Source organism: Falco rusticolus, chromosome Z, assembly GCF_015220075.1.
Source record: "Falco rusticolus isolate bFalRus1 chromosome Z, bFalRus1.pri, whole genome shotgun sequence".
In the NCBI taxonomy this organism is placed as follows: Eukaryota; Metazoa; Chordata; class Aves; order Falconiformes; family Falconidae; genus Falco; species Falco rusticolus.
In genome coordinates, this window is record NC_051210.1 from 39,201,008 (window position 1) to 39,345,186 (window position 144,179).

Sequence of the window (144,179 nt, forward strand, 5' to 3'; positions counted from 1 at the left end):
ACACCACACCAAATCCATATGACTCCTGTGATTTGCCACTAAATTCACTAACAGCTGTAGCTGTGCCTGATCTCCAGGCCAGGAAGTTCTTAATTGTATTCCTCTGAGCATAAAGGAAGCATGTTAGTATCAGCTGTGATTTTATACTTTTCTGCAGTATGGACATCCTTCTTTTACAATCTGGGTGCAAAGGATGTCGTCCACACTTTAATATGACTTGAGTAAGTACTTGCTGTCCACGTCACCATGCCTCTTGTGGAGTCCCTCATGTTAGACACAGAGTGAACTTTTTCTTCCTTCTCCTGTTAGAATTTTTCCTTTTGTTCAAGCAACTTTCAGGTTACAAGCATCAAGCTCCCTTGTTACCTTCAGAAAACTTCAGTCACATACACAAGCATTAATCTCTTCTGTTGTAATATAAGGCTTTCCATGTTGAAGGTTTTTTTTCTCCCTTCCCTATTTTGTGTTGCACCTGATCATATTTGGGACATGCTGAAAAAGCAGCTTGGTTTTGTTCAGAATTTTTCAATAGAAAATGATCAGATTTTTTCAATACAAATGTTACAATAACAGCACACTGCGTATTTATAGTATTACGTAGACTTTGTAAGCAGTTTTCATTTATTATTGATCATTTACTCTCCTTCTAGAAATGCTCTTGTATTTCAGGCAATACATATAAGAGATAATTTTTAAATGGAGGTTCTAAGACTATAACAGAATTTTTACCTTTGTAATTGTCATTCGGTTTGATGTGCCTCTATATATTCAGATATACTTCAGAACGTATGAAAAACCCCTGAGGGATGGGATGTGATTCAGAGGGATATGGACAAACATGAGAAGTGGGCTCATGTGAACCCTGAGGTTCAACAAGGCCAAGTACAAGGTCCTACATCTGGGTCAGGGCAACCCCAGTATCAATACATGCTAGGGGATTAAGGGAGTGAGAGCAGCCCTGTGGAGAAGGATTTGGGATTACTGGTGGGTGAAAAACTGCACATGAGCTGGCAATGTGCACTTGTAGCCCAGAAAGCCAACTGTATTCTGGGTTGCATCAAAAGAAGCAGGACCAGCAGATTAAAGGAGGTGATTCTGCCCCTCTGCTCCACTCTAGTGAGACCCCACCTGGAGCACTGCATCCAGCTCTGGAGCCGTCAGCACAGGAAAGACATGGACCTGTTGGGGCACATCCAGAGGAGGGCCACAAAAATTATCAAAGTGATGGAACATCTCTCCTCTGAAGAAAGGCTGAGAGTTGATGTTGTATAGCCTGGAGAAGAGAAGGCTCCAGGGAGACCTTATTGCAGCCTTCCAGCACTTAAAGGTGGTCTATAAGAAAGATGGGGACAAATGTTTTTAGCGGGGCCTGTTGTGATAGGAGAAGGGGTAATGGTTTTAAATTAAATCAGGGTCGATTCAGACTAGATCTAGGAAATTTTTTACAGTAAGGGTAGTGAAACACTTGAACAGGCCACCCAGAGCGGTGGTGGATGCCCCATCCCTGGAAACATTCAAAGTCATGTTGGATGGGGCTCTGAGCAACCTGATATAGCTGAAGGTGTTCCTGAGGAGTTGAACTAGGAGATCTTTAAAAGTCCTTTCCAACACAAACCATTCTATGATTCTATGAAAACATGAATCACAAAGCAAAACTTTGTGGGACCTCTGATTATTGTAATGATGATAAAAAGATTCCAGAGACAGGATATATTACATTAGCAGACATTCTGAATGTATGAAAAATATATGTGTTCTTTATATTCACTAAAACATTAATCTGTAATAAAATTTTTTAAGGAAGTAAATTTAAGGAAGCAAGTAAAGGATTTTTTTCATTAATTGACATATTCTGAAGTTCACTTTAAATTCAGTATAAACCTGTTCCAGACTGGGTTTCATTTAAATGCTAGTATGATAAAATAGTGCGTTCAGATGTTACCTTTTGAGACCTTTAAGGGGCTATTTTATCTGTATGCTGTTTCACAATTTTTTTAAACATGATTTAGAATATCACAGACACGTTATGTCCACAGTACTAATGCTTATGACCCATTCATGAGCTACTTTGTCTGTCATTGTATCATTGTATTGTTAAACTGAATTTTGTCTCCTGATTATAGGTCAAACCAAAGTGATTTGGGTGTTTTTTTTCATGTGGAATATATAATTTTATTCCACCAATTAAATTTTAAATTGAAATGTAGTTTTCAACTGACAGTGTTTCAACAACATTTCAAAACTGCTGTCTAGAAATTGCTTCAATTTTGATGAATCTGTGCTTTTCTGATCAAAATTCATGTCAAAATAATTTTGTACTAGTACAACTACATAATGCACCTGATGCCTTGCCTCATTCTTTTCTGATTTAGGATTTCTCTTGAACTTACAAATGATTAGAAACTTTATGGCACATAAAAAAAATACAGTATAGTCTTCTTTCTTGTGAAGACTAAACAGTCTAATGATTTGAATAAAGGCTAGAAAAATGACTAGAGATGATCTTTATTCTCAGCAGAAATAAGCCAACACACAGGCAGAATAGGCCTCTAATTTATTACTGTATTCTGGTTAACAGCAAGGATTGGGTATGTTGTTTTAAATTTTAAAGAAATGACAACATAGCCTTCAATTTGTTTGAGTGATGCTAACCTTAAAATGAACATAAGTAGTAGCTATTAGGAATTGATATTAACCATCTCTTCAAAACCTGCATTTGTCAATAGTTACCAGAAGCAAGATGTCACCACAATGTTTTCACGCTTTCCTAAAATTAACATTTTTCCATATACAAGTCTGTGATGGAGTAACTTTTCACTCTTTTTAAAAAGCTGCTTTAAGCATTATAGTAAAAACTTTTTAATATATTTTTTCATCAATGTGAGAGCGTGTGTTCAACTTTTATATTTTATATTTATTTAGAGTCATTAATGACCATATATACACCTAAATATTTATTAAATTTATTCAAGAGCATAACTAAAAATAACTTGATATGCAGAAGGTAAAACAGTATCAGCCCTACATACATTAGACAGGAAAGTTATCAGAAATAACTAACGTTAAAAGATCACCTGAGGCAATATTACACAATTAAAAAATTTACAAATAATAAATACTGCATTATTAATATGAATATATAAACTTTCACATCAAATTAGGTATTAGTTGTGGAGATTTTTCTTTTCCTCTGAAACATGAAGAACCTAAAATCTGAAGGAAAAAACGGGGAATTGCCTTCTTGCAATAAGAAAATTTGAGGGTGTATGGTAGCAGATTCCAGCAAAATGCTGTTATTTTTTGTTTTTTCATTAAATGTGATGGAATATGGTTTGAAAAAAAAATTGATATTACAAACATTATTCTCTGTATACTACATTGAAGAGGATTTCATGTAGACAACTTATATTTAAATCAAGTGTGCATTGATAACATGATGCAGAAATCATCCAGTCACCAAAGCATCCAATTTACAATCTAAAGTTCAAAGTGCCAAAGCAGAAACCTGATGATCGTGTCCCTACAGACAATATCCTCTCCTGTAATTTACCACTTAGTGCATTTCCTACTTTTATGAAACAGGAGGACCATAAGCACAACCAATCCAACAGCTGTTCAGCATTTCCAGATTCCCCTGAATTAAAATGCTCACACTGATGACTTCAGGGCAGAAAGAGTTTTCCATTATAACTCTGTTTCAGAATATAAATGATTAGCTGGATATCGTTGCATTCTAATTTTTATACTGTGTGCCCACATTGGTGTTTGGGGTTTTTTTGTTATTTCAGTGTTCAAATAATCGCTTAGCAGTTCAGTACTTTATGTTTGTTGTAAAGTGATAAAACTGCAAAGACTTTTCTTCATATTTTCTAAAAAATGACATAAAATTACCATAAATGCATCTATAACACTTAATATTTTCATTTCTTTCTTTTAGCATAGTATAGAAAATACACTTTTACTTTAATAAGTGTCTCCCACTGTTAAAATATGCACATAATGGGTTATGTTCTGAACTACTCTGTTTAATTTATATATTCACTTTCAACACATACCATGTACCATAAGATATAGCAATGTGTGCCCTCACTAATGACACACAGTGCTATACTTGTAACTGATAAGACAAAAAGTCTGAGAAGAGATACTTTTTGGGAAAGGTAGTCTGTGGTGTGATAAATGACATTCAAAATATGGAAATGATGGGCTCTAATTTCACCCTGAAATGAGCAATGCAGTGTATCAGAACTTCAGAGATCACATCACAAAAAGGTTTTGATCAAACTATTACCTTGGAATATATATGTTACTATGGATACCTGGTTACTAAGGTTACAACCAGATCTGTAAAATAATATAAGGTCATGACATACTTGATAACTCAGAATCACAGTAGGAATCTACAGTTCTTTGATTTGAGCAAAGATTTTCCTCCTTTGACTACCACTTCAGCCTTTCTACTATTATTCTTTTTGTGGTGGTTACTCTAGCTTTTAAAAAAGAATAAATTTATAAGGATGCATTAAAACATAATTTTCATTAATATATAGTATATAATATATAAATATATATTAAAAATTAAAAAATAATACTACTATTTATTATAATAAATCCAACCTTTATATAAAATTATACAGTCAAATAAAGTATATAGTTCCTTGATACAGCCTAGGCTGTAAAAAAAAACCAAAAAACTGAACTGAGAAACCCAAGATGTCAAGCCCAAGTAGAAGGTGTAAACTCAAGGAAAACAACTTTGGTTCATTGCTTAATTTCCTTATGCAAATCCCTTTTTCATACTTTTCTCTTAAGATTTAAAAAAATGTTGCGTAGGTGCATATTTTAAGATTTGCTATGTACTGCATGCCACCAAGCTCACAAAACTGTAGAACCAAATGTGGTTTACTCCACTCAGCTGTTACTGTGAAGTTGGAACAGACGCAAACAGTGAAAATGGACATACCCATAGAGATGACCTCATTTCTGTTGTCTTCCTTCAAGGATTTTATAGGGAACAGGCTTTAAAATCTAGCCAGACATCTGTATCAATCACAACCTTTAAAATACCCCAAGAAAGAAAATTTCTCATGCAGGCTTGTCCAGTACAAAGCCCTTCTCATTATCCAAAAATGTCTGTTGTCTTCCAGGCTATTTTTATGTTTCTCATGGCCTACTTGAGAAGGACAAGTGTGACTAGATCCTAATCATTGCTGTTAGCTTTATTAGACATGAAGCTGGATAATACCAGAAGGGTTCTGCTGCAGGTCCTAAACCCACTAGTGTAACACCTGTCAATTTGAAAAAGAACTTATATCTCTCCCGTCTCTCAAGGTCTCCAGTGTCAACCAGTAGTTTTCTGACTACTTATGCAAGAAAGTGTGTACATGGGCATGCATGCTGATTTTTTTAGTAAAATTTAATAGGAAAGTTCCTTTTTTGAACTGTGGGTTCTTCCAAAGCTAAAGATATGGTGTTCACAAATCCACAAGGTTCAAAGCCAGACAAGTTTCATAACATCTCAAGGAGGCATGGAAGGTTCCTCTCCATTAGCAAAGTTTGTTCCAAGTTTATCATAACTAACAAGGGGCAGGGGGCAAGTTAAGTACATCTTTCTAAAGACAGCCCTTTAAAAATAAGACTAGGAGTCTGGTCAGCTACCAAAGGTGAAGAAAACATAATCCTTATTTGAAAATCTTCTCATTTGAGTTATAACAGTTCAAATTGTTCATTTTTAGAAGTCCTTTACAAAGTCTGAGCAAATGTAAGGTCAATTTATTAAAGTGAGTTGAAATTTATTAAATATTCTTAATCATAATTAAGCCTTAAATGACATATGAAATCAATGCAATTGGTAAGAAAACATGACAAATTGCTGTATACTACAGCTTAGATATTTAAATATTAGTAGCCTGTAATTTTAATGAACATAAAGGGCTAATTATCTGGTACAATAAGTATAATATAACCTTGTTAATATGTATAGAGAAATGAAACATACAAAACAAAATTAAACTAATTAACATATCCTACCAATGGAAAAGAAACTGAATATTCAATTCCCTGAAAAAATAAACTGCAATGGAAAAAATAAAATCTAGAAGTTTTAAAAAAATCCATAGTGACTAAACTTTAATGGGAATCTGATGGGAACTTCAATCTGAGCATTGGTTCCTGCTTCATAGCATGCTCAGCTCTGAAGCACAAATCAATTTCTCTTTATTTTAGACAAGAAGTGATTTAAGAAGTGAATAATGTTATTCAGAATTTTCTTCATAATCCGAACTTTTTTGAAAAGAATTTGTGTTTTGTACACTAACCCTTTAAAGCTTTAAAAAGATGAAAATATCTGACTTAGATGTCTGAGTGTCCATTTCCAGTTCAAAACCAGTAGTTTGTTTCAAAATACAAACTTCTATTAAACAAAGTTACTGAAAATGTCATAAAAAAACCAACTGTTGTTTTGTCTTCCTCTGAATTCAGATTGACAGTTTTCAAAAATTATTTGTCTTCACTTGAAATCTACTCACATAGTCTCATATCCAGCTCTGCTATAAGGTGACGTATAACAGAAATCAGAAAGCAGGTTCTATTCCCACCTCCTCTGAAAGCTGTGTGACCCAAGCAAAGCATGACCTTTCCCATTTCTCTTTTTACCAGTGTTAACTATAGAACTCAAAGGAAAACAAGAACTGTTTCCAGCTACACATGAACTCTAGTAATAATCCCCCACCTATCTTTGGGAAGCTGGATCTTGCTCTGGAGAGCATCTGTGGAGTAGAGCTCTGCCAATGGCAACGCCAACCCAGAAAAAGTACCTCAGATGTAGACATCTGTGTTGTAAACGCCTAAAGTTTGATGACATCAATCACATGTTGCTCACATGCAGGGTGACCTCAAAGTCTCCCTTCTCCTAGAGTAAAAGCATTTATGTAATTTCATTTACTTATTTACTTCTGAAAAATAAGTGTATATTTGAGGTAGTTTATTTTTAAGGATGAGTGGAAATTTCTTCTTGTGGGAAGAAGAGTTCATTTTTGCATGGAAGTCCTTTTCGACAAGTTTGACAAGACAGTCTGCTCCAGAGATTAAAGAAAATATAAAATGTTCTGATAAAACAATAAAATGTGTAATGATCCAAAGCCTGTGAAATTATCAAACCTTTGATCCTTTGTATGTAGACATACAAAATTTTTAACATACTTTTCATTTGGAAATCTACATTAACATATAATACTAGAACTCTATATTTTTTAGTCTACTTACACCAAAAGCAACACCATAAAAATAGCAAACTGACCTCTTTAAGAAGTAAATGTAACTCCTATAACATGACTTAAAACTGATTACTTCAGAAAAATGTGTGCAAGCAGAATGACTTTACTATCATATTTTATTTCTTCTTTAAAAAAAAAAAAAAAAAAAAAAAAAAGTGGTCATTTCATGGTCCAGGATTTTTGTTTTCCAATCAGTCTTTAGAAATACTAAGTATTTTTAGTGCATCCTTTTCCCATTTGTAAAACACAGTCAACTCCTCTTAAAATATGATGTTAAATGGGCTAGGTTTTATTATTAGGAAGATTCAGAAGGTACTGTCAGTAATACACAAACTGCTAAGCTCTAAGAATAACCTGAGTTCCATATTTACTGCATCCTTAGTCATCAAATTCTCATCTTTGGATATGGCAAGAAAAACACAGAGGAAACAAAAAAATGTCTGAAATATGGACAAATCTAAAAAGACAGTTGTATGAAGCATAATAACTTAGATATCACAGAAATTAATGATGTAGATTGGAGTAACCCATTGTCTTTAACAGGATTGCTTAAGATCTTTTACATGTCCTAATGTCCTAACATTAAAATTCTGCCTTTTTCAATCATATACTAATTGTACAGTAATACCTGGGGGAAGAGGAAAAAGCATAAAAGTAATCCAATTTGGACTGCCAGTGTTATTTAACTAATATGGTCCCCATGTACCACCGTATATTTTGTTTCATGCCAGTTAACCTCACATTAGACTTTTGTATTTTTCCTTGTAATAGAATGGCAGGGTTAGGAGCAAAGGAAGGCCAGCTTGCAGACAAACTAATGGATATCATTAGTAGGACTGGGTTTTGTGCACTGTTTCCAGTGTTGACTAAATTCGACAGTGGAATCAACAAGCAGAAACAATCCTTTTAGGACAAAGAATTTCAGACATCAGTTCCTATGCAGAGGCGACAATAAAATTGCCAAAGTATGAATGAAGCCTGGCTTCAATCTTAACAGCTAAGGAAGAGGAAAGCAGAATGATCCATAGTGTTGGAGATAGGAGGCCTAATAAACAGCGTAAGGTACTTGATACATTGAGGTATTTGAGTCAGATAACTTATGGTGATACAAAATATGAAATGATACAGATTGAATTGATTTGTATTCAATGGTTATACTGTTCTGCCTTGATTTCATAACAGTTGTTGTGAGCCTTGCTCCAACATTTTAATTGTTCATATGTTCATTAGAAGTGGACAAAATCGCATGCATGATGGTACATGTAAGATACCCACTTAAGCGTTGCTTTGGATGAAGGAGAGTTTTTATTGTCCACTTCTGGTTTTTTCAGTCTGGTGGTAAATATTTTAATCTCTGCAAAAGGTAATCACTGGTTTGCAAATACTCTGTGAAAATTAATCTATTCTCGCTATTTCAAAATATCAAGTGATGATCATAAATACGCAGCTAATACATTAAGTGGTGAAGAACTCAATGGCTTTGGCACCGTTGATAACATCAAACTTTATGTTTTGGAGTTCGGTGAATGCAACATTCCCTTATGTCTAGCCTAATGTGATCTAATAAATTTAACTACAGAAGTAGTTTACAGTCCTCCTCAAAATATTATCATTAGCAGAGTGCAAAACTGCATTTTGCCAAATATCCTCATGATGCTTGGGTAATGTGACCTACTTTCTGCTTATCAGAGACTGTCATGATGCTAAATGTGCCCTTAAGCATAAGTAAATTCTAGATATCTAACATTTACCAAGAAATATCCTTCCAGCAACAATTTCACATGCAAAATAGTTCTATTTTGAAATAACCATAACCTTACAAACATATGGTAATTCAAAGCCAAGCACAAAACACAAGTAAAAGTTGCATAATCAAAACATGGAATAAAAGTCCTTTACTTGACACTGGGAAAAAACAGCACATGATTGTATGAAAGGTGCTGAGCTAATGTTGAAATTTTTCACACTCATGAATACCCTGTGCATAAGAACAACAGCAAAAGTTAATTCTAGAGTACAAATTTGACCTACTACAGAGGATTATCTGCATGACTTGTATGTAATATATTCATATGTATGGAATGTCTCCTTAAAATTTAATCTGAACTGAAAGTAATGTTATACGACCTTTAGTATTAAGTCTAGTAGTTCAGTGTTTTGTCTCTCTCTACAGTCATTTGTTCTCTCAGAAGTGAAATGCTACCACTTCAGAAAGGTAGGTTTCTACAGAAGTAATAGATGCAGGGTGATGCAATAGAAAATATTGTCAACAGTATTATAACACAAGTTAAATGTGTTATATCATCTTGATGCAGCATGACAATGAAAGCTTCCAAAGCTTACAGCTACACACATACACACACAAAGAAAGAAATAACTCCATGATTAAATCAATGCACATAGATTAAATAGATGACAAAACTCTACTTCCTGGGATTTAAATCCTCAGCAATGAAAGAAAATCTGTGAAAAGCCTGGCAATGCTACAGACTAATGCCAATATTTTATAAAACAAATTATTAACATTAAACACAACTAGACCTATTCATTCTAACCATATAACCTATGTTTATGAAGTCAAAGTATACTGAAGTGAGGTACTGAACTTTGCCCAGTATCAAAGTAGGCTGGATTGGAACTGTACCATTTAAAACATGCAGGAATGTTGCTAAGAAGTGTCTGGAAAAAGCTGAGTCACAAGCATTATATGTTGTTTCTTTCTTATCTTAGAGGGTTTTCTTAAATAGTCTTATAATTAGGTATATAGCCGATCTGATCACAGTAGGTTACTTACATGCAAGTCAGGCTTAAAGACTGGTTAAGAACACATTCACTTTGTCTATTCCAACTAAAATGAAATTCAGATGAAAAAACCTAACCACTCAGATGAAATTTGCAAAATCAAACAGTAATGATATTCAAATGTATGCAGATTTGCAGTGCAACTTTAATTTCTTCTTAAGTATTTGCACATTATCTTGTAATCTTCATTTATATTGTCACACACCACTGTTTTCATATGGCCTGCCTCTTTAGTGCACAGGCTTATACATATATACTGAAAACATTTCCCTTTTAAATTTTAAGGAGAAGCTCCCAGACCAGAATACATAACCTCCAAGGCTAAATACTGAAGAAAAGAAAAATAAAATATCAATGTTTCTGAGAGCAACTTAAACTGAAAAATGGAAATAGGAACTGAGGAGTAGCCAACTTTTACATGCAGGGAAATGTGCAATGAAGCAACAAACCCCTGCAGTAGAACACTCAGGAGATGGGCATAGGTAACGTTCATAAAGCTCAAGGAAGAGTGTAGGCAGTAATTGTTACAAGGAAAACTAAAAGCATCTCAACACAAAGGGGACTACAATGTAGGCCTTCTTTTATACAAACTTCTGTAAAAGTGGATCAACTGTCTGTATGACTCAAGTGGCTCAAATGGTTGTGTAAATGGCCTTCACTGCATTAATCAGGAGAGTATATCCTCCCTGAGCTAGACAAGACCAGCATGGGGAAGTGTATACATGGCTCAGCATAACATAGAGTACAAAAGCTAAATAAAAAAAAACCCAAAATAACAGAATTAACTTTGAAGACAGCAACAGACTTCAACCCATGCATTACTTCCTGACTGGTGGAGACGCCTGACAGCACCATGGTGGTAAGCATATGAAGGCCGGTAATGGGAATCACATTTACATTGTGATCCATCAGTATATTGCAATTGCCACATTACGCTGTACTATGACTTCAGTACATTTCTGTATCACTCCACTAAATCAAAATCTTGTGTAGCATGAACTATGACAAATGAGCACATTTGATATTAAACATTATACCTTCCTCATGTGGAATATCTAAAAGATCTGGCTAGAGAGCACTGGACTCCAATAAAAGGTACCAAGATTTGCATTCATCTCCTACTTGGAGACAACTGAAGAACTCTCTGGGGCTGACATCAGAAATACTAACATATGGCTAAACTGTGTGGCAAATGATTCAATCACAGTACAGGTGACTATCTTAACTAGTAAGGAAAACGACCCTGTTTACTTCATTCCCAAATATCTCGCCAAAATATCAATGTACCCTGTGATGACAGAGGAGGTCATTAAGCAGATTCCATCAAGACCACATCATTGGTGACACAAGCAGAAAGATCAGTCATTAATTAAGTTCTCAAAGTGTCATGTTTATTTTTTTTCTACAAGGTGCAATGCAAGAGACTGTCAGAGCTCTGCTTTCTCCTTGAATTCATCAACACAAACCATAATCCTGAAGAGGGTGTTTTCACATTTTTACATCTCTTTCATGTGTTACAAAAACTATTTCTGATACACCTATAAAATCAGTTCTTCTGAAGGTTCCTTCTCCAGACAGACATTACCCACATATCAATGACCTGAAGAAATAGTGGAAGTAATCTTCACACAGGAAGTTCCCTTCAGTCCCTCAGTGTAGGAACAAAACCATGTTACAACATCAAGCAGCTTTGATTCGAGCAAGATTTCCAAACTTCAAGTTGTTTTGTTAAATTTTAAATATTTTTATGATAATAACCTATAAAAGTAGGTTCATTAACTTTTCTCATGTAATTTATCCACAAAGTAACATTTTGCTTGCAGTCATTCCTAGGTTACACATCTAAACCGGGACTGTGGTTTAGTCACTTGGGTACCAGAAACAACTTCTTGCTTTCTTACTTAGAAAGTTTGATGTTTACATATTGACATGTATAAAAATAATAATCCTCCTCATTCAACCCAACATGGAGTGACTCTTTCTTATAAAAGGGAGAAAGTAACCTTTAACACTCATGAGGGGCTTCTTACAAAACAGCTGTTTTGGTTTTGGTTTTTAAAGTAATTGTTAGATGGTTTCATCTCAACAATCTACATTTTTACATCAGTTCTTATTACCTCCTTTTAATTTATTTTTTCATTTATTTATTCAGAGGTACGTGAATAGTACCAATAGAACCAATTTCTGTAGGAGAAAACAACTGCTTTAAGAAATAACAGGCAGCTTGTGCCAGTAGGAAGTACAATACAAAGCATAATATTACAATTGATTTCATTATTTAACCCTCAGGTAAAAATCTTGATTTAATATTAACTTTGTAAGTGCATTTTGCATAGTGCTTGACATGCAGAATACAAATGCCAATGCCATTGGCATCAAAATGATAAACATCATTAAGTTATGCCCAAGTGTTTGTTAAAATAGTACACTCTGCAAGGTTATATATTTTTGTTTGGTACCAAAATTTAACATCAGCATGAAAAGATGTTTCTATGTGTAATTATAATCAGAATGGTTTTGGTTTCATGGTATTTAAGTAATCCAAGAGTTCTTGAGCCACTAGAACTGGGCTTTTAAAAAGTAAAGACATGACTATTAAGAAAGAAGGCTAAAAACCAGTAGTAATGCAAGTTATTCCACAAATACCCTGACATAATTCTGTTACTTTATTAGATTATATAAAGTTATTTCACACGAAGCATAAATAGATCCAAAATAAAACTAGTACCATAGCAACAGATACGGGATATTTATTGACCTATAAAAATAAATTAAGTACAAAACACACATACCCTATAAATTCAAATTACAAGACTAATTAAGAGATAAATATTTATTTCATTCTTTTTGGCATAGTGTGTAGGTAGTATGAAAGAAAAAAACAACCAATCAGCAAAACACCAGTATGTCCTCCCCTCAGTACATCAAATTTAGGCTTCACTAAAAAGACAAGAATATATCCAGTCCCAACCTTAAAATACCCAGTTGTGAGTAAACCCACAAGTAAAAGCTGTGGATTTCCATCCTGCTCATTTCAAAGCAGTTAAAGTGTAGATCTAATACATAATTATGCTCTTCTACACAGTGTATCTGTCAGACTGGGAACATCAGAATATTTTTAATATACAGGGCCCCTGAGAAAATTTTTAATTTTTCAATAGTGCTCTCAAAAAAAGATAAGGCAAGTATTTCCAGTTATGCTTTGTAAAAATATTTCTCATGTAAACACACATTCATCTGCTATAATGTCTTAGCAGAACATGAATACTTAGTACACTAAATGCATTCTGCTTCTTTCTGTATTTAGGTAGTCACTGCAGCAGTCATTTAACTTGGCAACCAGATGAGCATGTACTGATTTATGAATTTTATGCACTTAATCCATTTTATTGTTAGCTACATACTCAGAAGATACTAGATGTTGCTATATTTCTAAACAAAGAAAAATAAAAGAATCATGAGCAGATAAATACAGTTTGTAAACTTCAGCCTTAAAAAAAAAGTTGTCCTAGAAGATTTGATCAAAATAGATAATAAAAAAGGTCTTGTAGCATGTCCCAGGTTTCCAGCAATATTGACATGAAGATTGCTGCACTAATGCACAGCATCCTTTTTCAAGCAACAAATTTATCATCTATCATAAGCAGTTTCATATCACTTCCAGCAGGTACATGCTGAACCTAGATGTCTGAATGTATCTTAAAATTAGTTTCATAAGTAACCTACAGCACACAAAAATGCTGAGGAAGAAGACAGAATCCTAAGTATTTAAAAAAAAATCCAACACTTCTGATTGTTGTAAAAAAGAGAAATTAAAGTTTTAAGTAGGTAGAAGATTATATTCTTCTGCATTTTCATTTTGGAGGAGTTTAAAGCATTCATTTCTTTCAAAATGAATAAGCAAAATGATTGACATCTTTGGTAAATGTCTGTCATGGTTTAACCCCAGTCAGCAACCAAGCCCCACACAGCCACTTGCTCACTACCCCACAGTGGGATGGGGAGAAAATTACAACACTAAAAGTAAGAAAACTTGTGGGTTGAGATAAAGACACTTTAATAACTAAAGCAAAAGCCACTCACACCAGCAAAGCAAAACAAGGAATTCATTTGCTACTTTCCATCGGCGGGCAGGTGTTCAGCCAGAAAGCCAGGCTGTACCATCACGTGTAATGGTTATTTGGGAAGACAAAAGTCGCCATTCTGAAAGTCCCCCCGCTTCCTTCTTCCCCCAGCTTATGTACTCAGCATGACATCATCTGGTATGGAATGTCCCTTTGGCCAGTTTGGGTCAGCTGTCCTGGCTGTGTCCCCTCCCAACCTCCCGTGCCCCTCCAGCCCTCTCAATAGAAGGACCCTAGAAACTGAAAAGTCCTTGATTTAGTATAGACATATCCTAACAGCAACTAAAAATATCAGTGTGCCATCAGTATTGTTCTCACCCCAAATCCAAAACACAGCACTGCACCAGCTACCAAGAGGAAAATCAATTCCATCCCAGATGAAACCAGAATAATGTCACAGAATAAATTAAGCTGGACTGGACAGCTGGATGTCCTCTGGGCAGCCTGCCACTCAAAACACTACCAGCACCAGTAAGGTTGTGCAGGGTCTTCTCTGGTAAAACTTAGAGAATGTCAAAGGATAAGGTTCCACAACCTCTCTAGGTGGCTTTTTCCAGTGTTCAACTACCCAAATTGTGAATTTTTTGTTAATAACATCTTGTCAGAATTATAGCAAAAAATGTAGTAAATTGTACACTCAAAGCTTTTCTCTTCATTTAATGAGACATCTATAAAAATTACAGTACATTTTTTTCTAAATTTAAAAATTTGTAATTCAATGAAAGAGTATAAATTTGGTATAAAACCAGCTCTTTCTGAACTTTTGAAGTGTTTGTGTTAATAGCTCAGATCTGAAACCTCACAGTCTTTCTTCATAGGTTTCATGAACAGCCTAAGTACAAAATTTAGCAATATTAAACAATAGTACAGTGACTCGGCCTTTGGCATTTGACCTTTAATGGTTTGAAACCAGCACTGACACAAATGAAAGGCATGCAGACTACAGCTATGTAATAAAAATTATAATAATCCAGAATTTCTGTCTTAGGGTTAAATCAGATTTAAAGTTCAGACTTAAATATTGTAGGTAATTTTAAACCTTTGCAGCTTACCCTCTGACTAAAACAAGGTGTTCATCCCTACAGCTGTCGCTGCCAGCACCTTTCATTATCACTGGCTTTAACTTCAAGAACTTTCAATTTCATATTTGCAACCTGTTTTTCTCAGCTTTTAACTTTTTTCCCTCTATAAATGATCCTGCAGTTACTAAAATTAAAATATATTAACAGACACATGATAACTTACTGTATTAGAGAAAATTTAATTGAGAGTATTAGATTACTGTGACATGTATCTGTATCAAGGCTTTGGTGAGAGATCAATAATCTTTAAATCAGTCAACAAAATGGTTACAATGTTGCTGAAATTTAAATACTCCAGCAATCATGCTGACATGAAACCAAAATCCATCCTATGGTCTGTAGCTTCTAGAAATTAACTCGCTTTTGCCTTTAAAATGTCCAGCAATCTCTGCTTCCATTTTTAATTTTCCACTTTGCTTTCTGGCTGAATATAAGATTGACAATATATACCAGTATTTTTTTCTTAGATATTGTCATTTTTATCATTAGGAGGAGCTGCTATAGGGAACTATAAAATCCACCGCCTAGACACTCTCAGATGAATTTGCAGCTATAGGGAGCTTTCACAATAATCAGCGGTCTGCCTGAAGCTAGACCCGCTCCTCTGCTTAACAGCTAACATGATCAATCTAATGTAATAACACAGAGGAATGTCACAGTGCCCTGGACAACATACTAGATGTATTTTAAAAGAAAAAAAAGAAAAACGGATCTTATTCTCTGCTTTTATACTCTTTCCCTGTGTAAGTCATTTGTCCCGGCTGTTTGCATACTTTCATCACCTGAGTCATTATGTTCACACTTAACCGGAGCAACTGAGGTTACAGCTGTTTAATGTTTTGTCAAGAGCTGTTACAGACTTTCAATAACATTCCAAAATATCTTACTTACACGTAAAGAGAAATACATATTCAAGATATTTTTCTAAATGTCTTTAACTCTTCACTGAATCAAGTACAAAGAAAATTTCCAGTTTTACTGTAGCAAAAAGAGGAGAGCTTAAACTTACTTCGAACTTCTCAAATCTGCATTAGAATTTCAGTGAGTCTTAAATTTCTTATTTGATACTGTGTATAATGCTATACTGTTATAAAAATAAGACAAAAATTCATAACTGTCCTTAAAAATGTTAAGTTCTGCTACAGGTGTTCCCTCCTAAATTTTGGGCCTAGAGTATGTACAGTAGTTTAAATACCTACAAATTAACTCACTGATGACTCAAGGGAATCATGAAAGTGTTGACTAATAGAATTCCTATTTATCCCAGGAATATTTTGACACAGATCTTTGACTATCTGGACCTTAAGTGCTTCTGAAAAAATCTTCTAATTGCACATGTCCTGAAATACTTTGAAAATTCACTCTTCTCTGTTTAAGACTAAATTTTGGGAAAAAAAGACAGTAAAAACCAAATTAAGAGCTTGTGGCATTTTTTAAATCATGATAGAAAATATCTACATATTAACTGCTAAATTCTGTAGTCTCTATATAAATTCACAAATCCTTCAGTACATAAGAATTTAATGTCTTTAAGCATGTGATGGAAAAGGTATGGGCTTCATTGAGCAGCAAAATAGTACCATTTTTCCTCCAGCTCAGTTAATATTTCAGAACCATAATTCCAGTAAGATAAAACTATACCCCTTAGATTCCTATGGAGCATGAAACACTGATCTAAAATAATGAGTAAAACAAAAATATTAGTTAATATCATCACATTTTCTAGAGTCTAGAATTTGATGCTTTTGGAAATAATTTGGAAAGGAGAAGTAATTTGCATATAGGTCTTGAAATTTCCAAATCAGTGATACTGAGTTATAATACTACCACTGAATAATTCTGTTTGCATAATAAATCTGCCCAACCACCAGCTGTTGGGACAATGGGAAATTTAATCAAAATGGATCATAATAATAAATTTTAGGTATTAAATCCCCAAAATGCACCTGCTGTCCTATTTGTCTGCATTGAGCTTACACACAAATAGTTATAATCACATTGTTTAGTCATGGCTGCTGCTGATTCTTGACAGAATGCATAAATAAATCTTTTGAACAGAATAAAATTGGTTGAAATACTTGAAGAAAATATCGATTACATTACAATTTTAATATCTCAAATGTATAAATATTTCTATAGAATTGGAACTTTCTGACTCTTGAAGGGTCATTCCCTTTTATAAAGGGAAATATTTTCAATCCATTTCTAACACATGCCCATAAAAATCTGTTACACATGCAAATGATTATTTGTATTTTCATGGAAGGACAGTGTAAAGATAAGGTACACAAAGACTCTTGCACTCAGTTTCCATAAATAGCTCATTGCTGTTTATATGACACATGAGACTCCTTAAAGGAAACGTTCTGTACATCCCTCAACTTTGGTGTGGTAGATATCTTTAAAATTGTAACCATTAGAAGTATTTGCTGAAAGTGATATTTTAAAATTATTCTTGGCACCAAATCATTCAACCACCAACTAAGCAAAGTAATTTGAATTTATTTGATATTCATTAATGCTATATAAATGTCCATTTAACATCTTTTCCATCAAAACCAATTTGGGAAGGCATTAATATTCAAGAAGCTACTTAACTTTAATTAAGAACATTTCTCTGCAATTCAGTGCTGTTTTCAAAACTCATCCATTTGTTACTTGCACACTGTACTTTTATAGAATAGATTTCTGTTAGTGTCTTCCATATTAAAAAATTAAATAGCAATATTTTCCTCAACAGCTTTCTTAATTAGAACTATCTGGCCAGAGTATCATTTTACTATTAGGGTTTAATTTCAAAACTACTACCTTAATATAAGATTAAATGATTAGCATCCACTCATAGATTTTTATATTTTCCACTAATAAAACCAAACAAAGTGGGTTTGGTACTACCCACACATCTGTTATATTGGGAAAGCTACACACATTAGAATGAAATGATGGCCAGGCAGTAAGATTTGTCCAGAGTACTGCATATGTTTCACTATCATAATCTGGAGAAATGGCGTTCTTGTAAAGATTGTGCTGTAACTGGGGAGAATAAAAAAGAAGATGTACAGAAAGAAAGAGAAATATATATTTATCATTGCATTTATAAAATAACATGGATAAAAAAATGAAATAGATAAATCTTATGGGATCCTCATTCATTTAGAACAGAAAAGGAGTTGAACATTTTATGAGAAAACATAATTATTTTCTATGATGTAGGCAGTACTTGCTTTTCTCAGTCAATCCACTATCATGTTTTCTCAGAACAAATGTATTTAGAGCATGAAGCAAATATTGTGATGAAATCTACACTACTGTTTATAGAAAGGCAATACAGTTAATAAAATGTATATGTATGGCTTCTTCTCAGTTCTCAAATATTACATGAAAGATGGATAAAAACTGACAGAAACAAACAAAAAAAAATATTAAATTTTCTTCCTGAAGATAATAAATATACAGGTATAGTTACATTGAAAATACAGCAAAACTTTATATATATAGCATTTAAATTCATTGCATTTATAGCACATATAAAACCTCACATTTATAAATATAAACCATATATTTATGAATATAGTGAAAATTTCTTTGCAGAAGGATGCAGTCAGTACATTGTGTAAGCATAATTTATTAAAGTCAGCTCTTACATATAGTAATGTATTGGTCAGCTTGTCTTCTAAAAGCCTCATGAACTTCTTGAATTTCAACAAAAATCTCCACTTTCTTATTTTAAATCCTTTTTCTTTCTCATTTGTCCTGATTTCAGCTAGGATAGAGTTAATTTTCTTCTCAGTAGCTGGTGCAGTGCTGTGGTTTGGATTTGGTGAGAGAACAATGTTGATGGCACATGGATGGTTTTAGTTGTTGCTGGGTGATGTTTATATTAAATCAAGGACATTTCAGTTTCTCAGGCCCTGCCAGCGAGAGGGCTGGAGGGGCACGGGAGGTTGGGAGGGGACACAGCCAGGACAGCTGACCCAAACTGGCCAAAGGGACATTCCATACCAGATGATGTCATGCTGAGTACATAAGCTGGGGGAAGAAGGAAGCGGGGGGACTTTCAGAATGGCGACTTTTGTCTTCCCAAATAACCGTTACACGTGATGGAGCCTGGCTTTCCTGGGGATGGCTGAGCACCTGCCTGCCAATGGGAAGTGGTGTATGAATTCCTTGTTTAGCTTGCTTGCATGGGCAACTTTTGCTTTGCCTATTAAATTGTTCTTATCTCAACCCTTGAGTTTTACATTCCTTTCTGATTCTTCCCCCCATCACTCTGGGCGAGGTGGGAGGGAGCGAGCAGCTGCATGGTGCTTGGTTGCCAGCCAGGGTTCAACCACAACATCATTATCTCTTTTCTATTACATTCCTTTTCCTTGAATCACGTTCCCATACTTTTCTATTATAATAGATTTAATCAGATGATTTGAAGACATAAGATTTCTGAATTTGGATTCACTCTTTTATAGTCTATACAATTCCACCATGTAGCTTTGGATGAAAAAGAGCTTTACTAAGGCTTAGCTGGTAAAACAAACCTAAAGAGAGAATATATCTACCTCTTCCACTTACGCAAGTTATAGTTGTTGCAAATAAATGTCTTTCTTACATGGTTCATCCTTCAATATGATAATTCCAATAAGCTGAATTACCAACTGGTCATCAGTAATTCATAATTACCTGTCATCCCAAGTTTCCCTTACTTCTCTTCATCTGGCCCTTATGCAGGTATGCCTCCAAAATAACTGAGGTCATAAACGAACAAGTCTGAGAAAAGATATTAAAGTTTACCTAGTTTATTACTTGGGCATTTCTAATACCCTTTTATACAAATTTCGTTGTCAGGTTGGAGGTTGAAGAAAGGCATGTGCAATTAGAGCATAAATAACAATTTCATTTATTTTATTTCAGGAAAGCATTTCTCATTTGCGTGGTGGCTACTATTGAAATAATGCAATGTGTTCTGAGCATATGGCAGATTTCCTGGAGGATATGCTCCTGCACATTAACGATTTGGTATCTTTTGCTGGCATTTTGAAGATACCATTGATGCCTGAGAATGGCAGCAGCAAAATGACAGAAGTTGTGTAGATATTAAGTGGGTTAGGTGAAACCAATCTTAATGAGCCATCAAAGGATGTGTAAGTGATTCACTTTATGGTTTTAGCTCATGGACACTAAGGGCATGTAGGTTACTTAAAAAGAAAAAACGATTTTAATATCATTACACAAGTTTTGTCATAATAACTTCATTTTAGCAGCCCCTTGTGTCTGTGCCCTCATCATCTACTTATTTATTTATTTATTCATTTGCAAAGTTTTGCTTCTGCTGCTTTCTTACTTCCTATCTGTGGGCCTGAAGAAGGGCTGTCACTTCTGCCAGAGGATAGCCAAAGTGAGTTTCAGAGTTAGAAGGGTTCCTGCTGATGGTCACACTAGTGGGGTTCACAGCCACATGAAGGTAACAAGCAGACACAGAACCTGGAGATTTCACATCCCAAATGCAGGTGATTTAGGTTACCCACAACAATTACTCTCCTTTAGAAGAAGCTCTTCTAAGTTCACCTTACCAGATTTCAAGAGAGAGGTCTAAGACATCTCCCACCATTCATTTCTTCTGTAGTGTAAATACATTTCAAAAAGTAAATAAGATTTTCTTTCATAAGGTCAAGAACAGAATTCTTTTTTTACTAGCAAAACACTCCAGCATAAAGACAAAGATTTGAACACTGACACCTACATTTTCTGCTTTCAGTGTTCACATGATTGTGGGTTTTTGGGGGGTTTCTTATTAGTTCAGCAGTCTGCATTTGGTTGTTAGCAAAGTTTTGTGCTTTCTTCCAAAAATATGATTAAATCATGTTTACAATTGTTTGATGTTCCCCTACTTTATTTAACCTTTTACTGTCATAATCACAAGCATCACAATCAAAACTTTCTGACCTTCTGCCTTCATTAAAGGGAAATCCAGGCATACTGAAAGTTTACTTTTGTTTGCAGAATGTGATGATGACAGGGAAACTGGAGGAAATCTCCCTTTGACCTAGTAAATAAGGAGATTTTCCTACCTCCACAAACCAGGGTTTCTTTTACTGGGTTTCTAACAAACTGTAGGATCACTAGAAGTGCATGCTTTGAGCTGCATTTAGCATTGCCAGTATATCTTCCAAGGAAAAGGGATGTTTCCCCAAAGGAGTAAAGCATTTACTGTATGCTAACAAGTACAATGTTAGGACGGGAAACACTGAAAGTTCTTCTGAGGAAATAACTCTAGCATTGCAAGAATTTCCTCTTATTCTCTCCTACCAACCTCTCTAAATATAAGTTCCAATTTTAATTAGAGACACTATACATCATCCAAGGTGGCAAGTCCACTGCAAAGGTTTTACTAACCAGGTGAAGAGCTGGTAGTGTATAGTTGTATTAATACAGAATGCATAATTTCTTTGTTCTTCTGTGAGAATTCCAGAAAACAGGTCAGATGGCTACACTTCAAAATACGGAAATAAGGATTAAGCTTAAGATGGTGTTAATTTTACAATATTGCCATTCTTCAGTATAATTTCTTTAAGCAACATAGAATTATCTTCTGGATCATGTCCTGTTAATATTTCTGTCTACACAATAGTTTTGGTAGTTGGTAGGGATAGTTGTGTTCAGCCAAAATTCCCACTGCAACAACAGGTCCAGTAGTAGGTCTGCCTTGCAAATGAGTTCAGTCAAGCAGTCGGTTGTGAGGGTGGTTGCCTCTCATCACCGAAGTAATTAAATTATATTTCAGAAATGCTGAAAAAATCTATATATCACATGCAGCTTTGCTTCTCTGCATGCCCCCCTTTGTTGCTGGTTAAGGTTTGCTCATACTTTGCCATGCATTAATAAAACTTTGTTTTCAGACCTGAGTCCTCACTTCCTTCCCATCCCTCAGACACTGGCATAGAGTTTAACAGCCTTTAGTTCAAAGAATATATTTTTCCATCACTTCCCACATGTCAGCCCCATGTTCTTGAGCTCTCAACAAACTCCAGAAAAATGCTCCAGAGGATTTAGCAACAGCACAGGAAAAATGCTTAAATTTGTAGTAAATAATAAAGACTAAGATAAAGGGTTCAATTTCCCTTTTGTTCTGCTGCTCTGAACTCAGTGAGCTATAACTTCGATTTTAAAAGGGTGGGCAAATTGCAAATGATAACAGCACTATTCATAACATGAAACAATTTGATTTTGCGTAATATTTTCTGACAGGGGTACCGAATCTGACAGCATAAGCCATCAAAACCAAAACGAAGAAAAAGTAGACATGATGTGCATGAGCCCCAAGTAAGGACTGTAACTTACTTTTAATGTGCACTCCTGAAAGCTAACAAAAAGCACTGCATCCAAAAATCATCATCCAGAGACAGAATATTTAGCATTTTTGTCCTGGTTTCAGCTAGGATAGAGTTAATTTTCTTCTCAGTAGCTGGTGCAGTGCTGTGTTTTGGATTTGGTGTGAGAGCAATGCTGATGGCATCTGGATGGTTTTGGTTATTGCTGGGTAATGTTCACTTTAAGTCAGGGACTTTCCAGTTTCTCAGGCCTTGCCAGCGAGAGGACTGGAGGGGCACGGGAGGTTGGGAGGGGACACAGCCAGGACAGCTGACCTGAACTAGCCAAAGGGGTACTCCCTACCATGGGACGACATGCTGAGTATATAAACGTGGAGGTTGGCCCATGCTGCTGATCATTGCTCAGGGACCAGCTGGGCATTCGTCAGTGGGTGTGCAATTGTATTGTGCATCACTTGTTTTCTTTTCCCTTCTCTTTGGATTTAGTTCCTCTTAACCCTCCCTTTTTTTCATTATAACTGTAATTTTTTAATTGTTTTTGCTCTTTCATTTTAATTTTATTTCAATTATTAAACTGTTCTTTTCTCAACCCTTGAGTTTTACATTCCTTTCTGATTCTCCTCCCCATCCCTCTGGGTGAGGGGGGAGGGAGTGAGTGGCTGCGTGGTACTTAATTACTGGTTGGAGTTAAACCATGACAACTGTCTACAGCAAAGCCATCAGAAGGGAATCAGAAGAGGATTATAAATAAGCTTTACCCCTAATATTTTTTTTTTAATATGCTGTTGTTTTATTTGATGCATACCAGCAGTGAGACCTTGCCTACTAAGGTCAGAACACCAGATCAAAAGATAATATGCAGGTTTGATTTTAATGCTCAGAAAGTTGTACAGATTTTATGTTGTGTCATAAAAGCATCTGTGTCATGTAGAATCTTAGCAGAACTATTTTTTTAACATACAAACAGATTTTTTTGCATGATTTATTGTGTAAGACCCTTTAATAAATGTAGTCCATACAGCACATAAGCTTAGTCCAGCAGCTATCAATTAGGTGTAAAAATTAGCAAATGGAGTTCAGACTACAAAAGAATTGAGGCCAACTTCATTATGAGATGAAACGTCTGATTTTTTCATTCTCTTTATCCTCCTAAACCAGAAGTTAAATGCCTTGAAAAAAAAAAAAAAAATCCCAAGTTTCACATTAGCATTCATTAACAGACAGGAATTTGTCTGACATACTTTACAACTATTTTCCTGTTTCTATCATTTATCAGTCCTTCCAGCAGAAATGTGCATATGACACATTCAAAACTGTGAAATTAAAATAACGATGTCTTAAAAAAACCATGTCCTCTCACTGTGCTTTACCTTCTTATTAGGATTTTCTTTGTAATTGATATGCTGATCAAAACCAACAGTCTCAAAACTTGTCTGATCCTATAAATATACTCATGACAAAGAAAATGTTGAAGTGAATTTGTGTTTGGGGAATGGAGGTAATTTTAATAAGAAAAAATAAACATGATTTCAGGAAGGGAGGATTTTTTACCTTTTAAAATATGCAGCGTTGTTTCCTCCTGAAACACAGGCCACAATTTTTCTTAGCTAAAACCATATGAAAAGTTAGTGAATTATCATCTGGCTGATAAATGCTTTATAAAGGAGAGGATGATCCTTCAAAATATGCATCAATAATATTTTTACATGAATCAAAGAGCAACATATGAAAAGCACAAAATATATTCAATATTTTTGTACCATTCATTATGCTGAGAAAAAATTCCATTGCCTTCTTCATCTTACCTCATGGGAGTGTGTTTCTCTACAGCCCATTGAAAGCACTCCTGTTTTACACTGTCATGCTAACTCATTCACCAGATTTACACAGAAAAGCTCAGAAGTTTTCAAAACAAGGATATTTTGACAATTTAAGCAACTGCTACTTTTAAGACCATTGGTAAAAATACAAAAATCCCCACTTTTTTCTATTTTAATTTGACTCCTCAATGTTATGGGTTTCTTTTAATCTTTTTCCTTTCCTTACCTTTCAGTTCTCAGTAAAAGAATTTCATACAAATAACATTCTTAGTATTACATGGGAAATTCTGCAGAATCCACTATCTGTGGACATACAAATTACTAGTTTGGGTAGAAAACAAGTGGAACAATTTACCTTGGCCTCTTTAAAACAGGTAGGTAAGGAAGGCACTACATTAAATATGCAGAGGCAAAAAAGCAGAATCTTGTCCTGCCTTTGTGCAAGAAATCACCTTTTGCCGAAGTCGTACTTTTGGGTTTTAGTTTAGATTCTTGCTTTTCTCTGGATAACCAAAATTTTTGCATCCTTCAAGAAACCCCCATGAAAAAAGTAATTTGAAAAATTGTACGGTTTTGATTGGTTGAAATAATTTACTTATTTCTGTTGGTTATCTTACAGTTTTATACTAGCTCTGTGAACTTAAAGGTGGTTCATGAAACTAGCAGCAAAGGTGACTGTCAATGTTTCCTGCTTCTTGTAGAAACAAAAATTTACTAAACACAGCTACACAATTCTTCCTCTACTTTCATTCCGCTCACCACCATCCCCCATTTAGGATGGTTTTTCAAGAGATACTCTTACTGTGGTAATTTTTTAAAGTACCAAATTGGAAGGGGGGCTCAGCGATATGTGTGAAATATGTCAGCACTTGGTTGAAGCAAACATATTGGGTACTCAAGACAAAGGCAACTGAAGTCAATGGAATATTTTCTAAACAGTTCAGTGAACATATACCAAACCTAGGATCTACATTCCAGTTAGTTCAAGGGAAGGCTATTCCCAGCTCATGTTTTAAAAACCATTTACTAGTAGAATTCTGTCATCCAGAATGAAAAGTAAAGTCATATCAAAGTTATGTTATTGATTCACAGCCAGTTGCCTGCAGCTGGGGAAATCCTAAATTCCTGCACATTCATCCTACTGCTTAGGAATCTGGAATTTCAGATTGTACAAGTATGACACAAAGAAAAGAAAAATCAATACTTTGACTAATGTGTTTGTCATTCATGAACAGAGATGGTCGGCACTATCAGCATAAATTATTTAATCTTTAATTAGTATGAATCTAAGGAACAAGCATTATTTTCTAAGTTAGTCAAACAAATATGCAAGTTTTCAATGAAATTACAGTGAGAAAGGTCACTGTTGACTGAGACATAGCTGCAGATCAGAAACAAGTTGATTAGTCCCAGATATTACTGTAACATTAAAAGTTAATTAGTGAGGAAGCATAGGATGATGAAAAACCCTTATCTATAACAGACATTGCAATTGAATTACCTCAATGGAGAATACTGTAGGCTTGACTGATGCATACTAGTAGTAAATGACTAAAACTTTTTCTGCGCTTTGAGAATATACGGTTGTGTTTCTGAAAGCTTCTTCTTAAAACATGCTCTGTTTTTTAATTTGATGGGGACTTTTCTAAATAGCAAAATGGTGATAAGGGGGTTTGCTATATGAAAGGGGTTTCCCCACATATACAACCTGAAATTGAGTATTAAACTTTTCACACTTTTGTAATACTTTTCAGATCACAGCTCATAAAAAAACCACCACATTATTTAAAAATAAACTCTTTTCCCTTGAGGCCAACTGAAGACACTCTATCCTGGGACTTCTAGAGTATCTGTCAAGATGAAAGCAAATGATACTTTTCACCACATGCCAAACATTTTTTGTTCAGATTCTCTTGATATTAGGTTAATCATTTTAACATAAAGCAAGAGATACGGAATATTTTGGAAGCAACATATAAATTTTCATGGAAACAACCCCAAAAGAATGGCATAATCAGACCTAAGAACAAAGCTAAGAACAAATCTCATATAAAAACAAAGAAAATGCATGCAGAGAGCTGGACAACATCACCTAAAGCCTCTCCAGTATGATCCTCCGTTATTGCATTTTTCCCTAAAACAAAAGAAATAAAAATAATAAAGGAAGAACAAAATATTTTTTTAAAAAAAAAAAAACATAATAAAAAGAAGAAAAAGGGAAAATATCAAATAGTATATTCTAAGAAAAAAAAACTAAAGATTTTTCTAAATCTCCTTGTGGTCTTGTATGAGGAAGCTGTAAACCTTTAGCACTTGCTAGGAATCCAAGTCGCAGATGAAGAATCAATTTTACTGCATGCTGTGTAAACACAAAATAAAAAAGTAGAAAATGTATATGGATTATGCTGCAGTTTGCAGTTGCAATATACAGAATTGGCACTTGCTGATCTTCAACCCACAAAAGAGGGATCTTCTAAGAGGCCTGGCAAGGTAGACAGCTCTTTAATCTTCTCTGTATCCATGATGGATACACCAAAAACCCATCACTACCCTTTCGGGTCCCTGAAGTACTCTCACCTAAGGTAGTCTATGTCAAGAATACATGGTGCCTCCAAGTTGGTCACAATAGCGTGCTTTTGCCACTTGTCCTGTTAGGCTTACCTCAGTCTCCAGTGCAGACAACTGTTGGTATCCTCCATCACTCCAGAAATCTAGTTGAGTTCCTCTCCATTGTATTGTGATGGTGCTAGTGTACACTGTGCACCAGTGTCCACCAAAGTCTTACATCTCTGAGGACCTGATATGTCTGGCCATCAGATAGATCCACACAGTCCAGTAAACTCAGTTATCCCTTTCCTTCTCCTGGCATAAGGCAGAGAACCTCTATTCCTGGTCACAGTATTCACTGCTGACCATTGCAGTGCCAGACTAGAAATCATTTCACCGCAATTAAGAGAGAAACTTTTAGTCCTTCTTCTACGGGGAATCACAAGAATTTACCCTCTTGAATGGCCCTTCTTAGCAGCTGTCTTTTCCCCCGTTTGTGTGTGTTAGCTTCAAGGCAGGTTCACCATCCCACTTCCCCATGTCGTCCCTCTGGTCACACAGGAAAAAACTGAGTGCCACATGGTGTGGTTGGGATGGAGCTAACTTTCCTCATACCAGCCAGACCCAGTACAATTCTGCATTTCTGTGGTTTCCACCACCTTGACTGCAAGGTCACATTACTAAAGTTGTTACAACATCTGCAATTTTTTTACTCATAACAGCTTTAAATATAAATATATTCACATAATTTCCATCCAAGAAGGTAAAGCAATACACTTAACTATATGTTCACATAATAAATGCAAGGTGCATCACTAGCTGTCATTTCATATCCAACTTGATGAACTAAATTATAGTTTCAGAAGAATTCTATGTATGCTTAAATCCATTTCTTTTCTATTCCTTCCGCATATGTCATTGGGAAAACAGTAACAAACAAACTACTTTGATTACCCTATGAGAAAATACAGTGTCAAACGTTGACTATGTGAAGAATCCATACCGTACTACTACAATGTCTAAAAATAACTTTCACTGTGGACAATGCTATTACCTTTACTTAGACAATAAATTAAAAAAAAAAAAAAAAAAAGAAAAAAATGTCCAAGAATGAAAAGTGATGCAATTTACTGCACCGTTAAACTTCAAAGTATTTAACTGCCTATTGAAATCCACAATCATGATCACTGAGATGGTAATGAATCTTGCAGACATATCTACACTATACAATCAAGATCTTAGGCTGTCCTAGAAGACTAGAGAACCTATATACTGAAGTTACACCATACTTGGACTTGGGATCTTAAACGTTATTTAACTTTTTCATCTGCACAAGGCAGGGATGATAATGAAACAGGAATCAAAATACAGCTTTCTTTAGTCAGTATTTTGCCTTTAGGATAGAGTAGTCTGGACTCAGTAAATACGTCACTGAATCTCACTAATGGCTTATTTGTTTTATTGGTTTATTCCTCTTTGCATGAGTTATATGTATGGATTTGTGGTGACAGAGTTCAGCAGTGAAAACATTTAGCTGGGAAAGTGAGTGCATAGCTTCACACTTCTGTTGCACATACTGAGAAATAAAATGGAATCCAGGTTTTCCTTCTTCTCAAAGAATGGCCCCAACTACAAAAGGAAATGCCAATATAGCCACAATAGGATGATTTCACTAGTACATGATTATGTCCTGTGTTGTATTTTGTATTATTTAAGAGAAAAATCTATTAAATGAAGTGATTGTTTGAAATATTGCATTTTGATAAATTAATGTATAAAATATTAAGCTACATAAAATAAATCATATTTTTTTAAAATACTGTATTAGGTAAGTGTAATATAAACATTTAAGTGTTTGTTTGCTTTAAAAGAAGGGTTCATATGTTCTTTGCGAAAGAATCCCTAAAGCCTGATCATACTCACATCTATAATGAAGGAAGTAAAGAAGAATTTACAAAGCATACACTTATATATAACAGGAAGGAAAGAAGAAAAGAATTTACAAAGCATACACTTTGGAAAAGTCAGATATGGCTACAATACAGGAAATAACTCTGCTACCACAAATGAGTAGTAACCATGTGGTCAAATGCACAGTAGCGCCTGTCAAGAGTCTAGAACCCAAGAGCAAGCTAGCAAGATACAAAATATATGAAGACATGGAAACTAAATCAAATGTGCAAGAGTCACACCACAGAGCACTGAACTGCACAGATGATCCTTTAACAGTGTCTGGAGAAGAGTTCAAAGCAAAAGGCTGCAAAAGGCATCTAGGGTTCATATACATGTGTGTATATATACACATAAGTAAACAAATAAAGTAGAAAGCAAATCTTGTTAGGTAATACACCCAATTATTAACATAGTAAAAAAAAAAAAAAGAAGCAGCTGAGCACAATCAGTATTTTCATCATTGGCACATACAACAATAAGATAAAACGATAACAGCTTTGTAAACCAAGTAAAGACACTGACAGTAAGGAAGATAGCTCAACACAGAGGGCCAATAAATAAAACCTTGCTTCCTCTAAAGTCTTCATGAAATATTTTTAGTATGTTTAATTCTCACTTCCCTTAATTTTTACTGTACATATGTGGAATCATACAATACTGTCTTCTATGTATGAGAGGCCTATATCTTGGTTTTGCTGGCAGCTATTTGTCAAGGGTGAAAAAATTGTTTAGGTTATTAATGCTATTAGGTAGCAGATAATTGGGTATATATGTGGGAAACTCAAAAATTGAACTCTCACGCAGAAGCCTGTCACTTGCTAGCTGTGACTGGTACAGTTTGGTTGTTAATTTTGACAACACCTGGGCTAAACAGAAGTGGCATGTCTTGAATTGTGAAAATAATAGACATGAGATAGAATCACCAACTCGGAAGTTGATCACATGTTGTGTTTCTATATGTTGACTGTTTATGCTGGGAAAACTGAGGGTTTGGAGGCTTCCAGAAAGGAGGCAGTGCCAAAACAAGTTTCCAACAGGAAAAAGTGGCTTTTGAAAGAAGAATGTGAAGTGCTTGGCTGCAGAAAATATCCTGGAAGTGAGAGACAGTGCTAAAAGTCCTATGCAGAGATGAATGTCAGGGGCCCAGGGATCTCAGTCCCAAATGCTTGAGACTGGGAGCAGTGACACAGCAGAAACCAACATAACTTTCTGCCCAGCCATCACAGGCCAGCAGTGACCTTCCTGCTGGACAGGGAAGTCAAGGCCTCATGGACATAGAGGTGGCTAGGGATGAGCAAACAAGTTAAGTAAGGTTAAAACTCTAATCTCATTGCTTAAATAAACCCCAGCATCCAAATTCCCTACTGCTGCGATGAAGAGACGAGAAGCAGCTTGATGCAAGCAAATGTCGATTTATTGTATAGAAACACGGGTATATATGCTTTCAGAAGTCATGCATTTTAAATAGGTTGGTTGTTTTGAGCTAAGCATTGCATACTAGGCAATCCCCGATTGGTGGTTAACTACCACCAATTAACAGCAAGGTGTTACCTTTCTTTGGCGCCATCCTTGGCGCCATCCGTCCCCCACTCCCCTATGCTCTCTCAGCATGACTCATCCTGTTAATTGTTGTGTCTATACAAGCTCCAGCACATTCCCCTCAGCTAACTGGTTGCCACGCATGGTCCTAGTTTCCAGCCCGCTCCTGCACCCTACAGGTTGTTTATCCTGTCTCACCCCTAACACTGTTCAATGTCTGACTCTGAAACACTTTGCAGGAAAAGCTTGAGAATATGTAAAAATGACAAAGTCATAAAGTTCCTTTTATTTGCTGGAACATGAAATAAGCTGCTGGATGAATAACCTTTGCTTTTGCTCCTTGAGTTTTGCAGTTGGATTCCTTTATTCATATATCTAGTCTTTTATTTAACAAACTTCTAAATGAAATAATAAACAAGCAGTTAGCTAGAGGCACAAGTGTCTCCTATCCACATGTTACAATTTAAAATAAATGCACAGAAGAGATGGATTCAGCTGAACTATAGCCAAAAAAGCCTGAATAGAATAGGAACCTGAGATCCTCAGCTTTCCAAGAAAATAGTGGTCATTCAACCTAAAGAAAATTCAGTGGAGTGATCCTTTGAGTATTCATAGCTCAGATCTCAGTCTGCACCACCCTACTTGACATGGCTATGATCTGGCTCCTCTTGAAACTACAGTGGTTTGACCTGAGCTGAAAGGAATTGTAAATCCTACTTATGGATAATGTAACCCTATTAAAATATGTAGATCTTCATTTTCATCTTTTGAGTGACCCACCACTTCTGTGCACAATAATCAGGACCTCCATACTTTTGTAGGTGTGGCATTTTAAAGAATCTTGTACTTGCATAGATAACAATAACTCCCATTCAAAATCCTGTGGCTTATATTCAACACTCTGTTTACCATCAGTGCACCATTCACACTGGAAGAAAGTCATAATTTAGATTATTTCAATGAAAGAAACTTACTGACTCATTTTTTATTTTATACAAACCACAACAATATGTACTGATCACTTGCTGGCGACTAGCTTTCTAAAGCTTGTTTTTCCTCTGGCTTCTGTTTTTTCTTTTATTTCAGTTTTGCTTCTGATTCCGTAAGTACTGCAGGTTCCACATGTACAGATACACTCATTTAAAATGACATTCAGAGGTCTAGGCAAAGATAAAAATACCATTTAGCCTCAAGTTATAACTTTTAGAAAGTCAAAAGTTGAGGGGGAAAATAAAAAGAGGGAAATGTTTTTAGAACACATCAATAAATTGTTCTAAAAATGCATTTTCATCTTTCACATCTTTTTTTTCAACAAAGAGAAAGGCACTCTTTACATTTAATTTTGTTTTTACTTCTTGCAATGAACAGAAAAAAAAGAAAAGGTGGGTTTTTTTGATAGCTGCAAAGAGAGGAACAACTTCCACTGACTAAATTGGTGGCTACAAACCTGATTATTATTTAGGATGGTAAATGTATAAAATAGAAACTCTCTGTTAACATTCTTGATTAATTTAGTAGTGATTCAACAGCCTGGGAGACCAGGCTTATCCATCAATAGAGCAGCTACTGCTTGGGGAAAAAGGTGTACAAATTTCTCCATACTGATGCACCTTCAGCAGTTACAGAGGTCAGCACTGAAGTCTACATTTGTCACTATGTTATGATATCCTAGATACTATAATTTTGTAGTCATTCTGAAACTTACAAGTAAATGCCAATTTTATAATGACAATCCCTGTGGGTTATTGAAGTGGAATATGAGTATACCTCAGCCTCTATTCAGATGTTGCTTTCTCTGCTATTACTTCCATACAGCGATTCTCCCATTAAAAAGCTATAAAAACTACACAGATTTCTCAGAAGTTTTTTCTGGTAACATTTTTATCAATATTTATCAAGATTTGTTTAAGGAGTTATAGATAGCAAAAATCACTGGTTTGGTTGTATACATCACATAAGTTGTGCCAACAATTTGTGAGAACAGCAGTATTTTAAAAAATAAACAATCTTACTCATCGCAAATGAGTTCAAATCACGTCTTGAATTTTTTAATTTTTTTAACCTGTTTTACAGTTCCAAGTATGTTTGTTTATTTCTATCTTGAATAATCCAGTCACTAATGGTTCTCTATTTTTATGACATCAGAGAAAAAGTCATTTCTGGCTATCAGTTCATCCTATGAGGTAAACTTTAAATGACAAACAGACTAAAACTATTTCCACCCAGTTCCAGGCAGAATGATGACACAACATATATTCACTTGGATATTATACTTTTCTTGAGAATTGCACAACACCCAAAGGCTTAGGTCTCATGAGCATCACTTGCTGGAACATCAAATTATCTACAAAATTTAAGTTACTTTAAAATTAAATTCATTTTGTCTTGCTGTGCACTTCACAGTTAAACAGAAGTGTAACTGCTTAGATGCTAATTTTAGATAATTGGAAAACAAAGTGCATATTGTTTAACTATGTAGGCCTATTTTTAAAAGAATGTTTCACTAACTCCACTATTGAGAAATTATGACGAACTGGTCAATAATGAGAACTAACAGTGGATATGTAATTACACATTATTTGGGATAGTTTATTACTATGTAAAATTATTTTTCCCCTTTCTTTCTTGATAGAAAGCCTTTCAGTTACATTGCAGTCCCTCAGCATCCCCTGGATATGTAAAAAAGCCTAAATCAGATCTACATCTTGCTATTTACAGAGAGCAGGACAGAAACTTGAGGTCTATTTGCCTGCTAGGGAACAACTGGGCCAGTTTCGTCTTAAACTGCTGAAGCTAAGACTGTATACTGGGTCTAGCTGGGATAGAGTTTGTTATGTTCATAGTACATGGTATGGTGCTGTGCTTTGGATTTGTGACTGAAACAGTGTTGATAACACAGGGATGTTTTCTTTATTTCTAAGCAGTGACTGCACAGCATCAAGACTTCTTCTGTTTCTCACAGTGCCCTGCCAGTAAGTAGGTTGGGGTGCACAGGAAGTTTGGAGGGGATGCGGCTAGGACAGCTGACCCCAGCAATCAAAAGGACATCCCATACTATATGATATTGTACTCAGCGACAAAAGCTGGGAGAAGAAGAAAGGAGGGTACATTGACAGTGATGGCATTTGTCTTCCTGAGAAATATCACACATGCTGGAGCTCTGCTTTCTGGCAGTGGCTGAACACTTGCCTGCCAATGAGAAGTAGTGAATTAATTCCTTCTTCTGCTTTGCTTGTATGCATGGCTTTAGTTTTACCTATTAAACTGCCTGTCTCAGCCCCTGAATTTTCTCACTTTTATCCTTCTGATTCTTTCCTCCATCTCAGTGTGGGGAGTGAGTGTGTGGCTGTGTGGAGCTTAGCTGCTTACTGGGGTTAAGCCAAGACAGTTCTTTCTGGAATGCAATGTGGGGCTCAAAGGGTTCAAGTTAATGACAGATTTTATAGGTTGAATTCATAGCTGTAACAGCTGGTTACCTATTAATTGGCAGGTTTCTGTGCTTGCCACAGGGCTTGCTTGCCTCACTGTATATTAGTCTAGCGCTCGTTAGTGGCTGCTTCTTGCTTTCGCTGCTTGCTGTGCTGCTGCACTGCTTATCACTCACTGTGCTGTGCCCAGGAACATTCTGGTAACAGCCATGGCGATGCGCCGGGGCTGGCAGGTGTCCAGGGCATGGCTGCTGTTTCTGTGCTGCTCTGCTGGACAGGCTGGAACTCCAGTGTGAGCTCGAGTCAAAGGGACTGTGACCTGTGGATGAGTCCACATGGGAGCAAGACACCCTGAAACTTCTGTGACTGTGGATAAGTCCATAACAAAGGAGGTACATGTTGAAGTATCTGTGGCTGTGGATATGTCTATGCTGCAGCAGGTGTACTTCTGAAGGGACTGTGGCCCAAGGATAAGCCCATGCTGCAGCAGGTGTACCTTGAGGCATCAGTGGCTGTGGATGAGGCCATACTGGAACATGTTGAAACATCTGTGACTGTGGATAAGTCCACGACACAGCAGGAACACCCCTGAAGGGACTGTGGCCGTGGGTAAGCCCATGTTGGAGCAGGTCCACTCCTGAAGGGATTGTGGCTGTGCGTAAGGCCACACTGGAGCAGGTACAGCCCTGAAGTGACTGTGGACTCATGGATAAGGTTGCACTGGAACAGGTGCACCTTGAAGCAGCTATGGCTGTGGATAATTCCATTCCACAGCAGATAAACCCCTGAAGAGAGTGTGGCTCACAGATATTGTTCCACTGGGAGCAGGTATACCCCTGAGGACTGTGGACCATGGATAACTCTTAGCTGCCTACCAGAGCAGAATCACAACACACTGCAATTCATTTAATTTCACAAAGCAATTGCCCACTCCAGGGTAGTACATTTAGGCTAAAAGAGAAACTGAGAACATGTTCTCTGGCTTATGTCTTTTGAGTTAAAAGAACACTGACTAGATAGCAAATTGGGGGAATGAGAAAGACAGACTGTATATGGAGACCATAAAAGGAAACTGCAAAATTGAATACTTGAAGGGGAAAGTAGGTACATAAGTAATGCTCAGCTTGTTTAAGGAGATAGAAACTCACAACTGTGAAACCAAATGGGATAATGAAAATGGAGGAAAAAAGAGAAAAATATATTTGCCTTTGAAAAACACCTCAAGAAAATACATATTCACTGCTTCTGAAAATCTTCTCTACCCAAATACAGGCCTTGCATTTCTGAATACTTACCTAGATACTTGACTTTAAGCACACCAATTAAAATTAAATAAATGGGGTGAATGTCCTCATTTCGGTAAATGGGACCACTCATGTGATTGAAGTTAAACTTGCATCATAATGAAAATAATTTTGAATATTAGCAGAGACATCCAGTAAAGCATTCATGGGACATTTTCTAGGTCATTATACCACTGGGTTATTTGTAAGCATTTTAGATCAGTCATTCAAAATCTGTAGAAATGTATTAGAAAATCTGATTCACCTAAGCCCTAGATAAGTGTGGGATTTATTTGAGGTTTTTTTGGGGGGGTGTTATTGGAGTATAATAGAATCATAGAACATCCCAGCTTGGAATGGACCTTGAAAGATCATCTGGTTCAGCATTTCATGGGAAAGAAAGCCTATGTAAGATTATCTAAAATGCTGTCCAATTGCACCCTAAGAACCTACAGTGACAGGAACTTCACCACACACCTGGGGAGGTTGTTCCAGTGATTGATGGCTCTCACTGTAAAAAAAAAAATATTTCTTACATCAAAATGAAACTTATCCTCTTGCAACTTCTACCCATTTCCCCTTGTCTTCTCCTTGTCTTCTTTTACACAGGTGTGCAGAATTATTGGGAATCAATTAGGCTTTATGGACAGATATCCCTGTATGCCAACTAATTTATTCAGTTTATTGCAGCTTAGTGAGAAACCATAGTGTGATCAATTTTTCAAAACAGCTTTTCAATAAATATATCTTGAACTAAGTCCTGTGCACCACTCAACTATGTCTAGAGCATCACCTTTTCTTGTGCAATCTGGAAGTATTTGTTGTAGAAAACAGTCAGTTACTGCCTCCAGAAACCTTCATCTCAACATCAGCAGTGCCTCACTAAAGACAGCATAGTCCCAGAGCACCCCAACAAGAATAGCAGAGAGTTTTCTGTGACCGTGACCAGACACAGCCCCTGGGTGGCCGATGGGGATAGGTACAGCCATAGGCCAAGGCCTGGCTGGAACATCAGTGTATGTGGGGAGGTCAGCATCAGGCCCAGCGAAGGGACCTAGGGTCAAATACACATGTGGGATGACTGGGCAAGCCACGGGGAAGGGCTGAGCAGCTCAGGTATGGCCCATGGACAAGGACAGAATTTACGTCGAGTCTTAGTTCAAAAAGCAGCTCCCAAGGATACAGAAAGGACACAGAAGAGAAGGTCCAGCTGAGGCTTCTTCCACCTTGTTGTTCACAGCTGACTGAACAAAGATTAAGCATCTTCACTGTATCAGGGAACTTGTCTTGAGTACAGACAGCTAAAGGTTTAGGAGAAAGGGGAATGTTCCTAACACCCTGAACATTTCCTCGTGTCTGTCACCATCCCAGTCAAACAGCTGGCAGTATCTCCCTAATATTGCATTTTTGCTTTTAGCCTTCAGATTTCCAACCAGAGACTCCATTACCATATATGGAGATATTTTTTTTCCTCAATTTCAATGTCGTCCTTTCACTGACATGTTCTGCTCCATAACCCCAACAAAGCTATCTGCTTGGCAACATTAGCCCACTTTTGATCCAGCAGGTTTGGGTCACCTCTTAAATAAAGGTTGAGATTTGACAGAGCACTTTAGTGCCAATTTAGGTTTTTAGTGTTGGTGAAGAAGTAATTCTGACACTTGCAATACTGAGCTACAAAGCAGAGGAAATCAAATAGCATTTCAGCAATCTAATATTCCTCTTCTATTATTAAAGAGTAAATTATTTATTTCCCTCCTAGCCAATTCAGTCAACATCTCCCTCTCAAAAACCAGTGTGGACCAGGTCTTTCTGTTTGTCAGCTTCACATGTACACGTGCAAAGCTTTTATTTATTTATTTATTTTCAGCGGCAGTAGCCTGTTTATTTTAAAGTGCAACAGCTCCTTCTGTACAACTTCTTATCCTAAGAAGTACCACAGCTGTCAACATGCCTAACATGTTTTTTTTCACACCACTGACTGATTCATAAATTGAGTCATGTCTGGAGGTCACCTTGTCCAACCCCTCCAGCTCAAGCTGGATCAAGCATAAATAGATATTAAGAGGCAGCAGATCTCTCAACAGGTGTTACAGACTGTCCACCAAGAATGGATCATCTTAAGTTTTAATTCTTTAGCTGTGGCTCATTTTAGTGATTCCAAGGGGAAGGAATTCAGATAGTGATGAAGCTGTATGCAAACACTATGCCTTACTTACCTCTCTTACTGTGCTATCGGAGACAAAATATGTGGTTAGGTGAATTGTGCTCTGAGGTAGGGCGGCATTGCTCATGTGGTCCGCTGCTTAAAATGAGCCATCATGTTAAAGCAATTTTGGTTTCTTTCCTCAGTTCACTATGAGAAGCAGGCATCCATCAGATGCTTTAGGTGCTGCTGTGGAGATGACACAATATGTCTCTTTTTAGAAAATCTGTGAAGGTTTCTGTAATCAGTCTGGTACTTCCTACAGTCCAGCCTCCAGTCCCATGAAAACAGTGTGGAATAGGATTTGCCAAGTGCCATGTTACCCAACTCCCCACATAAAGGTATCTTGAACACCATCAAAAGGAGGGACCATAGATAAACACCTTCCCATTTCAGGTGTCAGGACCCTCTCCATACTAAGCCTTTCTTGATTCCCAGAAACTTGAAGCCTTATGGACACACTTGAAGGAGGTAAACCAACGGCCTGTGTTTGAGACATAAGCTTCAGTTGTGTGTACAAACTTGCTGCACATTAATCTTTGTGGGAGGCAAGTATATCTTGTACCATTTATGTGCAAGTAACACTATACATCAAGACTGCAGACAAAGTCAGTGTTACACCCACATGGATTTAATCTTTCAGAACATCACTTAATGCATCAAAACCCAGTTTGTCTAAAAGCAATAGGAAAGCCATCATGAAAGGAAAATTGTATAAGTCAAAGCCGACACAAAACACCATTGACTTGACTGAGAATTTACAAATGAAGTCTTATGGTTTGCCTAATAAAGTGTTCAGAGTTTAAAACTAGGCAGCAATTTTATGGAGTACTCGCTGTTTATTTGTAATATGGGACTTTTCTTGGACTTTTTTAAATTTGCCTCATGTTGAATGCAAGATACCAAATCTTGCAACTGTCCCTTTATTTATAAAACAAATTTCTTCTACAGAGGACTGCAGTCTTTGAAAAATATGTAAATAACTATAAAAAAGGTTTATCATGAAGCGTAAATAGTTGAGTTACAGCCAATGAATATCAAAGAGTAAACATTGGATCATATTAATTTATTTAAACAGTTGTGAATTAGCAATACTTCACTAACTTGTATCATAGAATGCAAGGATACAAATAAGGCTAAATGTGCCTATTTGTAAATAAAGCATGTTCTTGTTCAATTCAAAATATGTAACATCCACTTCATTGCTCAGATAATGAGCAATGCTGCATATAAATCAGTCCAATTCCAGACTAATGAAAAGCACAGAGGAGAAAGTGACACAACTTAAGAATTAGGCAATGAATGAAGAAATACAAGTTGAATAATTCACTAGAAAAATATCACAATTCACTGAATAAATGATTTTGTGAATATTATTCAGCAGGCTTTAGGAGTGAGGCTAGTGCATCATAATCTGACACTGAAATTGACTGCTTCAATGAAACTGCATCTTTACCAAATGTCACCTCTGAAGAAATCTTTGCTTAGCATGCTGCAAATCAAGATGATCCATGTGCAAAATACCTTGATCATAGCAGTCTATTAGAGGTAAACTCTTTAACATTAATGAAATTGAAAATGTCAGAAAAAGAAAAGAGAGCTCAGGAAATAGTTACAATCATCCATTGACTGGTAACAGAAACATTCAGTAAACTAAGTTCTTAGAAGCCAGGAGTAAATGGAACCTATTAAGGCTCTGACATCATGGATTAGCGAGTCTCCCAGTGACGCTAGTCAGAGGCATATGGATGCAGTCTGAGTGTTGTGTGTGTATAACTAATGCAGATGTACCATGCATCACATTTTTGCAGATGTAGCATCCATTACATTCTTAAATTATTGTCTAGATAAAGGAAGTAAGAGAGTTTAAAGAATACTTACTTTATTTTGAGATAAAACTAAATAAACTATGACATGAAATTGCTTTCATGGTATATACAACTTGTTTAATGCTTTACCATCACAATCTTATGGGACTGCATGAACATCACTCTTATCTGGTGGTTCTTCGTTGTAACAAAAGACATTTGTTTAGGGACGGAGGGGTAGGGGTGGGGTGTGTCCTGGGTTTAGAATATTTTTTTTTTCTCTTTGCACCAATAACAATGCAAAAGCAGTGCTACTTCCAAACTCAGACTAGGTTTCCAAGTCCAAATGCATTTGATATTGTTTGGTCAATTACAGATGCAGTCCTGCTTTCAGGATGAAAAAGTAATCTGAGTGTCTTTGCATGCTAAGAATTTTGATTTTGCAGACTGCAGTAATCTAGACAGACTTCTTAAAAACAATATTATGACCCAAGTTTCTTACAGTCCTTGACAAACAGCCAAATAGTGCAAAATAGCATCCTCTGTGCATGTGAAAAAATGTATCTTTATACTGATGTGGGAGAGTACCAGGTGGCAGAAGATAAGTAGGCTGCCAGGCATTCTTAAGCAATAGCGGCTTGTGAGCAAATGTTCTCAGTAGCACAACAGCTTTGCATGCTCAGTTTTGGAAAAGAGATCGCACCTCAGAAAAACATAACTCTGAGATTCAGTGTCTTCAATGGGTGGTGGGAATAGACAGTAGAATAAACTTTACAAAGCTGGTGGATTGGGTTTTTTTGCTTTGTTCATGATCTCAAATCCATTATGAGGACATATTGAAGGGAAGAGAGGCAGACAGCTGTTTCAAATTTTTGTTAATGTCCGGAAAACTTTCAGATGGGTTTAGTTGGTGCCAATGTAGTCACATGGCAGACTGATCTTCAGAACTCAGATTTCTGTGCTACTAGGCAAAATAAGTGGATCCATTTGAAACTCATCTTTTGTGTCCTAGAACATAACTGTTATCAGAGAAGAGTGTCATAGGCATAGGCAAATATGTATTCCCCCTGCCATGTTTTCCATCTTCTTGCTCTTGAAGAAGATGTTTAATGGCAAAGATATTAAAATCACATTTCACATCTGATCATAAAGTACTATAACTGGAACAGCCAATTAACGCTGAAGGAGAGGAAACAAAATTAGTTTCACAATTATGGTGGCAACAACAACCTTTATTATGAAAGTCCTTCCAGGGTGAATGCTTGTGGATAACTGGCTAGCTGAAAAAAGGTCTCATAGACATAGTCCAGCTGGCTGGACAAAAATGCACATCGCTCTCAGCTTATCTGAAGTAAAGCAAAATACACTGTCTTTGGCTGTTTTTGTTACACAATAACAGGAAGATTTCGGTGGGAAAAGAATGTTGCAGGTGGGAACAGAAAACTATGGAAGAGAAACTAGGGGCGGGCTTGGTATTTAGGCAACTAACCAATAATGAGCTTAACTTTTGTAATATGTATGAGCTAATTATAACAAGGCATAAAAGGTGACTGTAAGGGACAATAAAGGAAGTCTGCTGATCACTCATATTGAGTGACTGTGTCTTCCCTCCGTCGCGACAAATGGCGCCCGAACAGGGACCCTAGAGAGGGCTGAACCTGCGAGCCACGGTTCGACGGAGATTCGGGTACCAGTCCTGAAAGCAGCGCAGGAGGCGGAAGGGCACAGTCCCCGCGCCCGGGAGCACCTACAGAGGGTCCCGCCGGCCACGCGTCGCCGAAGTCTCGCAAAGGCTGCAACAGCGCTGACGAAGGTATGGAGAGACAAGTGACGTACGATTCGCTCATATGCTTTTTAGAAAAGCGGAGCGTTCGGGACATAGATTGTAAAAAGGAATTACTCGGGTTATTAGCGTATGGGATAGCATCCGGGACCCCCGCGGCAGCGGCGAGCGGCGGCGTGGCCCGGCAGGCCCCTTCCCGGCCACGGTTTCTCTCCAAGGCGGCACCATCCCCCCCCCCTCCGATCGGCGCCATGGCGATGCAAGCGGCCAAGCGAGCTAACATCTGGCTGCCCCCAGAGGTCAATCGGATCCTCTATATTCGGAACCTGCCGTATAAAATCACAGCGGAGGAAATGTATGATATGTTTGGGAAATACGGACCTATTCGACAAATCAGAGTTGGAAACACTCCTGAAACAAGAGGAACAGCTTAAGCTTCTCAAGGAAAAATATGGAATTGATTACAAACCCACCAAAAAAAGTGCTTCAGATGTCCCCTACAAGAATTGGGTTTCTGCCTTGAACTAGCAAACATCTCTGTGCTTAAAGAGAAGCCTTTTTGCCTTGATGGAGATAATTTATTCTGTATTCTGTATTTATGCTGTATTCTGAATGTGGAAATTGGTTGGGACTAGGAGGCTGGCTTAAAGGCATTTTGCAAACGGGATTATTATTTTTGATCATTATTGTAATAATAGTTTTTTGATCAAAACCAGCCAAAATTATTTGTAAGCATTAGGCATATCTGAAGAGAATGCCTTTATTTGAATCAGCAGTTAAGGTGTAGTTTAGTCTGATGCTGTGGTTTTATCTGCTTCTGGTGAATTTTTGAAGTGATGAAATCAGAGATACTAGGTATACTAAGAGTTATGAGGTAATAAGGTAATAATCTAAGTAAGGGTGCTGTCTTTTATATCTACAAGTGCAATATGCTTTTATGTAGCAGAGAGAAACTTTAACAATAATGTTGCTTGAGTGAGATGTGCATGTGACAACTTGGGAAAAGGGATATCACAACTGGAGTGCAACAGTGTTTCTATGTCTGGCAGAGTGAAATCTTTCAAGACCTGAGTTTAGACAGTCTAAAATAAATTGTTAGTATTCAGAAAACCCATCTTAAGCCTCTTTTGCTTACATAGTGTTATGGAAGTCAACTGCTATTGTAGAGAATTAATGATTTTTTAATACATATTAACAAATACTACTATTTTAACCTTTTGGCAGTTGAGTAAGAAATACTCACGTGTAGCATTTGAGGGAATGTCAGCATAAATCGCACTTACAGTAAGACTGCATTTTTAATTACTGTACTCATTAAGATTCGATGATGCCATAAGGCTAAGGCCTTTTATCACAGATTGGTTCTGAACTAAAAGGGTGTGCACATGTAGATATGCACATTTGTGTTATTTTCCTTAATTGGCTACAAAATAATATAATTAGGTTGGGGACTAGGTCTTGGGAATTTGTCTATTATACTTCTGTTTGTTAAGGAACGTGCATAACACACAGCACCCATGTAGGCTTGGCTTGTGGCACAGTTGTCAAATTTAGCATAGACGTTCAGACAGATAAGCAAAGTACTCTTCTTGTGTGTATCACCTACAAGCCATTATGGCTTAGTGTGTAAATCTGTATGTAAGTATTGAAAAATCCACTTATGAATGTATATAGCTTAGAACTAATTTTTTCCCTTTGTTAATTCTTTGATATCAATGAGGTATTCTTTAGAAAATGTATGGACTGGTTGGTTGCATAAGGGCAGTTGTTATTTGGACAGAAAATTGTTAATGGTCAGGGATTTTCCACTAAAATATTTGCAAATATTCCTAGTCAAACATCAGTTTGGTTTCTTGGGTTTTGAGCTTGCATTAGTCCATTTTCAGAACTTTAAAATTACCTTTGAATTTTTTAAACTTTTTATATCACTGGAACAGAAAGAGCATCTAAATTAAAGCTTCAAGCTAACTTTATTTTTCAAGTATTTCTGGAATTATACTTCTGAACTGAGATTTTATAGGTTGGCTGTGTATTTTTCTGTGTTAAAACGCTGTTATTGAAAATGGTCAACCAAGCCTGTGTCTCCCAAAATAAAAACGGGGGAATTGTGGATAACTGGCTAGCTGAAAAAGGTCACGTAGACATAGTCCAGCTGGCTGGACAAAAATGCACATAGCTCTCAGCTTATCTGAAGTAAAGCAAAATACACTGTCTTTGGCTGTTTTTGTTACACAATAACAGGAAGATTTCGGTGGGAAAAGAATGTTGCAGGTGGGAACAGAAAGCTATAGAAGAGAAACTAGGGGCGGGCTTGGTATTTAGGCAACTAACCAATAATGAGCTTAACTTTTGTAATATGTATGAGCTAATTATAACAAGGCATAAAAGGTGACTGTAAGAGACAATAAACGAAGTCTGCTGATCACTCATATTGAGTGACTGTGTCTTCCCTCCATCGCAACAAATGCTGTTCTGATAACAGCTAGATTCAAGATCTTACAGAAGAGGCCACACACTGGCAGAATATCCAGTTTCCCACTCCATGGTTCCTTTCACAGAATTACAGAATGGTTGCAGTTAGAAGTGACCTCTGGAGGTCCAACACCCCTGTCAAGGTGGGCTGCCTAGAATGGGATGCCCAGAACTACATCCGGATGGCTTTTGAATATTTCTCAAGGAGAAAGACCACACATCCTTCCAGGGCAACCTGTGCCTCTGTTCAGTCACCCTCACAGTAAAAGTGTTTCCTGATGTTCAGAGAGAACCTTCTGTGTTTCAGCCTATGCCCACTGCCTCTTGACTTCTTACTGAAAAGAACCTGGCTCCATTCTCTTTGCATCCTCCCTTCAAGTAATTATACACTTCTATGACATGTCCCCTGAGCCTTCTCTTCTCCAAGCTAAACATCCCAGCTCTCTCAGGCTTTCCTCATATGTAAGATTAAGGTCCCTCAATCATCCGTGTGGCCCTTCATTGTACCGTCCAGTATGCCTGTGTCACTCTTGTACTGGGAAGCCTAGAACCGAACACAGCACTCCAGGTGTGACTCTTACCAGTGCTGAGTAGAAGGGAAGGATCAGCTCCCTTGACCTGTTGGCAACACTCCTAATCCAGCCCAGGATACCATCAGCCTTCTTTGCCACCAGGGCACATTGCTGGCCCGTGTTCAATTCAGCGAGCACTATAAAACCTAGGGCTTTTTCTGCAAAGCTGATTTCCAGATAGGTGACATCCAGAGTGTTTTTCCCTGTGTGACAGATTTTGACCTCTCCTTGCTGAACTTCATGAGGTTCCTGTTGACCCATTTATCCAGCCCACTGAGGACCTTCTGGATGGCAGCATGACTCTCTGGCATACCAGCCACTTCTCCCAGTCTGATTTCATCTATAAACTTACTGATCACCCAGAGCCTTAATGAAGGTGTTAACCAAGTCTTGACCAAGTATTGCCTGTAGGGTACCCCACTAGTTAATGGCCTCCAACTAAACTTTACACCAGTGATTGCCACATCTGGCACTGCCCATTATCACTTTTCAATTGAACTCATTGTCTGTTCATCTAGCCCACATGTCATCAGCTTCTTTCTGAGGATCTTATGGAAGACAGCCTTAACAAAGTCCTTACTAGGCTCTGCAATGTAATATCACCACACATTGTGGGGAAAATGTCCGTGCTTTCACCATGAGGCACAGTTTAAGATCATTCAAGTTCACATCATCAGAAGAGAGGAATGTGATAACAGACTGTGGCTGTACTGGTGTATGAGTATTGCTGCGGAAGTGTAGCTCAGTGAACGTGACCTTATGTCAACTTGAAGGACATTGAAGAGCTCGATGCTGGTACTTTCATTGCTGCAGTAAAGACAGTGGCGTCCAGATAGTTTTGATGCCAGTGTCAGCAGACTCAGCCAAAGTTATTTCACGTACTTTTTGTTGTACTGTAAACTTGATGTCTCTGGCATTGACTTGCTATGTTTAAGCATCTATTCAGATAGCCTTGTTAAAAGCACCTGGTAATAAAAGCAGCCAGATGAAGCATTTTGCCTAACACTGCCTGAGTGGATAGCAAAAAAAAACCAAAACACAAACAAACAATAAGAAAAAAGCACATCGACAATAAAACCCTATGCAAGAAATGCATATTAATAATAATAAAATAAATATTAAGCTCCTGTGGAATTGAGAAAGTAGTAAGGAATAGCTGTGTGAATAAAGGTGTTCATGTTCTTATTTAACCTGCCTTTTCTATAAGTCTTCTGAAAATGGTGAGTTCTTCTCCACCATATTTGATGTACTTCAAAGTCTAACCCAGATGTTATTGCTGCCATTTGTACTAAAGAATAATTGAATTGTCTCCATAGCAGAGACCAGGCTGACAAGGTTTCTCCTGATAGCTTCTCATGCATTCAGAAAACTCAATAGATCAAATATGGGGCATCCAGCATATTTCTGTCCTTAAATGCTGAAGCAAGGTTAGCATTTCAAGTAGAATGCAAAGGTGTTGTAGCCTGTTTCATACGTCTAGTATCTTTTAAGAGAGGGTGGAATTGTGTAAATAAAGGAAGCTACATAAATAAATACATCATCAGGAGTAAAAGCGCTTTTGATATTCTTAAACTCCAGTTTAAACTGCCTAGTCACAGATAAATGTGCAATTTAAAACTCATAAAATTTAGATAAAATTATTCATATTGAATAGTAATTACTGTACACAAATGATCTGGAGACTAGTGATTATTTACAGAATAAATTAAAAAATTACTTAAAATAATAAAGATCTAATGATTTAGTGAGCTTGTTGCTACAACCAACAAACGATGCAGAGAGTTCTGAATAAATTGTTTTTGAATTATCAGCGGCTCTTATGTTTGGTTTGATGGTTAAATGGAACAGCTGCATTTACAAAATATTTTATCTTTAGAAGTGGCATAGAATCAGGAAAAGTGACCAAGAATCCACAAATACTTGAATATTTTGGGGATGACACAAACAAGTTCTGAGGAAATTATCACATTTCCTCACTGTCATATTTTTGTTGTAGGTTCCGGCTTTTTCGTTTTTCCTTTTTTTTTTTTTTTTTGTACTTCAGATCAAATTTGATGGTTCTTTCCAACAACTAAGTGGTGGATACGTTATGTTTTCAAATAATGAGATACAAGGTTTATTACAAATTTTCATGAAGTTTGAAAAAAATTGTATGCATTCCAGCTATTGAGATATGTTTGCAGAACTCTTATAGGAGAGCATTGCTCTCTAAACAGAGTTTCGCTCATGTCTGTCACAGAGACTGAGACTAAAGAGTAGTGATAGCTGGCCATAATACCCAAAAGAGACAGAGGTAGCTTATACATATTCACCTATATATGTAAAATGTGAAGAAGTCCATGGACACAGCAACCAGGGGCTGTACCCTCACCATCCAGGGATGCAGTCTGACAGTACTTAGACAAGAAGAGCAGAGCAGGTCTAGAGACAGTAGAGTCAGCCATGAGTCCTATGACTGCCAGCTGAGTGTCTAGTGACAAGACAGGTCCAAGGACATGCCCTAAAGGTGAGGATCAGCAGGTCCAAGGGTGGCCAGAAGCATAATTACAGCATAGCTCAATACTCAAGCAAGGAGCCAGAGCAACAATCTTGATGATAACACAGCTTCCAAACTACACGGACGGTTCATGGGGTTTTCCTAACACTTTCTAACACAGGTTTTTTTCTCATATAAGCTCTTTTTCAGGCAGTCTGATCCCAGGTTTTACAACTACACAGTATCAGGGCTTGAGTACAAACCCCGACTGGTGGGCAGAAGAAGTTGCTGAACTCAGGCATAAACAAAAGAAAATACACTGTTTGTGAATAAAATATGTAACAATTTCTAATTTATTAGCTTGTTTGTTTGTTATGGTACAAAGCCTGCAGTAAATGCTCTTCAACAGAAATAATCCATAGGTTTGTGGGCAATTCATTTACTAAACTAACCAAGACTACTATCTAGGAAGCCTACCGATTCTCCTTTCATTACTTTCTGTACTAATCAACCTGCCTTGGAACAAAACTCAAGAAGTTTCATTTTCACTTTAACCAATGCATTTCCTAGCTGACTGTTCAGCAGTTTAACACAATTTCTAATGGAATAAATTATTTTAACATAAATGCTCCCTTCTTCATATTTTACACTGGTACATGACATCTACTTCCAAAGCTTAGCACTTCAAAGAAGTTTTTATGCAAAGTATTTGAGAGACAGTCAACTTTAGTCCAGTCCTTGTGCCTAGTGAAGCAGTAAAATCTGCAGGTCATCCAGTCCAACCCATTGTTCAAAGTCAGCAAGCCAGATCAGATTGCTAAGGACCTTCTCTGGGCAGGTTCTGAAAAACTCAAAGGAAGAACATTCCATAGACTTTGAGAAATCTTTTCCCATGTTTAACCACACATTGCAAATATTCTGGAGTTTCTCCTACATCTACTTAGAATTTCCCTTTTTGCAGCTTGTGACTGTTGTGCCTTCTCCATTTGCTGTGCATCACCTTTGCTATCTTCTCCACACCTTCCTTTTATTGAGAATTGACATTACAGAAGACAGCATCCCACAGATATCCTCTTAACCTTCTGTTCTTCAGGCTAAATAACCCCACCTCCCTCAGCCTCTACTTGTACATCAAGTGCACAAGCCCCTGACCATCTCTCTCTGGCTCCCCACTGAACATGCTGAGCTGAATGAACTCCAGGTGTGGACTTATGAGTGTTGAGCAGAAGGGAGAAGCCACTATTCCTGACCCACTGGCTACAGTCCTGCTAAGGCAACTTAGAGTTTGTTAAAGTTTATTTGTTAAGATATTTCTGTGCCCAATTGCTAGGAGAAACTGCAGCTTGTCATACTGACACAGGTATTTGTACTAATCTTTATTTTCTGCTGTTTATCCAGAAATGCAGAGCACTGCAGTCCTCTGCATTCCAGCCCTCAAACTGGTAGATGCCTTACCTAAAGAGGTAGTCACTATGCAAATAGAGAACATTAATGAAATAACTGATGCTATAAATATTTGGAGATTGTTTATAAAGCAGACAATGCCTTTTTTTTTTCTTTTTTTTATAACTAGGATAGTAGGCCCCCTTCAGAATTGTAACTCAGGGGTTTCCATTTGCTTTATCAGGAAGCAGGAAGGCAGATGAACCAGGTGTATCCAAAGGGGTAAATACATAAAGAATAATCAAAAGATATATTTATTACGACAGATAAAATTGTACCAGTGCTATTAGTTGATGCAGTAGTTTTCTCCTCTTTCAAATGCCAAAGATACTGGTACGGGAAAGATAGGATATATTAGCTTAACTAAAAAAACTCTTTTTTTAATATACACTGACTAACTTCTAAAACCTGTACTGTGTAAGGATTTCCTCTGTATGCACAACTGAATGTATCATAAAACTTTAAGCAAATTTTAAGTACAATTTAAGCTGTTTGTAATGAATCTATTGTTTTCTTATATTTAAAATGCTACCACACATCTGTTTCTTAAAAATTTCTCAGAAAATTCTTGCAAAAAAATAAATTTCCACCTATTTGTATTTCAGTCCCAGTGCTGCTTTCAGTCTGATGTTGTTGATCATTGTTTCTACTTACAAAAGAAACTAGAATGTGTTCTGCATGACTCACTCTGGACAGAACTATAATGTGCAGGGAGCTATGCAACAGATCATTTTCCTACTAGCGACACCTATCTCAAAAAGTTTATTGGACTAAGAAGGATATTTCTAGTTGTGGATAGAAAACAAAGTTTAGGTAGTTCCATTGGACTAGCCATCTGAACTTAACAACAACAGAAACAATAATGTCATTTCTGCTTTGAAGGAGGAATGGCAGACAGCTATAGACAACTATCATCAAGAGAATAACCATTTAATCTTACTTGCATTCTAGTGTGCATTCTTCATAAAAATGACTCTTTTCATCCAGATGGGGGATGGATTTTTTTTTCTTCTTGTTTACAAATGTATTCTTATATTGTAAAAAGCTGAAGGAAGTGGAAAGACAAAGAAGAGAAATGAGGCAAGTCATAAGCGTGATTTGGGACAGAGAATACCATCATAGGAGCACACAGAAATAGGGAACTTCTAAAAGTCTTTTCTGCTCTCATATGGAAAGCATAGAAGAAGACAAAAGAAAGTAAAACACCAGTGATTTGTAGAGGTGTTTGTTTTGGCTTTTTTTCAAAATAGTGAAGAATAAAATATCAAAGTGATGAAATAGAAGTGAAAGAAATCTTGATCAAGGCCTAATCCTGACACATTTTAGCAAGTGAGATATTGCAAAAAACTTTATTGAATCTGACTTCATATATGACCATATATGGAACATGGACTGCTGAGAATCAACTAAAAAACATCTGCCAGCATTACCAATACTATACTTCTGCAGAGTGAGTAGCTGAAAGTTGGTTCACAAACCAAGAAGAGTTTTGACTCACTGTGATTGTGGACTCTGGCTCTGTATTTTGCTTCTAGTCACCTTGAGAGAGGAATTATGTAGCTTTTGGAGCATGACACAATGCCTAAAGGAAATCATTCCATTGACTTTGGTGAACCTTTCACTGTAACCTCAACGTTCCTTCAAGGAAGTCCGATTGATATTGTCCTTCCTATATAATACATTATGCTGCACTTAGAAACAAAATAAAATGGTAAATAAAGTAAGACATTGATCAATAATGCAAGAAAACAGAATCTGCAACACCCCTAACAGAAGTTAGTAAGAAGACTAATTATAGCATTAACCTGGGTAACAGCAAACCCAGGATTGATCTGGCAATTTTGGCAACAAGAATTCTGAGTTCAACAATTTCTGTGGAAGCTATCCCACACTGAAGAAAGAAGTTCTCATTCTTCTGTGAGAAAAAGAAAACAAGGCTGCATGTGATCCTGTGGTCAAGTGCCTCTTCAGTGTAACTGTGGTGATACTAGGTTGCAGTCACTTTTCCAAGGATTTCTGCAGTGCTGAATCCAGAGCAGGTGGACAAGGAGTGATTCACCTCTATCAGCTCCAAGGAACTTCTGTACTACACACAGAAAAAACCAGATATGCATAAGCCTGGGGAACTTCCAAATTGGGATACAGCAAGATTTAAGAACACTGATTTCAACTTAGGTACTTAAATTCTGCTCTGGTTACACTTTAGGTCCTTCTGTCTTTCTTGATTTTCCCATGACTGGCAAAGTCAAATCCAGATGGTCCTACCAAGGCTTTAACAAGCTGAGCATGTAAAATGGTCATAGCTTATGAACATATATCAGACTTTCTGCCTACTGTTGGTATATGGGATTTCAACAAAATACAGGAATAGGCTTAAAAGGTATGTCTAGCTTTCTTACTTAACAGACTAGTTATTTTCAAGAATGAGAGAAATTTGTTTCAAAATCTTTCATAAACCATGTCTCCATTTCTCTGTTTTAGCTATAATTAATAAGCATACAATTCTCAAAGGGCAAATTCAATTAACTACTTCTACAGCTGCATTCAAAGAGCAGAGTAGTTTCTTTCTGTGGGAAAAAATGGTCAGTATTTGGTATTTCTGCCATTTCTGGATTTTATTGTATGGTAGAAATCATAAGAAATTACAGTCTGTGTGCTGGCTTTTTAAGTCTCTGAAAATGTAAGCAAGTTTGGGTTTCAGTGTTGCAAGGGGAATGTTACAGCTGAATCTTTTTTTATGGGAAATATATTAAAACATATAAGTAACCTTGAATGTCTCTAGGTGTTATACCAACTCATTTCATTTTTCCTAGTCCTGTAACATTTTTCAGATATGAAGCAATTTAAAATGTCATCTGTTACATCAGCCAATGGGTCTACCCAACTCTTTCATAATACATTTTGAAGTACTTGCAATGGAATTAATCTGTATTTTGTAATCCCTCAGTTTAACATGTGAGCACTGGTAGACTATAATGAGCTGATGCATCTGGTAATCTTGTAGTCTGTGGCTACATTGATGTGTGTGGTCAGTCTGATGTGTGAGTATGTTCTATGTGTAGCAAATACGGCTCTACTGATCTGACAGAGGGACAATAGTGTGTCATAGTCATTACCTGCTAGCCAAGATATCGATTAACATCCTCGGGTAACTTTTAAATTGCCCAATAGGAATTTTAATACATTGCATTGCCATACATTTCCCCTTATAAAAAAAGTGTAAGACATTTCTAAATTAGTAATGAAAACTTCAAAAATTAGAAATCCTTTAGATAGCTACTAAGCATTGTTGATTCATATTGTAGCAAGAGTTGAGTAATTTTACAGCAAGAACGTGGTTTTTTACAACATGGCAGAACACTTCTTACATCTTACTTCTTACTAGAGACACTTTCTTGTCTAAGTCACTAACATTTAACTGAACACAACATACAGCTACTCCCCACATACATACAATACAAAAAAGGCTTTGACAGTAAACCTGATTAGAAAACTAGAAAGGGAAGGTGCAAAGAGAACATGAGGAAAGACTGTTACTCCTTTAAAGGTTCATGTGTTCTACCCAGAAACAAAACCTGCTGATACATCCACAAAGTCTGTATGATGGGAAAAACAAACAGCAACTTTTCATGACTTAAATGTTTCCACTAAAAAACCATCCAGTTGCCTGGGGGAAGACTACTCGTAAACTTAGCATATTCTCTTCCTATACTTTATCATTTAGACAAGACCAACACAATGCTAGTGGTAACTCTCTCTTTCTGTCCCATAAAAGAAAAAGTCTTCTCACATGATCTTCAGACTTTTATACCAAGATGAACGTAGAGTCCTCAGAGCTTTCAGTATAGGTAAAGTTTTTCATTGATCACTTCATCTAGAAAGACCTGTATCCCATTGCTTCTCCATCTCTTATAGATGAAACAATTATCAAATCATTTTAAAAATTCAGAATATTACTGGGCTACTGAATGTATGAAACCTATATCAAATACCTTTAGTGTCATCACAGAACAATCCTGCCTGAAGACCTCTAAAAGAAGCAGCAAGAATCTTTTATTCCTACACTGCCACCTGCATTTGCACACAACAGAATTATCCTGCAAAGATAAGTGACTAATCAAGCAGGTCTGCAATTCATGCACCAGACAATCGCCAGCCTCTGTGAAGAGGTCTCACTGTTCTTAATGGAAAATTAGTGCCCATCCTGCACAGCTTTCCCTCACCCCTATATAAAAACAAAAACAAAAACAAAAACAAAAACAAAAACAAAACAAAAACAAAAACAAAAACAAAAACAAAAACAAAAACAAAAACAAAAACAACAAAAACAAAACCAAAAACAAAAACAAACCAAACAAAAACACCAAAAACCAAACCAACAAACCAAAAACCAACAGCAAATAAAAAATAAACAAGAAAATATTAATGATCTCCTCAACCCATGACATTACTTTCCATCTTCACCTCTCCAGAAAAAATTAAGTGTGATTTCAGTTTCTCTACCCACTAGTGAGCAAGCCCATCTAGATTCAAATTCCTTTGGAGAAAAAGAAGTGAAGCCTCCTGAAAAAAATAACATAGCCCCTTTTTTCAATAAAGCTGATGTAGAGAATGTGCAAATGTTAAAGAGTTTGTAAATCACATATTAGCACTTTGTTTTGACCCTAACTCTATAAATATTTTGAATGTTTAGGCTGAACAAATTTGCTTATTATTAATCATTTCCCCTTCCCACATTTAACCTTTTGTTTCAGGTCCTTCAAAGAGAGTGAAAGAGGGAGAGAGAGTGAGAAAATTTTCTTAGCTGTCATATACAGTGGAATACGCAGAGATTCAAAGATCATCTTCCTTGGATTTTCTCTTCCATAAATTCTAGCTCTTTAAAAGCAGAGCCCAATAATTTATATGTGAATAAGGGGATTCTGAAGCCAGTTTCTCTTAAAAAAAGTATTAAAGGCACCCAAAAAAAAATTATAATCTTCTATTATTTGCGGGCTCTTTAACCCCGCTGCTAGGCAGACATCAGAAGTACCAAAGCAGACTTCGGCCCCAGCTGCCTGTACAGAAAAGCTTTTTACCTACTTGTAAATGTACTGTTCTGTACATTGACGTAGCTAAGTGAAATTTTAAAATTAATTATCTTTATTTTAGATCATCATATCTAAATTTATTTGATGATCAATTAGGTATGTGTTTAGACTAATTATTCTATAAAAATCGTTTTTCCCTCATCAAGACTACAAGCAGAATATTAAAACTATAAATGGGGAGTAAATATGAAACTGATAGCCTGCTTTGATTGAGTTGTTTACCGCAGGATTCTGAAGGCATTTATTTCACAAAGGTCTGTATATTAGTTAATAACTAAATATTCACATAGTCACATGCTCCAGAGAATGAAAAAATTTAAAAACATTATTTCAGTCCGGTGGAGATTTTGTGCATCTCATCAGGTTTGGCTTCATGTGGAGTAAATCTGTGGTATTCTATCACAACTTAACCTTATCCCACAGGGTAAAGGGAGGTGTTGACTTTCCAGATAAATACTTCCAGGGTAAATAAGTGAGATTTCATTTTCCAACCCACAGAGGCACTATGATTATTTTTGTAGGAATTTCCCTTATGAAGATTCTGGGTCATGACAACTAGTAGGATAACTAAAGACTCAGAATAAGCTCAGAGTAAGGTAATGATTATAAAGCTCCTTTTGGAGATTTTTTTTTTTTTTCAAATGTCTGATCAAGTTATTTAAATATTCATCTATCAACTTTTCACCCTGTGAAATATTTTACTATTATAGCACCCAAGAATATATTGAAAGAGAAGTTAAAAAAAAAAAAAAAAAAAGACCTAGTGGAATACCCACCCAGAAAAGAAGAAGGAAGAACAGTCTTCTGGGTTCAAATTCCTATTTCAGATAATGTTTAAATTACATGTTTCAATAGAAGTTCAGTAGAAGAGAGTAACGATACAGCACTACAATACCCAACCATATGATGCTTAAGGCAGACGTGAAGGTCTAGATCCCTTCTCTCAGAGGAATTTTTTGAACATTTCTTGCCTGAGTACTCCAACTACATTCATCACCACGCATCATATCTATTTAACTCAAATGCATACAAATTGAACGTAAAATTCAAGTATATTTAATTATTTCCATTTTGGCAAAGATAAAATTCTGAAGTTCGTTCAGTCCTTCCATTGTATTCTATCTGATTATTGATTTTGTTAACTGAAAAATAATTCCATGCTCACATGGTTCTACTTTTAGATTTTTTTTAAAGACTCTGGAGAAAAGACCCTTGTTTTCAAAAAATCTTTTTTTTTCATAGGTAAAACTAGCTAAGCATGAAAACAGATCAATTAACAACAACAATAAAAATTCTTCTAAAAGTCCTTTTAAAAAGAGATTGTGAGAAAATTTTACACCTTATGCTGTATACATGTGTTGAGTCCAAACATTACATGCAGCTCACCAGCCCCGCTTTGCAGCCAACAAGTAGAACCTGTCTGAGCAGAGATGCTGCCGAAGAAGCTTGGTGCCTTCCCCATGCCTAGCTGACTCCATCCCAATGAGAAAGAAACAAAATATGACTTTCACACAAAACTATTAACTAGTAACACTGCAGGAGGGAAAATTGGATCAGAACACCAGAGAGGGCCTAGCATTTATGCTTACCTACAGTGAGAATAAGCCGAAAGCCAGTGTCCCACTGGAGCTACAGCTAAGCCCTGGGTTGCTGACGTGCAGGAGCATAAACAAAGCAAGGCTAGATTCAGGGCACTCTGCCACATGCTGTGAGGTCTTCAAGAAATGAGTTTCTTAGTGAAGGACAGGAATGCAAAGAGCAGAACACCATACAGTCAAGAATGAGCACAAAAAAGAAAAGGATTTTAGCACCATAGCTTCTTACTTCCTGCTTTTTAATATTGATTGCAAGACCAAAAGAATACCTGAAGATATTAAAAGCAAACACTTTAAAATGAATGAGATCAGCTGGTTTGATATGCAAAATAGTATTAATAAGTAGAGTTATTCTTTTTACAACAAGTTATTTCTTTAGGCAGTTAATTAGACTTTTTGAAATATTAAAAAGGAAGAATGACCTCTGCATTTACCCTAAGTAAAATAAATAATAAATGCTGGCTGTTCGTAAACACACACTTGCCACTGTATAAATAAGGAAGTGAGATTGAATAGTTAGTAATAAAAGACATAGTATTTCAGAATATGAACAAATCATCAGCCTGGCTCTTAAAAATATTCATTAATGCAATGTAACTCAATGAACTACATAATACAAGTCTACACACACCTTTGAGAAGATGTGTATGTCAGGTTTCATTATCATTAGCAAAGAAAATGTTTCAATACCAGTGTAGTTTTCTTGAAAGAAAGGAAATTATTTTCTCAAACCCAGAACTCTCATTGCACTCTCAGTTCCGGCTCCCCTATGATCTCTGTGAATGTTGATTCCTGTGGACATGTGTGCCTGTAGGACCTAGTAGTCTCGGAAATATAAGAAAACGTGCTGTGGGGTATAAAATAAACATTAAGGTTTTTAAAAAAAGAAGGTCACAGAAATTTCATGTCTGAATTTCTTTCCTGCTAATAAATTTAATTCATACCTCTGCCAGATGTGTGCAAAGCTTGTAGGTGAGTATGCTCCAACTCAGCTACAGTAGAGTTGTTTGTATACTCTCTACAGGTATTTGTTCATCTGACATTCTTTACACTACAGAAAGATCTGAAAATATCCTTCTTCTCCATAAATTTAAAAAAAAAAAAAAAAGAAAAAATTAAAAGACATAGCCATCTCTTTTTAAAAGGTTTGGTTTCCTCTACCCAGTCTGGTCAACTGTCTGTAGTAGAAGATGCTTTGCTCCCCACAGTGAACAAATGTTATACATTACCATGTTTGAATCATTCCTCTGTTTCATAGGGGTGGGGGGTGGAAAGAAAAAGACTCAGCATATATTTAACAAAGATGAGAGCACAACAGAGAGAAAATCCAGACCTTGCAACTTCAGGTGTTTCATCAAACTTCTGATGCACATGTAAACTATACTTACCAACATTTATTCGTTTCTGAAGATATTCCAATACAGGCATCTTCTGCAAATTGGGCAGGCCACAGAGGAAAGCAGTGCCTCATTTTCCTCATTTAAAATCTACAGCCTGGAGATTACTCATCAAAACACTGTATTTATTAATTTATTTATATGCCATCTACCATCAAGAAATTGAAAGCATTGTCAAGTGCTTTGAAAGATATTTTCTTTTCATTCCTTAATACGTTAGGGGGTGGGGTAGGATGGAAGTGGTTTTTTTCATGTTAAAGAGATTTCTTTATTTGTTTCTGGTTTAATTTTTTTCATTTTTTGAGCATTCATGAAAAAAGATCTTCCTAGAAAGTTTGACTGTAGAAATTAGTTTTCCCTTGAAAGTAGTGAGACATCATTCTTACCTCTTGCAGAAGTGAGACAACAAACAATACTTTTGAAAGTGAAACAATCTTCCAAAGTATTTATACAAGTTTACTCATAACTTGAGTACTATAACGAAAGTACAAACTCATATCATGAGATCCAGTTTAATCACTTTGAGAGGAGCTGGGGGAAAATGTAAGCAGAAAGCTTAGCTTTATTACAATAGATTCTCAGAGATATTACATAGCTGCCATTACAAAATTAGCTGTTATGGTGAAAGATCACCCTAAGCTTCTAGGCTTTGCAGTACACTTGTCAGCAAAGCATATTTGCTTATGGGGTGTTAGTTGTTGCCAAAACACATTTGATTCTTGTTTTGTCAATGTTTACACACACTCATGGTTTTTTACTCAATTGTTAGTCACATTGTGTTCAACAGAACTCACTTATATTTGCTGTAATTTTGGGGGAATTAAAAATACTTCCCCAAAGGGCTCATATTCCTGGTGAAATCTCTACTTGACCATTGACTCAGATGCAGGCTGAGAATGGGCAGTTGCAGCACTCATAACCAGTGACAGTAATGGTTTCGTCCTGTCTGTGTTCCTGTTCTGTGCATTGGCAGACTGGATTAACTACCTGCATATGCTGAAGTACCTACCAGTAAATGATGTAAATTACGTCTGTCACCATTACAGTCATGATATCAATCCACTCAAACAATGCTGGAAGTTGAGTCTTGTGTTGCTGAGGGAGAAACATGAGAAGATGAGAATCACAAAGTAGTTACATCTGCAAATGCAACAGTCTCCCTTCATAAACAGAAATCATGCTTAAGGCCAGTATAAATATTTGTCAAAGACATTCAGGAAACTTTGGATTCCCCAAAAGCACCATAAGATTCCTTTTGCAAAAGTGGAGTTTCAATGCACACCCTTTCCTACATTAATGTTTACCTTTCATGAAATATAGAAAAATGCAGAAGAAAAAAGGAGGTGTTCTTTACAAATAATGAAGCCTCCAAATACTAGTTTGTTTTAAGGTTTTCCTTGTTAACAAAACATGGGCCGCTCCTGGCCATCAGTATATTTAGTAAGCTTTCTCACAGCTATTAATCTCTGTTACAAACAGCAACTTGAGGATCCCAATGAGGAAAATTTCTAAGTACTCACACTGTCATGTTTATTTATACTGTAAACACATCACAAACTTCTCAATCCAAACAAGAATAGCTTCAAATTGACTTACTCAATAGGGCTGAATGACACTCAGAATTTCTGTTCTGCAGAAAGTATTGTTTGCCTTAAAAAGATCTGCCTGTCATGGAAATGAGTGATGCAGTTCACTCATAAGATAGAAACACCAACATGTTTACTCCTATAAAACAGTTATCTAACAAAGTCGAATAGTAGACAGTGGTTTGACAAGATTTGATGGCAAGGTACACTCGATTATTTACTGCAGAGGACAGGGTCAGGCAGGGAGACCCTCCTGTTGAATCACGAGGTTCGGAAAGGACTCCCATGCATTCTCAACTCCTCAGAAGGGAGTCCAGGCTTAGTCCCACACTTGGTCAATGGTTTATATCTAAAGCACTATATGTGCACAAACAATCCTTTACACCACTTAGCTAAGATTTCAAAGTTTAGCATGCTATTAATCACTTACCAAGAATCTATTGCATCAGGGAATCTCCCAGACTCAAGGAATAACCTTGAGAGTCATCCCTGCTCAAGGGGACATCCTGACATGCAGCCCATTTGCATACCAACTACAGACGTTTATTTCTTTCAAACTTGAGTTGAGTAGACCTTGACAAGCATGGTGATTAGGTGGGTGCATTGTTCAAATTAACCCTTGGCTATCACATCATTACCTGGCTCCCCAGAACCCACTTTGAGACAGATGCAGCCACCACAACCAGATGCATACATGATGACAATCACTGACAGTTATCACTTGAGCTTTGTTATGAAAATAAAGGTCAGGGTCATGGCGGGGTATAGCACGCCACCACACTGCCCTATGCTGGCCAAAGAGCCTTGCAGCCCTCAGTGCTGCAGGTACATTTGCCTGCAGGGAACCTGGACTGCCTGTCACTGAGCTTTTACTAAAATCATTGCAAGAAAGAAAATATTAAAAATAGGTCCAGAAAAAGGAAAAATATAGCCTTACCCATAGTATTTCTCATCCTTTTAATATGAAAAAGATGGACTTAAAACAAGAGCTGCTATTATATCAAATCAGTAAGTCAAAACATATGTTCAAATTAACTAGAACAAAAATCATTTCTTCTATTCCACCTTATATTCTGAATCATTATCAAAAGCAGCCTTAAAATTTTCTTTGAAGTGCCAGATCAATAAAAATAAGATTCTCCTTTAGCAGAGATTAGCTGGCATAAGCAATGCACACATCTTATATTGACCCCTGCAAAGAGAAATTTTCACCTCTAATAAATGCTTAACACCCTGGTAAACAGCTCTGTTTTGCAGGACAAGGTATAGACGTTTGAACATGAATTATGTAATGAAATTCATATGCCAATGGAATTAATGGGCAGGGTAGGCAAAGAATAAGGCTACTTCAGGAAGAAATTATTCTTTTTCATTAAATGAAGAAGCCTGTTTTACAGTGTTAGCCTATTCTGTCTTCTGCTGATATTAGAAGTCCTATTTGCAAGGTCCTGTCCCAGTTTTGGTTTGGGTAGTGAAGGTAATGAAGACCTCTTATGGGAGATAAGAGAATGTATCAGACACAGGTCTTTTTGCTCTTTTAAATATCTTTTCTTTGTTGCTTCAAAAGGCCTGGTAGGTCATTCAAGCACGTGGAAGGTTTTTCCTATTCCATTTCATGGCTCTCTTTCATTCTACTCCATCTTCAGTTGGAGCCTCCCAGAAATACATTTCCTATAAGTTAACTGTAAAATAAATATTCATCATAGATATTAGTACACTGTCAATTTCATTTTTCTTTGAAAATGGTCAGTCAGGAAATTCTTCAGTGAATGAGGACCTTATCCTTCCTTTTAATCTTAGCAAGGAAAATACAATAAGCTTCAAAACAGCAGGTGAATGGGTTCCTAATCTGTGTTTAATAAATCACAGGGTGTGACTCTAAAAAGGCTTGATATCTTCTGAAGATATCATCACACTTTGTAAAGTTCTTCAGAAGTTCTTGGAGATGTCTGAGAATATTTTAACTTAGGAGGCCATATATTCGTCTGCGTATGACTCATGTTATCGAAGTCCCTCTTTTCCAGCTGAAGTGGTAAGTATTACAACTTTATTTAGTTAAGAATGTATTTACAGATGAATGCTGCCAAGGTGAAAGACAGGTCCTTCTTAAAATGAATGTGTTGAAATAATTACTGGTGAACTTTGCAAAACTCAAAGGGTCACTGAGATCGTACCCTGATGATAATGAATGAGAGTAAAAGAGCAAACAGTATAACATAATTGGATTGCCTTCATTCTTAGTGAGGTTCTTTGCTAATTAGAGAATTCACAGGGCTCTAACTCTAAGTATTTTCTTTATTTTTAATAATGTAAAGTGGATATCTGACTGATTTTTTGGTTGGTTGGTTGGTTTTGGGGTTTTTTTTTTTTTGCTTATCATTGCTGAAAAGTACAATCAGATGCCCCATGCAGAGTAAAAGTTCTTGGTAGTTCAGTGGGCAGCACAGTTGCTTGACAGAAAGTTGGTCACCTATGAGAGTTTCTGCAATGATTACCTTGAGAAACAGTAAAGGCAGCTGCTATTTATACTCTCTCATTTATCTTGAATTACCAGATATCTTTACACTGGATTTTGCTTTCATCTGGTACAAGGTGGCTCAACTCAGTGATGCTGAACAAAGCCCTGCCAATAAATACCTGGCCCAACAGGTTCAACTGGTTGGCTGGTCACTAACAACACTCTGATTTCCTAGTCCTCTAAGTAGTTGTCTCCATGTGGGACCTTCTCAATAGCTCTGTACGTCCTGACATAGAAAGAGTGTTCTTTGTCCATCTTGCATATTTTTACCCACCTTAGTATTTGAAATCTCCAGAACACAGTAAGCAAATCTGCATCATTTGTTCCATTTGGGAGTTGTCTTCATGAGGATAAAATTTATTAGACAACAATGGCTGATTTTCCATAAGCCCACACTTACTTCACTTTAAGTCCTATAGTCTTAAAATATCAATGGACAAAATAATTTTTGCAAAGGCATGAGGAGCACTGCTGTCAGTATGACACCTTCCACATGTGGGATGCTGATATTCCCCATGAGACACAGAGGGAGAATGGGGATCACAACTGTTTCAAGCTGAACAGAAAGCAACAGGAGGGGAGCTAGGTAACATAGCAAGTGCATAGCTAATAGGATGTTCATGTGGTATGTGGTAGATAACTAGTATGTTTCCTATGGCAGGGTTTTTGCCTTGTCTTCTTCCACTCTTTGTAACTTTCATTAAAATTGCATGTTTGTTTGCATGTCTATCAAAAGAGGACCCTTACATTTGGACTGCATTTTAATTAATAATACTATTTTGTATCACTACTAGTCCTTCTGCTGCTTTCTGAAACAATTAATTGTTGTCAGTTACCTTATTCATCCATCATTTAGAAAGCAGATGTTCTTCCTTTTTTACAGGGATTTCACCAGTCTTTCTACTTATTTTTTCTAGCCACTAAAATTAAGTTTTATTTAAATAGAGTTTCTCAGTAACTTTTACTACTATAATACAAATCAGATTTAGGGCTGTGGTATTGCAAAATACGTATTTACCACCCTAGTTTTGTATGTTTGCTCTTTTTCTCTGCTGTGCCTATGTCAGATTTTTCTTTACCAGCTAAAGAATCTTTTGTTGTTTAAAATTTTTATTTTCTCTATAACAAAAGTTTTGTAAACCACCAAATATTTAGTTTTGGGAGAGATCAATGTTTAATCATCTTTCTTCCTTGAAGATTTATGAGTTCAGCATGTGCTGCTCAGTGTGAGCTTTACTAAAGCAAAAACCTCAGCTCTGCTGAATCAAGGGCCAAGACATTCTCTTCTGCTCTTGACACTCTCTTGGTAGAACTCTAGTTTGACCTTGAATGCAAGTAAGGATGAGAACCTATGCGTGCACCTTCTCCTCCCTGGAGTGGAGGAATAAAGAAGAGAGGCCAGTTAACTGTGTTTATAACAGTCCCTAAAACTAGATGAGAGGGAGGGAACCAGGGCTGCTGGCCACAACCATGGTACTTCCACGATCTGTTGCTTAGAAACAACCAGTTACACACATCAAAATGTCACAGAGCTTTTTTTGTGTCACAGGGGTTTTTTTTATGTGCTGTAAAGAAATACAGGAAGTATGGAGAATGATGTAGAAGTGTCCTGTATAACAAAATAAGAACCTTATGTGACTGATAACAGCTCTGTGAGCTTTTATCAGACTGAAGTCCCATCTCTAGTAAGATTCTTGCCCATTTCTTTGTGTCCATTTCAGAAAAAACAGGGTGCTACCCTAGATTTTACACAACAATTTAAGACTGAATGAAAACTAAAAGTGTAACAAACTATGACAGGAAAGGAAAGAGAAAGAAGGGTGACTATAGGAGAAACATGGCTTCAAAGACTTAATTTGCAGCTAGATGATTTCCATGGTGAACACCAGACTTACAATGATATTCAGATGGATAGTACCCATGAACCATAGAAAGTTTCAGGACAACTTTTCATGCAAGAACAGACCTGTTTACAGAAATGACCACATCCTTTTATGACTTTTTTTTTTCCAGTTTAAAGTTATAATATCTTGTGCATATATGCAAATGTAATGACATGAAGAAAATTTAAACGTACATTAGCAACAATTTATTTACCACAATTTCAGTTATAATTCCCTATAATAAATACAACACACAGTAGAGGGCACCAGAATATGGGCAGGAGCCCTTACACTGCATTTATCAGACTACGCTCCCAGGAAGAATGAATGATCTTGTGACTGGTCACTGTAGTGCACTATTGCTATATTTGCATTTCTAAAACTGCTTCAGATTTAAGAAAGGTTTTTTTCACTAAAGTATAAAACATATAATAACTTAATTTCTAAACACTGCTTAAACTTTGCATTAAGAATGCACCATCCATCTCATATATGATCTTAGTAAATCATACTCTACAGTAATCTTCCACTTAGGCTCTGCGGGTGAGATGATCTTTTGCAGGTTGTCTTTCCCTTTCCTTTTTCTCTATTTTCTTCATGACTGACTCCTGCAATCGTGATTTGGCGTTAGACTAGAGTGAATCAGGTCTTCAGAGGTTGAATACAAATTGAATCCAATACTGCTCTTGCTTGGAGCATATCTGATTTATGGATATCAGCAAAAGTAAGCTTTTTGCATTCACTTGGTAAAAATATGATATTGCAGTGTTTAAAAAAAGCTCAAGAAGAAATGTGTTTTAAATACATTAAAATACTAAACAAACCACTAAAAAATACATGAAAGTCTTATAAGCACTAGGTTATGGCTTTGCTGCTCACATTACTGCAGTGAAGGGGCTGTGAGCCTTTCCATTAAAAATCTTATTTTCAATATTTTGTAAGTCTGCTGTAAAAGTTGCATTGGACTGAAACTCAGAATAAAGGGGTTTAGCTTGGAAATATGTCATCTAATTCCTTTTTTTTAATAACTCTCTTTAATTTCTATTGGTAAACGCAGCACAGAAAGAACTTTTTAAGGCATTTTGCACAAATAGAAAGAAAGCACAAAAGTAACCCTATATGCATTTTAGTATGATTGATACTGGCAATGTCCAATTTTGCACCCAAGCTGCACACGCAAAGAAATTTTTTGAAAGGTATGGGCCAAAGTTGATTACATCAGGGCTCAGATTTACTTCACCTTATAACCATGCCCTGTTCATGTTTAAACTAAAAAGTAATGTATATATATATTTATGTCCACTCCACTTTCTGGGTATGAACTGAATTGATTACTTTCATTGTTAATACAAACATGGAATCCATGACAGAAAAAAGTGATTTGTCTTCCATATCCAAACACTTTATATGTCAAGCTTGGGGAACTGATATAAAATTTTAGATAACAAGGGCAAAATATTTTACCAAAGTTATTTATAAGATCATAAAAGAGAAGCAAATACCATGTTGGCAAGATCTTATTCAATTAGTATCTCCAGAGAATATTTTCTCCAGAGTGAGGTACACAAATCACATAAGGCAAATTGGTGACATTTCTTCCAAAGACACAGAAAGCAAATAAATTACTTCTGTCATGAAATCAGCCATCTTACTTTTCATTTTCTGAACTTAACCTCTTTAATAAAAGACTATATATATTCCTTAAGCCCTTATTTCACCTATATCCCTTTTAAACTATGCAAGGGTCTTGATCTTCAAGATATTTAGGAGCAGAAAGCTTTGCAACTGAATTGTGCAGCTTTTCAAAAAAATCATTTTCTCAGCCATAAGCTTAATTCCCTTCAAAAATCCTTGAATGTATTTTTAGTCTTGCAATTAGAAGGCACAAGGAGAAGTCTTACTTTTCCCTCACTACGTTTCATTCATCTTTTCTCCATATGTTCATACTCTCCTACTTTAATTTATGTTAAATATATGAAAATATTCATCCTGTTCTTAGTGAGTTTACAGATGCAATTACAATTAACCTCCTTAGATGTTGTCTCAGCTAAGCTACAGAATATTGACCAAATTCTTGATTATCAATATCAACCCTAATCAAAGTATTATCAAAAATCCAGGAAATTTCTGCAGTGATATTTACAGATGCAGAGTGTTCCTTTAACACTGACTATAGAACCTGTTAGGAGTTCCTTGTTGGCTCTGTTTGTTAATGCCTTAAGTGCTGTATTTGCACACACATGACTGCAGAAGTTCCCCAACATAAACTTCATGTTTTCATTTGAAGTTTTCTATACTTGACAGTCTCGTCTCTCTTACCCATTGCCATAGGCTACCACTTTCTGTAGTAAATCTTATAATGAGGAAGGAAAAAGAATAAAGGGAAACATAAAATAACAAGTGCATAACTTCATTTAGATGCTTTGTCTAGTTTTATGAAACACATTGTTGCCACTACTTCTGCGATTGCAACCAACACATTCACTGGTTGGTTTTTTGTTTGGTTTTTGTTTGCTTGTTTGCTTGTTTGTCTGTTCAAATGTGTCCATTTTAATAATTAGAGATCAAATCAAACACTCACTGTGGGAACCCTTTGGTAACTATTACCTGAGCTTTCAGGTTTTGTTCTAGTTTTGAAGCAAAACATTCTGCACCACTTACTAGTTTCATGTTTCTAATTGTCTTGGTTACCCCATGCACTTTTATACGCTATGCTGTAACTAGCACCATTTTTATGTGGTAAACATTTTTCAAAATAATTAATTCTGTCAGATATGAGATGAGATGTCTTATTATGTCTCCACATAAACTGAGCTTTGAATAATATGGTATTCTTTGTTCCTATCCCAGTTAACACCAGCTTTTCTTCTGCATACTTATAATATCCCAAAAGAATTAAAATTCTTTATTCTCTGGCCAAATTTCTGCCTTCATCTTTGTACACGAATAATCCTTCCAGGGTAGACTCCAATAAAACACATCTGTTACATTTATATTCCGACGTTAGTCCAATTCTGTTCTCTGAACCATTGTGTTTTGATGCAACGCACTGTTAAGCAACTTCTGTGTTTTCCAATAAAGGAAACTATATATCACTGAATGATTAAGTAAGCCATTTATAGATGGCGTTAACACCAGATTAGTACTTTGTCCTAGGGCCTGTATTGACCCTGTACCTCAGCTAAATTCTTCCTCTGCTGAACTAACTGATGCACGTTATTTTGATGTACATAGTTAGCTTCCACAATAAACAAAACACTGGCAAACTATACCCAGAAAACACCGTGATGTTTCAGGGAGTTGTGAGCAGGGATATGGAATGTTGGAAAACAGGGTATATGCTTGAAAAACAACATAGAAGCCGAATGTTATTATTTTCCTTTAACAGACATTATACTTTGTGCCTTTTGTCAAAACATATAACTATTTCTGGACATAGCTCTCAAGTTTCTTAAATGGTGGCTTTTATTATTATTTGTGTTACAGGACTGACACCACTTTTTCTTGCTGATAGGACTGCAAGCCCTTCTATCAAATATATTGGTGCTTCCTGTGAGAAAGTATGTGAACATGTTTATGGATTCTATCATATTCATCTTCCTTGACGTATTAAAAAAATAATTTCCAAAAAATTGGAACATGATGACTAAGCATGCAAAAAGCAGGTCAAGAACGTTGTATACCACATTCAGTTACCTGTGTTGTGGCGTAATCACAGACAGCAGCTGAACCCCCACAGCTGCTTGTTCACTCCCCTCCATTGGGATGGGGGAGGGTATCAGAGGGACAAAATTGAGAAAACTTGAAAATTGAGATAGACAGTTTAATAGGTAAAGCAAAAGCTGAACATACAAGTAAAGCAAATGTGGAATTCACTCACTGCTTCCCACCAGCCAGCAGATGGTTAACTAAGCCATTTTGATGAAAGTAAGGCTTCATCATGCATAATTATTATTTGGGAAGACAAATGTCATAACTCTAAAGGCATACCCTTCCTCCTTCTTCCCTCCAGATTTTATTGCTGAGCATGACATCATATGGTATGGGATATCCCTTTGGTCACTTGGGGTCTGTTATCCTGGCTGCGTGTGTGTCGCTGGCAAGCCTCTTGCCTACCACCAGCCGGTTCATTGGTAGGGAAACATAAGAAACAAAAAAGGCCTTGATGCTGTGCAAGTACTGTTCACCAGTAACTAAAACATCCCTGTGTTACCAGCACTGTTTTGGTCACAAATCCAAAACATTGCCCCATATGACCTTCTATGAAGAAAATTAATGCTATCACAGACAAAACCAGTATGCTGAGTATTATAAGAAATCAAAATCTGTGTCTGGAAAAATAGGAAGCATATACTTATAATTCTCTGATGTTTGCCTTTGTCAGATGCTGATATAAAATTATATATAAATACATCATTCTGTAGATGCAGGGAAGGTGATTATAAGCTTTTACTATGGACATCAGACTGAACTCAGAACTGCAGATACAGCCACAGTTCTTACTATAATCAGAGAAAATTATATTCCAAATAGAGAAGGTTGAATTTTGCTGCAATTACTGTACATATATGATGTGAATAGGACTAAACACTTTACATGTGAATAACAACTCAGTGGATGACCCACAGAACTTACAATTGAATCTTAGACCTTGCACTGTGAACAAGAGCAGCAAACATTAGACAGAGAATAATAATAAACTTTAAAAGTTCTTTGCATTCATTAGAACAAAGTCATTATGTTCATAATTCCTTCCTCATCATCTGCCTTTCTTTAGACTTTAGTATCTTACAGGTATTTGTGTGTCTTTTTTTTTCAGGCAGAAAATAGGATCTTTAAAAAAACAAAGCAGTTTTCACGAAGACCATCTATTACTGCTCCAGTAATTGCACTGGCTGACTAAAAGGCCCAAAGTTGTTTCTTTAAACTGAAAATTATTTCATTAACTTAGTTCCAGGATAAAGTTTTCAAATGAAAATCATTTAACTTGGAATTGTTCCTTCTTCACAATAAAATCTCTGCACTTGGAAAGCTTTCAGTCACAATCCCCTCTGATGATAGTCTGTCTGAGGACAGTCATTTGGTCATCTAGAGGAAATGAATACACTTGAACCGGTACCTTACTGGTTAATCATATTTGGAAAATGCTAAAACCAGAAGTCATTAATTTAAATCATTCCACCATCAACAATTTGGCAGGCGTGTTACTTCCTGCGTGCTCTGCAGACACATGCTAAGATGTCAAAAGCAGTTGACAATACTTGTCATTTAATTTTCTCATACTAATTCTAAAACTAATTCTACTAACTCAGTAGTCAGCTCTCAGACAGGAGTCAAAGGGAGAAGAAGGATGTCAAAGTATAGGATGACTGCATTGTCATTTCAAAACGAAACTGTCTATATCTTGCATCCAACAAGTATTTTTATCACAGCTAAATTACACTGTTCTCACTGGTACCAGAGGAATAATCCCCATCCTATTATATGAAATATTTGTCCCAAACGAGCACAAACCAACAACTAATAAACTTCATGATTATTTGTGAAGATGTACAATACGTAATCTTATTTGAAATAATATAAGCATAAAGATAAAAGAAGAGACTATGCTATCTATCAGGTTATTTAGTTGTGTGGTGGGCAGGATGGTTGATGCTGTCCAGGAACAGCTGGTTGCCTAGGGCAACAAAACAGCAGGGCTGAAAAACGTTTGCTGGCTCCTTGCATGCCTATCTAGATGCCAGGCTGCAGAGACATTTTCTCGTTTGCCTAGAGCATTAGAGCTCTTAGGGACAGACTAGGTAATAACTAAGTCTGCTTTTATTTGTAGTGACCTCCTTTTTAAGGGTCAAAACCAACAGCTCTAATACCAACAGCCTCCTTTTTCTACTCAAATACATTCATTCTCTGTGAAATACATGTTACCGGGTGATGATGTGTGGCATATCAGCATGTCTATGAGTGGAGTCATTTGTGAAAATGCTGCCTCTAATTGTACTGCAGTGGAGCTTCTGCAAGTCCCACAGACCCCAGACAATGCTGAGGCACTATCATCAAGGTGTCCAAACCACAGCACTGCACCAGCTACTGAGAAGAAAATTAATACTGTCCCAGCTGAAACCAGGACAGGCACCATAGTTCGAACTCCCACAGGGGCTGCTCCCACACAGCAAGACAATCTGCAGCATTTCGCCCTGCACTGCCATCTGCCCCAGAGGTGAAATGGATCCAGAATCTGCATTCAGTGCACATTTTAGATGGTCCTGAAATGCGAATATAACCCCCCCTGCCAGGGTGTTCTCAGTTATCAAATCCAAACACATCAAAGTCTTAATCTCTGTAAAAGACTACAGCTACATCAGGGGTAAGAATTAAGTATTGAAAGCCACCAGAACGTTTTCATAGTGTGAAAAATGCCTTCCCTGCTCCCATTCAGATATCTTCATCTGTATATGCTTGTTTTCTGATTCCCTGAGCAATCTACCTTTGGCCTGTATGAATATGTCAGATCAGATTTGAACTGTAAATGCTGTTTCTCCAGAATGTAAAGGAACTTTCCTTCCAGTGCAGTCATGTTTAAAAACTATTTGTTACAGCATTCTCATATTGCAAAATGATCTTCACAATAAGCAGAAGAATGAACCTGGTCAGTAGTATTTTCACTTAAGTCATCTCTGTTCTGGACACACTTTCAATTTCGGAAGATTTACTTACTGTGGTGCAGTTTATGTATATATACATACACTATAGAAAAAGTGAGAAAATAGTGAAATCTAAATAAAAAATAATTAGCAATCCCTTCTATGCTTTAGAAAAATGACACTTTTACATAAAGACAAAACTTTGGTCATACATCACTTTCTATAAATACTCAGCTGTAAATATATGTTCATATATGCTTACAGTGTAAACTTCCAGTGTTGAATACTGCTACACAAAAAATACATTTTTATCTAAAACCCCAAAACATGGCAAATATTAGTCGACTTTAGACTCTAGCATGGTGTTTCCAAAATGTAGCTGCCCTACTGCTGAATCACCAGATGCAGCATTACGAGGGGAAAAGGGAGCCACTGGTCTTTGAAAGATTTGTATTTTCAATTCTTTTTAAAGGAAAAGAAGCAGTTAAAGAAAGAAAGCACATCATCTGCTTAAAATCAGAGCCTTCTTACAATACCCCAAGGCTATACTTTTCTTCCAATTAATGTTTGCCCTCTTGGAACCATATACAAATACTTTTTGTGTTCTTCATGCATAGCAAATCTGTCTAATGATTTTCTTACCATGTTCTAGTCCAGATAAAAGTATTTGCTGTAGGAATGTTAACTTCACAAGTCTATCATTCATGATTAGTGCTTAGCTGTTTCTTAAGCTGTACTATCACACACAAAGTGGAAAATGCAAGCAATCTAGTAAAAAATTACATTGTTAAGAAAATGTCCCCTTTCAAGCTCTTTATTATATGCTACTAAAACTACTGGAGAAAAAAAAAGCAGTACTGCATGACTTGAATTTGCAGACATGATTTTTTATGGAGGACCAGGAAAAAAAAATATACATTTATAACCAATGATATTGAATCTGCTTTAATTATACTTTTGTATTTTCCTGGCTATTTAGTACATTGTCATTTTCAGAAGTGTACAGAGAACAAAGTGCACATGTAAGGTATATGTAAAAAATGAATCAGAATAAAGAGTCTATCCTTGATTTTCCCTGTTCTTATAGCAGAAGTCTAAAATGACATCACCTCTAGAAATGAAAGAAGTCTTCCAACTCACCTGCATGAAATAAATTCATGTTTCTGTCACTGAAATCAAACTACATGAAATATCCATACACTGGAAATCCAAGGAAATATTCACAAACAGCTAACTTGGAATAGTGGGAGAATGTTTCCTGGTAAAACTGCTAAAGCAAAATAAAGAAAGAAGGTAGCTCCAGCATTTCATGTCACTTTAACTCTGTTTCTGAATAAAAACAATGTGTTTACTCACATGCAAGTGAAAGAAACAATAACTAAATGTTCACTGAGCTACAGACATTAAACATAAGATATGGAAGTCAGGGCAACTCCAAACTGCCTTATACTACCAGCATTTGAACCCAGATCTCCTGCTGCCTCATTACTTACTCTAAAGGCAGGGCAATGCTGGGGATTTCACAAAGCAATTTTAACACTCCCATTTACATCAAGAATGAGTATGGGAAAGAGGGAGGAGTTAAAACTGTGCACCAACAGTTGCACAGAACTGTTCCAGTTCAACTTTATATTCAAGTGGTGAATGGGCTTTGTATTAGCACTTGGTTTAGGATTATATTCTCACCTCATCTGTATAGTGGGGATAACTAACTCTACTATTACAGAAGGAATTAAAATCTTGTTCTATACACTCAAACTACTGTTACTCAGAAACTGCAGAGTATGCTGCTATTATTTTCATTGTTTAAAATTTGATTAATTCACCCCACCAACAAACTCCATCATATTCAAAAGTTTAATAAATTATGTGAAAATATAATCATTTCCTCTAGTATATCAAATGTCCCACTAAAAACTCTCTTGATTTAGTAATTTTATTCTTCTTTTAGTTCAGCACCAGTATTTTGAGGGTTATTTTAAACATCTATATATAATTAGACAAAAATTAATTTTAAATCACACCATTTTAAGTTTCATTATGGCATTTAAGAAACACATCTTTTTATCTTTAAGAAAAAAGTCCAAAAAGTGTTTTGCACCAGTGGGAGAAGAGGCAGAGGGCAGAAAGAAAGAGACTCCCAGTAAGAAAGGTCCAACAACAAATGACTTCTTAATAAAATAGTTTTTAATAAAGTAGAATAAAAATACTAATAAAGATAGCAGAGTAAATATTTTGTCATTCAGATACTGGTAACCCCACATTCCTAGAACTGCCAGATGGATTTTCCTATGCCATGCTGCACACATCCCCTCCATGCAGAAAGAACTTAACTGTGACATGGATCACTGCCTCCTCGAAATGCAATGGTCCTCTCATTAAGATCATTACATTCCATCTCTTGATCCACATAGTTTACCTTTCCCAAAGATCTTGTAAGCTACAGGTTGTATTAATAAAACACAGGTTTCTCAAGTATGAGGCCAAATATAGCAGATATAGCTATTCAGTACAATGCCTTCTGCAAGGCCCCGGTACAGAAGGTTTTCCAGAGTTCAAAATGTGAAAAAACTCATCACCAAAAACCAAATCCAGCAACAACCCATCAGTTTAAATATCTGCTTCCTGATGTCTGTTAAGGGACTGGGAGTCATAACCAATATAGGCAGTAGCCTAAGTAATTTTTTAATATTGTATATAACTACTAAAGCACTATTGGATACTAAAATTTCATTTTCTTAAATAGATGAATGTAGATGAATAAACTAAATCAAAACTCATTGGCCCTTACATAGTTGTATTCTGAAATCATAAAACCCTTCTCAGAAATTTTCTGCTGACTACAGGAAGAATATCAGAATGTTGATTATCTCAGTAATAGTGCTTCTGTTCACAAGTGTAGCTTCTGAAATCTCTAGATGCTTCAAGGAGAAAAAGAGTAGATGTAATCCAGTTCCAAATTTCACATTTTTCAGGTCTATAAAATTTTATTCTTGGACAGAAATAAAAATTTTAAAATTTCCTCTCATTTCAATAATCTGAATTTCATCCTTGACCTGCAGCTGAAATCAGGGGAAAACAGAGAAAAGGGATGTGGGGGGGTGTGGGGGTGGGAGTGGGTGAGGTAGGGGGTGAGAGGCTTGCAAGTTTGTAAAATTATCTTCTTTTTTTTCATATTTAAATTACAATCTTCTTAAGTAGTCTTAAACACAGCCTTTCATCACTTCTCAAGCAGGTCAGAATTATTCACACTTCACATATTTTATGTTAGTTCAAAAATTTGTAATGCTGAAAGTCAGTAAACTGCAACCAAGTGCTAGATGTGAAAGTCATAAAATTTTAGTGTACTATTGTTTAGAAGAACCATCGTCAAATGTCTCGTCTCAACATGAGGGGTTAAAATCACATACATACTTGAGATCAATGCAACCTAACAGCATTGTGCAGCTCCTGCTTCTGCAAACATTTCCAGTTTTAAAATATTATGAATAGATTATTGTCTGAGTAAAGCAGTCTACATTAGTATAACTCATGTGTTGTACAAACAAAAACAAAAAAAAAAAGAAGACATAAGCCATTACCTAAAGCCAGAGTCCAAAAGACAGAGTCACGCTGAGAATCCTATGCTCCTTTAAAGAAAGCAAAGTATTCGTTCTTGAAAGAAGTTAACACCAATGTAATGGGGAAAGCTGACAAGCCTGTTCTGGGGAATCAGTGTCCCTCTGAAGTGCCTCTACACTAGTGCATGTAGCATGGGAAACAACAGCAGGATCTAGAAGTCTGTGTGCAGTCACAGGGCTGTGACCTCCCTGGGATCACAGAGATAGGGTAGGACAGCTCACTTGGCTGGAGTGCTCCAATGGATGGTTACAGGCTCTTAAGGAAGCACACACTGTGAAGAAAAAGAGGGTGTATTACACTTCATGTGAGAGGGCAGTGGAAAGCATGGAGGTGCATGGAGAACATCCTATCCTTGGGACTGTTCAAGAGCCATCAAAAGCACACAGTTCAAGATTAGCAGGCAGACTAACACAGGTGCTGTTGTGGTGGGTACCTCATACAGAGGTCCTAATCAGGAAGAAGATTATACCTTCCTCAAACAGCTGGAAGAAGCTTCACACCCACAGGCCCTGGTTTGCATGCAGGACTTTAACCACCCCACTGTTTGCTGGAAACACAATACAACAGGGCACAATCATCTAGAACATTTCTGAAGTGCATTGAGAACAGCTTCCTGGCACAGGTGATCAAGGACCCAACAACAAAAAGTTAACCTCATAGTTATAAACATGGAAAATATGTCTGTGGACATGAAAGCTGTGAGCAGCCTTGGCTGTAGCAGCCATGAGATGGTGGAGTTCAGGCTCCTGAGATGAGGGGGCAGGGCAAAAAGCAGGATCACATCCTGCATTTCAGGAAAGTAGACTTTAACTTCTTCAGAGATCTGCTTGGAAGAATATAATGGGATATAGCCCTAGAAAAAAGAGTCCTGGAAAGCTGGTTAATAACCTCCTCCAAACTCAAAAGTTCATTTCAAAAGCAGGAAATCAAGCAGGGGTAGCATGAGACCTTCATGGAGGAGCAAGAGGCTCCCCATTGAACTCAGATATGGAAAGAAGGAAGAAGGGGCAGATGACCCAGACATACAGAGGTGATGTTCAGTTGTGCAGGGATGGGAAGAATGACCCCAGGCATACTACATGCTAGGGACCAACCAGCTGGAAAGCAGCTTTGCTTTCTTTTCTTTGCAGAGAAGGACCTGGGTATCCTAGTGAGCAACGAGCTGGTTATGATCCAGCCATGCACCCTCACAGCAAAGGCAGCCAACAGCCTCCTGGGCTGCATTAGCTGTGTTGCCAGCAGGCTGAGGGAGATGATCCTTCCCCTCTGTTCAGTACTGTTGAGACCACACATGCAGTACCATGATCAGTTCTGAGCTTCCCACTACAAAAAAACTATGGACATGCTGATAAGAGTCCAATAAAGGACAACAAAGGTCGTTTGCCATATGATTACAGGTTGATAGAGCTGGGACTGTACAGCCTGAAGAATAGCCTGAATCAGGAGGATCTTATCCATGTGTATAAATACTTGATAAGAGTAAATTAAGAAGATGTAGCTAGACTCTTCTTAGTGGTGCCCACTGAGAGAACAAGATGACAAATATTTTAAAAAAGGGAATTCCATCTGAACACAACACTTTCATATTGCAAGGGTGGTCTAACAGTGAAACAGGTTGACAGGACAGGTTGTAAAGTCTCCATCTGGGGAGATATTCAACACCTAGCTGGATGTAATCCTAGGCAACCTGCTCCAGCTGAGCCTGCTTGAGAAGGGGGACTGGAATAAAGGATCTCAAGAGATCCCTGCCAACCTCAGCTGTTCTGTAATCAGACCTTTGCTCTGGCTTATCATTTGGGGTGTTAATGCATTACTGAAAGTACATGACATCCAGAAAATGAATAATTTGTTCAGTTGTCTTAACTAAAATGTATAAGAAATAATAAAATACACAGTGGTTTTTTGCTGCAATGGAGAGACAGGACGCTGCTTGATGCAAGCAAATGTCAATTCATTGTACACAATCACGAGTTTATATATGTTTTCAGAAGCTGTGTGCTTTAAACAGATTGGTTCTTTAAGCTAAGCATTGCATACTAGGCAACCCCTGATTGGTGGTTAACTACAAACAAAGGACACTTTAAGTGTTTACAGTCATCAATTAACAGCAAGGTGTTACCTCTCCTTGGTGCCATTCGGCTCTCTCGGCATGACTCATCTTGTTAATTGTTATCTATTCACACTCCTTGTCCTCCCAGGGTTCGTGACCTACAAGCTCGAGCACCTTCCCCTCAGCTAACTGTTACTTAGGGTCCTGATTTCCAGGCCCGCTCCTGCAGGTTTTCACATTCTTAAGAATACAGCAACACTGTAAACTAATACAGTGCAAATATTCTCAAATTAAAATGCAAATTTTGATGCCTGAGTAAAACTCTGTATCAATAAGACTATTCTATGTTAAGTGGCTTATCAGAAAAATTCATTTGTTATTCATTCCAATAAAACTAATTACAATTAATTTATTTCCTGTGCCTATCAATGTAACAAATACTTGATTTAGCATAAGTTAATAAATATGCAAATGAAAAGTTACCAAAGCAGGGCAAAAAATATTGGATGTTAACAACACTCCATCTCCTTTGGTATTTTCTAAATCTGTTAACTTTTGTGGTTTGGAAACTTCATCACCTTCCTGTTCCATAGCAACTTGTCTTTGTTTGCTGATCTCATTAGTACATCCAGACATAAACACACTGGGACTGTAGACCAAGTCAACATCTACATGGCTAGAAATGGAAAAATCCTACAGAAAAGGGGTTTCATTGTCCTCCCTGTGTGAATTACAGATATATCTTTATTTGAACAACCGATCTGTCACAATAAATCAAAACATTGCCAGGCCTTCAGTTACATAAACTTAACCATTCCTACAGACATCAAAAGTCTAGCTTCACTGTTGGACTTGCAGCTAGATAAATGACCATGATTATTCACAGCCACTGTATTCTGGAAAAAATATTGGTGATGTTTTAAATATTAAAACAAAAAACTTGTTACTTTCATAAGCAGGATTTTTATCATTCTGAAAAAAAAAAAGTAATGTAAAAAGAAGTGAGGGAAGAGAGATATTCACTGTCTCAAAGCAGGACATTTGAAACAATTAGCAGTAATTTAAAAGAAGTTCCTTAGGTTTATGGATAAGCAGCGTGTAAGGTGAACTCTAAATAAAAGTATGGAAAATGCTCCACTGTGAGAACGACTTCAGAGAGCCCAAAACCTATTCAGAAAACTTAGTCTAGAAAAAGGCTAAATCAAATGTGTAGCATTGTAAAAAGTAGTGCAGTTAAAGGTATTTATGCCACATTTACTTTACTCTAGTTGTGTCTACATACACATACTAGCACAGCAAGAGCTATTAAGAAGCCCATTTCTGTCTTTACAAAATAACATTTTCCTTACCATTTTCTTTGTATTGTCTGCCAGAACACATGTAATGGAAAATATTCTTCCTCTTTCACGTTAGCCACAAGATCTATGATTGGATTATTTTACAAACCTTATTTTCTATGTCCATCTCCCCCTTGTGAGTTCTCTGGACTCAATTGAAATGTGACTTTCAAAGAAATTCCATGCACCCTTAAAGAAAGCTATACTGAGCCTCTCCTAAAAATGACGTCTCTTTTAGCTAGAAAGCTCTCAGAACACTCGATCATCTTAGAGTGTGAACACATTACCTACCTGCCCAGCTCTAAAAATTACTTAAAATTTAGTACAGACCTAAGAGAAAGGTCTGTATTTGGTACCCAACATTGAAGTGTCAGACATTCCTGACAGCTTGAAAATATTACCTTTTCTCTCACTGGGCTAGGTTTCTTCATCTGGAAAAATTGAGATCTCCTGGTTTCGCTTTCAAAGGAGAACTGGGAAGATTAATTTGTTAATGTTTGTTAAATAACTAGAGACTATGCTGGATAAATGCCCTGGAAAAAAACACAAAGAGAATCAATAAAGTTCAGGATTCATATGATGTGCAACAAATAAGGAAAGCCAAAGAGTGAATAATGTTGATCAAAGTAAATATCGAACATCTTTCTCATCATGCGGGAGTTTAGCAGAAAAAAACAGTATCTGACAGTGTAATTAAGAATCCGAGATCATTATATTGTTACAGAACTTGTTAGCTAGCATATCCTCATTGTTAAGTACTTGGTTTTGCAATATTAATAGAATTCCTTTCTCAAGTGTGCCTTTTGCAAATGATAGTGTAAATGTAACACACTAGAAGCTGCATTACCTTATGTGTTAACTTTTAGGCAGCATGTTCTCTTACAGTGTTTTTCCATAGAGAGCAGTCTTTTTCTCAAGCTGAAGTAGGATCTGCTTTGAGCTTGGGAAAACCTGAGTCTCTGATTATCCCAAATAGCAACCATTTCATAATCATTGCATGTATGCATTTGACAACCTGTCTAGAAGTATTCCCCTATAAGCATAATGCAAATGGTAAACCTAGCAAATACCTGAGAGACACTTTGTTATCAACAGCTAATCGCTACCAGGCAAAGAGAATGGGTGATAGAACCATGCACCCTCTCAGGGTGTGGGGGGAGACTGTGACTCAGCATGACTATTTCACATTACTAAGGCATTATACGGGGAAGGAAAAACCAGAAACATAATGACACAAAGCATCAGATTGAGTCTTTAGTCTTTAATGAATTTCTATTTCTGGTGTACAAATTTCAGATTTTCATTCTGTCTTTGAGGACTCATAGCTAAGATTGCATCTAATATTCCTCTTTAATTATATGTCCTACAATTGCCAGTGGAATCATTATGTAAGTCAAAAGGAAGTGTCACTGTGTTTCATTATACAAAACAAAAAAAAAAAAAAGAAAAAAATGAAAAAACACACATTGTTGTGTTATTGGATCATTACTGTTAGTATATGTTCAACTCATGATCGTTGCTTATTCAACAATGAGATTAGATCACTACGTGAGCTTGCATTGATTTACTATCAAAGGCAGGCTGAAGGACTGTATGACAGCAAATTTTAATTCTAGTTGTTACACTAACAAAGTTGTCCACGAGAAATTGTTTTCTATAATTTACTTTTAAATTTTATTGTTCTATTTCTATTAAAATAGGTATTTTTGTGTAGTATACTATGACAAAGTAAATTTCATAAAAACTGAATTTTATAAACTTCATTAAATGGTCTGTCAGTGACTAAAAAACCCAATAAATTCAAATGAAACTATTTTAACTATGTGCTTTCCACTACACTGTCTATGTCAAATTCCAGAGATTCAGGAATTACAAACAGCAATGGATTTGTTGACAGAGACTTTCAACACAGAAGACATAACTGTATTTGCCTTTGGATTTGCTAGAGGCTGATCAATACAACAAATTAAGGACTCTCAAAAGGAAGGATCTTGTCTTCACTAATTAATTACAACGCTGTAGTGTTGTCAGTATCCCATTCCATGATTGCTTAGTCAAGTCAGTTTTCAGACAGACCCTAACACACTGTATTGAAAAGGAATTACCAGGCTCGCATGTGCCCAGTAGCCTAAGGAAAGTGAATTTGCTTTCTATTCATTTTTGAATGCTGATACTTCTTCATCAGAGAAGTAATTCTGGAAATGAACATGCACAACACACATACACAGGAATATTCCAGCAGCTATCAATGGCAAAAGATGCAGTCAGAAAAATCAGGCACACAGACATTTACTCATACGTTTCAAAACAGATCTTGCTGAGAAGAAGAAAATAAAAAAAAAAAAGGGGGGGTGGGGAGTGGGGGGCAGGCATGGACACACCTGTTGAAGCAGCTCTACTCCTTAAAATTTTAAATATTCAGATTGCTAGATAGACCAAGACTATCTTGTAACATAACCATTAGGCCACTCTAGCAAATATTTGGGAAGCCTGATTAAACATCTAAACCAGCCGCTCTCTAGAGGTGAGTGTTTGGTGCATATTTCCCTATTGACTTTTCTTGAAACAAATCTCTCCTCACATGAAACTCTGTCCTATGAAAACTCCTCCTGCCCAAAACATTTTGCATAGTTCCAATAAAAAAATAAAACATCCCCCACAAAAAAACAAAACCAAACAAACAATAATAACAACAACAACAATAAACAGTATTCAACAAAGTGGCATTTTCCTGCCAAAACCAGAAGTGATGACCACAATGAAACTAGTTGAAGCAACAAAAATTAACTAAAGGTACCACAAGGGCGGAAATTAGTAATCTTTTAGTATTACAACCAAGGCAAGGGGGACCATTCTTCACTAAACTTAGGTGACTTGGGATGACTTCAGACTAATATTAATACAGCACTACTCAAGTAAACTACATCACTGCAGTTCTTCCTGCATGGCATCGTAGGTCAAAATCATCAAAGTTATGTAAACAGGATGCAAGCAACATTTTTATTATCCCTGAAGTTCCCTGATATAAGCCAAATACATAGCTTGAGTATTTTACAAGCAGAGCCATTGACAATATGTAAAGACTAATAAAATGTTTAAAACTGTAAACCTAATAAACATCAGATCAGGCAACAATGTCACGTTTCCTGGAAGCTGAGAGCTCCAACTGAGTGTACTCCAAAGACATAACTTCTTGCCCAGTTAAACAATCTATCTGTACCCAAGGCTAATCTTCTCACAGTCTCGAGCCTTGAGATACTAATCTCAAGAAGCATTTCACAAAGAATACCAAATTTGACAAGAAGAGTCTCCCTTCATGGCAAATAATCCAGCCAAGATAAACAGAACTCAGAAGCTCATCGGGGGATAGGGGGTGGGGTGGAGGTGGGGGGGGTGGGGGGTTGGGGGCGGGGGGAAATATCTCTTATGGATAATTTCAACATCTGTCCAGAAAATTAGACATGCAGGTTGATTAAGGAGCTACAAGGCAAAATAATAAACTGATTTTAATGACTTCTAAAGTGTACACATTTTTGGAAGGCAAATGTAAACCATAATAATCATTACGCAATAAAGGAAGAACTGGAATACAAACAGATTTTTCCACATATTCCAACAGCATTATTTATAATATATTCATGTAGAAGCCGAACATTGAAAACCACCCAAGAGATTTAGTGCCATTAACTTTCAGTTCAATTACTTCTCCTGGGTACCTTAGTGATTGTGAAAATCTTCCCTGCAGATAATCATTCTATAGTGGCATTCAACAGTGCTTTGCACTAATGATTTTTGTAAATCTTTTTGTTTGTGTGCCAGCTGCATACAATCAGAAGAAATGATTGTCCAGTTTAGCTGTTACTTCAGCATGCAAGCAATTTGCTATCAGAACATCATAACAGCAAACAAGTATTACTTTTTTAAATCAAAAACACTAGACTATTTTATGGTGAAAATAAAGAACCAGTTACCACATTTCTTTTTTGCACGTGTGAGAGAAATATTTTGTGACAAAAGTAATAGAAGGAGAAAAAATTACCCAACACAGAGTAGCACAAAGCTAGCCATTCTCTTCAGCCTCCAAACAGAATATTATTATTGTGAATGTGACTGAAAGGACTCTTCCAAGCATGCATGCTTTTGCTAACTTCAATGAAATGGCTTTGGTTTGCATATTGCATAAATTCTTTGCTGAAAATGAAAGAACTCTTGAAGAAATTTTTCACATCAATATCAGTTCTAAACACATGTGTAACCCACTAAGGACATACTACAGTACTTCAAATTATGTTTAAAGAAAAACTAGGAAGGTACAAGTAACTGACATGTAGTGGTAAATGCAGATCTGAATACAGCTCCCATGAAAAAAGGGGTAACTACTAGTACTCTATAATGAATTTTGCATCAAAATCTTAAGAATCGGACACTTTAATGATTTCATGACTTCTCCTTTATTTTGTTCTGTGTTTTAATCTTTCCTTTCATCTACTACAATCACCCATAGGATTTTGCTCAGGTTTTGTCCATTTAGCACTGAAATACTTAACTCAAATTTTGTGTCGTATTTAACATAAGACCAAATCCAGACCCTTTTCTCATTTTTATTCCTCTGGGGGAATCCCAGACTACCCTTTCTTTCAGTATTTAGTATCATCATTTCTCTGACTCTTTCTGAACAACAAAAGTAGAATCAATTGATATTGTCTATTGCCCTGAGAACCTTACTGGGCCTCTTCTGCAAAAAAGACTGTGCTGTGAAAATGGTTCAACTCTACACAAACTACTGAGGAACTTTTCTAGACTGTCTTAAAGATGATATGTTAGTATAAAAGCAAAATGTCTCTATAGATTTACAAAACAGTGAGAATTTGAACTAAAGAGACTACCTATGTGGCAGTGTTGACATAAAAAACATTTTTTTAAGGGAAGAAGTGACTGTTGGAGTTTTTTCAATTGTTTTCAAAACAAAGATCTTTTCTGGGTGGGTTTAATCTTTTATGCAATCAATAAAATTGTGTTCACAGTCACAAGATCTGTAATCAGTTTTGGTTTTCTGAGTAAAGAACTTTTTAAAGCTTGTGTTTAACTGCAGCATATGCAAGAATCAAAAGAATGAAACTTGACAACTGTACAAAAATTATTTTTGATGTTCTCCTCTTTTTGCTCTGATAAATAGTCCCAGATTATATTTGATTGACAATAGTAACCCTGCACATCTGGGCTTCCATTCACTGTAGCATTTTGAATTAGAATTTTATTTAGTGATGACAAGATTGGATAATTCTATAACTCTTCAATGGAACCATTATTTGCAGTCTTGCATAACATACTGGTGATGAGTTACAATTATTGCATAAGCTCAAAAACCCATTACCCAGCAGCTTCTGGGTTGCATCCAAACAGACTTCAACAGATATGCAAACTTAAATTACTTTTTAAAAAAAATCTCCTGTTAATAATCACTTGCTTCCATGAAGAAAAACAAACAAACTTTCAGAAAAGCTGTGAAGAACATAGCCATGAGATACACAAAATGTTCTAAATGAAAAGGTTTGCAGCTGTGAAAGCAGTAGTAGGTACAGGCTTTTCTTTTGAATATAATAACTTTGATGTAATTTTAGAGCTCACAGTGTCTTTGATACTGTCTTTCCATAGACATCTTTGAATTGCCTAGCAGTCCTCAGTGATTAATTGCCTTTTCTGAAAATGCTGCATCACCTGAAGAAGAAGACATGTGCTTAACACAAAAAGAGTAGAGAATAATGATTTCAAAGGCAATGTTTTGAACATAGAAGTACTGCAATGATGAATCTCGAGATTGTGTATAGGCAGCTCAATACCAGCCCACAAGTTTTCTGAATGACGTCCTAAATTCTAACAGTTTGCATATATTGGTTTGTTTTATACAGTAAACATGCTAACAGTTTGGAAAAAAATACTTGATTTTATGGCATAATTCCACTAACTTCACTGGAACTGAGTATTTATCCAATATTAGACACTAAATATTATTTGTAATCAAGATTTAGGGAACTAATCAAGGTTGGTTACTCAAGGTAAGTTAATGGTACCACTGGTTACATTAAATCTGCTATGTTTTACACAACATTTGGATAACACATGAAATCTGGTATCTCTGGTGATTAGTATCTAAAGCAACCTACCTGTTTAAAAAGACTCCAGAATCAGCTTCAGATTAGAATCAATGGAGTTACTCAGTTTCTGGAAAGCAAATTTAAGTTGGAAGGGAAAAGACATAAAATTCCTGGAAAACAGACCATGATCGATAACAAAATAACATTTCTCAGTGACTGATCCAACCAGTGTTCCTGCACTACAGTCAAAATTCAAACTGCATGCATATTTTGCATGGTTGTATTTAAGATTAATGCTGTTAAAATGAGTTTTTTAGCTTCATTCCAAATACTTCCCTGTCAAAGCCATAAAGATCTTTTCAAGGCTCCGGTGGATTCTTTAGCAGAGATATGCAATCAGTGGCAGAGACATCCCTAGACAGCTGCTTTTACAACCTAGTCTATTTATTTTAAATTCATAGTTTCATTGTTGTATACACACCCTTGAAGGGTTTTCTTCTGGGGCCTGCTCAATCAACAAAAATACATTTCCAGTACCAATTTTATGTTGTTAAATTTAATGTGTTGACACCCTGCTTCGTATGTAGTTGTGGAATTCTTTGGAGAAGTTGGAATCTGATTTCTTTATTTCACTCATTCAGCAACCCTGACTGTATTCCACTAACAATGTAGTGTTTCTTTAGTTTCTTTCTTTTCTTCCAAAGAACAGGCATACACATTAAATACACCATTGCACATAGGTCACCAGTGCAAATGTTGTCTGATAGGTGTCCACAGTCACAAAGGCAGGAGCCATATATTCGCTTTATTGCTTATAATTTTTACTGCTACAAAAGCCTGAGGTGTCCATTTGATACATACGGTATTGTGACTTAACTTACCTAGTACTTAAAATAAGCTTTACATGAGGTATTTGTTTATAGCTTAATAGAACAGAAAAATGATTATTTCTTTCTGTCTTAATCACTCCTGTGAAGGCTGAAGGAAGCTTATTTATCTGCTAAGAAGATGCTTATGTTTCCTTTTCAAGGAGAACTTTTCTCTGTGGAGCAGTTTGCAAGCTCAGCTCAACAAAATGATGGCCAAATTTCAGATTCAGGGTTTGAATTCAGATTGCTACATGAGATATGTCTTTTATTGATGCCAGCTCCTCAATTAAATTTATTTCTCTGAATCACCTACATAAAGTCAATCTGTATTAATACATATTCAAAAACATGGTCTGGAATAATTATCTGCACTTCTTTCAAAACTACAATACTATTTCCTAGCTTGGTGAAATCTCTGAAGTTGGAAAAAAGGTTCATCTACATAATCTGCCCTATCTCTTCCGTTCAGTCCTAAGTGACATTTGTTGTTCAGAAATTCCCTTCTGTAAATTTAAAAATGGGTAGAAAACCATAACAGTATTAGCTTCCAGAGCAATTTTCATCCAACCATAATGTCTATAGTGTTTTTCACAAATAGCCCTGTGAAGTTCCAATTTGTTTAGCTACTTATTTTTCCAATACATTATTTATAAGTACAACACAATAAATTGGAAACAGTACATTAGCTCAGAAAAAGCACTCGGATAAATATGTTCCTGTTTAGCAAACTGCTAATTTGTTTTCTTAAATCTTTACCTGTTAGAGATCCTGTAGGTGAGATAAAAGGTGATATGATTCAGATTTATGACTCATATCTACATGAGTAGTTTACATACCATTAGTGCAGATGAATTTGTGCATTTGTTGTATGTATGTTACTTTTTCCAACAAGTAATTAAATATAGCAATATTTCCTTGTAGGTTCTCCAAGGTGTTGAAAATTTTCGAGGGAGACCATTTAGTATCATGCAGCAGATGTAGTTTTATAGTCACAGTTTTCATTCAGCCTGTGTTTAATTTGCACATGTGTGGGGAGAAAAAAAAAAAAACCAACCAAACAAACAACAAAAAAAACCTAAATGGGAAAAAAGCCCAAATCAATCAAACAACTAGTCCCTTACAAAAAAAGAAACACAAGTGCAAAGCAGCAAAATGTTAAATGATCAAAAACATCTTTTAAAGTAAATTAGCAATTTCTGCTATAATATCCATGCGCATTAAGAGGAAACATAGTAAGACAACTGAGTTATTTAGTTTTCTGAATAGAGCCAGGAAGAGTCTTCATTAGCTAATTGTATGAATGCAGGAAACAATCCTTCAAAGATTATCTGGATGATATAAAACAATCTGACAATTACAGTATAGAAAAATATTCATTTATTTCCTGATCTACTCTACTTATTTAGCAGGTGTTTCATCTCATAGAGATATTTTAAAATATATTGAAGGATAGAACTTCAGTGATATAACTACCAGCCACCTAATCCCACAGAAGCGAAAAGATCATCTGTGAACATGGTTAGTTTAGTATAACTCAGGTATTATCAAGGTGTATTTGGTGGTATATAATGGTGGTAATCAAGGTATGTAATGGTGGCATTGAAAGTTACATATCAAATATTAGGTTTGCAAGTTAAAAAATCAGGTAATTATCAGCAGCAGGTATAAAACGGTGTACATTCTTACTACCTAACAAGAACATTAGTTTAACTAAATTTTACAGGACTCCTGAGTACTTAGAACTGATCCAGTTCTTGAAAGGAATTTAAGCAGTTTTTGATACCATCACAGAAGTCCATTTTTTCTTTAATAGAATAGATGTGTGTGTCCCAATCTATCTAAGTAGCATTTCCTATTATAGCAAAAAAATCTGATTCAGTTGCATACAAATAAGTAAGGACAGTGTAATTACATCAGACTTACAACAGCAAAGATGGATCAGAATTTAGCTATTTCAGTTAATTCCAGAGGCACTTGCTTTCAAATACATACTGAGCAGAGAATGACACATCAAACAACATCAATTTTCTAAAAAAAAATAAAATAGTAAATGGGACTGTGATTGACAATACAAAAAGATTTGAATGTCAGGTGCTATATGAAGAATTGGCACAATATATGCCGTACTTTCAGTTTAGGATTAATTTACAGGCCGTTTAGTCTCCTACATTATCCCTCTGGTTTTTTTGGTGCCTGGAATACAATTATATGTTACTATTACAAATAATAGTAAAAGTACATACTGAATATTTTAAAGATAAATATATTTGAAGATTACTTCTTTTGTTCTTCCAACACTTTTTCAATATTTATAGGTAAACAGAGTGAAATAAAGAGAGCTAACACTAATTACTGTCGTCCTAAGGAGGTTAATGGGTCTGCCTTGTTTTAAGACAATAGCCTCTGGACTACTTCATAATCCCAGTGATTTAGTATTCAGAAACAAACACGTTCATGAATCACTACCTGCCTAAGAAGATCAGGTGGAATACTTCAAATATTCTTACAAAAAATTAAAACCAACTTATCTCAGTTTCTGAAGTGAAGAAAGTGAAACCCCCCATTTCGCTTTCCCTTTTAGGTTCCATGTATGTTTCCTGTAGTTGACAACTCAGAAATTATCTTTACTCCTAACAAACACAAATGACATAGAACCTCAAGTTGCCTACACAAATAGTTTCATGTTTTGTAAACATAACTCACATTATTTTATACCCACATGCCCAGCAGCTGAAGCACATACTCAAATGAGATTTATGATACAAGAGTCCATCTTCAGTTCTGCAGTATGCACTGTCAATGAGACTGTCCAAATGAATCATTTTAATGGTTTTAAAAAATGGACTCTATCTATATACTGTAGCTTTTTTTAAAGAGTGCAAAATAAGCATTAAAATTTTATCAGAGAATAACCAAAAGTTAACAATCAGAAGCCTAGAGTATGCCTAAGTGCTGGATAACAGTATTCATGAAAACATATGAAACAGCAAGCTCCACCTCTTTTAAAACAAATGCACCTTTCTTAACATGCTCAGTTTCAGTTGTTGATTTTTATAAACTGTAGTCAATGTGAGTTACCATTACGATCATCAATATAATTGTGGTTTTCTACTTTTGAATGTCTCACCTCCATGATAATGCTAGTTCTGCCTTGCCTATTGCAGTTTACTCTGCAAAATATCTGGCTATTTATGGAAATGGTTATTGTTCTCTATCTCTGGGAGTTAAGGTGGAAGCAGAATCCAGTACCTTAGCAGGAATAAACTGGAATAGGTTTTGTCTGTGTGGAGCACCAAAACCACAATTGTACCTTGTATATAGGCCTGCAGTCTTTTTTTGGTTTAGGTCTAATGTTAACAGATGGCTCGTAGCCCAGAGGTCATCTGAATAGACAAGATATGCAAACTAAGGATTGAGACACAAAATGACACCAAGCATGTTAAATCAAAATTATACTTACAAGGTTACACATAGAGAAGGGTAAAGTAAGTGACTATGTCAGAGCAGACACAAGGAAAGTATGAGGGTCATGAAGGTAAAGGAAAAGAACTGGAGCAACTATTATGTCAGTACACTACAGAAAAATCTAAGCAAAATTTGAGAAAGCTCCCTTGATGTTTGAAGATCCTATCTTCCACAGGTCCCACTTGCATTTCCTGCCATCAACTGTCATCTGCAGCCAGCTGTCTCACCCAGTAAAGACCACAGGACTCTCAGAGCCTCAGGTGTGGAAGTTCTGTTCCCTGTCATTAAATCTCATTAAGCTTTATCTTAGCGATTTGTTTTGAACAGTGATGTGCTAACCCTGCACAATACTGCCTAACACAGACAGACTTATCTAAGAATTTAACACATTATCATATACCATGCTGTTAGAACAGTAGCTAATATCTCCTGTTCCCAAAAACCTAAACTTTCAATTTGCAAAAAAAAAAAAAAAAAAAAAAATCTCATAAAAACCCTAAACTACTCCCTTTTAGGTTCCTTAGATCAAACACAACTAAGAATTCAATCCCCACAAACCAAGTTTCAATAAACATTAAGCTGGTGTTTCTCTACACTATGGATATTTTTCTTCTTGATTGGACTAGGCTGTTGAAAAGTGTTTTATAAAGTCACATTATTATTGCACTGTTATTATTCATAGACTCAAACCTACAATCTTTGTAGAGTCAAGAGTATTATTAAAATCCCTGTAAGAAAAACGTCCAATAAACAAACTTCAGATATACAGAAGCATATTCCTTAATTCTATTGAAGTCACTATACCTTTCCTTGGGAGACATACTTGAGTCACAAGTGATAGAGACTCCGTATAACTGCAGCATCACTATGATCTGGTTTAGCCAAGTTTGTCTTCAGGACTGTTCAACTAAAGAGACACTATTAGAAAGAGCAAACAAGATAAGCTCTAACATGGGCTTTGTCCTCTCTCCTACCTGTTTTCTGTTATCTTGTCTGTACTAAAATGTGAATGCATACTAGAATGCAACAGGAAATGCGTACACGTTTCTGTCATGCCACAGGCTATGTATCTTTTCATTCTGGCTTGAACAGTCTATCAAGCCATAGGTTAAGTATCATTTAATTTTGTCTTGAACACTTCTGTTGGATGCAAATCTTCACTTCATTTTTCCAGCAATGCGAGTCAATCATTAGATGCCTTCTATGTAGAATTGTGACCAGAGTTTTCAAGTAGTGAGAAAAAACTGTTCAGTTATCAGTTTTCTCTTCCTGGTGTAAAAAAAGAAAAACATGCCACTTTGTCTTGACATTACTTTGTCACTTCAGATTCAGAGTATAAAGCAGGATATAAAAAACAAAACAAGCAAACAAACAAAAACTACCAACCATAATGTAATAATCTAGACCAATATTGCAGAATCATCAGCTAGCTTGATTTCAGGGTCAAGTTGCTTTACACTGCTAATTCTCCTCACCCTACTTTTAACAGTGGGGTCTATGTTTTTCTTCATTCATCTTACAAGGTTTGATCGTTTGATCAGTGGTAACACTTACATGTTTTCTCTTATTATGCTATATTCCCTGAGCAGTGCATTATTTGTAACACATTCTGCTTTTTATTTTTCATTGTTCTTTGCATGTATTAAATCACCTTAACAAACATTTCAGGCATTGATCTGCCTTCCTCTTCTGTGTTGTCCTATATTGCATGCCAGTAACAGTGAAGTCTGACCATGATTTAGACTGAAATTTATGGTGCCACGGCAAATTTGGAAGAGGTTAGATTCTATTTCAGCATTTCTACCAGGACACTCTGTGTTGAAAGATATTAAATACTGCCTAATTCTTTAATCTGCCCTATGTATCCTAATAATCTTGTGTCAAAGAGGATTGATGATTAGGAACAATCTATCATCCATTGTCCCAACAATGTACATTTCAAATAAGAATCTTTAATTCACAGGTAATGTATGGTTATGTGACACAATATAGTTTCATCAGGTACGTGCAGGCATGTAACATCTACAGTGTCAAAAAGTGACTTGACAGGAAAAGTGGGTGCTGCAGTGTTTTGATATCCCATCATCCGGTCCACGTTCCAATAACTGAGATTCCGGTATTTACAAGTAAAGACTGGCTTTTGCACACAGGTGTAAACAGACAGCGACAACAACTTTGTTTCTTTTAAGGCAGGGATTATCTTGTACTTCCTAATGATCAGGCATAGCTGTTGTTTCAGAAAAGATATACTAAACCCTAATCGTTTAGGTACAGATTTTAGCCTTAAAGTGTAGCCATCTTTGCTATATTCTACTGTTTTAGCTGGCATCATGCATACCTTTGATGTATGTATTAACATTTTATGTCGTATAAGTGCCAAAGTTCAAGAATTGCAGATGCAAATAAAGACATGCTCTTGTGCAGGGGGTCAGTGGGACTGGGGGGATGGGATGACAGACAGGACAACAAATGTTGATAGTGATATAATTGAGCTACTGGGTCACCAGAAATGGTGTGCTAATGTGCTTATCATCACAACCTGAAAAATAATTAAATGGTTGTACTGGTGTTAAAGAAAGAAGCAGCTCATTTCTTAATCTTAATCTCTGGGGAATTATTTTTTCCCCCAGAATTCATCCTCCAGACACAAGGCCACATTCTCCAGTGAAGGCTTTAGCTCACTGAAACACAAAAATTATCTTTCCTTCTCTTTTCTTCAGGGTGTGACTATTCCAGAATTATTTTCTTTAATATAAAATACAAATTTCAAGGCTCCTGCTGATAAATACAAAGTCAAATGACTCACTTGCAAAACAAGAAAACCAACCCACACAGTTGTTTTCTAAGGAGGATAAAATATGCTTTCAATAATGAACAATTCTTTTTCTACTTCCAGCATCCTTTCTGAGAAATGCATTTTCAAGTGGTCTGAAGAGAGAAGACTAGACTGCTTAGCTTCTTTTTAGAGCAAGAAAAACCAGCAAAAGCTACAAGAAGACCAACTGACTTTCATTCAGTCATCGTTTCATTCTCCCCACAAACAATTTCAGAACTATTGCCTGGTCACAGTGTCAGTGCTTCTTAAAGCTCTACCAGGCAGCTGCACGATATGCACCACCATTCTCCAGTACGAGCAGGCACCCAGGCAAGGCAAGAAATGATGGCCCCCAGCAGATTCCCATGCTCCAGTTAGCGTGTTGCAGGAGGAGTCTGAGAGCCACTTCTGCTCACTGTCCCAGCCAGAAGAGGCTGGGCCCATCCAGGGATTGAATCAGTCAAGATTTTATGCTTGAACCAGCTATAGCAGTTATGCTTTTGCCCACCTTCTCCCAGAACTTGTCCTACATCAGCAGTAGGGCAAGGAGGATTGGAAAATAAGAAAAAATTTCAGAGGTTAGGTAAACAGTCAGGCAATGCTTTGAATTTTCATTATGATTTCACTTTTAGCATCTGGATTAAAGTCTAACTATTATTATTATTATTATTATTATTATTATTATTATTATTATTATTATTATTTATTATTATTATTATAGCTGACAACTAAGCACTTATGGGAAACCTAAAGGAGTTGTGGTTAGCTCAAATCAAAAGGGAGACGGGGACCGCTGTGCTCAGATCCCATGGACACCTGTGAACAAACAGTAGGCAATTAAGGCATGGTTATTTCTTTCTTCCTCAGCCTCCCTTAGCAGAAGTGGTAAAATAGCCGCCTGCACATGGTTTGTTTGTGGGGTTTTCCCACAGTTTCCTCAGTTTAAAGAGTTTTATTGTTCCCTATTTATTTTTCTTCTTAAGTTGTTTGTCTTTTTACTACATTGCTTTTGTGATCTGACAGCAGAGTTTGCCCTGTCTCTTCTGCTTTTGATTAGCCTACTTCAGTTACACTCAGAACCTTGAAACTTGAGGCAGGATGCTGCAGAGATGCCATACTAACCTTAAAACAAACTTACTCATCCATGCTTCCTAGAAATGAAACTCAACTTATCGCTTCCAGCTAAACAAATCTCCTGCAGTCAGAAACTTAATTATACTCTTTTCCTTTGCCTTCTAAACACGGAGAATCAAAAAATGTATGGTCTCTAATTAATATCACATTAAAACTATGTCACCAAGATGTAATGAGGTGATCTACAACATCATACCTGAAAATGCACCAGAGTTCAAGAGTGGCAGTACCGTAATGTATTAATGTTACTGTATAATGTATGAAATCTGGATTCTGGATCATCCTATCAATTAATGTAGAATATACAACCTCCAAACTTTCACTAGGTCATTTTGAACTGCATAATTTAGAAAAACAGACAATGTCAAAATATGTTTAGAGTATGATGCAGTTCTCTTCTTAAACCATCAGACAATTTCCATGACATGCAACAAAAATCTTGAGCTATACATTTTTGCTTGACCACTTCACTGTAATGCGTTGCTTATTATAACTTATTATATGCTCCCATATAACCACACAAATTTATCCTTAGTGCAAAGCCAGTGGCAATGGTCTACTGAACATATGAAGTTATTCCTAAATAATTTCTTCTTCCTTTCTAATGAAGAAAAAATCTAGTTCCTTAATACATTTATTTTTTTTAACTTCATTACAATAGTAGTCTCTTCAACCAAGGGAAAAAAGCAATGTTTCCTTTGGTAGATTACAAAACAATATATTTTTTATCCTTGTTTGAATTTTGCTATGACTCAGATATTTAATCTGTTCATGCATATTTATCCATTTTTAAAGATCATCTAATGAAAATTGCCTCTCACCTTGATTAAAAAGACTTTTCAATATCTAAACATACTAATAAATATTAATCTGCATCCCAACAGAATATCAAAACTGCCTTATAATATTTAATATGGGTTGCCTCTTCTTTCTCTAATTGTCATTTTGCAGACATTCTATAATTTATTTATTTATTGTTAGAAAAGTGATAGCATAGCTGTCAAGCAGACAACTAGACTTCTCTCTGGCACCTCACAGCCACTTAGTTTTGTAAACAACACAAGTCTCACTCATAACTTCTTAATTGATTTCATTTGTAGACTGTAAATGTTGTTTGCATGTTATTTCAAAAAGAAGAATTTAAATGAAGTGGCAGAAATAGGCTTAGCACTCTGCAAACTGAGATTCTTGCTGCTTCCTAGCTAGCTTTTGCTTAAAATCCAATTCTAGCCTGTGTTCTTCTTGTGAAGTCCATGTTGAGTTCAGAGGGAATTAAACACTTTCCTGTCGGCTTAGAGGAAAGATTCAGCATTATGCAAGGTTTCCTGTGGAAACACTGCCACAGGCTAGGTCTTGAAGGAGGAGCTATCCACTCAGGTAGTAACTATGACATTTAGTAGAACTTTTTGAAAACCAGTAAAAATGCAATAAAACAGGGGTTTTTTTCCACAATTATTACCTCCTTCTAATTCTCTTAGAATGTAATTTAAAATACTGAGAACTTTAGAACACAATTTTAAATGCTTAAAATCATTTTAAATTGCAAATGATCATCTAGACAAAAACAAAAGTCTTACCTTTTCATAAGTGCATGAAAACCAAAATATAACAGGAACGAAAAGTTGGGAAGTCAGGTAAGTTAAACCATCACCAAAAGAAGAAAAACAGCTGAAGAATGAAAGAGGGCTCAGAAATAATAGATCTCAGTCATTTTGAGCCTCTACAGGACTTTTCAAGGGCAATATTTAATAAAAATAACCTTTTCTCTATTGCAAAATAATACTTCCAAAAGCAATAGGGTAGAATATCATCACATTGACAAAACTGAGACCATTCTTTGACATCATCTGCTCTTTTGTCAGTCATCAGAAATGAAGTATATCTCATCTGACTTCTAGACACTGATATCTATGCTAACTTGTTTGCCTCCATTTCTAGTCAAGAGAGAGAAATAGTTACTTCTAAATTGCAAAATTCATACAATTTATTTTAGTTCTTACCCCTAAAATGAGATTAATTACACACTGAAAGAGCCTGTTTTTCTTCACTGTTTACAAAGAGAGTCTAGAAAACAAACTAGATATTGACATCTATGTTGTAGATGCCAGAAGTTAGAGGAAATGCATCCTTTCCTATATACAGCTAGCAAGAAACTTAAAACACAACCTTTTGTTTTCATTTTTTGTCTCATTATCCCTATTTTATGTGTCATAAAACACTCTTTTCTTCACCAACAAAATAATACAATCTATTTAATCACAGAAGTTATGTTATATACATCACTTTTAAATGAATTTAAAAAATTGTTCCAGAGAAGAGACCTAAACAGTGAATGCCCTTGCCTTTCTTCCTCCTCAACAATACAAGTAACAGCAAAATGAGACAGGAGATTTGAAACTTCTGGCAGTGTTTAGTCATTTACTTCTCAGACCAGGCAGCCAGTCTTTAAAAAGGCCAGTTGAAGAGACAGAAAGAGATGAAACTTGAATCATGATTGTTCCAACAAAAAAAGACCAGAATATCTGAAACAGGGACAAAGAAGGAAGGAAGGAGAAGTGTGGAAAATCATTAATTTTGTGCTACAGACTGCAATTTCCTTTAATTTTATTTTACCAATTCGTAATTTTCCTTCACTATCTGAGGGAAATTTTTGAAGTATGTATGTACTAAACATTCTCAAAACAGTCACATTTGGATACTTAAACAATCTACATTATAATAAACATTCTAAGGTTATCTCTACACCAGAAGAAAAGTAATAATGAGTTATAGTTATCAGGACAGAATCAAACAGAAGCAGAAAGAGATGGAGAGGAAATCAGAATATTAAACTGTTTGTGTGAGTTCATGTATGAACCTTGGAAAAAAAATTACTTGTCTAAATATGCATATCACTGTATCATCTCTAACACATAAACAAAACACTTTTGTATTTCCACCCATTCTTTACATTGCTGATGTGATTCTTACCCCACTTAAGGATGAGTTCCAGGACAGAGATTCCTACCTAACCACGATGCATGTCAGTAGCATACTGTTCACACTAACACAATAAGTGTTCATAATAAAGATATCTGTTAGATATGGCTCTGTTACTCATTAGACTTTTCTGTACCTCTAGAGAAAATTACTAAAGGTAAAAAATGGAAAATAATAATAATGAAAAAATTTTCTAATGTTCATCCTATAACATTAAATACTCCCTAGTCAACTGTAACAGTAATTATATTTGTTCAAAAAAACCAAGCCTAAACCTTTTTAATGATTTAATGGTGATCATATAAGCAGCACCAAATAAATTGCTTCTTTAAATTAAGCTTTGAATGAACAAAAGAGTAAGTAGGTCCATAGCTCATTCTACATATGAGCAGTCTATGTACCCTTCTTAATCAATCAGTTCTTTCTTGTCTCCATCAGTATTCAACATAACTTCTCTTGTTTACAAGCTGTGGACTGACTTAAAATGCCTTGAAAGATGAATGAATGGAAGATGGGCTAACAAATTCACCCCAGTGTGAAACTTCAGCTTCATTTTATCAGTTTAAATTTATTGAGGGGGCTGCAGGGGGTGGTGGGTGGTGGTGCCATTCCTCAGTAAATCAGGTGAGGAGAGTGAGGAGAGAAGGCAGTGGGGATGGAAACAAAAGAAATGATCTTAAGGTGGGCCCTACTTTCTTTTTACAATTTTTTGGAGTGTGGAGGCAAAAAGCTAGATTGCTTAGTGCATTATTATTTTATAGGATCTTCTTTTATTCTGCTGAATTTCCTATCAAAATGCTGTCATGATTGTTGACTTCAATAGCGTGGTTTCTTTGACATATGGGTATGTGTTCTGACTGCAATGTCTGCAGATTGCATATTCATGGGCAACCTTTCTCTCCCAAGCATTAAAACAAATGAGATAATCTCTGTTACTAGCACAACTTCCCAACAACTTCACCAAGAGCCAGATCAGGTCCATGACTACTTTATGTAAATATTAGAGCAAAAAAATTTACATTCTTATCTCATGTTACAGTCTTTGCTCTCTTTAAGTAAATGCAAATGGATAAAATTTAGCATTCATATAGGCATTTAGAGAAAGAAAATTACATCTAAAATATATAGAATGAAGATCTTGTGTGTTTTAGCATGAATGCAGGCTGTTGCTCATCACAGGAAATTTTACGTCATCCTATTTTAAACACACATGCCCAGCTTGAAAAAAGCTCCTACTTTATGGGGAGAAGACGCAAAGCCCTATAGGAAAATGGTGTACAGCTGAGGGAGGAAGTGACTGAGAAAATGAATTAGAAAAGCTGATATCTGATAATGAAATCTTCCCTTGGTAAAACTTTTGTGGTGTTTTCTGCAATAGCTATTTCCAAGCTCCTCGGGGAGATATAAATAATAAGACACAAGCTGATAGTAAAACGGGATTTCTATAGCTGCTGGTCACTTCACAATATACTGCTCCCAACCTGCATGCGGCTCTTGCAGTGTTTTATAGCAGTAGCTGTCAACAAAAGGTATTAGTTGTTGATGAATTTAGAATGAATAATTCAGCTGTCAACAACTGCTATTTAGATAAAGTACACAAATAAGACAATTATCGTAAAAGTACATGAACAATTTAGTACATGAACAATTACTACTGTGTGTGCATAAGCAATCATCTGTGCAAACAATGGAGTACCTCATCTCATAATAACAGTTTTATTTATAAAAATCAGTCTACAGGAGGCCCTGACAAACAAAAATATTACATGAGGCAGCTCTAATCCATTTATAATGGTAGAACTTGCAATTATAGAAGGGGATGGCAGTATGGCAAATCTAACCATTACAAGCACTTCCCATTAACAAACATATTTTCAATAGCTTATAAGTTTGTCAAACTATTCATAACGACTTTCATATACTGTTTCTCAATACTTAAAAGAGGCTTATAAAAAAGATGGGGATCGACCTTTTAGTAGGGCCTGTAACAATAGAATGAGGTGTAATGGTTTTAAACTGGAACAGGGTAGATTTACATTAGATATTAGGAAGGAATTCATTAATGTGAGGGTGGTGAGACACAGGAACAGGTTGCCCAGAGAAGCTGTGGAAGTGTTCAAGGCCAGGCTGGTTGGGGCTTTGAGCAACCTGGTCTTACTAGACCTTCTACTGAAGGTGTCCCTGTCCATGGCAGGGGTGTTGGACTAGAAGACCTTTAAAGATCCCTTCCAACCCGAACCATTCTATGTCTCTGTGATTCTATGATTATTATCATATCTCCACTGGGGGCTGAATTATGAACTATACTAACCGAAATACCTTCACCATTTTCTGTAAAAAGTCAAAGGCTTTCATTGAAAACTCAAAAGGTTTTTTATGATAGTGAGGCACATTGACACTCGGATAGGCTTTATGTTAGAGAGGTCTATATCCCTTTTGCCCTCAAAATTTATTAGTAGATTTCCATCAATTTAGAACTAAATTTCTCAGAGGCTTAACAGAGTGTCTAACAGAAAATTAGATTCTGTCTGCTACAGGCATGATACAGACTGTACAAATGCACGACTTGCTATCAAACCACATGAACTAAGGAAAAATGGGCTGGTCAGTGGTCTCATCTGAAGTTCGAGCACTACAAAAGGATGGGGAACACAAAGGCTGGTTATTTGAGGTTCAGAATAATCATAGGCTAGAGCAAGCAGTCTGGATAACAAGAAAAAGGAAAATAAACTAAGTTTGGCATGCATATGCTGGGTCTAGGACTGTGGAAGAAAATCAGATCTGAGATACTACAAAGCGTGTAAGGCAGAAAGAGGTATGAAATGACCTCTCAAGAGGAGCCAGGGGTAGGTTTGGAATTGTGGGGTCCTCTGAAGGAGAACTACTGTGGTAGCAGACAAGAAACTGAAGAGAAAATGATCAGAAAGGGAGAATAATTAGCCAGGTGTACAAGGAGAAATGTATCTAGTGATGAGAAAAGACCAAACTGAATTTCCATGGGACAAGTAAAGGGAGCTAATGCATAAATTTTGATAAGAAAAAACAGAAAGGAACTTAGAATATGATTTGGGGACAAGTAAGGATAGTAAGTCAGCATGGAAGCCATCACCTGAGGAGAGCAGAGGAAAGAAGTTAGGGTCACAGAATCACAGAATCGTTAGAAGAAACCTCTGGTCACCTTATCCAAACCCCCCCATTCAGCTAGGGCCACCTAGAGACAGTTGCCCAGGACCATATCCAAATGGCTTTGAATAGGAGGTCCACCACCTCTTTGGGCAACCTGTGCCAGTGCTCAGTCATCTTCACAGTAAAAACAGTGTTTCCTGATGTTCATAAAGAACATCCCATGTTACAGTTTGTGATCATTGCCTCTGGTCCTCCCACTGGACAGCTCTGAAGAGAGTTTGGCTCTGTCTTCTTTACAGCCTCCATTCCAGTATTTGTACATATTTATACATCCCTCCTGAGCCGCCTTTTCTCTAGGCTGAGCAGGCCCAGCTCCCTCAGCCTTTCCTCTGGTGTGAGATGCTCCAGTCCCCTAACCATCTTAGTGGTCCTTCACTGGACTCTCCCTAGTATGTCCCTGACTCTTTTGTACTGAGAAGCCCAGAACTGAACACAGCACTCCACGTGTGGCCTCACCAGTGCTGAGGTAGAGGGGAAGTATCACCTCCCTGTACCTGCTGACAACACTCCTCCCAATGCAGCCCAGGATACCATCAGTCTTCTTTGCCGCAAAAGTATATTTCTGGCTTATGTTCAACTTGGTGCCCACCATGACCCCCAGAGCCTTTTCTGCCAAGTGGCTTTCCAGCTGGGTGGCCCCCAGCATACAGTGTTGCATGGGGCTGTTTCTCCTCAGGTGCAGGACTTTCGGCTTCTCCTTGCAAACTTCATGGGGTTCCTGCTGGCTCATGTTTTTTAGCCTGTCAGGGTTTGTTTAGAACCCAATATGACCCTCTGGTACATCAGCCAGTCCTTCTCTAGTCTGGTGTCATCTGCAGATTTGCAAAGGGTACACACTGGCCTATCATCCAGATCATTAATGAAGATGTTAAACATCTTCATTGATATACCCCTAGGGTATGCTGCTAGTTACCAGCCTCTGACTGGAATATGTGTCACTGATCACCACCACCTGTGTGCAGCCATTCAGCCAGGCTTCAATCCACTTGACTTCCCTTTGGTGAGTCCATGTTGACTTCTCCTGATGTTTTTCTTGTCCTTAATATGCCAAGAAATCATTTCCAGAATCAGCTACCACATTACCTTCTTAGAAATCAAGATGAGGCTGACCAGCCTGTAGTTTTCTTGGTTCTCCTTTTTCCTTTCTTGAAGATGGGAGTGACTTTTTCTTCTGTCTTCAGGCACTCTTGCCAGTCACCATGACAGATCAAAGATTATCAAGAGTGGCCCTGCAATGGCATCAGCCAGATCCCTCAGTACTCATGGGTGCATACTATCAGGGCCCATGGATTTCAGTACAGATAGTTTGCAGTATTGCCTGACATGATCCTCTTCCATCAAGGGTACATTGTGGAAGTTGTGAGCTCTTCCTCTCCCATAATCCCAGGTCCTTTGCTCATCAACCCTGTCTATCACTTTTCACAGGTCTGCTGGTAACTGTCTCCATCTCACATCATTCCTGGTTTAAAGCTTTCCTTACCAGGTTAGTCATCCTACCGGCAAAAACAAATTTTCAGCCCCTTAATGAGCTGGGTCGCATCTTTCCCAAGCAGAGATCAGGTGATCAGGTGGGCAAAAAAAGGAGTGGCTCATCAGCCAAGACCAATAAAAATATGTCCTGGTTTTGGCTGGGATGGAGTTAATTTTCTTCTCTGTAGTTAGTACAGTGCTGTGTTTTGGCTTTGATGTGAGAACATTGATAGCAGACTGATGTTTTCAGTTGTTGCTGGGTGATGTTTATACTAAGTCAAGGACTTTTCAGTTCCTTGGGCCCTGCCAGCCAGAGGGCTGGAGGGACACAGAACATTGGGAGGGGACACAGCCAGGACAGCTGACCTGAGCTCGTTAAAGGGACATTCCATACCATGGGGTGTCTTGCTGAGTATATAAAATGGGGGAAGAAGAAGGGAGACCTTCGGTGTTATGACATTTGTCTTCCCAAGTAACTGTTACATGCGATGGAGCCCGGCTTTCCTGGGGATGGCTGAGCACCTGCCTGCCCATGGGAAGTGGTGAATAAATTCCTTGTGTTGCTTTGCTTGCGTGCATGGCTTTTGCTTTACTTACTAAATTGTTCTTATCTCAACCCTTGAGTTTTAGATTCCTTTCTGATTCTCCTCCCTACCCTTCTGGGTGAGGGGGAGTGAGTGAGCAGCTGCATGGTGCTTGGTTGCCAGCCAGGGTTCAACCGTGACAGTCCTTTTTGGTGCCCAGTGTGGGGCTTGGAATGTTGAGGCAACAACAGGTCTAATCAGATTGTGTTAGATTAAAGGGGTTTCAGTGTTCATTGTCTTGGATTAAAAATCATTGGCTACAGTGCTGGTTTCTCTGCCTTTGAAGTTGCTGCCCATGGTCCCAGGGTTGTATTGTCTTATTTACTTACAGAATACATTCCCTCTTGTATTGTTTGTTTACACTGGGACCTGGGTAAAGTTATTATAGTGTTGTAGTATCTAGGTCTAGTTTATAATATGATGGGTTTGTTGGTTATGAAATTAATCTGGCCTGTGTACTGGTGGTGGTGTTGCCTCTCTGTGTCAGATGGCCCCTTGAGGGGGAAGCCAATAACTGTACCTTTGGCTTTGTTTTCCCAGAGAGTTGGCCTGTGGGTGGGGTCCACACTTTGTGTGATATAGTCAATCTGGCAAGCCTCCTTATATTTTTTGGTGAGGAAATCATAAAACCCAAAGGGAAAGGGAGAAAGGAAAACAAGTGATACACTGTACAACTGCTCAGCGCCCACTGACTGACGCCCAGCCACTCCCTGAGCAACGATCCACAGGCCTCAGCTACCCTCTCCCCAAGGTTTGACCGGGCAGGACCAGCTTGGTTTGCAGATCCTCTGGTATAACCAATCAGGTGGCCTTTGCTAAATATGTATCCCAATGTTTGAAAGTTCTACCACCATTGCTTTCAGTGTAGTCTTTAACAGTCTGTTACATCATTCAGTTTTCCCAGAAGCTGGTGCATGATGGGGAATGTGATATACCCACTCAATGCCATGCTCTTTGGCCCAAGTATCTATGAGATTGTTTCTGAAATTAGTTCCATTGTCTGATTCAGTTCTTTCTGGAGTGCCGTGTCACCAAAAGACCTGTCTTTCAAGGCCCAGGACAGTGTCTTGGCTGTGGCATGGGGCACAGGGTATGTTTCCAGCCATCCAGTGGTTGCTTCCACCATTGTAAGCACATAGTGCTTGCCTTGGGGGGTCTGTGGGAGTATGATATAGTCAACCTGCCAAGCCTCACCATATTTATATTTCAGCCATCGCCCTCCATACCAAAAAGTCTTTAACTGTTTGTCTTGCTTAATTGCAGCGCATGTTTCACATTCAGAGGTTACCTGTGCAATAGTGTCCATGGTTAAGCCCACCCCTTGATCCCAGGTTCATCTATATGTTGCATCTCTTCCTTGATGACCTGAAGTGTCATGGGCCCACCAAGCTATAAATAATTCACCTTTATGTTGTCAATCCAAATCTACTCAAGCCACTTCATCCTTGGATGCCTTATCTACCTGCTGATTGTTTAAATGTTCCTCAGGGGCCCATCTCTTGGGTACATGAGCATCTACATGACATGCTTTTACAACCAGGTTCTCCAACTGAGCAGCAGTATCTTGCCATAATGCAGCAGCCCAGATGGATTTACCTCTGTGTTGACAATCACTCTGCCTCTGTTCCTGCATCCACCCCCACAGGGCATATGGCAGCATCCATGAGTCAGGATAGAGGTAAAGTATCGGCCACCTTTCTCATTCAGTAACATCTAAAGCCAGCTGGATAGCTTTTACCTCTGCAAACTGACTTGATCCACTTTCTCCTTTAGCATTTTCTGTGACTTGTCACAGGGGACTCCGTACAGCCACCTTCCACCTCTGGTGCATTCCTACAATGTGGCAGGACCCATCAGTAAACAAGGCATGTTGCTTCTAATGTTCTGGCAGTTCATTGTACAACAGGGCTTCTTCAGCACGTGTCACCTCTTCCTCTGGTCACATCCCAAAATCTTTATGTTCTGGCCAGTCCATAATAATTTCCAGAATTCCTGGATGACTGGGATTTCCTCTCTGACCTTGTTGTGTAATCAGCGCAACCCACTTACTCCATGTAGCACCAGCTGTGTGATGTGCAGAGGAAACCCTCCCTTTAAACACCCAGCCCAGCACTGGTAACCGGGGCGCCAGGAGGAGCTGCTCTTCAGTACCAATCACTTCCGAAGCAGCTCAAACCCCTTCATAATCTGCCAGCATCTCTTTTTCAGTTGGAATATAGCGTGCCTCAGAGCTTCTGTATCCCTGACTCCCAAAGCCCAAAGGTCATCCTCGAGTTTCCCCTCTTGCTTTCTGCCAGAGGCTCCAGGTAGGGCCATTCTCCCCAGCTGCAGTGTAGAGCACATTCTTTACATCTTGCCCTGTCCAGATTGGACCAAGGACTACTGCATCTCCTGTTTAATTTCTTCAAAGGCTTGTCATTCCTTATGGACCTACTTGAAAATATTCTGCTTCTGGGTCACTTGAGAGAGAGGGATTACAATCAGAGCATAATTTGGTTGCCAGCCAGGGTTAAACCACGACAAAATACAACACTGAAGGACTACAGGAATAACGGAATACTGACAGGGCAAAAAAGACCTGGAGAATACCCCAGGGTTCAGAAAAGAGAAAATAAAGCTCAGGACAGTTTAAGAGAAAGTTTTTCTGTCCAAGCCTCCTTCCACCAGCATAAAGGCAAAAATCTGATATTCTCTCTGAAGTCCTACCATCACTTTCTCGTCAGTAAGTTTGTTCACAATTTCCTGATAAACCATGATTTTCCAGAATTGTTCAGGTACATGACAGTAGGGGGGAAGGAAAAAAAAAAAAAAAAAAGTAGACTTGGGACCCTTACTACTTGATTCCTTAGCTGTGTACATTATTACCAGCAATAGCACATGAAAAGCTATCTGAAGAACTTCAAGTTACTGACTTGTCCTGTCATACTTTTCTGGTAATCCAATCTGATTTGCTCATGACCCATAATTCAGTGGTATTCACTTCAGCTATTAGTGAACCATGTCATAAGTTTGTGCACTGAAAATATTGAGACAATACCGTCAAACACTTCAGCAAAGCACCATAAGATATGAGTGCCAGATAACAAACCCTTATACAAGGGCATATTAGAAACACACCATCTTGCTCACCTTTCTGAAGGGATGGTCTTACAGGTACCATTTGAAAACAATTGCTCTAATTCTGGCTTGCAAGGGAAAACAATAGCACTCTACAAAAATAAAATCAGCACAAATGAAATAAAGAGTCCACATAATTTCTTTGCCAGTTTCATTATGCCTAAGTATATTGCCCCTTTAAAATTGCAACATTTATCAAAAATTATTATAAACATATTTATAATTATATAATTGCAAATTATATTATTAAATCATATTATGTTTCTAATTAATTGTTTTTATTAAAAAAAAATTATCCAATGTGAGAACAGTGTCAAATCTAGACACTTAAGTACGCAAATTGCTGGGTGTTCTAGAGGGCAATTGAGACAGCTTTCTCCCAAAATCCTAAATTGCAGAGATCCTAAGTTGTATATTGAGAGTCAGAAAGACAACCACAGCCTCTCCCTCATCATCACATCATGACCTGCTGAAGTGTGTTTGAGGTTTGTGTTCTGACATAATGGGAGCTAAAAGTCATAATCACTCCATCTATCAGCAAAGCACTGGGAAATATCCTTAGCCATCCAGGGAGACTGAGATAGTATAAAAGATTTATTTTAATTGTAGATAAGTTTGGAGCCACAAACTCTGAAAATTGTTTCAAGAAGGATATGCAGAAGAAGGATCCAAGATATGGGGAAGAAGGATTGTTTTAAATGTACCAGTGTTTTAGGATATGTAATACTAACTCCTCCTGAAAGACACATGAGATACAAAAATATAAAACTGCTGAGTTTCTTGGCTATAGAAGCTGCACAACCTATACCAGTCTCTACTAAAACCTGTTTTTAAAATGTGTTTCCTTGTCTTTTTTCTCAAGCTGTACTTTCCTGGTCACATTATCATGTAATTAAAGGGTCACAGCTGAAAACATTTTTCACTGAAGGGGAAATCAGCGTGTACCTACAATATCCAAGACAGCCAGGTGCTGACAGATTCCTTAGTACATCTTTCCTCAGAATCAGTCTTAAAGATCAAAGGAACATTGTTTTTTTAAGGCAGAGGCATCTCTAGCTATCTCCTGAAAAAGAGAGCAGATGATAATTGATGTGTGCTGGAGTGCATGATGTGCAAGCAAAGTGGTTTGTTAGCAATTAAAACTAAGGCAGGAAACCATCAACTTGATTGTTTTCCTACAGAGTTAGAAAGAAAACCCACATAAAACATCAGAAACTGTTACTGATAGTCACTGCTGGCCTGCAAGAACAAATCGTCCTTTGGTATTTTGTAAACAGCATTTCAAATTAAATTGTATGAATACAGAAAACAGCAGTTATATAACTTATCAAGTGCTAATCATTTAAAGACTATTTCATTGCTGAATACCCAGCTTGTGATGGGACTTAGAATAACCCTTTCTCTGTTTCCCCAGAAAGGCTGGAAAAGCAGTAACAGCCTTACAATAAAAACAATTTAGCAATACAAACAATAAGAGGACTGCAAAAACTCAATATTGTTTACAATGGAAAAATAAAAACATACAAAACAAGTAAAACCTAAACTTTTTTAGGAATGACAGCTTTCAGGTGTAGAATGGGAGTGCATAAATAGATGTTGTCACACCAAGCTTCCCGCACCCTAAATTCATGGAACTGAGCTAAATTCCTGCTCTTTTATTACGCATATCCGCTTTAATTAGAAAGGGCAATTAAATTACTACTTTAGCTCTACAAAACTCTGTTTTATCAGGAGACGCCACTCTTTCTCCTACATTACTTCCTCTTGCCTTCCTATTTTGTACAGCAGCTTTCAAAATCCATTTACCAGTACAAAAAGAGTATAAGCTATGCCTGTCCTGAAATTCTGCTCACAGTGTGATTGCCCAGTAGACCCAAGTGCAGATGCAGAAAATTCTGGCAGACAACACTTGTCTGCTAGAACAGTTTCACACATAACCCAGTGACATATATCTAGAAAGCACAGCTCTCTTCCAGTAAGGTGCGGTTCAGCAGAATTACATTGGCAAACATTGAAGAGACAGGTAGACATTTTTGTTTCCTCCAAGCCAAAAAAAATAATACAACAAAAAGTCCATACTCTATAGGCTGAGGAGCTGTGGTGAGGATTGTCAACAACCACTAAACATGGCACATCATACATTTTTCTAGACATCATCACCAGGATTGCACTTAATTTCTGGGCTAAGGATCACAGCCCTTGGAGGATGCATGAAATCCTTATACTATGCCTGCTACAGTGTATTCAGGAAAAGAGGGCTGCATGTCAGTCACCCCAGGTCCACTTTAGATCAGATACACTGTAACATGTAACATCATGAAGCAACAGAAATTAGCAACACACATTTTTATGCTAAAGTTTTTATTTAAAGCTCCCATCAGGTATGAGTGTCTGTGTACAGATTGATACAGGGCATAACTGATGAGGAAAGATGCATTTCTCACTGTAATACACAACAGCTAAATTGCTGCCCAAAAGGACAATCCTGTTTCCAGTCCCTCATCACCTGCTCCAGGACAGTCTTTCTTTGTGGCTGTTAGCTGCTTGATTAGCCCAGCTGTCATGGGAAACTTTAGCCTAAATGTACAGTTGCACAAGGAGCCAAGCTCATCTAAACAGCATGCTGCTGTTGGGAAAGGACTGCGCTTACTCCCTTCATGTCCTTCCCCCTTTCCTTCAGCCATCCCCTGAGCCACCCATATCTTACAGCAACCCTGGTGTGTGCTGCAGCCTTCAGCAGGATGACTAAATCCACCAACCCTTCCAGAAGGACCTCAGAATCGCTGGGGTTGATCTTGAATCACTAGATCACTTATCACTGGAGTTCAGTCTTGGAAATGCATGGTAAGGAATGGGGAAAATAGGTATTTATTTTTTAACCACAATGAACTGTTTAAGTTATCTTGAACTTATTTTATGATGATTTTAACTATATATTCCTTGTAAGTCAGCAATGTTTTCTGAAACTTTTGCTGTTACCCCTTGGGTTTTCTACTTTCTTACCTTACTATTTGAAAATATTACTTGAGTATTTAATCTGAGTCTGAAGTTTACTGCATGAATGATAATCTTGCCTCTTCTTCCCTGTTTTAGTATGTTGATATTTCATTCATTTCTAAATAATCAGATTACACAAACACGGGTATCTTGCTGTTTCAGGTATGGCCTTCACACAAGGGTCCTCTAGCTGAATTTTTACTTCCAGTAACAAATCATGCTTTGCTGTGAATGTTTACACTTTGGATTAGCACAGCATTCATTTTAATTAAATGCAAACAACATCCAACCTTTTTTTTTTTTTTTTTTTTTTTTTATTTTTGGCTTCTTTTGGTATTAAAAAATCATGGTTTTGTCAGTTCACAAAGGTTTTCTTCTCTCGCATTGTCCTAGAATCACCTCTCACCAGCCAACAGCCTTTTCACTGTTGCACTACACACTCATGTAAATACAACCACATCACATTGTCTTCAAGTAGCAGCTCCTCTATTTTCAATAACATGGCAGAAATCTCTCCATATTAAAAAATCATATATTTTTCATAGTGCTGAATTTATTCCATTTGACAGCTTCTGAACTCTCTCTGACCTGTTAACATTGATTGTTATTCCTTTACTTGCTGCTGCACCATTGACTCTTCAACCACGTATTGAAAGAAACATTCAGAAGCCTCATCCTCACAGCCAGCAAGCAGTAAACTGCCAGCCAGTTATATATTCATATACATGTTACCACCTGTTCATAGACCTTCATGTACACTTAATTTCTTGCACCATATCCTTTTGGGCATCACCTTACTGTAACTTCTGTCCTTTGCAAAGTCTGAATATAAATCACATACTTGTGCAGTAACATTCTGTTGCATTGAACATTCTCTGAAAGGAAGCACAAGAGGTCACACAACAAAGAATTGCTCAGTCCTGTCTTGCTTCAAATCATTATCATTAGACATTTCTTGCCATATGTGTGTCCTGATTTCAGCTGGGATAGAGTTAATTTTCTTGGTGGCTAGTGCAGTCCTGTGTTTTGGATTTGTTTTGGAAATAGTGTGGTTGGGGACTTTTTGATTTTTCAGGCCTTGCCAGTGAGATGGCTGGAGGGGCCCAGGAAATTAGGAGGGAACACAAGCAGGACAGCTGGCCCAAACCAGCCAAAGGGGTATTCCACACCATGGGTTGTCATGCTTGGTATATAAACCAAGAGGGTTTGGCTGGGGCTGCCAGTCACTGCTCAGGACCAGCAGGGCATCGGTCAGCGGGTGGTGAGCAGTTGTACTGTCTGTCACTTGCTTTCATTTCTCCCTTCCCTTTGGATTTCATTCCTCTCCTCTTCTCCTTCATTTCATTATAACTGTTACTGTTATTATTGTTCTTGTATTTTTATTTTATCTCAATTGCTAAACTATCCTTATCTCAACCCTCAAGTTTTACATTCCTTTCCGATTTTCCTCCCCACGTCCCCGAGTTGGGGGGAGAATAATGAAGCACCTGTGTGGGGCTTAATTACTGGCTGGGGTTAAACCACGACAATGTGTTGGCACTAGAAAAGGCCAAATACAGCTAAGATCTGGAGGTGATTTGGATTCAGAATATGGGAGCAAAGAAACCTTTAGGATAATTGCATCAAATACTACTGCTTCTAGGCAGCTAAATGGAATTTTTTTAGATCTGTGGGATTTGTATAAAGCAAAATGAAATTCAGCAGCCCCAGAAATCAGTTTTAGAGTGAAATAGTACAACTACTCCACATTTTATTTCCTGGTGGCTTTTCCCATCTTTCACTTATTGTAATGAAAGTTATACACTTTATTCAGCATAATCAATAACAAATTGACTTCTTAAATCCTAATAAAATTTTGTGGCTGTTGCAGTTACTATATTGGATAGAAAGTCAGTGGAAAAGCTAACCTTACCAGAAGACTGGAGAACAAAAAAACCCCTGTTTTCTCTTGATACTACTTAGATAGGTGTTAGGGAAAACCCTAAATCAAACATTTGCTATGTCTGATCTCTGATCATTCATCAGCTTTGCATATCTTGAAGGCACAGGTGCCTGATTATTAGTGCTAGCAGCTCTTATTCAAGACACATAGCTCAGATAAGAGTAATAAATGCCTTCATAAAGGAAAAGTTTTTAACCAGTGGTACCAATGCTTCTTCAGCAAACTTAGGGTGTAAAGAGCCTTAAAAATATTAAAGCAGTATCACTTTCTCATTTTTATTTTTCCCACATACCCAATGTTAAATGTATAACTACTTTAAAACACTTCTCTTAGAACTGAAAAGAAACAAAAAATGGTATGGGAATCATTACGGGGTCTAGGATTGAAGAATTTGGATTAATTTCTGAGATATAACAAATCTCGTGTGCTTTAAAGGAATCACTTAATCTGTATCTGAAATGCTCCACTAGTTAGATTTTGTGCCTTAGGTAAGTAATATTATTGGATGATGATCTTGGTTATCTTATCTAAACACAAAAAATAAATATCTCAATAAACATAATAAACAAAAATATTTTAAGGTTTCAGACCCTCTAATGATTTGTAAGCAATAGCCGGGAACAAATAGCATAAATTTTAACCCTGGTGGATTTAGAAGAATTTATAATGTCCAAGATGCAAATTATAAGACATTCTGGAGTTGAAATTGTGTATTTAACTTAAACCTAATTCCCATTTAATAATGAGTACAAAACTGACTGCCTAAGAATGGTGGCAAGAAATTATCTCCCAAGTACAGAACAATTCTGTGTCAAACAAGAAAGCATCATATTATATATAGACATGTCTCTGCAATTTTTTCAAATTCTTTCCTCTTGCCAAGTTAACAAGACTCCTCTGCTCTGTAAGTGACAGACAGAGATAATATTACTTAATAATTTTTGGTGGTGTCACAGTCCGAAGCAAAGAAAACAACACAAATGTGAACAGCAATCTTTACTCCAAGAAAGCTGAAACTGAAAAGCAAACAAGTGAGGATTTTTCTTTTTCCGCATTTGTGAAGGGAAAAGAAGGATAAGAAGGTTCAATTAAAATGTGCGTAACATAATTATGTTATTAATAAACGTGCCTTTTGAGAAGCAAGTTTCACCTAAATATTATGAAAATGAAGATTTATCAAGTATATTTTTATATGAACTACACAATTATAATTTCTACTTCTGTCACAGAGATATATATGAAATCTGCTACAGTGGAGATTCAGGCCACTGACGCAGAATTGGAAGTCAGTGTCCTGATTACCTAATTCACATAATTCACTAATTTTTCCAGTTTCATTTCTGACACAAAAGTGTGCTTTAAAAATTATTTCCCTATTTCTATTTATCTACAAACTACTTCATTTAAACATTTGTAAAAATACAGTTGGACAAGTATTTCTCTTAATTGAGAGATTTTATTTATTCTTATGTTCCTGTTAAGGTTTTCCTCCAAACTAAAGACCTGATTTATACCTGTGTGTTTTTCATTTAATTAATGGATAGATGTGATTTTTCTATGAGATGTTAAATGATTCAATAAATGTAACCTGAAATTAAATAGATTCTATATCAAACCAAAGATTATTCATAATCATGATTATAGGTATAAGAAAATATAAAAAGTTCTCATTACATTATCACCAATTTCTAGAAAACAGAGTCACAGAATGGTCAGGATTGGAAGGGACCTCTGGAGATCATCTAGTCCAACCCCCTGCTAAAGCAGGGTCACCAAGAGCAGGTTGCTCAGAATCATGTCCAGGTGGGTTTTGAGTGTCTGCAGAGAAGGAGACTCCACAACCCCTCTGGGCAACCTGCTCCAGTGCTCTCTCAGCCTCAAAGTGAAGATGTTTTTCCTCACATTCAGGTGGAACTGCCTGTGTTGCAGTTTGTGCCCGTTGCCCCTTGTCCTGTTGCTGGGAACCACTGAAAAGTGCCTGGCCCTGTCATCTTCACATCTGCCCTTGAGACCTTTGTAGACATTGACAAAATCCCCTCTCAGTCTTTTCTCCAGGCTAAACAGGCTTTTCTCTCAGCCTTTCCTGATCAGGGAGATGCTCCAGTTCCCTCCTCACTGTTGTAGCCCTCCTCTGGACCCTCTCCAGTAGTTCCTTGTCTTTCTTGAACTGGGGGAGCCCAGCACTGGGCACAGCACTCCAGATGGGGCCTCACCAGGGCAGAGTAGAGGGGGAGGATCACCCCCCTCCACCCGCTGGCCACACTCCTCTTGATGCACCCCAGGGTGACATTGGCCTTCTTGCCCACAGGGTCACACTGCTGGCTCATGGTCCACTTGCTGTCCTCCAGGACTCCCAGGTCCTTCTCTGCAGAGCTGCCTTCCAGCAGGTCAGCCTCAGCCTGTGCTGGTGTGTGGGGTCGTTCCCCCCACGTGCAGGACCCTACACTTGCCTTTGTTGAACTTCGTTAGGTCCCTTTCCACCCAATTCTCCAGCCTGTTCAGGTCCCACTGAATGGCAGTGCAGGCTGCTGAGGTATCAGCTGCTCCTCCCAGTCTTGCATCATCAACAGACTTGCTGAGGATACACTCTGCCCCTTCATCCAGGTCACTGTTGAATGTTGAACAGGACTGGACCCAGTGCTGATCCCTGGGTAACACTGTGAGCTACAGGCCTCCAGCTAGACTCTGTGCCACTGATCACAGCCCTCTGAACTCTGCCATGCAACCAGTTCTCAGTCCACCTCACTGTCCACTCACCTGACCTACACTGCCTGTGTTTACCCATGAGGATGTTGTGGGAAACTGTGCAAAAGCCTTGCTGAGGTTAAGGTAGACAACATCCTCTTCTCTCCCCTCGTCTACCCAACCAGTAATTCCATCACAGGAGGCTGGTCAGGCATGACTTCCCCTTGGTGTTGACTACTCCTGATAACCTTCCTTTCCTCCACAGGCTTTGAGATGACCTCTAGGATGAGCTATTCCATCACCTCTCCAGGCATGCAGGTGGGGCTGACCAGCCTCTACTTGCCTGGGTCCTCCTTCTTGCCCTTTTTGAAGACTGGGGTGACATTGGCTTTCCTCCAGTCCTCAGGCACATCTCCTGTCCTCCATGACTTCTGAAAGATGATGGAGAGTGGCTTAGTGATAACATCTGCCAGCTGCCTCAACACTCCCATCAGGGCCCATGGATTTGGGGATGTCAGGTTTGCCTAAATTGTCTCTAATGTGTTCCTTCTTGGCCAAATGGAACTTTTCCTTTCTCCATACTTCGTCTCTTGCCTCCAGGGTCTGGGAAACCGAAGGGCCGGCCTTGGCAGTAAAGGCTGAAACAAAGGTGGCATTCAGTAACGTTGCCCTCTCTGTATCCTTTGTCACCAGGGCACCCACCTCATTCAGCAGTAGGCCCATGTTTTCCCTAATCATCCTTTTGCTACTGATGTACTTGAAGAAGTCCTTCTTGTTGTCCTTGACATCCTTTGTCAGATTTAATTCCAAACCAACCTTAGCCTTCCTCATTGCCTCCTGCATGTTCTGACAACATCTCTATATTCCTCCCAGGTGGCCTGTCCCTGTTTTCCACATCCCATAAACTTCCTTCTTCTTTCTATTAGAAGGCTATTCTAGGCTATCATCCATTGCTATACAACAGTGATGTATATTCCTGCTAATGTAAGAGTCTCAGACAACAGATTCATTGAATAAACATATTATTTCACTATGAACATGACTCGAGTATTCTGAAATGGCATATTGAATCTTTCTTAAAATTGAATCTTTCTTTAAAAGCATTTCTAATGGCTATATGGTTTACAGTCTCTTCTTAAAGTAAAGGCAGATGAAACTAAAATCACTTAAAAATTACCCTTGAAGAACAGATGGCTTCAATGCAAATGTGAAGTGTCTTGCAATTTGTGTACTATAAATTGAAAATTGGTTTTAAGACTTCCCTGTGTGTTTAGGATTACAATTTAAAATTTAGCCACTGTACTGTCACAAAGTGATTTCAGATTGTTACTTCTTGTATCTTTTTCCTTCTTTAACACTAAACACTATTAGTCCTGTTTGGTGCACGTGACATTTTTCAGCACATTTGACTCCCTTCTGGCTCTGTGTCCATATTTGTACAAATGAAATATATAGTATTGGAATTCAGAAGTATGTATAGGACTGCAGTCATAAAGAAGAATAACATTCGTGCTGCATCTGACATCAGAGTGTACCAAATGGCTATTTTAAAAAAATAGAGCTGATTAATAGTAGTTGGACCAAATTCAGGAACCAGCTAAGATGATATATGGCAAAAGAGTAAGAGTTTGGACTGAATTTGAAAGTGACAATGTATGGTTTAGGTCTGGGAATCCAGTGGTTAGGTTTAGAAATGGGGTTTTCACATAAGGCTTCAGTTGTGCGACAAGTATATGAGCACCTGAGGGACAATCAGGCACTAGGAGTGAAGCTAAAGGGGAACAGCAGCTAAAAGTTGCTGGCCCTAAAACCCTTGCTGAGACAGGCTCCAGGGTATGCCCATAAAGACATGCTGGGGAGATAGGGAGGGTGAGAAAAGCTTTATGGGCAAAGTCATTAATCTATAGGTGTAAAGGTTAACAGCTCACTGGCATCACCAAGGGACGTTATGGTTTAAAGAAGGAAAAGCCGAAAAACAGCTAAAGCTGAATAAGGTCAAAGGGAGTACAGGAGCCATCAGGCTGCACAAGCTACCTTTGCTCCAGAGACTGAAGAGGGTTGCTCAGCAAAGCCATGGTTAGAGACAAAGTTGAGGTGAAAGGGGCACTGACGCAGGTGGGACAGAGCAGGTACCAGGATATGTTTTAACAGTTGCATGAGTTCAGGTCACATGCCTGCGCTGGTATTTGTTGCTCAAATTTTATGTGCTGCTTTGTTAAGTTCAATGGTACATGCAGAAGAGACAGGAGCTGATGCTCTAGGAATAGGGTCTAGAAACAGTCTCAAAACAGGTATTTCCATTGCTGACTTTAGAGGAGTCTGGGTCCAGATGGACAGGACTAATAAAATCAGAGTGTGCCTGGGCCTGATAGGCTATGTTGCAGGCTGGCCACCTCAGTGATCACCCAAACATTAACCTGTTTTTTGACAAGACTTTCAGCTAAGATTAGGATTGAGTACAGAGTAAAGCAGAAACACTAATTTTTCCCCTCATGCAAGAGCTTCAAGTCAGAGTAGAAAGGCCTGTATCCGCCCATACGAAGCAGCTCAGCATGTTTAGACAATTTTCTGCAACCTGTTTCTTATGCAAATATTTGTTAAAGGTGCTGCAACATTTTATCTGCAAATAACATACTTCCAGTGGCAAATCACTGATTCAGCTTGATATGATTCTACCGCAGTGTAATTACAGACAAGCACTTCAAGTGCTTCCTATAGTTGACAAACTTGCATCATATTTTTAAGAGGACTTCAAACCTAAGAAGCCAGTATTAGAGGGGTGTCCCATTGCGGTATATACATAAGCAACCAGTGGGGCACTAACAGATCTACACTTGAGAACATGAACCAATGTTTTTGCTGAGACAAGTCAATGCACTTGCAAATAAGTTGTCCTGCTCCAAAATGAAAAATTTATTCTCAGGAATTAAAATAATTCATGTTTTTAACACTTTACGTGTAGACACAATTTCCAGTGGCTCTTATGGGCATTCAGCCAACAGAAGAGATGTTTTACAGCTTAGAGCACTTGAGAAATCTGGTTACATTTTGCTAGTACCCAACTCTACATACTGTCCTTTGATGCAACTTTAACACAGTCCAAACCTTTCCTGAATCTCAAATGATTACCACAAAGATAGAAACAATGGTGCTAACTTTCCTTATAGGTAACTCATTCTTCGCTTTCCTTTATCTGGCCTCCATTGTGGCAGATTTGATTGTGTGGTATGGAACACCAGAAGATTGTATTCACTGTGACAGAGAAGTGGGGCACAAAAGCAGCATCAGCCTTCAGGGTAAGTTCCTGAATACTTATACATGATTTGTATTTTGGCTTATTTTGGAGATGGCAGTAAACATCAGCTGAGAAAAATCTATGGAATGACCCACAAGGAGATTTGATCACAACATTTTGGAGGGATAAGTTATTAGCTCCTACAAATTATTTGTATCCATTTCCTTGATAATTCATAAGTGGTTCAGCAGTGTTTGGTTTATTCCTAGCTGTTACTTTCTTTCTTTCTTTTTTTTTTTTTTTTTACCCTGGTGTTTTCTTTCCTTCAAAACCTGTTGTATTTGATTACTGCTGGCCTATTAATGTTACTATTCCTTTTACAGTATGATCCTCACACCCTCATGTGAACGTTATTGCAGTACTTAATTTGATACTTTGTTGTCATATGTCAAAAAAACCCACCCTACACTCATGCTATCCTCTTGTCACTGTTACATGTTTAACAAGCAGTTTCTAGAGCCACAATCAGATCTGTACATGAAAAATTTTAAAACAGCAAGACCTTTGCCAGCCTTCCTCTTAGATACCATCCCAGCCCCACCTAGACCAAATCAGTCACTCAAACAGGAAATATGCATATACATCTGCAGGTTGTTCCTTCCTTGCTGCTAATATAGTCAAAAAGAGTCCAAATCCTTTTCATTCATTCACTAGTGCATAATGGCTACACTCATTTCCAAAAAAAATCACAAGCCCTTAGAGTAAATTAAACATTTGTATAGTTTGAAGCTGTAATTATCTTTTTAGATTGCAGAAGGGTTTTTCCTTGTTTTTCTTTGTCTGTGTTGGGGACCTAAACCTTGGGGGTGGCATAATTGGCACCCACCACGCAGACAGTTTGTCCACTCCTCAAGCAATCTGTCAGTCAAGTTTCAGTCATATGATTCCCAGTCCTTCCCTATGTTCCTACTCTGTAACTGCCCAAAAGCCAAAACAGTGTCAACCACGCACAATCTTGAAATCCACTTTCTCATCTCATGCTTATAAAAGCAGATGTTAACATTTTCTTTCAAACAATTTGTTTCTACAGTAGGCTGTATTGAATTTAGGAAAATGTATCAAGGATTGCATGGCCAATAATCACATGTACAATAGCATCGATTTTAACTTACTTTTTCTTCTTAAAACATTATTCAGTCCTGAAGTAATTTGCTGATATTTTTTTACACCAAGACAAACAGGTTTGGTGCAGAAGTAGGAGGATGGTAGGAATTCCACACAGCATGAAGAGAAATTTGAAAATTTTATTGAGAAACCTGCATAACTGAAATTCTGTCTGAATTATTCAGGTTTTCTGAAGTCCGTAAAGGCATTTAATAAAAAATCAATATTTTTAAGTAGTTCCCTAGCTTATGCTTTAGAATTTCTGTGTTAAACAAGATATATATTGCTAAAAGTAAAAAATTATCTGCATACATGGAGGGGGGGGGCGGGGAACCAATTACACGCTGAACATCCATACAACCAGATAAAGCTGATATTTGGAATTATTAGTTCAGGGGGGAAAAGTTAAAAAAAAAGAATTAAATATTTAAAGTTAAGTAAGCTTTATGCATAGCAATAAAGAATCATTAAAAACTTCACTGTGGAATTTCAAAAGCATCTTTCATAGGAAAAATTTACAAAGGATCTTGAGATAAAATGACAAAACAATTAATCAGTGAATATTTGGTCATTGCTATCTAATAAATCTGTGTCTGACTAGTCAATTACTTTATGTGAACATCAACATACTTTTGTAGAGAAAAATAAATTGCTAGGGTTTTTTGCGGCAATCTGCACTTTATAAAAATTGAGCCAAAGAAAAGTGTTTTTGTGGAATTCAAAGAAAAATAGAAATTATTAAAACTAATCATTTAAAAAATTAAATCTCTGAAAATTGAGGAAAATGTATCCTCCTTCCTAACATTCACCATTTCACTTTTGAAGCGCAGGACATTTTCTTGCAATAAATGTCAGTGCAAATTTTGAGTAAATGTTTCTCTTAATTATATGGACTTTTTAAGTGAGCCCAATTTATTTGCAAACTTTTTTCCACTCACATGTGCAAGCAAGAAGTTGTTAGCCGAAATATATTTCAAAATAATGGATTTTAAACATATGTTGTAACCTCTTGATTTAGAAACATCCCAACATGGAAATGTGTGAAATCTTTCCAATCAAACAGGTTTAAATTTCATGCATGTAAAAAGTTTCAAATTAATTGTTTACGAGGAGTTATTTCAGAAATGACATTAAGAAGCTGGATAATATTGTTAGAACAATAACTTTGCAAACACAATTTGCAAACAGAATATAAGGCAAAACAGTCAGTATGAGTAATTCGTTACATTCTTCTGATAATTCAGTTTTAAAATTACATATCAACAGTTTTTGTATTTTTGAGAGACTGGATAGAGCAAAATCTTCCTGTTTGTGTAAATTTGCAAGTAAACTACAAGGATTATGTATGTACACACAAAGAACCCACCAAAACCCAAGCCTCAGAAAGTTTAATATCAGCTTCAGTTACATTCTGTAAGAATACACATTTCACAGACATGTTCTTGCCTAAATGTCAGCAGTATACACACTTATTAGACACACTGTCAACAACCGAAGAGGGTTTGCTTATGGCTGAATGTCATCTGCAAGCTGTTAGGAGTCTAATCTCACCATCTGACAAATGTTAATGGTTTAGCAAGGCATCAGATCCATTCAAGGAAAAAATGTTCCCTATGAACAGAGAAAGTGCAAATGAGATCCTACAGTAATAACTGTTAATATGACTTGCTTATGCAACAGCAATTTCAATCAGTCTTTATAAATCCACGTCGGATGCAGGCATTTACATTTTCTCTATTTTGCATATCCACATGTATGAAGACTGCTCAATCATTCATATTCATGTGCAGTGAAGAAATAAAGCTTAAAAAAAAAAACAAAAAAAAACCAAACAAAAAACCAACACTGTGAAATTTCCTGATATAGGGAAATTAAATCAGTTGTTTTGCTTTTCAACTCTATTTCACAACTTTAGGCAAACAGAAATAAATGACAATTGCTGTCCACTGAAGAGTGAAGCAGGCAAAAGCACTGCTTTTCACAGCTCCCATTAAATTCAATGTAAATCCCTCGTTATTTTTCTGAAGATGTTTCAGTAGTTCTAGAACACACTGATGGTTTACTTTTCTTGTTCACAGAGATTGTATTTATATGAAGGGTTCTCTCTTGCCAATCTAATGGATAAACTTCAACCTGAATTATTTTTTTTATTATTATTATTATTATCATCATCATCATCATTATTATCGTTATTATTGTTGTTGTTGTTATTATTGTTGTTGTTGTTATTATTGTTCTTGTTGTTATTGTTATCGTCATTATCATTACCATTATTACTACAAGACGGATTAATTACCTGGGGGGAAGGAAGAAAGAACAGGGGAGAAGGGGATTAGAATCAGAATCATAGAATGGTTTGGGTTGGAAGGGATCTGTAAAGGTCTTCTAGCCCAACCCCCCTGCCATGGGCAGGGACACCCTCTACTAGCCCAGGCTGCTCAAAGCCCCATCCAGCCTGGCCTTGAGCACTTCCAGGGATGGGGCAACCACAGCTTCTCTGGGCAACCTGTTCCGGTGCCTCACCACCCTCACAGTAATGAATTTCATCCTTATATCTAATCTAAATCTACCCTCTTCCAGTTTAAAACCATTACCCCTTTTCCTGTCACTACAGTCCCTGATAAAGAGTCCCTGCCATCCTTCCCACACGGCCTATGTAAGTTTGATGTGCAAGGAATGAATGCTGAGTCCTCTCAGTATAATACTAAAAGAAAACTATGGTAAATTGATAGATACTTTTAACATTGCAGCTGTGACAGTCAGACAACACCAAGATCATAAAACCCTTTTTAATAAGGCAAAAATATATTTTTATCAGGAAGAAAATTCAGGGTAAACTTAGTCACACAGAGTTTAGTCCTTTAACTCTTTATGGTGAACCCGTAAGGATGTAGGTCACATTCACAATTAGTTTAACTACAAGAGGAAAAAAAAAGTTATTAATATTCTGTGGATTGACAATTTCAGAAATAATCATTTTAAACCAAACTTTGTTATAACTGTAATTCAATTTAAAAGATCCTATCCACATAGAAGTTAGGGCTTTTACAGCTTTAAAGAGACATTAACATGCTTAAAATATCACAGCCTTCATTATTAACATTTCTTCCTGTAACTAAACTTTTCCCATTTTCCTGCCTCTGTGACTGAACCTGGTTTTTTCTTTGCTTTATTGCAATTGTATAGCGTAATTCAACATCTTTTTTTTTTTTTTTTTTGGTTGTTGTTGTTGCTGTTGGCCATCTATCTCCTACAGTTTCTATCTTCAGTTCTGGAGTTGCTGGGGTTTTCTTCTTTTTAAATATCACTGGAGAAAAACAGAAGTTAATACACCCATATTTAAACTTTAATTTACTCTAGATATGTGGAGTTGAAGAGACACCTCACTTGAACAATCAGTAGCCTTTTGGTCTTGAATCTCTTTTGCCAGTTTTCACCTGTCTTTCTACAGTATTAGGTCATGTTATAGGTTCAGACTACTCCCAGGCAAAACTAAGCTCTTTCTATTAGCTGTGCAGAGGTCAGTAAGAGCTTCCCACATTAATTTTTCACTGTACATTGTGATCACTATACCTGTGGACAGGATTACTGAAGTGTTGCAGACGTGTTCTCTCAGACACACTTTTATTTTATATAACTATTTAGTACTTCCCTGAATCATTTTACTAAATGGTAAAATGTAGAGGATAAGGAAAAGATTTATTTAACAAAGTTAATGCCAATATTATCTTACAGAAGAGAATTGCTGCAAAAAAAAAATGAAACACTGAGAATAACATCTAAAGATTTTCATAATTTAATTTAAAGGATATATTCCTAGTAGCTTTTTTTTTTTTTTTTTTTTTTTTTTTTTTAAGAAGTAGAGAATATTCTAAAATGCAAGCTTCATTCAAAGGAACCACATACTGTGATCAGTGGTACTTTCAGACCTTTTTAAGTACTTCAAGATACTTTTCAGTGTCTCCAAATGTATCAAATATGGTAAAAATAAATTCCCAAATTTTATTTCTCGTCACAGTTTCTTCCTTACCTTTCTCTACAATGCTTCCATGAATTTATTATCTTTACCTTGAGATAGTTTAGGATCCTTATTATTCTATCTTAAAAGCCATTTTAGAACTTCACTGCTCTGATAGTTAGAAAATGTCTCCTAATCCTGAGCCACGTAATGTTGCCACAGTACTTTAATGCATTCATAAAAGTAGTCATATCCCCATCACTTTCATTTTCATAGGTTCAGATTAGGATAGCAATTCAGAACTCTAGTAACTGATGATAGAAAGCAGTGGTAATGGAAATATTATGCAATGCAGCAGTGTTTCAGGAATGATAACTATTAGATTCCTCCACCAAATACTCACCTGGATGATATATTGGATATATTCTGGTAATTAGGAAAAAACTTGCAAAAGTTTTGCTTGAAAAATGCTCTCAGATCAAGACATCTTGAATTGATTGAATTTATCTTAAGTAACAAGACAGACAAACATGGAGTTATAAATAAGGTTTAGTTCTTATTTCTGTAAATGCCTGTAAAATTATATATATGTATAAAAATTATGTAAATCAACTTTTTAGAATTACTACATTGCAAAGTTTAATCTTGAACTGGAAAGTTCAAGAGTTTTGAAGATAAAGAAGCACATACACACATTCAATATTGGAGCCTGTCTCCTAAGGAAAGGAAAGAGACTGGTATGCAAAGAGGTGTTACCTAGATGAATTATCTTTTTAAAAACAATAGTAAGAAGAAACAGAGGCTGTTGACAGTGTCTGACAGCAAGACAACTACATATTAAAAAAAAAACATTCCAACTAGGTCTTTCTAAGGACAATTTTATTATTTTCTTCATGTAGGAAAGAAAAAAAAGAAAAAAGGAACAAAGAGGAACCACTCCACACTAATGCGAGCGCAATAATTAATGACAATTTTCATTAAGAAGGTAAGATATGACAGTAATTGTTCCCCTAGTAGGAAATTTGAAAACAAAAATGTCCACAGCTGAGGTGGAAATAATTTATACTCTGCTCTTGAGGGAATGAGGCAGGGGAACAGGAAAGAGGAGCAGATAACCAGTATTCCAAAACAATGGTTGCTAAAGAAACAGCTTGTGGTATTACAAGAGAAACAGCTTTGTATCAGTCTCTTCTGGAGCAGGTATCCAAGAACTGTAAAATGACAAACATGGCACTTATTCACAAAACCAGAATAAAGAGGTGTAGGCAACTACAGATCCATGATTGAACTCAGATCTGTGCATGGTCTTACCACAGTTTCTGAAGGAGACACTAGTCATGGAGAAAAATGGAAAATGGTAAAGAATACAACACTTCTTATGAAATGTCAGACTTTGCAATGTCAGAATAACCTAATATCTCCTTCTTATAAGATCACTTCTTAATCAAGAGAAATGCAGTAACTGTTATCTAGCTTGATTTAAGCAGTTCATTTAATTCAGCGAATCAGGAGAATTTATCCTCTAAGGTAAGGAAAGCAGGAATTAATGCAAAACCCATGAGATGATGTCTTAGGTGTCCTTGGCAAGGTTGTTGGCAGCTGAGGTCTGCAGGGGTGGCCTCTGTAAGGGGAGGCTGGAGCTGCCTCCTGACACATACAGCCCATTCAAGCCAGTTCACCTGGCTCCAACAGATGCACTACAGGACACAGCTGAGTCTTCAGCCAGGGTGATCACACCTGTGGGAAAACATATTTAAGAAAGAGTAAAACCACTGCACAACAGCTGTGTGAGAGAGAGGAGTGAGGAAAAAACTGTGAGAGAAACAGCCCTGCAGACCAGGACCAGTGAAGAAGGAAGGGGTGGAGGTGCTCCAGGCACCTGCAGCCCACAGAGAAGACATGGCATCGCAAGTCATCATCCTGTCCATGGAGGGCCATGGTGGACCGGATATCCACCCTGCAGCCAGTGGAGGACCCCACACTGCAGCATGTGGACATGCCTTGAGGGAAACTGCAGCCCGGGCAGAGCCCATACTAGAGTAGATTTTCTGGTAGGAAGTGTGACCCATGGGAGACCCATGCTGGAGCAGGGGAAAGGTGTAAGGAGGTGTGGCAGAGGAGCTATTAAGGATTCCATTCCCCTTTCCCCTGTAGTGCTCAGCATGGGGGATAGAAGAGTGAGAATGAAGAAATGAAATTCAGCCCAAGAAGCAGAAGAATTGTTTTATGTTTTGTCTTTTTTTCTCACCGTGCTTCTCTATTTTTAATTGGCAATAAATTCAATTAATTTCTCCAAGTCAAGTCTGTTCTGTCTGTGATGAATTTGTTTTATTCTCCATTTTTTTGATGATGTGAAGTCTCTGTCTTTATCTCAACACACAAGCTTTTCCATCTTATTTTTTCCCCTTTCCTGTTGTCCTGGTTTCAGCTGGGATAGAGCTAATTTTCTTCCTAGTTGTTGGTACAGTGCTGTGTTTCAGATTTAGTATGAGAATAATGTTGATAACACAGGGATGTTTTTATTTGTGCTAAGTAGTATTTGTACTAAGTCAAGGACTTAGGTTCTCAGGCCCTGCCAGCAATAAGGCTGGAGGGGCACAAGAAACCCGGAGGTGACATGCACAGGACAGCTGACCAAAACTGGCCAAAGGGATATTCCATACCATATGACATCATGCTCAGTATATACACTGGGGGGGGGGCGGGGGGAAAGCTGGCCAGAGGCTGCTGCTCAGGGATTGGCTGGTCGTTGCTCAGTAGGTGGTGGGCAATTATGTTGTGTATCACTTGTTCTGCATATTCTAATTTTTTCATCTTTCTTTTTTATTATCTTCCTTTCTGTCCCATTAAACTGTTTTTATCTCAGTCCTCGAGTTTTCTCACTTTTAGTCTTCTGATTCTCCCCCCTATCCCGCAGGGGAAGTGAGTGAGCAGCTTTGTAGGGCTTAGTTGTCAACAGGTGTTAAACCACGACACCTGTTGAGGATGTAGAATAAGAGTGTGTCTGGTGGGAGTCTAGCATCCAGCCAAGGTCCACCCACCACGGGTAGTGTCATGGTTTAACCCTGGCTGGCGACTAAGCACCACAGCTGCTCGCTCACCCCCAACAGTGTGAGAGGGAGAGAATCGGAAAAGTAAAAGTGAGAAAACTCATGAGCTGAGGTAAAGACAGTTTAATAGGTAAAGCAAACAGTGCTCACAAGCAAAGCAAAACAAGGAATTTGTTCACCACTTCCCATTGACAGGCAGATGTTCAACCTGTGTTTCTGTCCGGGAAAGCCGGGCTCCATCAAGTGTAAAGGTTACTTGAGAAGACAGACGTCATCACTCTGAACGTCCCTCCCTTCCTTCTTCCCCCAGCTTATATACTCAGTGTGATGTCATATGGTGTGGAATATCCCTTTGGCTAGTTCCAGTCACCTGCCCCGGCTGTGTCCCCTCCCAACCTCCCGTGCCCCTCCAGCCCTCTCGCTGGCAGGGCCTGAGAAACTGAAAAGTCCCTGACTTAGTGTAAACACTACTTAGCAACAACTAAAACCACCCATGTGCCATCAACATCATTCTCACACCAAATCCAAAACACAGCACTGCACCAGCTAGTAAGAAAATTAACTCTATCCCAACTGAAGCCAGGACACATAGTTAATAAACTGGCTAAGTGCAATGAGTAATATTGAAAGAGCCGTTATTAAAGTAATGGAATTGTGGGGGATCAGCTTGCTCTCCCTCCTATTTTCACTAGTTACTTCTTTGTGGTGTACACCTACAACACTTGTAGATGACAAAGTCATCTACAGTCAGCTTCTGTTGAAGAGGTGGCTCAAATTTGATGACCCTGCAGCCTAGAGTAATACAATGGGAATGACACAGACACAGTTTAACAATTGTATTCTCAGGAACCGGTGACAAGACATGCAACTTTTGGTTCTGTCACCTTATTTTCTGTTTTTTCTTGGTCTTCTCCCTGTGTACCTCTTCCCCTCCCCTCCCCACCCCCACACCCACCCACCCCACACCCACCCCACCCCCGATTAATTTCCTCCCCCCTTATTCTACTGAGCAGAAAGATTCATGACAGAGGAAAGCACTTTGTTGGAAGACCAAGTTTTCATCAGTGAACAGAAATTCTGGGCTTCTATCTGAGTTGTCCTAATAGCAGTTGCTATGGTGACATGCAGGTTGCAATGGTGGCTCTGATTCTCCCTCATAATTTCTAGCTCCATAATAAAGGAGTTGTTATGTCTGTGAATAGTTTCTGATGAGCTTTCTTTAGGGAACACTGTGAAGCCTTAAGCACTTCCTTTTCTCCTACACATTTGTATGGATAGGTTATGACAGCCCCCACGTTCAAGCTAAAAGTCAAGGCATGAGGCAGAGGCACTTACTAACTCCTGTCAGATGATTGATGCTGGTAGTTTTGGCTGCAGTATAATCGAGGAAAAGGGGAAGCCCCAAAGTGTGTGCAGTCTCCAAACTAAAGTTTATTTTAATTCCCAACTAACCCTGCAATGTTTACTTTACACTGAAGTTCTACCTTGCCAGCAGTAATGGCTTCTATACTTCCCAAGCCTGGCACTGCATATACGAAAAGTCATCTCAGCTTTCTAGCATTCAAGATAACATAATGAGACCAGATGACTATGTAGAACTTCAAAGTATGCATGTGTCGTCCCATATTAGGACTGCAACAAAGCAGAGAAAGGGATAGCTATTTCTATCCTTTTCCATCAATACCCCGTTGTCTTCCCACCCACATTTAAGTTTAAGCAGCAGACATGGAAACTTCAGTGTTGCTTTGGAACTCCATTATTCAAAAGTGACACCCTAACATACTATGATACAGTAAATTAGTTCAGTTCCTGTACAAACCATAGCTCTTCCACCCATGTTAATGGGGGCAGTGCTGAGTTATTCTTGAACTAAAAAGAGAACAGACTTATTTAAGAATTACATGTTTATCACACTTAGGAGTCACATGAGTAAAAGCAACTTGTTTATGTTGCCTTGCAGCAATGTTTCCAGCCCTATCTAAAACACGTTAAATTCCACTTTATTACTCCCAACAGCCAATCTTTCTCTGGCGCAGCCAGTAAGTAGAGCAACATAGATCACCAAGTATCTTCCCTAGCTAGCCTTTACTTAAATGCTTTAGACACATACTCTAAACCAGAACATGAGAAAGTTACAAAATCAACCCATATCATACAAAGATTCAATACTATCAATGAAAAGAGAAAAATTATAGTGCTGTCAGGATTTAAAAGGAAACAGGAGTTGAACTTTTTCCTTTATATTCTTTGGGAGACACAGGAGCATGTCTTAGAAAAAGTGGGACGAGCTGACAAAAAATAGAATAAAGATCATCAGCAAGTACAGTGCATCTGCACAAGTCATGTGGCAACATCGCACAGTTTTAATGGAGCTGAGTCAACCAAGAAATCTTATGCCACAGCTATACCTTCCACATTTTTAAGTTTAATGGAAACAGAAATAGGTTTAGCCGCATTTCTGACCCAGACAAGCTGGAGAATTGGGTGGAAAGGGACGTAACGAAGTTCAACAAAGGCAAGTGTAGGGTCCTGCACGTGGGGGGAACGACCCCGCGCACCACCACAGGCTGGGGCTGACCTGCTGGAAGGCAGCTCTGCAGAGAAGGACCTGGGAGTCCTGGAGGACAGCAAGTGGACCATGAGCCAGCAGTGTGACCCTGTGGGCAAGAAGGCCAATGTCACCCTGGGGTGCATCAAGAGGAGTGTGGCCAGCGGGTGGAGGGGGGTGATCCTCCCCCTCTACTCTGCCCTGGTGAGGCCCCATCTGGAGTGCTGTGCCCAGTGCTGGGCTCCCCCAGTTCAAGAAAGACAAGGAACTACTGGAGAGGGTCCAGAGGAGGGCTACAACAGTGAGGAGGGAACTGGAGCATCTCCCTGATCAGGAAAGGCTGAGAGAAAAGCCTGTTTAGCCTGGAGAAAAGACTGAGAGGGGATTTTGTCAATGTCTACAAAGGTCTCAAGGGCAGATGTGAAGATGACAGGGCCAGGCACTTTTCAGTGGTTCCCAGCAACAGGACAAGGGGCAACGGGCACAAACTGCAACACAGGCAGTTCCACCTGAATGTGAGGAAAAACATCTTCACTTTGAGGCTGAGAGAGCACTGGAGCAGGTTGCCCAGAGGGGTTGTGGAGTCTCCTTCTCTGCAGACACTCAAAACCCACCTGGACATGATTCTGAGCAACCTGCTCTTGGTGACCCTGCTTTAGCAGGGGGTTGGACTAGATGATCTCCAGAGGTCCCTTCCAATCCTGACCATTCTGTGATTCTATCATTCTGTGTATAATTGCACAGGCTTATGTATCATAAGATCTGACAGGTATGAAGATTTTAGAATTGAGCACACCCTTGCCTTTTAATCCTCTGTGACATTGCTTAGGCAGGAGGCATGCCCCATTTTGCCCCAATAAAACAAAAGATGTAAATCAGTGTAACCACACCCATTGTTACCTACACTGTTATTCCCCTGCCAAGTTACACTGCCAGAGACCCCGAGTAATAACATCTACTTCTTTCTGAACCTTCCCAGAACCATTCTTATTTCCATCCCTGACATCAAATATATCTCAGTTCCCTCTGCTAAGCATTGTCTATAAATTAAGTATAAATACTGTCTCTCTGACATCATCTGATAATTCACTAAAATATTGAAGTTTAACTCCAAGGAGTTGTTTTTTTGTGTGTGTTTAAGGTAAATGAATTTGAATAAGGTGAAAGAGTCCGTGAGTTAGTCATATTGACCTGTTATCACACTACTTGTCTTTCCCCAAATTTGGCATTGCTCATAAATCTACCCTTCTTTACAGGATAGCACTTTTCCTTATCTTGAACTAGTTCTCCTAAGTCTTTTGTACTGATTCTCTGACTTTATTGACATTTTCCTTTCAAAAATTCATAATCTTACTGCAAAATTTTGATTTTTTTCATCATTCACTCTCAAGCAATTACTTTCCCTCTTAATATTTTATCCAAATCAAATCTAAAAGAATCCCTTACCCTCCACTTCATGCATCACTTGATTTCTGTAACAAGTATTAAATCTTCAGCAGGACACTCTCAATATGTTTTGGATATTTCATGCCCTGCTGCTCTCCTTCTGCTGTTACAGACAAGGGTGAAGTCCCACTAACCTCTAAGCTCCGAATTGTTTCGTCCGTTTCAAAATGTCTCTGTCTACCATGGCAGTCCATAGTAGGTTTCTTCACTTATTTTAATAAAACAAGTATTTGACTGTGTCTATTTCCAGTGGTCCCTCAGTTAGTACCTAGGCACAGATGTGTTTGTTATTGACCTGCTGCTCTTCACTTTCTCTCTCCTTTTGTCCTGCTATGAGTAACTCTATCCTACTGATTTTCTTTACTGTTGTGCAGATGATTTGGTTTACCTTTCTTTTGCTCTTTTGTTGCTGTCCTCCATTGATCAAGTTCCAAACTGTCCTCAACAGATTATGAAGCCAATGTACAAAAATACTTTTCCTCTTTTATGAGGTGTGAACAACTCTTAAGATTTACTTTGCAGCTGAAGAAGCCCATTACTCTTCCCAAGCCATGTGATTTTTTACAGGTTGCTGCTGCCACTGCTTAAATCTTGACCATGGACTGGAAAAACTGTTGAGAGCTTTATGGCAAATCCCTGATTGTTTCTCTGGCTGGTTAATTTTCATTCATGCATTTCTAAGCACAGCCCAGATTGTCCTTTGCCTATCTGCTTCCTGCTACAGCTCTCCCAACTGGTAATTCTACTGATGAGTGGACCTCTAAAACCCAGCTTAGTTTCACATAAGAATGAAACAATTCAGGGTGAAGGAAAAGGAGGAAAAGATGTTTTCTTGCTAAAGCATTTATTTTTTGCTCATTTATCTGCTGTTACTCTTTATTTTTAGTGTGGTTACACAATAACAATACAAAACATCAAGTTAGAAATGTGTTTTGATTTGAAAATATGTTTCAGTTTTTCAAACATTGCTAGCTCTTGCTTTTTCTTTTTTTTGCTCAGTAAGTAGGTACAACTCCCATAAAGTGTTTTGATTTCAGAAGAGTTTTGAGGTGGCTAACATTTTGATAATTTTTTTCTGAATGCATCTTGAAACTACACATTCCTCTTACACCTGCTGCTGAAATAAAATAACAGCTCTGAGGACTATTGCTTAATTGTATCTCTATTTTCTTCTTCTCACTTCTTTTTCTAATTCCAAATAATAGTCTCAAGTTCATCTGAATGCTCTTGAAAAAAGCTTGAAAATAAAAAATACATAATTGTTCCATCAATTAATTTTCTTCCCTCTACTAACTGCATAGCCTCTAGAATGACAATATGACAGGATATTTCTAGTTCTACACAGTCATTAGAAAAGGAATTAAACCATAATCCCTGTCAACTTCAGCCTACCACTGAATAGAAATGTGGTCTTGTGTAAAACATGCCTTGGAACAAATTGGATGTGACAAGCAGGGAGGATCAGTAGATTACAGTTCTGAAGCCATAAGAAGAATGGTTGTACTATAACCCATGCTCATTACAGACTGCTAGGACAATGGATGAGTCAAGTGTCATTTCCCGTTCTCTTCACTGTCTTTGTCCAGTATAGGAAGCATTAAAAATATGATTTTCAGCAATATCATGTCAAGCACAACAGAATGTAGTAATAGGAATCTTCCTTGGCCTTTTCACTCTGCCTTTTGGTTAACTGGTCATTATACTCCTGCCTAATATTTCAGTGAAGCTGTAAATGGATAAAGAACTTCAGTGCCAGCTAACCATGTTATTGAACAGGTCAATGCATCATGACACACTTAAGTCCTATTCATCTATGTTTCTCTTGCAGTATAGACACTGAAAAAGAAACCGTGAGAGACACATATTTTCCCCTTTTGTCCTAATTGGATCATAGTTAAAATTGTGGGTTTGCTTTCTTCCAGGTTCAGAACAGTTGATCTGTGATTCCTTTTCACCAAGGAAACTGAACCAATGCAGTGAAACTAGGTATTACTGTTATTGCCCTCTGTGATTATAAAAATAACATGCTAGGTGTAGTTAATATTTCTATCTTCATACAGTACATATAAATTATATGTATAAAGCAGCATCCTATATAGTACAATTTTTCCTATGCGCCTCAAAGCCAGAGGATTCTTCTTTAATTCATGCTACATTTTACAGTGATTTAAGATACTTTTATTAGCTAATTTAGTTTCCCATTACTTTGTCACTCCCAAAGGTCTGGTAGGGACTTCTAAAAGACAAACAAAACAAAGAGTCTCTTAACCTCTGAACTTCCATTATTTTAAGCATGCACATAACTTCTATCCATTTAGAAGTATTCAAGATAACTTTGCTGACAAAGAATGTTAAAGGCAGGCTCATGGATTATACTTCATATGCAACAGAAAGTAAGGAACAATAAAAAGATACAACATGCCTTATTCAGGGATATAGGACTGTGATACTCCAGTCATCAACAGATTCGTGTATACCTCATTGCTTGGAAGTACAAATCCTACCCAGGTGGGATGAAAGCACATGATGAGATTTTTTTCCCCAAATTAGCCAGGCCACACAATTGAGTAGTTTTGTTTCATTTATGTTGGAGAAGAACAGTACATGATCTTGAATAAAGTCTTCTGGAACAAAGTTACCACTTAAAACATTTTTTTAATAAATTTGAGTAAGGAGAGTGAATTTGTACTTCTTCAGTGCTCTGTGTCATATGAAAACAATGGGCTTTTGTCCCTACTAGGTATAGATTCCAAGATTTGTGAGAGAACCACAAAAACCTCTAATAGATATTAGCCTATGAATATTCCCAAATTTAATCCAATCCAATTTCAAACAAATCTTTCAAGGTTGAGAGAACCATGATACACGTTGATTTACTTATTTCCCAACACTTAACATAATAGGGTATGTTATTCTTAAAACATTCATACCTGGCTAACACCTAAATAACCACACATATAGTGGTTATTTCATAAAGCACAGGGTCATTCTCCTTCTCTGCTCAAAATAATTGCAAAATTCTTGTTGAATGAAACAGAAACAGGAACAAGCAGAGCCACAGCTGATTGGAAAGTAGTAATTACTTTCCATTGAGAACTTAGTGTACTGTCTAGTAATATTGTAGGTCTAGTGTGTAAGTAAACTAAGCTTCCAGTGTGAATTGATGTAGACAATGCAGTCAATGGCATCGTTATGAATTTGGTTTAAAATATCAGTCCAAGGCATAGTGTCAGGTTTGAAGCTAAAGCAAACTTTTATTTTCTGCTAAATTATAACATCTTAAGTGCATTTTAAGTAGAATTGCTGACATGATCTTGATCAAAACAGGCTGAAGTGCATGGTTCTAATACAGCTGTGCAATTTCCATTAGCATAAATGTCTTCTGCAACACAAGCAAAACAAAACTCTTCATTCACGAACACAGCACAGTTTTGTGTGTGTTTAGCATCTCTGATTTATAAAAAAAATGGATTACATTTAAAAAAAAACAACAGTCTTTCTAAGAGAAAACATTTCCACAAATGGTTTTTAAAACCTGAAACTTTGATTCAAGTTCAGATAACCAACTCTGGTCATGATTTCTAGTCAGGGCTTAAAAGCAGATCTAGTTTTTATTTTTCAATATGATTGGAGAATTTGCAGAATTTCAGGTCTTCATTGAAAATGATAGAAAGGTGCAATAGACAGCAGTAAGAAGTTTGATTGATTGATGAACAATTCCCATGATTTGCTAGAAAAAAATCCCACTTTTTTACCGTTCTTTGGATCTCATTCTTTGTAAATTAGTATAGAAGCTTTGTTCAGTTAAGGATACTCAGCAGAGATGCAGATACCGAGTAGTATCACAAGCTTAAACGGACTGGGACTTCAAGTGTAACTGTAGCGTGAGGGAAACAAAATAAACCCTAAGCAGAGGAGATACAAAGGCATACCAGTAGCAAAGGTTGCTACCGCAATTTACACTAATCTGCCTTTCCCAAAGCCCAATTTTGAGATGTGGTAGGAAGCAATGAGTCTGGGATTCCCTGAACAACTGCCAGTACCTGGACTCATGGAAGTTCATTCCTTCCAGATAAGTTCATTCATTGCTTCTCCAGTCACATCCAATTCCACCAGCCTGCCCCTTGCCTGCAAAGCCTGAGCACAGGAACCTGTTGATGTTCTCACAGGCCCCTGCAAAGTGCCTTTTCGCTTTGGCAGCTTCCTTCTAGCCACATGTTTCTTTCCTGTGAAGCAGCTTCATTCCTGGCCTCCATCCCTGGCTGCCCACAGAGTGACCAGGATCTTTTGGCCAGAAATACAACTTCAGCAATATATATCGACCACATTCCTCTTCAAGGCATTTCTGTTCATATTCTTGAGCTTCCAAGAAGAGCAATAAACTTACTTCCTCCCCGTGTGGCATGGAGGATCACGGTGTTAGGCAGGATTAGACAACGAGACTGCTTTTCAGAAAAGAAACTTCATTTTGTTTTCTGATGAGATATTTCAGTCGATAATTCTTTTTTCCCGGATCTGTCTCCAGTTTACATCTCTTTGCACTTCTCTCTCCCCTTCTCCCCCACTATTTCTCCTTATTCTTTCTTTCTTTCTTTCAGAGGAAAATTTACTCTGCTTGTCTTGTGCCTTGAACCCAGCTATGGCACTGTGTAAACAATATCTATTAAACTGGTAGGTAGTAACACAGATGTTGTAATATAGCTGCTGCTGCTACTATCTTTATTAATGCAACACAGAAAAACAAATGGATAGAAAAGCACCACGTAAGGCAGAAAGAAGAAATTAAGTCATTACTTGTAATTTTTCTTGTCTTCAACTGTAGAATATTTAGCTGCCAAACAGGTTTTACTGATCCCCTTAAAATCACTTTTCAAAGTTCCTGATCTGTCTTTTTGCTGCTATATGAAAGTTCCAGTGGCACACCCAGTGTTTTAAAGAGAAGTTGTTTACTCCAAACTGGATAAAAAATATTCATCTTAGAATGGCATAAAAAAAATCAAAATCTGTTTTATGCAATACATTTTAATTAGTTGGCTGTTTCTGCAAAAGCAGTGTCTGCAGTTTCTGCATGTGTTGCAATTCAATTTAATATGCTGCAGAACTGTAGGCTTCTTATATAAAAATGAACTATGTGATATATCCAGCATCTTAGGTAACACAAAAAACAAAACCAAGAAAAGTCAAACATTTGTAATTGTGCATTTTGTGGCATTGACTGCAGAAGGAACTACCTCAAGGCAGAAAATGATTACTCGTTTAGAGAAGCTTGACAGTTATTTTAAGCTTTGACCTTCAAAAAGGTGCACAGATGAAAGCTGGCACAGTTCTAAAATATGGTAACAATGACTTTTAAAAGAAATTAATGGTTTGGAGTTGAAAGTAACTGTTCGAGCAGCATAGTTAAATGCACTCATTTTTTAAAAAAATATTTTTAATACGGAAAAAATACACTATCTCTTTGACATTTCATTTATCTGATTTTTGGAGTTGTGTCCCTCTAATCTTCCCACTATGGTCTCTATTTTCAGCTCGCAGTACAGTAAACTGAGGAAAGTGTCCTGGCCTCTAAAAGCAACAAACAAGAAACAAAGTCAGAGAAAGTATGATCTGGAAGAAAGATTAGCCCAGTCTTCATAAGAAAAATCTCTTAGTTGTTTATAGCAACTTGTCCTTGCCAAATTGAAATGAATTGAGCTGAAACTTTGAGTGGCAGCTCAATTCTTGTCTGTTTTCTAGACAATTTCAGCAAAAAATATTTACTTTTATTTCTGTAAATAAACATTATGTTTTACTCACTTTAAAAATCACGGTGGTTCTTTTCTCAATCAGTCTAGTACTTTGGAGGATGGATGTGGAACTTGACAGTGTGTTAGCCTTAGTGGAAGGGATTTATGCTTTTAATCATCTTTAGGAAAAGGAACTCATATTTAATCAAGTCAATAAGTTACTTAAAAACTCACAGCTTTTCATCATATTCTGTAGCTAAATATTTCACTTTCACCCTTGCTAACTGTGCTTTCTTTTGCTTTGGTATAGCCACTAAGATCCTGTTCACAACAGAACTGGACAACTGAACATGCTCTAATGCAAATCCAAATAAGACTTCCTTCTTATGACTGTTTCACAAAACCCAGTTTAACTGGCCTTCAGGACTACACATGAGAACTCCCCTTTCCTTTAGTAACACAGAATAGTTGTTTGGAAAGGTGTCTGGTAAGACTGAAACAGAGTAGATCGATTGTGATGATTAACTGGATGACAGATTATCACAAGAAGCAAAAGACTGGGAGTGGATCTGGTGGTCCCAAACCGAGCTGGTCCAACCTGGAACTGAGGGAAGGGAGAATGTAAGGGAAGAAAGGCTTGTGGCTATAGGAGTGTTTGAGCTACTAGAACTGGGACCCCTGAGGATGAAAAACTGCAACTAGTTTTGGAGGAAAGAGGTTGGACTGGCCACACATATGTGGTGGATGCTGAAAGGATAGGTTAAGACAAACATCTAGCTCTTGTTTAACAAGGAGGTTGCCAGGACTGTGACTAGTTAGGCAAATAGATTGGAACAATGTTGGGTAGGTGGTGACTAAATGGATTCTGACAGGGAGAATTTCAAGTCTCCATTGAAAATGACAGAAAGGTCCAATAAAGAGCCAGAAGTAAGTTTGATTGGATGAACAAGCAGATTAAGGAAAAAAAGCAGGTATAGATGAAGGGAACTGTGTTGTCTTATCAAGGATACATAAATTAAAATGGGAAGAAAAAGAACCTATTGAGTAAGAAAAGGCAACAGAAAACATGGGTATGGATGCAGTGAAGATCTAGCCTGCAGAACAGAAACTGAGACAAGATAAAGGCAGTAGGACTGGGAGAAAGAAATCAGGTTGGGAAGGAAGATGGCTGGAACAGGAGAAGACAAAAGAACAGAAGTATTTATGGTAGCACATTATATCAGATACAGGAATCGAAGGGGAAATTTTTTTAATTTCATTATGATTCTATCATCAGCAAACATAGAAAACATACTGGCAGAATTACAAGTGGCTGCTGTCATCAGCTGCTGTACCAGCTCTAAAGGTACATTCCAGTGTGATGGATCCAGTGACATCAATAAGCAATGCAGGTGATTATATATAAAAAATGTATGCACTTTACCAGAATATGACCAACCTTATATTTATTTAATCCTGTTTGGCTACTGTAGTAATGAGCATGAAAGGAAAGACCTCACAGAAAATAAAATTTTGAATAATATGCAGTTAAATAGGGTAAACATTGATAAAGTAATATAATGGATAACCGCTCATTGTAGGAACATTCTGTGTGCTTACTAGGCAGAGGCTCCAATGGAAAAAATAGCAGGAAATGAAACACTGTGTAATAACATACATGTTGTAGAGTTGGATTAAGCTTCTTAAAACTACCCTTAACTCTGACACTTGCTAAGTTTTAATAGTTTTCCACCCTAATGAAGTCATTTTAATGTAGCTCTCTGAGCAAAATATTTTTTAAATAGCCTTTTCTGCATGTTCTTGATCTTCAGTTCCCCATCTCCAGCTGTTACGAGGAAGCATCAGTAAGTCAGTCATATTTTTCAGAGGCTCAGAGCACTCTAAAATCCAAGCAAAGTCAATGGCAGATGCAGTTGCTTTGGTCCCCTGAAAATGTATGTGATTAGTGCCTGAATTCTGTTAGTGCTTTTCCCTGTGCAAAAAGCTAAAAACCTTCAAACCCTACTGAGGTTAGTGGGAATTATGAGCACTCAGCATCTACTGGATGCAAGCAGGTTCTCATTAGAGCAGGCCAAAAAATAATACATTGAACGTGACAAATTCTGACTGACCACAGTTTTCCGGGGGGTGGATGGGTTGGGGTGGGGGGCAGGAATTCTCCTTTTTTGATGTTTATGAAAGCATTTAAACAATCATGTCATATACCAGCTTTGTTTCTAACATACGGAAGTGTCTGGAAGGAACTAGAAGAATCAGATATTCTAGACAGTTCTCAGCTTGTTGTGAATAAGCAGCTGTAACCTGTTGGCTGATCCAGCATAGACTTTGCCCACACTGAGAGGATGCATGGGGCTGCATCCCATTTCAGATGGATCCTACATATTGACTTCCCCTTGTCATATTCAAAAAACTAACAGAAAAAGTAATCATGAATAGTATACAAAATGGTATTAGTCGTAATTGCCTGCCAGGGCTTGAAAATAGCTTCAGAGTGCAAAAAATAATCCTGATAATCAGGTAGCTCAGAAAAACAGTGACTGAAATCCTAGAATTTTATTTTGTGACTTTAATCACTTGACCTCCGATTACAGCTAGGCTGCAGGGTTGCTCAAATTAGAGGGCAGTGAAAGGCACCCATGCGTAGGTAAGCACACAGAGAGGGAGGGAGGGAAAGGCTCTTACCAGCTTAAAAGATTGCACTGTTTTTCAAAAACTTACATACATTCATACCTCTAGAACACATATATGCAAGATTCATTCGCTTGTCCTTATTGCCACTGGGTCATGCAGATGATAGTCTTCTAAATACTCTCTTACAGGATATCACAACTATAAGCCACAGTTGTCAGGACAATTACTGTCGAACCTAGAAAATTTTTTCTTTTTTTTTTTTTTTAACAGTAGCCATATGTACAAAAATTGCAGAACGGCACATGGACGTCTTATTATAGCTGCGCCACAGTGAAAATTAGAGTATATATCGCCCTCTGCAGCCTCCAGCGACTAAAAGAAAAACTTTAACCCCTAATTATTTCTTTGATGACAGAAGCCCAGAGGACAAATTAAGTAGAGTGTAATATATGAAATAATGCATTCATCACTTCATCCAAAAGGAGACTGAAACAAGTAAAATGTTAATGTTTTCTTTTTTTTTTTCAATCAAAATGATGAAGTGGCAATTACACGTTTTTGTGCATGGACTAGTAATTCCTGTGCCTATTTGCAAGGCAGGTATATGATGGGTTTCTCCTCTCTGCTTAGAGCAAGGAAGCAATTATTTTTGTCCATCATCAACTTAGTTTATTGCATAGAGACATGTCAGTACTTTCATCTGTTAACATTTACACACAATTTTTTAGAGCAGCAGGAATAGTGTGCTTAGCAATTGCAAAAAGTACCATCAAAACCTGTATAAAAATAAGATCAAGAAGCCTCTGCTGGTATGAGTGGGAAGAAAAAAATATCAAACACATTGCATTCTAACACTGTACATAAAAAAGTAAAATATAAATAAATGAGGAGGTAGGAAGCAACACATTCACATTGTTTCACAGCTTGTCAACAGCTGACTTTTTTGACAGCATCAGCACATTTTTGCTTCTAAAACTAACGAAGATGAAAAAAAGTCATTCATTATTTCTACCCAGAATTCTGGTTCCATTACATCTTAGGCTTTGTTCCTTCCATAACACACACCCCAAGGAAATAACTAATTTTTCTTCAAGAACCTGAGACAGTACAGTGTCAAGAGTTGTCTGTGTCCACAGTACTTATACGGTCTCCATCACAACAGAATTTGGTCAACTCACCAACTTTAAAATGGGGCCTGCAATTCTCCTGCTTAAGTAACAAAGTATTACATTACCCTCAGATCACAACTTTGTAAGGAAAGATTTCAGGTCAGACTTTTCAAAGGCATGCAGAAGCGCTAATATGGTGCCTTTAAAATGCACGTATGTATCTCAGTTGTTGAACTTCACAAGGACTTTAAAATTTGATAATAGCAACTTGCCAGATATATGATAGTTCAAGCAGGAAACCAGGTCAAAATGCACTAGATTACCCTTCCTTCCTTAAACTAAGCCCATTATGGGCAACTACAGTAAACTTTTCCTCTGTCAGACAGTGTTTATGCTTCAGTGTCGCAAAATATAATGTTATTTTATTACACTTCCTTGGTTTTCCCCTTAGTATCTCAATGGGTCACCCTTTTATTTCCTCAGCTCTAATTAATTGACTCTGAGTTGGCATGGTTTCAGACCACAACTAACAAAAATTAAATATCTGCAACCATGAAATATCTAAATCTTATTCCAGTTTTCTCTAAACACCTAACAGCTAAGCTTCTCTTTCATCCTGTGGTAATACAAAAGAAAGATATGCCTGTTAGAAATAATAACCTTTTTCTGATTACTTCCAAAACTAAGTCAGTGTAAATGCCACATTTCTGACAACTGTCCTAATTTCAAGCAAGAACATAGAGAAAAACATACAACTTCTACTGCATTTCCTCCTACTTACAGTTCCGTTCCCCCGCACAAGACAGGTCAATCATAAATGACAGAATATTTGAATCATCACAAAATTCAAAACATATTCCAATAATTCAGCATGTTATTATTTCAACAGAATGTAAATCCAGGTGGAATTAGTAAAAGCAGAACTACCATAGAAAAAAAGTCATTCTGTAGCATTTCCCCTGCTTAAGTAGAGCTAATCCATTTTTATTCTCTTCTTCATTTGTTTTTGTCTTCTATGGATTTCTTGTTGCTTTATTATTTGTTCTATACTTTATGTCAGCATACCTGGAAAATATAGTTCCATATGTCATCAAATATTCTTAGGTGAGGTGAGAAGCATAACTTGAGTGCCGCAATATATGTTAGTGTTTTAGCACCCAAATCCATGTACCATCTCAGGAGTACAGACCACATCAGATTATGACTACAACACAATCAAAGCAAACACACAGAAAGACAGTCTAATACTAACTATTCAATCATTCCATAAGAGCAGACGTGGAGGTGCAGTTCTGATAGGTGTAGAGAGAGGCATAGTTGCAAATCTTTATAAGTGCCTTCTTTTTAAAAATACCAAAAACAAGAAAAAGCTGTTCTCCAAGTCTGCCATGTTGCTGCTCCCCGTCCTCCTCCTCAAACAACCTATTAAAAATATGTATTGGCTATAATAAAGTTTTGGATCCAAGCGAAGTGGTGTTTGATTTTAATAGTGGATCTCTTTCTCAAAGTTCTCAAGCTAGATTTGGTCCATATTTCAGTATGCAAGTATATACTTATAATTTATTCCTTGCAGACTCCTAGCCAGTACTTTTACTGATACAGATGCTTGCTTATAGAGCCATTCTGCATCCCTTGCCAAGCTATCTTTGAAAGCCAGTCTAAAAAAGCAAGTTCAGCTAAGTAAAGTATACCCTTGCTATACAAAGAGAAGCTGCATATTTTTCCAACAAACACTAAAGGCTCAATGTATTGCATGGATGCATACACTTCTTTTTTTTTCCTGATGCATTTCAAGATACTGATGCAAAAGGTTGCTGAGAAACCCAGACACATTTTGATTTAGTGGGAAGACTGGATCCTTATCTCACAGGATCACACCACACACTCTGAGACCAGAAGTCTTACACAACCCTGATCAAAAGCAAGAATCAATTTCATCCAAAACTATCCATATGAATAAATATATATTTATTTAAGTATCTATATTGAGATTCAAGTTAGTAACTCTGATCATAATCAAGAGGAAAAAATGGATTCTAGAGTAGTAAGATTATCATGTGAACACTCATAAGCTCTTGATGTATATGCAAAATAATCACATAACTTTGCACAATGTATTTTTACTTGGGGAAAACCTATTGAGGGAAACTTAGGACAAGTGATTCTCTTCCTATAGCATGTAACCACCTTTTGGGATAGAATATTTATCTGGCCCAGAATAAGGATATTTTTTTTCTTTATTATTCCAAACTGAACCGGAAGTGATAGCTGGATTAGTATGAAATTGGATTTTGGAGATGGAAAGGAGATGGAAAAAGAAGACTGCTCTCTTTTCCATGCAGACAATGAACCTAGACGACTGGCTGCCTGTGCAGCTCCGCCTTACACCGAGTGTGGCCTCTACCTGATCAAATTTCAAGCACTCTCTGCAGCAGCCGCTGAAGCTGGTGCTCCCTTGCCTGACTGTGTTTCCTCTAAATAATGTCAAAAGAATCTAAGTGCATCGGATAAGAACATTTAAACAGAGACAAAGTACATTTTCAACTTTAAATTTCCTCTCAGTCTGGTTAGTTTTTGAAAGATGTAACAGAAAAAGAATATTTCATAAGCAAGGAACAAGGAAGGAATAAAAGATGGGAATATCATTATGCCTTCTCCTGGTAGAAAGGAGAACCCTTCTCCATCAGCAGCCTTGTGTAACTCCTAATAAACAGCCAGTTATCAATTACAGACTAGAATGTAGTAAAACATTTTTGAAAATACAGTCTTTAAAGTCTACTTGTGAAATGGACACAACCAACATCATTTTTTGTTTGGAGGTTTAAAAAATGTATGTATTCAGCTCATCACAGAAAAGTGCGATATTGACAGCATAAGCAACTCAACAGAAAATTATATCTGTCGTTGTTTGAGTCAAAGTTTTGAAAAAAATTATAATGACCTTACAAACATTATGATTTATTTTACTGCTGTTCTCAAAGCTAACAAAGGAGAGAGGATGAAATGGCTGTATGTGCATTGGCATTACAAGTGCATTGCAGCTTTATACTCCAGAAACTACTCTGAAGAAAAGATGAAGAGATCAGTGAAAGGGGATAATGATACCAATAAGTCTCCTTGAATATTATTATAGGTAGAAATACATCCAGAAATATCTTCTAATTAAGTAATTGTTATTAGAATCTCAGCCAGCCACTAGCACAAATTCTGACTACTCAGTAGCCATAAGAGAGTCCTAGAGACAGTAGATCAGCAATTACTAAAATGTGGTGCAGAATAATTTATCCCTACTTTGGCTATAGAAACCACAGGCATGTTCCTCATTTATTGTGTTAAGTTATTGCTTGCTGTGGTATCCCATTGCTTTAAGAGAAGCCACAAATGTCCAAACTCCTTTTCTTATGTAAAAAGATTTGAAAGCAGCAGATTCTGTAAGAAATAAAATCTTTGGTGTTATAGCTTAAATGGCAATGGAATGTTACTTAAAACCCCAAATACTGAGTCCATAACATCAATATAAATTACCAAATACTTCAATTTCTACTCTTTGACATTTGAGGTATCAGTGCATGACATTCTTTCTCCACTGTCTAACATTGATTCAAACTCTGATCCTGCACCAACTTGCAAGATCCTTCGGTACCCTGCAAGGTACTTGCAGGTACCTTCAGTACCCTGAGCTTTCAGAGGCAATTCAAGGTACAAAGATGTTAGAAGCCTAGTGTGCCTGTACTCCTGAAAGTACTGTCCAAATCCATTGTCTTTCCCCGACCAGGGAAAATCTTTTCCTTCATCAGCTGTGATATATGTTTAACACATTTCTAATATGCTGTAAGGAATAAGTGACCTGGTGCTCTTTTCTTTCACAGCTGTATAGAAAAAGAACAATCACTGTGGACACAAAAAATTACAATAGGGTGTTGACAGAAGACTCATAGGAGACTCCAGATTTTACTAATTTGGATAGTTCAAAATTTAAGAATCAGAATGCATTTTAACATTTCAAAGAGAATGAAAATATAGGTACACATTATGAATAAACACCATTTGGGAATAGTATGTTCTTTATTCCATTGCTCTTTTCCAACTAATCTCTATCCAGTTCCGTGATTTGAACTGGAGAAGATCTAGAAAAGGAACTGGAAATTAAGCACAGTTAAGCCAAAGGTTGTTCTTTGTCAATGGAAATGGTTCAAAGGGAAAACTGATTTAAAAAAGAAAGAAAGTTAATACATATGACAAGACAGTTATCTACTGGTCAGAACTATAACAACTAGCATGCAGGAATGTTGTATTCTCCTCTGTCACTGGCAACCTCTGCAGGACTGAACAAGTTCTTTAACCTTTGAGTGCCTATGTCATCACCTGCTATGATGCTGCAATAATGCCAGCCAACTCACTTTTGGTTTAAGTCTGAAAAGCAAAGACCCTACCTGCAAGAAGCCAACAAATGAGAAAACAGATGAAAGTTTAGCAGTAAAATTGCCAGTTAAGAACAGTAAGATAAAAATTAATAAAGATTCTTTCTTGTATAGAAAGACAATTAGGTAATAAATTAATGGATAATTAATGCAACAAAATCAGACAACTCTGAAAGGAAATATATGAACCACTCTCCATTCAAATCCTATGTCTAGACCAAATTGCTTCAACTGCAGTAAAAATCTTCAAAACAATAAGCAGCATAGCCATGATACTGAGGTGCTGAAAGGTGTTGAACTCTACAACCTTGACCTTCCAAAGTATTTATTACCTGTTGTATATTAAACACACAAGTAATCTCATGGACTCCACTGGACCTGTGAACAATTTATTGGAGCAGATGTAAGGAATTCAAAACTTGCGGATATTATATTTTTAAAAAATAAAGTATACCACATTTCCACATTAGAAAAGAGATAGGGCAAAGCACGATTGCTAAGAGGCTGGAGGCAAGGGAACCTAAGCATAATAAGTCTAAAAGCAGACATATCAAGAGATATTTTAACTTGCTGGATAATAATATATCCAGCAAGTATAATTGTAAATTTGGGGATTTTTTTTCTGTTACATTAAAAAGAAGAGTAATATATTTTTTGAAGGTAAGAACTTGCTTTACTGCATGCAAGCTTTCTATGGTCAAAATTGCTTTACATAAAAGGAGTTCTAAAGTTTACTTGCAAGTCTGAACTTTCCCAGCTTTCTTATGCTTCCTTGAATGACAGAATGATATTATTCTGAAGGTTGCACAATGACTCTTTGATCTTAAAGCTTGTAAAGGCCGCCTCACATGTGTGTGTTCTAATATTTGCAGATAATATGACTTGAACTTCAAGGCTGTAAGACCTTGGATCAGTGATTTGCAATTCAAGTGCCTAAGAAAAAAAAAATCAGCTTAGACTTATTAAGTGTTGTTGTAAAGCTGTTACAGGCAAGGTTTTTAAGCAGCTTTGAAAGTTCTGTTCAGAAACTTTGCCCACATAAATACATACAGAAGGTCACCAATATCACTGTGGGCACCCTTGGGTCTCCTTTTCCCTCTGACACTCTGTAAGAAAACCACTCAAGATTTTAAACGAGAGTTAATCCAAATAATAAAACACTCAACAAGTAACCTAAGAAAATAAGACAGAAGAATTTACTTTTCCAGCTGCATCCTGTAGCTCTGCCCCTTTATTGTTATATGTTGTTTTTACTGCAATACAACTCGGGAACCCTCGGGCAAGAATTGTGATTATGCAGTGTGCAGAGAAGTAAAGGGAAAATAGCGTTAAAAACTTAAACTAAAAAGATGAGATAGTAACAATAAGATCTGAAAATAATGCAAATCATGAAGAAACAACCTCAAATTACCTGGTATTTGTTGTGCAAATCCATCTGGCTCAGAAGTCCAGTCTGATTGACGAGAGATCCTCCAAGGCTTGACAGGTCCAGCCTGGCATCAGAAATGTCCTCAGTGGAAGGTGAATGCAGGTGGGGACAAGGCTGTACCAAGTCAGAGAAACAGTGCACTGCTCTGAAGAAAACAGAAACAGAAATGGCTGAGTCTACAGCTTGTGCTCTGTACAAATCAAGTTATGCCAAAGTTCACTGAGACTGAATTACTATTCTATTTCTTCTCTGCTTTTCCATCTCTCTGCTCTGTCTGCTTTGGCCTTCTTCACATTTGATATCGTTATTCTTTCTCAGTCACTGTATAAAATAATGATGCAACTTTATCAATTTGCATTTAATCACTGTTCCATCTTTATTTTAAAAAGCAGTTTCCTCACAGCTGTGAGATTAAATATACTGATTTCTTGCGGTTCAAATTTACGTTTCCTAAAAAGCAGTAATAACCTATTGAACACTATACTTGAAAGTATATAATAGAATATAGAAAATGGTACTGGGGATACACAAGAGAAAAGACAAATCACTGCTGTTGGGAGATGTACAACCTTTAATAGCTTTATTTGTATTTTCTTAAATGCTCATAGTAACGGTACACAGGATGTAAGTAATGTTCTTACAAGGGATATCATCAAGCAAGTCAGAAGAATTTGGTTTTGTAGAGATCAGTTTGAAAAAAAGAACAGACTATAACCCTTAACATCATGTGTAACAGAAGTCATTAAAAATTTAAAACGCTTCTCAGACATCAGGTAGTAGCCTACTGCTACAGCCTTCAGTGTCACCAAGACTAGAAAGCTAGGACTGGAAGAGACGTTATAATAATTCGGTAACTAAATCCTTCCTGTGTTTCAATAATATTCATCGGAAATGAAAGCCTCACAAATAGCAGGGTGTAACAAAAACCAATACGATGAACTATAAGATAATACTAGGGTTTGGATTAAAATCAGATTATAAGGAGACTTTACAGTAAGAGATGATTATATTGTTTCCTATTACACAGCCAATCAATAAGCAAGCTGCTTTAAGTTTCTAAAGGAAAAAATCACGTATATATTTATGTAATTTTCTTGGATAGCTTTACGCAGCCTTAATTCTTTTTGAGGAACAATGACATCTTGTGATCTGCATTTTCCCAAGTAGGAAATCAGCCTGGGCCCCAAGCCTACCCCATCACATTAATACAGAGGTTCAGCCCTGAAACTTGGCCTGGTGCCCCACACCTTGCTGCAGCAGAGCTGGGGAACCAATTCCTCTGCCAGAAATCTATGAAAGCTAGTCCCCAGCCACGGCCACGAGGCTCACTACATCACAAAAAGTACCATGCAGGTTAAAAGATCTGTTTCATTAACGGAAATACATCTACATTTGAAGTCATGAAAGAACTATGAGTTTTCTATACATTTTCTTTTTTAAGGACACAAACCACAACAAAGACTGTTAGCAGTAAGCAATTTTTGCAGAGGAATATAGTAGGAATATATTAAATATATGATTACGTGACTGAAAATTTTGCAAGTGCATTATAATATGTAGGTTTAGACTTTAAGTTGTGCTTTCTGACTAGAAGTTACTATGCTGTTCCACCACTGTAGTTTTAGAGTTTTCATGTAATCTCTTAAATGTTTGATATACCTGTAGTTTTCCTTTTTTTTTTTCTTTTTAAGTACTTTCATTGATTTTATTACTTCACTGCTAATCAATTGCAAGTGATAGTTGCTGTTATTTTATACTGTATTTTCTCTTTCTTTTTGTTTCCTCCAGTCTTTCATTTAAAATTATAACTTCTTTAGAGTATGGCCAGACCTAAATATGATAAATCTTCACCTTTAACTGGGTTTACAACACACTGTGAGAATACGTTAAACAGATAATTAGGGAGATAGATAGATAGATAGATAGATAGATAGATAGATAGATAGATAGATAGATAGATAGATAGATAGACAGATAGATAGATAGATAGATAAAACTGATGTTGCAATTAATAAGCACAAGTCTACAAACTGTCTATGATATTGATAGGAATGTGCATATGATATAAAATTGTTCCATAAATTCAGAATGTAAGCCCCTGCTTTAAATTCCACTCTCATTCAATTCAGAAATTCATGGATTCAAGTCAATTAATTTCAATTTCTCTTCATGTCACAATAGGAAACAAATATTTTGCCCTTTTAATAGAGACTTTGCTAATGGAGATATCAGCTGTTCTCCAAGCTTCTGTCCTGCAAGGCATCCTAAAAAGATTGCACACCTTTCTCTCTGTAAAACACTTGAAAACTTTATATGTAACTACTTTGCGTAGTGGAGGTGAAATCAAAGTCTAAATGTGATCAAGTGTTTTATATCTATGGAGACTATTAAATGTTTCTTTATAGTAATTCCTGTATTTTAAAAGTTTATTTTGTATTAATGACAAAAAGCTAGCCATAAAAATAAAATGTTATTATTACACCATAAGATGTTTTTTAAAGCTAATTACAAAAGAAAAATTATGTATTTCAATACCTTTATCATTTAAATGCATTCCTATATGTGTTTTATACAGCAGAACTTTGTAACACGTATATTAGATCTGTTGTTTGTAGTTAATGTGTTTAGAAGAAGGTCATATTAGACAGATTGATTAATTATTTCACTTTAGGGTTCTATTCTGTTTGCTAAGCAAATCAGTGTATAGCAACATGCAGAAAGTAGTTAAAAAGGATTTGTAAAACATATCAAATCCATAGCTAGGTGCTTGAAAAAGATGTGATGTAGAAGCTTTGCTCTAGATGCAATAGAAGAAAATACACAACACGCCACAATGTATGTTATGTTACCCATATCTACACTTCTACTTATACTTTCCTATATTTACATTTTGTTGAAAAATCGGCATCTAACTTGAGTGTCAATATTTATGAGTTAGTTTCCCTATATGCCAATTAAGGGAAATGAGTTTCTCCAGAAGACATTTATTGAGGTAGGTAGCTATGTTCTGATGTTAATGTTAGAAAGAATTAGTATGACCTGCTATTAGTGACTTCCCAAGAACATTTTATGACATTCAGTTTTGTAACTCACTCAATTCAAACTCACCTAGAACAAATTCTAGGTAGCTCTTCAGTAAATGCAGGCAACTGCCAGCTTCTCTTCTGTTACTCATAAGGACATATGTTATAAAACAGGCAATGCAGTCAGTGACTAGATAGCAGAGCTACTCTGATTTCTCTGGTATTCTATTTTTTGTCATGTAGTTTTCATCTCTCTATATTTTTTCTTTTGCAGGAAAAGTACAAAGAGACTTAAGTTTTCCATTCAAGGAAAAGTAAAATATGAAAGTAAAGAATAAAATGGCAAATGGATCAAATTGCTTATTCAGTTAGTAAAGTTGGTGTTAGCTGATTCATTTATAACATAGTTCCTCATGAAAGTGTTTCTCTTTTAAATGATAGCCTTTCACAAGTGATAGTACTGTGAAATAACATCATTGTAAGGTTTAACATACTATGATACTACCTAGCTGAGTATGAACTGACAAAATTTTTTGAGATTTTTTCTATCAGAGGCTAAATATGACAATCACCTAATAATTAAAACAAAAGGGAAGGCTTACAAGGTGTGAAGGACATGCATTATTAAGGAAAGATTTATAGTTTACATGTCTTGATAATGTGTGAATGACAGTCATATATGAAACAAATTTGCCTAAACCATGTGTGTAACAGGTAACCACAACTGGTTTCTCACATATAATTACAATGTGGGGGGTTTAACTGACAATTCATATTTTTTCCAACTCACAAAATCTAATCTATGTTTGATATTTATCTTTGGAGATCATTTCTGTTTGTTAGGTGGGCAAAATTATTACAGCTCTGAATACCCCACAATGTTATTTTTTTTTAATATATGAAGCATCATGATCCCTACATTAGAACTCAGACTGAGAGGATAAAAGCCAGATCCACAACACTTCTTAGACATATAAAAATTCTGGTGCTTAAACCCACCTGTAAATCACCACTTCCACATAGCCCTAGCTATCTAAAGAACAGACAAACTGTGTAGTACCTTAGTGTTTTCTTTGGGGGTTGTGAAGTATTTAAAGTTGTTTCTGCAACCAGCATCTAGTTAGTCTCAACAGGTCTTAGTACCTACTTCCCATAACCAGAAACTATAAACTAGGCTATGGATCAATGATTGCAAACTACAGAGTCCCCAGGGCTTGACAAGTTACTATTCATTAACTGAGACACATGAGCTATCATTTTCCAGATCACTGCAATTTCAACAGAAAACAATATAAGACACTTCATTTGTGTGAAGGGCATGTGTACAGACTCTCAGACAAAGCTAACAGCTCAGCAGCTAGGTGTCAGGTTGTTTCAGTCTCTTTTTTTTCCAATACAATATTTCAGGGTGTGTAACAATAAAGCACAGTCAATCTATTTTAAATTGAG

The 144,179-nt window shown here is 37.1% G+C and overlaps 1 long non-coding RNA gene across 1 annotated transcript; it reads left to right on the forward strand.

The window, feature by feature from the left end:
- The first annotated feature begins 22,520 nt into the window (after nucleotides 1-22,520).
- LOC119141507 lies at nucleotides 22,521-118,339 on the forward strand. The gene is made up of 3 exons (XR_005101942.1): nucleotides 22,521-22,596; nucleotides 112,158-112,286; nucleotides 118,247-118,339. It is a non-coding gene; the product is annotated as an uncharacterized LOC119141507 (long non-coding RNA).
- Nucleotides 118,340-144,179: the final 25,840 nt, after the last annotated feature.